This window comes from Meles meles, chromosome 6 (genome assembly GCF_922984935.1).
Source record: "Meles meles chromosome 6, mMelMel3.1 paternal haplotype, whole genome shotgun sequence".
In the NCBI taxonomy this organism is placed as follows: domain Eukaryota; kingdom Metazoa; phylum Chordata; class Mammalia; order Carnivora; family Mustelidae; genus Meles; species Meles meles.
Window position 1 is genome coordinate 135080012 of NC_060071.1, and position 136587 is coordinate 135216598.

Sequence of the window (136587 nt, forward strand, 5' to 3'; positions counted from 1 at the left end):
GTGACATCATTTCTATCTTTGCCATAATTATTATGATATGATATATCTGTAATTCAACAAAGGATTTCCAAATCCCCTCCCATCAGGCACAACGTTGGGCTACTCCTTAATGGTTGGAAGAAGGATGTTAGAAGAGGTACCAACCAGGACACCTGGAAAATTGTGTTACTGGGGCTAGAAGCTGAGACAGGGTAGGCTGTGTAAAGTCTTAAAATCTGTATCCTGTTTTTCTTACAGTTACATTGCTATAAGCCATAGACTCTCCATCCATTGATGGGAAAGAGTGGACTTTCCTGGGACAGTGTCAGCGAACTTGCAGGACAGACGGGAAGCAGGAGTGCGGTCGGCAAGGATGGGCAGGACTTGGCTAGCTAGAAGAACCGCCTTGTTAGGACACTCCCCCCTGAAATGTGTGCATTTGGTGTTGTCTCTTGCTGTTGGAGGCCATCCTTCCATAAATCTATTCAAGACTGGAAGTTTGGGACAGTGAATCCCACTTCTCGGCGTTATTTTAAAACAAGTCCAAGGGATGTCTTCTGAAGCCACCAAAGTGAGTCTTTGGCTAAGTGGACACAAGCACAGAGAATGGAAGTGGATGCTTCCCACTTACTTCTGAGGAGAAAGGTGGGGGTTAGGTGGGGAGAAGGAGGCTACACAAGGAATTTGAAAGGGGAAGGGCCACTGGCATGCTCCTAAGCCAGAGTCTCTGATGTTTGACCAAAATAAAGGTTAGATCTAAAGGGACTTATCAGGATTGTGAATGACAAGGAATCAGGAGATGGAAACCAAGGAAACTGGGTCTAAGTGAAAGAAGTGGGAGCCTATGGAGAGGACGCCAGGGTAATGACCCTGAGTGCCAAAACAGATTTTGGTTAGTGTAAGGAAAGGCCTTCTAAGAGCTGAGCTTTCGGACTACGAATGAACAATACTGGGAAACAGCAGCATTCAGGTGGCTGTTGAGTTTACCAGGAAAACTGTAACAAATTCACACATCAGATGGGAAGTAGGACTGGAGCATAGATTTAAGTCCCTGTTAATTCTGAATTTCTGTGATTCTATTGCAAAACAGTAAATACATAGCTTTCCTTTGACCGTAAGCACAGCGACCATCATGTTAGGGAACAGCAATCCATTATGTAACCCAGAAATTAAAGTTCAGTAAAGTCGCTCCTAAGCTGCCATGTTGATAGTTAGCCAAGCTCCTGACACAAGAGTTCAAAGACACTGAAGTCTCGTTTTTGCTGACGCCCATGGAGAGGCTGTGATCACCTGGCTGTGGGCTGCAGCCCTCTGGATGGAAAGCATGTCTGAGTCAGTGCCTGTGTCAGGAGACAGATGGAAGCTGGCCACATGACCCCTGGTCCCACATCCATTCCACCAAATGGAGAGACATGACAAGCCTTTTATTTTCAGGACAGAACACCATTGATTATTCCCTGTTAATGCTTCCCTGTCGATGGCGGGCAGGGACGAGAGGGAAATGGAAGGATGTGATATCCGGGCCCCCCAAAGGGAAAATCAATGTGATATGGTTTGTATTTCAGCCTAGGATAACCTCTTTCTCTGAGTGCCAACCCACAGGCCACTGTTTCTCTCTCCACCAACTCCTCCAGACATTGTCATATCCTCTCACACTCACCAAAGGCCAGGGAGGGAGAGGAGAGGAGAGAAGGACCAGGCGCTCAGAATTATTAAACTCTGCTTTCATTCTCTTTCAGGAATTTACAGTCACTCACAGGCTACAGGATGCACAGAGACTTCCCCAGCAGGTTCAGATCAGAGGGGAAGAGCCTAGTAAGTCAGCCGAAGAAACCCTTGTCTGACTTATTACAGATGCATCCAGCAGTGAGCTCATCTCAAAGGATGACCTTGGAAAACCGACAACCTAGAAACTGCATGCCCCCTGGCACAATGCTGAAAGTTACAAGTTCAGAGAAAGAGGCAAAGACTTGTATCGCAGGGAGGTGAGAGGCAGGAAGCAACCTTTCTTTGTGTACACACACACACACACACACACACACACACACACACATCAAATACCAAAAGTGTTTATGTTCCTCCCTCCCCAAAAGGAACCCGACATTTGAAACAAAACGCTTGAGGATCTTGGATCTAACAGAAAGGGGAATTTTTGTTCCCTTTGGGGTCTCAGAGTGAAGTAAAAGCAATACATCTTTATTGTCTTAGAAGTGGGGAGGCAAACCAGTAATATCCTGATACCTAGAGCTATCCTCACCTTTTGGTTCCAGACAGGGCATTTTATTAGCATTTAACCTCCTCAGTATTGCAAGCCCATAGATCCACAAGGTAGTGATGCCTCTGGAAAGCTCTAGGATTATCCATTGCTATTTTTCCCCTTCACGTAGGAGTTACCCCAGGAGAAGCGAATCGACTTTTCTCCATTTACCTTACTCCCTGGGGCCAAGAATCATGGGCTGAGCCCTCTGCCTGGAAGAGGCTGGACCAGGTGACCTCCAGTGGGCTTTCCAACTCTCAGACTCCATGTCAGGTCCCTGTGCTGCAGACCTGAGTGGCAGGACGGAGGGTCTGTTTCCTGCGTGCAGGGAGAATGGAGCAGCTCGTGTTTTGTGCATCTACACAACGTGGAAAACCAGTTCTGCCAGAGGTACAGCAGTATGCTTTACAGAGCACTGCTGTATGTACAGGAGTGTAGGCGTCAAAAACATGAGCTGAAAAAGAAAAAGAAACAAATAGATTAAATAAAACAAGAAACATGAACGACTTTTTCATAACTGAGAGGAAAAGCTTGTGTCCTAGCAGGAATAGGATTAATCCCATTACTCGATTCACAAATGACTTGTAAACAATGCGACCCATGAACATCCTTGAAGACTCTGAGGCTACGTCTCTACATGTTCTTCTCCCCACAGGGGATCTGCTTCATGCCTTGGACTCTACCCCCCTCAGCTGGTCACAGTCACTTGCACCTGGGTCCCTCTCCCCAGCTCCTCTGGGCCTCCATCAGCCTCATTCCCCAGCCGCCAGGGCTCTTTCCTCTATTCCACATTGACCAGAGAAGTGCCCAGGACCTTTGAGTTTGCAGGGAGCGCTGCTAAAGACACCTTTGGGCAGTCGCTGAGTCCCACACCAGGGGTATCCTGCGGGGAGAGACATATCCTAATCAGAACAGATGTTGGCCAGAAGACTCAGGGGCAGGGTCCCACAGCAGCCTTTGCCATGGAAGTTCCTTTTCAAGTAATGTGGTAAGTTATATATGGTCCCATGGCCTTTTCTGAAAGGAAATGCCAGGAGTCCTCAAGGATCACCAAACTCAAACACTCAAAAACACCCAGGTTCACATACATTTCTGTTTGCTTGTTTTGTGTTGTTTTTATTTATTTTTTTAAAAAAGATTTTATTTACTTATTTGACAGACAGAGATCACAAGTAGGCAGAGAGGCAAGCAGAGAGAGAGGGGGAAGCAGGCTCCCTGCTGAGCAGAGAGTCTGATGTGGGGCTCCATCCCAGGACCCTGAGACCATGACCTGAGCCACTGGCAGAGGCTTTAACCCTCTGAGCCACCCAGGCATCCCTTGTGTTGTTTTCATTGAACACAATATACTTCCAGAGAAATGCAGTCATAAATGTACAGCTCAATGAATCTCCACGAAGGGAACGTACCCACTTAACAAAGGCAAGAAGTTGACCAAAACTTGCAGGGACCCTCTGTCTCCCCCAGTTAATCCCTCACACCTCCAGGCACGCACGCTCCTTCCTTCTAACAGCACGTTTCATTTTGCTCGTTCTTAACCTCATGTAAATGGAATCACACAATATGTTCTCATGTATCCGGCTGCTTTGCTCATCCTTTTGCTTCTGAGATTCATCCGTTTTGCATGTGATTTGTGAATCTTCATTTCTATAAGGCATTCTATTGTATGACTATATCACAATTTATGAATTTGTTGACGGACACTTGTATATTTTCAGTTTAGTCCCCTGTGTGAGGAGCTACTATGTGCACATATTTTGGTGCGCAGAGGTTTATATTTCTATTGAATATATACCTATGAGTGAAAGTGCTAGGTAGCTGGGTTTGCACCTGTTCAGTTTTAATGGATTTTGCCAAGTAACATTCCAAGGGGGCTGTACCAAGTCCATCTTGCCCGGTTTAGGGGGAAGCCTGTTGCTCCACATCCTTACCAGTACTCGGTGTTGTCGATCTTTTTGATTACACCATTCTGTTGAGTGTGTCATGCTATGGCATTGTGGTTTCAACCTGCAGTTCATGAACTCATTACGTTTTGCCCTTTATCATACATTTATTGGCCATTTGCATATCCTCCTCAGTGATATTTTTTCCAAGTCATTATTATTCTTCCCCATCATTCTGTTGGATTATCTGTTTGTTTTAATTGATTTGTAGCAGTTTTAAAAACGGATTCTGGATACAGGTCCCTTGTCAGATCTTTGCATTGCCTATATAATCTCCTACCCTGTGGCTGGGTTTTTATTCTTAATAGGGTCATTTGGCTTTAATGTAATCCAATGCATCAATCTTTATCTTTCTGGGTAATACTTTTTATGTTTTAAGAAATTTTACCCTACTTCAAGGTATTGGAGATATTTTCCTTTTTTTTTTTCGGAAGTTGTATTGTTTTATCCTTTCACCTTTATTTTTTTTTTAAAGATTTATGTATTTATTTGAGAGCAAGAAAGAAAGCAGGGTGGAGGGACAGAGGGAAAGGGAGAGTGTCTTAAGCAGATGCTGTGCTGAGCAGGGAGCCTGAAACAGGGATCAGTCCCATGACCCTGAGATCACAACCTGAGCCAAAACCAAGAGTCCGTCACTTAACCGACTGCACCATCCAGGTGTCCTACCATTTCACCTTTATGATGCAATCTTTATGGAATTGGTTTCATTTAAGTAGTGAAAATAAGGATTAAGGTTTATATTGCAATGAATGTCCGATGAGATCGGGCGCGTTCAGGGTGGTATGGCCGCAGACTATTGCAATGAATATCCAACTGAGTAAGCACTGGTTACTGAAAAGGTCATCTACTCCTTACTGCACAATTGAGTCACCTTTGTCCTTAGCCAAGTGACTATGTGTATGTGTATGAATCTGCTTCTGATCTATTTTGTGCCATTGCTGTATCTGTCTATGTGTGCACCAATAACGATATAGTGCTACAGCTTTATAAGTCTTGGTACCTAGTGGCATAAGTCTTCCAGCTTTGTTCCTTCAAGAATGTATGCTCTATTCTTGGTCTTTAACATTCTTATTTATTTATTGGACAGAGAGAGAGAGAGAGAGAGAGAGATCACAAGTAGGCAGAGAGGCAGGCAGAGAGAGAGGGGAAAGCAGGCTCCCTGCTGAGCAGAGAGACTGATGTGGGCCTCGATCCCAGGACCCTGAGATCATGACCTGAGCCAAAGGCAGAGGCTTAACCCACTGGGCTACCCAGGTGCCCCTCTTTTTTCTTTTTTCTTTTTTCTTTCTTTCCCTCCCTCCCTCCCTCTCTCCCTCCCTTCCTTCCTTCCTTCCTTCCTTCTTTCCTTCCTTCATAATCCCTATGCCAAGTTTTGGGCATAGAACTCACCACCCCAAGATCAAGAGTCCCATGCTCTACTAAGCCAGCCAGATGCCCTGGTCTTTTATGTTTTTACATAAATGTTATAACTAGCTTGTTAATTCCACCCCCTACCCCCCAAAGAAACCCAAACTACTGTGATTTTTGACTAGGATTGCATTCCTTCTATAGACTAATTTGGAAAAAATTGACATTTGAGCTTTTCAATTCATGAACAGAGCAAATCTCCCCATTTATTTAGGTCTTTTTAATTTTCTCTCAACAATGTGCTCTCTGTAAAGGTCTTACACATCTTTTATTAGATATATGCTCAGGTATTTTATATCTTTAATACTATCGTAAAATGGTATTTTAAATTTTCATTTTGTTTATTGTTTCTTCATATTCTGTTCATAGTATTTACAGAATACAATAATATGGTGTATATATATAGTAATATACATACCTTGAATTTGGGAACACTGTTATATTTATATATTTCTTCTTTTAAAATATTTTATTTATTTATTTGACAGACAGAGATCACAAGTAGGCAGAGAGGCAGGCAGAGAGAGAGGAGGAAGCAGCTCCCTGCCGAGCAGAGCGCCCGATGCGGGGCTCGATCCCAGGACCCCAGGATCATGACCCAAGCCAAAGGCAGAGGCATTAATTCACTGAGCCACCTAGGCACCCCTATATATTTCTAGTAATCCTAATAAACATAGATTCTTTTTTTTTTTTGTTTTGTTTTTTTGTTTGTTTTTTTTTGTTTTTTAATGTATTCATTTATTATTTTTTTTTCCATTTTATTTATTTTTTCAGCGTAACAGTATTCATTCTTTTTGCACAACACCCAGTGTTCCATGCAAAACGTGCCCTCCCCATTACCCACCACCTGTTCCCCCAACCTCCCACCCCTGACCCTTCAAAACCCTCAGGTTGTTTTTCAGAGTCCATAGTCTCTTATGGTTCGCCTCCCCTCCCCAATGTCCATAGCCCGCTCCCCCTCTCCCAATCCCACCTCCCCCCAGCAACCCCCAGTTTGTTTTGTGAGATTAAGAGTCATTTATGCTTTGTCTCCCTCCCAATCCCATCTTGTTTCATTTATTCTTCTCCTATCCCCCTACCCCCCCCATGTTGCTTCTCCATGTCCTCATATCAGGGAGATCATATGATAGTTGTCTTTTAGGATTTTCTACATAAACAATCATATCATCTGTAAATACAGTTTATCTCCTCCTTTTCAGCCTTTATAACCTCTTTTCTTGCCTTATTACAACAGTTACAATCTCTAGAACAATATTGGCTATAAGTATGATTAGGAGATATTCCCAATCTCAGGGAGAAATCTTTCAATATTTTGCTATAACTACGATGTTTTCTGTTATAGGTGATCTTTATCAGTTCAAGAACATATCTTTCCATTCCTAGTGTGTTGAGTATTTATCATGAATAAGTATTTGATTTTATTAAAAGCTTTTCTACATCATTCTATTGAGATGATCTCATTATTTTTCTCCTTTATTATGCTAATTGGGTTAAATACACTAATTCTTAAATTGAGATATAATTCATATACCGTAATGTTCATCCTTTTAAAGTGTGCAATTCAGGGTTTTCAGTTTATTCATAAAGCTGTGCGACCATCACCAATATCTAATTCCAGAACGTTTTAATCATTCCCAGAAACTCACTCCAATCCCATTGGCAGTCACTCCCCATTATCCTCTTCCCCCAGTCTCTGATAGCCACTAGTCTACTTTCTGTCTACATAGATTTGCCTGTTCTGAACACTTCATTTGTAAGAGGAATCACATAGTATGTAGCTTTTGTGTCAAACTTCCTTCACTTAGCATAATGTTCTTAAAGCTCATCCATGTAGCATGAATCAGCACGTCATGCCTTTTCATGACCAAATGATAGCCCACCATATGGATATACCACATTTTGTTTATCAATTCATTAGTGGGACATTTGAGTTTTTTCCACTTTTTGGCGATTATGAATAATGTTGCTATGAACATAAGGACATAGATTTTTAATTTGTGGGCACATACTTAGGAATAAAATTTCTGGGTCATATGGTAACCCACATTTAACTTTTTGAAGAACTATCAAACTGTTTTCCAAAGTGGCTATACCATTTTACATTCCCAAAAGCAATTTATGAAAACTCCAATTTCTTCACATCCTTGTCAACACTTGTTATTGTCTGTATTTTTTAAGGATTTTTTTTAAGTAATCCCTAATGTGAGGCTCAAATTTATAACCCTGAGATTAAGAGTTGCATGCTCCACTGGCCGAACCAGACAGGTATCCCTGTATTTCTTTTTTTCTTTCCTTTTTTTTTTTTTTTTAAATTAGTGCTTTTAAGGGTTGAATTTAGTGATTCCTCAGTCACATATAACACCCAGTGTTCATTACATTAAATGCCCTCCTTAAGGCCCATCACCCGGCTACCCCATTCCCCGCTCTCCTCCCCTCCAGCAACCCTCAGTTTGTCTCCTAGAGTTGAGTCTCTTATGGTCCTATTATTGTCTTCTTTGTTGGTGTGAAGTGGTATTTCATTGTGATTTTGATTTGTATTTCCCTAATGAGTAAAAATGTTGAACATTTTTCCTATGCTTATTGTCTATCTGTATCTCTTCTTTGGAGAAATGTTTATTCAAATCCTTTGCCTACCTTTTTTAAAAGATTTATTTATTTTAGAGAGAGAGCACACATACATGCATGTGAGTGCATGTGCACATGTGTGCAATCAGGAGGGGGGCAGAGAGAGAGGGAGAGAGAATCCTCAAGCAGACGCCTTGCCCCACTGAGGGTGGAGACTGATGGGAGACTGGATCCCAGGATCCCAAGATTCTGACTTGAGCCAAGATTGAGAGTTGGACGCTTAACTGGCTGAGCCACCCAGGCACCCCCAACCTTTGTCTATTTTTCAGTTGGGTTGTTTATCTTTTTGTTGTTCAGTTGTAAAAGTTATTCATATATTCCGGATACTAGACACTTATCAGGTATATAGTTACAAATATTTTCTCCTACTCTGTGGGTTGTTTTTTCTTTTTCTTCTTAGTGTCCTTTGAAGCATAAAAGTTTAAAATTTTTGATGAAGTTCGGTTTATCTATTTTTATTTTGGTTGCTTGTGCTTTTGGTTTCCTATGTAAGAACTCCTTGCTGAATGAAAGATCATAAAAATTTATACTTGTATTTTCTCCTAATAGTTTTATATTTTAGCACTTACATTTAGGTTTTCTATCCATTTTAAGTTAATTTTTGCATGTGGAGTATGAAGAGATCCAACTTCATTTTCTTACTTGTGGATATCCAGTTGCCCCAGACCCACCTGTTGAAAACACTGCTTGATTTTATAATATTAAGCCAACATTGTATTCCTGAAATAAATTACATCATTGGACTCTACTTATTAATATTCTATTTTTTGTTAAGTATGCTCATGAGAGGTATTGCTCTATAACTTTCATTTCTTGTAATATATTTGTCACCCTTTGGCATTAAAATTATGGTTTTCTGTTCCTTTTCTATAATTTGAAAGAGTTTGTGTAAGATTAGTTTCATTCCATTAAATGTTTAGAAGAATTTGCTTAGTGAAGAAATCTGGACCTGGAGATTTCTTTATGTGAAAGTTTTAGTAACAGATTCAATTTCTTAGCTATAAAACATTCAGATTTTCAATTTCCTCTTCAGCTGGTAAACTGTGTTTTCATAGACATTCCATTTCATATAGATTTCCAGATTTATTGGTATAAAGTTCTTCATAATATCTACTTAGAATATTGGTAACTTGTACCATTTTTCTTATTTTTTTGACCTAGTAGTTTTCTCTTGCTAGCAGTTTGTCAATTTTATGTCTTTTCAAAAAAAAAAACAAAAAAACAAAACAAAACAAAACCCAGCTCTAGATTTGATTTTTCTTACATACTTTTTAAAAATTTCATTAATTTCTGCTATTACCTTTATTATTTTCTTTACTCTTCTATATTCAGATTTAATTTCTTATTCTTTCTCTACTTTTTGGGATAGAAACTAATTGATTTTTCACCTTTCTTTTTATTATATGCAGATTTAAAGAAACAAATTTCCCTTTAAGTACAGCTTTAGTTTTGTTCTTCAAGTTTTGATATATCATTTTTATTTTAATTTAGTTCCAAATATTGTCTGTCAATGTTATTTTTTTGAATTATTGGTTATATGGAAGTATACTGCTTAATTTCCAAATATTTGAGGAGTTTCTGGTTATCTTTTTGTTATTGGTTTCTACCTTAACCCCACTTTGGTCAGAGAACACATTTTGGATGATTTCACTCTTTGGAATTTGTTGAGATTTGTTTTAAGGATGAGCATATGGCAAATTTTGGTAAATGTTCCATAGGCTCTTGGAAAGAACACATATCCCGACAATGCTGGTTGTAGTAAGGTATGTGCATCGGTTAGATTAAAGTTATTACTTATGTTTAAATCTTCCATATTCTTGATGATTTTTCACTGTACTATCAGTTAGTTACAGTTTTATAATTTTGCTATTTTGAACCTATAGTAGTAGGTGTATCAAAATACAAAATTATTATTTCTTCCTGGTAGATTTTTTTATTTTTATAAACTGTCCTGTATCTTTAGTAATGCTTCTTCACTTACATTTACTTTGATATTATAGAGCTATATCAGCCTCCTTTTTGTTAGCCTTTGGTTGGTGTACCTTTTTCAATTCCTTTAATTTCAATTTTTCTTTGCCTCTACACTTAAAAATTGTGCTTCCTGAGAGCAGTATATAGTTAGGTTTTAAAAAATATTTTTCCATCTAGTAAACAGCCTCTTTAAGATTATCCCAAATGATCCTCACCTTCTGTATTCAAGCCCTCATACAATCTCTTCCCCGAGTGTACACCGAAACTAACTCACCTCTAGTGAATTCTAAAAATCAGACATGCTCATAAGTCATTTTATACGTAATGCAAGTTTATCTATATGAAAAATTCCTAGGATTGTTGGGTTAAAAGATGTAATGTACCTTTGTAATTTTGATAGATGCTGCCAGCCTACACAGTTTGTACTAATTTATGCAATGTGTGAAAGTGCCTATTTAACCACATGCTTGCCATTATAATGTGTTAACAAGCTTTATTATTTTTGATAGGTGAAAAATTTATATTAAAATTGAAGTTTAGCATATTTTCATATGCTTAAGAGTCATTTGTACTTCCCCTTCTATGAATGCCTATTAATTTCTTTTGCCTGTTTTTGTATTGGATTGCTGATCTATTTCTTTTTTATTTGAGGGGCTCCTTTTACATTAGATAAATTAGCCCTTATCTTGATGGAGTTACACATATCTCACACAGGTTCTCATTTGCATTTGCTAATGATGCTACTGTCATGAAGAAATCTTTATCTCTACAAAGTCTCATCTAGCAATCATTTCTTTTGAGGCTTTTTGGTTTTATGGCAGAAGAAAGGCCTTCATTCTTAAGTCATAAGAAAAATTTCCTCTTTTTTTCTAATACATTCAGAGTTTTATTTCTTATATTTAAGTCTTAGAACTGTCTGCAAGTTATCCTGATGTAATGAGTGAAGTGTGGATCCAACTTAATTTTCTTCCAGAATACTACCCAGTGATCTCTACTTCCTGAATAATCTTTTTCCCACTGATTGAAAAGCCACCTTTATCATACACTCAATTCCCATATGTATTTAGATCTGTTTCTGAACCATTCTGCTATACTGATCTATCCACAAATTATTACCACAGTTTTAATCACTGTAGATTTATAAATTTTAAACATCAATGATCTCCCTCTACCAACATCCATTTCTTTCTCATATATTCTTGCTTGGTTTTCCATATGAACTTCAGAAGCAGTTTTGAAAATCTTTTTAAAAAATCTTACTGGTGGGCGCCTGGGTGGCTCAGTGGGTTAAGCCGCTGCCTTCAGCTCAGGTCATGATCTCGGGATCCTGGGATTGAGTCCCGCATCGGGCTCTCCGCTCAGCAGCGAGCCTGCTTCTCTCTCTCTCTCTGCCTGCCTCTCTGCCTACTTGTGATCTCTGTCTGTCAAATAAATAAATAAAATCTAAAAAAAAAAAAAATCTTACTGGTATTTTTATTGGATATCACATTAAATTTATAGGTTAACTAGGGAGAGATGACATCTTTATAATGGTGAAATGTTCTCATGTATGAACATAGTATATCTTTCCGATTGTTCAGGTTTTGTTTTGTGTCCTTCATTAGCATTTTAGAATTTTCTATAAATAATATTTCTTGAGTTTATTCCTAAGTATTTTCTATCTTCTGTTTTCTGCTGCTATTATAAAGTGAGTCTTTTCTTTCCTTATAGCTGTAATCAGACATTGTGTATACAAAGGCTGTTGATCCTGAAAATTAATCTTGGAGTTATCTAATTTATTAAATTCTTATTTTGTTTCTAAGTTTTTGGTTAGTCCTTTTTAGTTTCTAGGTTGACAATCCAACCATATCAGCAATATCCTCTCTTCCTAATTTCTATACCTTTAATTTCTTTCTCTTGTCTAATTGTTTTGTTTAAGTCCTGAAGAACAATTTTAAATAATGGTGATTATGTATTTTATTTATATAAATAAATAAATATTGATTTATTATTTATTTATATTTAATAATGGTGATTAGTGGACATCCTTGTTTCTGATTTAAATAAAGTTGTTTTGCTAATCTCATCTCATGGTGCTGGCTTTGGATTGAGATATATTTTATCACACTAAGGAAACACCCAGCTAATCTTAATATATTAAATGATCCTTGTGTTCCTGAAATAAGCCTCATTTAGTTATGGTGAATTACTCTTATCTGGAGCCAGCCTGACTGGGTTCAAATCCTAGAACTATAACTGGATGGTGTTTGAGTTTGGGCAGAATACTCTATCCCTTTTTGACTCAGTTTCCTTATCTGAAAAATGGGGATGATAAAACTATCTATTGCGTTAGGTTGTTGTGAAAATCAAATACAAAAAGTCGACCATCTTTCCACATGCTTAAGGGGCATTTGCATTTTTTCCTGAAAATAATTCAAATCTCTTCCATATTTTTCTGTAGGCCCTCCTCTGTTTTTAAAAGGTCTTTATAAATTAGGACTATTAGCCTTTAATATATGAAATAAATTGCAAATATGTTATCCCAGTTATCACTTGTATTTTACCTTTAATATATGAAATAAATTGCAAATATGTTATCCCAGTTATCACTTGTATTTTGCATGCAAAAGTTTTGGTTTTGTCTTTTGGCATAGTCAAATACATCTCTTACTGTATCTGGATTTTTTTATTAATTGACTTTTTTGTTGTCATTGTTATGTCACCATACAGTACATCATTAGTTTTTGATGCAGTGTTCCATGATCCATTGTTTGCATACAACACCCAGTTTTCCATGCTATATATACATGCCCTCATTAATGCCTATCACTGGCCTCTGGATTTTTAAGTTACATGTAATTCAGAAGATTACATTATTGGCCTCAATTTTATACCATTCTCAGTATCCCCACCCTTTGTCATGTGGATTTACAATCCTTTCTACAAATGTGTGAAGATTATTTTCCTAGTGGTCCAAAGAGAATGAAAGACATGTGGAACAGAGCCGCCTTAGCTGAGCTCAGGTGCAGAACTATGCAATGACTAACCAATACCATTACGAAAGCTCCCTCACTCCAGGTTACAGAGCAGGGGTTGACAATCTTCTTCTTATCAAGGTCAGATAGTAAACATTTCAGGGTTTGAAACCAGGTAAGTTTATGTTCTTTCCTCTCCCCTTTTCATTGAATCTCTTAAAAGTTAAAAAAAAAAATTCTTATAAAAAAAAATCTTATTTAATTCCCAGGAGGCCCCAAAATAGGACTCTGGCCAGAATTAGACTGCAGGTCAATTTGCTGAGGAATTCATTCTTCCTTTTTCTAGTAAGTTTCTAGTGGTTTAATAACATACGATTAAACCTCTGATCAATTTGAAAGTTATCCTGTCATATAGTACGAGGAATAGATCCAATTGCTTTTTCATATGGCTATCCAGTTATCCCAATACCATTCACTTAAAATGTTAAAAAAAAAATTTTTTTTTAAGTAAACTCTACCTCCAACACAGCGCTCGAACTCCCAACCCCAAGACTGAAAGTCACATTCTCTATTGACTGAGTCAGCCAGGTGCCCTCAACACCATTCATTTTTATAGCCCATCTTTCCCCCGCTGACTTCAGACACTACCTTTATTGTATCCTGAATTTCTACAGGAGTCTGTCTATTTCTGAATTTTCTATTGTGTTCCATTTGTTAGCTTGTCTATTCATGTACCTGTACCATACTTTGTCTCAGAGGCTATGTACTTTTAATACCCTTTCCCTTCCAAGTGCTCTTTTTCACAGTTTTCTTAGGCTAGTCTTGCTCCTTTGGTCTTCCAAATAAACTCCATAAGCCAGACATTTCCACCACTTTGGTGGGTCACACAAAATCTTTCTAGGAAGAATATACACTTTTAAACTACTGACTAGTAGGATTAGTGTTACAGGACTAACCGAGTTTTCCATTTCTTCTGATTGAGTTTTGGTAAATTATTTTTCTGGAAATTTGTCCATTTTGTTTAAGCTTTCAAATTTCAAATTTCATAGTATTACTTTACTATCTTCTAAAACTCTTTGGTATCTATAATTATGTGTCCCTTTCCTTTCCTAATATTGATAATGCCTTCTCTTTTCTTAATGATGCTAAAGATCTGCTTATTTTATAATTTTTGTTGATTTTTTCAACTATATGTTTATTGCATTAAATTTAGATCTTATCACTATTGTTTTATTATTTGTCTTCTCTGGGTTTATTCTGTTGTTTTTTACTAACTGTAAGTAGAATGCTTAGCTCATCAATTTTCAGTCCTTTCTTCTTCTCTGACTTAAACATTTCAGACCACATGCTTTCCTCAAACTACCCTTTAAGCTGCATTTCCAGAGGGCTAATGTATAGAATTTTCATATAATTCAGTTCTAAGTATTTTCCAGTATCTGTTAAGACTTTTTCATTGGTTCATTAGAGATGCTATGAAATTTACAAATATGTTAACAAATTCATTTTTTGTTACTGACTTTTCAATTTCATTCCATTGTCATTAGAGAGTGTGGTCTATGTGACTAATCTTGAAATTCACTGAGGTTTGTTTTATGGCCTAAGAGCCAATTTTTGTAATGTTCCTTCTGTGCTTAAAAATAATATGTAATTCACATTGTTAGGTGTGATATTCTTTTCATGTCCACTAGACTGTAAGTTTATTATACTATCTGAATATTATGTATTTATAACAATTTCTGTCCACTTGTCACATCAATTACTAAAAGAAGATATTTTAAACTTAGTTTTGCCCATTTTCGTTTATGTATACTGAGGCTTTATTATCAAGCTTAGTTGAGAATTAGTATGTCTCTCTGGCAAATTGAACCACTTATCAGAGATTGAGCCAACATTTGTTATTTAGTAGAGATTCTTAACTTTCTCTGATTATCTTCCTCTTATATTTTTTCTATCCTTTTACTTTCAGTATTCCTCTAAGTTTAGGAAGTATCTCTTATAAATAGCATATAAGTGGATATTTAGAATCTGGTATTATTGGCTTTATCCTTCAACCGGAGAGTCTCGTTCATTAACACTCCTAAGGGATAAGTTTGAATTCTTTTACCATCTTATTTTATGCTTTGTTTCTCTCACCTTTCCAGTTTATTGTCTTTTTATAATTCTTTCCCCCCATATTAGCTTAAATGCTATATTCTTCTGTATTTATTCTTTTAGTGGTTACCCTAAATATTTTAACATGTCTACTTACCTAAGGCCCCAAACTGATAAGATTCTTTAACTCCTCCCGAACAACCGAAAGGCAGCTGGACACTGTTAACTCTCACCACCCCTTTTCAAAATTGTATGTTTTGTTGCCTGGTGTTTTAAAGCCTTTATTTCTTGAAATCTATTTAAAACATTTAGTTTATACTGTGTGCCAGTAAGCGCGGTATCTAATGTGTTTGACTCTGATTGTCCCACATATTGTTTCTGATGACTCTCATTCATGGTCTCTCCTTCTTTGGTTTGTGGTTTTTACCTATGAGCTACCTATATTCTTTATAACTATCTGTGATAGCTCTTTGATACTGGGACTGAAGTTTCTTTCCTCCTGAGAGAATTTGTGTTGGCTTTGCCAGTCATCTAAGGTTACTATTGACCTGGGTCCACTGTAAATTAAATTCCCATTTATAGTATTTTAGACAACACCAGTAAAATAAACTTAGGCCATAAACCTCTATAAGGGATTTGTTGGGGCACCTGAGTGGCTCAGTCAGATGAGGGTCTGCCTTTGGTTCGGGTCATGATCCCAGGGTCCTCGGGTCAAGCCCCATGTAGGGCTCCCCTACTTAGGAAGCCTGTGTCTCCCTTTCCCTCTGCCTGTCACTCCCCCTGCTTATGTTCTCTATCTCTCTCTGTCAAATAAATAAATAAAAAGGTACAACTTGTTAAACATTTTTAGGTTAAAACAAACTTTTCCTCAACCTACGGCCAAGGTCAAGAAAGGCCTTGCTGTTATTTGTGCTTGGTGGGTTTACTTAGTATTGATGCTTATGCTCTGAGTGTAGCCGTTTGAGGGCCCCCACTTTGTGGGAGATCTCGGGCTAAACTGTCGGTTTGAGCAGGTCCTGCTTTACCTCCTGCACCACAGTCACCATGACAGGGGCTCAAGGGGACCAGGTCTCTGCAGATACTTTCAGAGTGAAAAATGGCTTTCATCTCACTTGTCGCCCAAAGTTGAGCTTTCACAGCACCTTTGACTTCTATGGGTTCTTTCATTCCTTGTTACTGGTTCAGTGCATTTAAACTGTTTTTTTTTTTTTTTTTTTGGACCCTTGAGGATCAATGATAAAACTCACCCACAAAGTGAAAGAATTCGGTAAGGTAGCAAGACATAAAATTAATATACAAAAATCAAAAGCCGGGGAGGAGGTTATGGACATTGGGGAGGGTATGTGCTATCGTGAGTGCTGTGAAGTGTGTAAACCTGGCAAATCACAGACCTGTACCCCTGGGGATAAAAATACATTATATGTTTATAAAAAAAAAAAAATTGGAAGGGGAGGCGAACCATAAGAGACTATGGACTCTGAAAAACAACCTGAGGGTTTTGAAGGGTCGGGGGTGGGAGGTTGGGGGAACAGGTGGTGGGTAATAGGGAGGGCACGCATTGCATGGAGCACTGGGTATTGTACAAAAACAATGAATACTGTTACGCTGAAAAAATAAATTTAAATAGTGAAAAAAAAATCAAAAGCCTTCCTATATAAGAATAACCAAGTAGAAGACATAATGGCAGAGAAAACCCCATGAGTAGCAACAGAGAAGATGGAATACTAGAGGATAAACGTAATAAGAAATGCATGATACCTATCCAAGGGAAAATCTGAAGCAGTCCTAAAAGGGCACAGAAACAGACATGAGCAAATGGAAATACATCCCCTGTTCATGGATAATTTGGATAACTCGACATTGTAAAGATGCCAGTTCTCCCTAAGTGAGCTAATAAATGTAATACAATCCCAGTTAGACATGTTGGTACTGAAGTTTATATGGAAAAACAAACATGTAAGAAAGGCCAGGAAAACACCAGAAAAGAAAAATTATACAGAGGACTAGCTCTATCAGTTAAAGCACACTACAGTTTCGGTTATTGAGAACATTGTGCTACTGTGCACAAGCAGACAGACAGACACGTGAATAGAATGAAAGGCTCAGAAACAGACCCAAGTACCTATGGTCCTGGATTGAGCCCTTGACCAGAAAAAGGGAAAATGGGTGATGCTGAACTAAAGTGGATAGTTTCGTTAATGGGATTGTGTCAACATTAATTTCCTGGTTTCCTTCATTGTACCATGGTTATGTAAGCTGTTAACATTAGAAGCTAAGAGAGGGACATATGGCAACTTTCTATACTATTTTTGTAACTTTCCTGTAAGTCTAAACTTATTTCAAACTTAAAGATTTTTTAAAAAGAGTTTTCAATCCAGAGCTCCAAAGAATGTGTTGAATAGACTCAGAGTCACCCTACATGGAACACCAGGAAAAGGGCCATACATCACCACTGTTGGCCAAAACCACTACATTGGTTCCATTTTACAGAGTCCAGCTGACTTTGCTTATAGCATGGTATTAATGAGACCGAAATCATGAGATCGATGCCTGGGATGGGCCAGCTGCATTGGTTTTATCCTGTGGACACTTTCTGCAGCACTGAAATTACAAAGATTGCAAAGTTCCCCCATATAAATGGTGCAGATTCATCAACACAAATTTACTGTGGCCACTGAGGAAAAAAAGCCCCATATGCATATTTTAGAGTGGCAACTTTGCTACTGAAGAACAGTACTAGGGATTAAGAATTTAATGTACACATTAAATTCTACCAAGATAAGGCGGTTTAAAGGGAATAACGTCAGACAGGCATCACTATAGAACACATGAAGAATTCAGCCAGCCATGGGGCAAACTGAGTATTTCATGCTCCTAAGTATGTCAGTAGTTCCTACAAATAGATGGATCCTATTTTATTTCCCAGGGAGGTGATCAAGGCACTGGAAACCTGTTCACATTTCCATTCAGCTTTGTCTGCACAATGGGCCAGTTGCATAGGCTTTCCGTGACTGCACAGCAGAGGAATACTGTGACAGTGCTCCAAATCAGCACGCAAACCAGATTACACAGGGTCCTTCACTTTGTCTCCTACCTCTCCCTCTCCTCTATGCTGTCAGCCACACCAAAATAGTTGCAGTGTCCTGTACAAGCCATACCCTTTATGGCCTCATCCTCTCTTCACTTAAATTCTGTTCATCCTCCAGGACTTGGTCCAGTATTTTTTTAAATCCTCCCTCTACCCAGTTTGAGTTGGAGTGCCTTCGTCCTTGCTGCCAAGATCCCCTGGTATTCTTTCTCAAAGTTTGTTGTTCTACCTTGGAATATTTGCTTTGTGTCTTCCTCAGAAGACCAGGAATACCATGACAACAGGAATGCCCTTCCTCTTTGCATGTTCAGCAGCTAGCAGTGTGCTGGACCGAAAATGTGCTCTATTCACATCGACTGAGTGAAGGGACATTTATAAAGGCCAAAACCATTAAGAACGCTGTCTTGCTAGCAGCTCTGTGAGATGTTCAGCAAGATGTTCAGAACAGTTCATCGCTAACATTAACAATTCAAAGTACATGTCCTTCTGGCTTCGGGATCCATTTTTGTTTTGGCCTACAAAGGACAGTATCTGTTTACTGCCATGAATTTGGAAGATTTTGTTGACTTTTGCTCTGGTCACTTCCAAAACCAAGAATAGGCTACAGAAACTGCCTGTCTTCTTTTCACGATGTAGGTCAGAGATGTGCCCATTCACAGTTGCTTTGATAGAGAAACAGCCCACCAGGAGCAACAGGTAGATGGAATCAGAGGGTGTCACGAGACACCCAGTTCCAGGCCCACTGGCACACAGCTTATTTCAGATATACATGGCCAACAGTTCATTTATATTGTGAAAAGGGCAGCACAGGGTATTACTGGGAACAGAAAGTCTAGCACAAAACAGACTTGGGAGTCTGAACTCTGTCTTACACTGATTAGCTATGTAACTTTGAGCAAGTTAGTCTCTAACTATAAGCATATTTCATTGCTTTAAAACACAGATTTACCTACCTTAGAGTTGTTGAAGACTGAGATGCTGTTGACAAATGGCATAAAATAATCACTCAGTAAAGTCATTATTATTATTATATTGTTACTATTATTATTATTGTTATTATTATCATTGTCACTAGGGGCTCTGGAAAGGGTCAGACTGGTTTCATGCAGAGTATATCTGAGAGCTTTGGGCAGCAGCCACCTTCCCCAAAAGGTCCCTGAAGAAGACTGGCTTAGTGAGTGCTCAACACAGGTTTGTTGAATCAGTAAACAGGACAATGGCCCTCGAGGACCTTTGTTAGTCTTATCAGCTGCCCAGCACCTGAACTATTCTCCTATGTTTGAGGAATTCCTCCGACCCCAACAGACGCTACACATTCCAGATAACCTCGTTCTCACTTCCTGTAGCTAGGACGTAAGCACATGATCAGATCCATTCATACCAGACTTTGAAACAGAAATGAGTGATTCAAAGAAGCCAGGAACACACAGAATCCCTTCCAGTGAGGGGGAACCCCCTACACATAGTTCCTGAGGCACCAAGTTATGATGGTAATAAAGGAGAAAATCGAGTTCCACTTTACTATTTAGTAGAGCTAGGGCCTGAAACCCCAGTAAATATTCTCTAATAATAAGATCCAACACAGTACCAAAGGTCAAAAATTGGTGAGGAAATGAGTCTGTCTCACCCCCTAAACCCAAACTAACTCTTACCAGAAGCGGAAAGTAAAAAAACTGAAGTGAGCGCTAGATTGGGGGGGGGGAAGGTAGCGTCCTTGTATGTAGGAGTGGGCCCAGGCCTCCTTACCAGTCCAAGATCCTGGATGGGAGAAAGCAGAAGAGGGACCACAGTTCAAGCCTGACTTTTTATGAATGGCAACCCCAAGAGTACCTATTGGGGGTGATCCATCTTAGAATCTGACTAATGTGGTTAGCAAACTTCCTACCTCAGTGGGCCAAGAGGAGGGACAAAGAGAAACAAAGGAAGCTGCCCAAACCTTGAGCATGGTTTCCGGTGTGTCTAAAACAATGAGGAAGGAATGTAAATGCTTCACTGTTAAGTCCATGCTTTAAGTCAGTGTATTAGGTGATACAGCAAAGGAGCTCACTCATACATATGTGTTAATTGAAGTCCTGTAGGTGAGGACAGGGACATTCAGTGTGTGTCGGATTGACCCACCAACCCATCTGCCCACCTGTGGAGACTGCAAAAGCAGAGAAGTGGAAAAAAATCAGGAGAGAGCAGGGTCAGAACAGGCAGAGTTCCAAAAAGGAAGTGGTTATATAGCATGATGTCGTCAGCATCAACCAAAGGGCTGTATTTTGACAACTGGAAATCACTGGTGAACCCAGCAAGAACTTTAATGGTGATGAGTCTAGCAACCACATTTTGGCATGGTGTTCTCAGCCCAGCTGTACCACTGTTTTAAAAAAGAATGAAGCCTGTCCCACCTCTCCATTCTGATGTAATTGGTCTGTGGTTCAGTTGGGGGAATTAGGATTTTTAAAAATCTCCCCCAGGTGGTCCTAATGTGCAGCCAAGGTTAAAAACCACTGCTTCAGGGACTCAGAATTAATGAACAGGCAGTGTAAGTGAGGGCGGTATCTTAGTGGCAGTCAAGGGGTATTTTCGTTTCAAGAGGGAATCTTTAAACACGTTCAAATGCAAAGCTGTACATGTCAGGAGTGAGAAGCTACGGCTAGATGGAGCAAGGTATCTGATCAAAGGAAAGGGACGGAGGCATGGAAGGGATTTGTCTTGGGCAGGATGAGCACGTACAAGGAAGAGGTGAGGAAGGGTGTATGTAAGGGTGTGCAGTGTATTCCCTGTTAGGAGATGGGGGAGATTAGCTGCTGAGGTCGAGAGAAGGTGGGGGGTACAGAGTGTGAAATGGCCACTGTCCACAATAGCTAATGCCAACAGGACTGGGATAAATCCTGAGAGCAGTTCAAACTGTTGCCATGATCTGGGGGTGGCAGAAGTTTGCATAATCGTGACAATTGTTCATGTAGAAATACATGGCCCACTGGGAGGAGCAACAGGTAGAAACTACGCAGTGAAATGGGTTGATTTAACTCCAAGCCACCAAGGCCACTTATAAATTCTCTGATGCTCCTTTTCTTTTTCAATTAAAAACACTCCATTGAGGGATCTGCAAGGGTTAGAAATCACTTCTAGAGAAAGAAAATATTCATTTTCATAATTTACATCTTAAAAATCTTTTTATAGTCCCCCAACTTAAAAGCATCTAGTAACAACACTTTTGGCCAGAGGTATTTTTAACTGGTTTTCAAGCTGGAAAAGAAAAATTACATGGTTTTAAAAGACTGCAAAAATTGAAAGGAGAGTTTAACAGCTTCCACATGTGTGTTAATCAAGTTTTCTGCTTTCTATAATAATTACATTTTAACAGAGTAAAAAAAAACCTTTCTGGCTGGGGGAAAACTACCTCTCCCAAAGCTAGCTGATTCTTAGAAAGACAGCAAAGGACTCAGCCAGCAGCATGCTTTCAATGTGCAAACCAACCATGTATGATACAGCCATACCCCTCCATCTGACCTGTTACACTCTAGGAAGCAATCATCTCAGGGCCAGGTACCAGGCAACCAGGGACTAGACTAGAGCCTAAAGGCCCCAGAGAGTGTCTAACTAGCCATTTCTGGACTGTTCACCCTGCACTACCTTCCCTTCTTAGAGGAAGCCCCAATAAAGGCTCTGGCCTAAACCTGCTGCTTGCTCCAGTCTTCGGCCTCCTGATACCAGAGAACTCAACTATTCTTTGGCCAAACAAATTCCCAGAGAAAACTTGGGTTTGTGGGCTTTGGTCGTAAACTAAAGTCTTGCCCAATTCATACAAATAAAACCTAGAGAAAAAAATGGTTGTGATTTCATTTCAAAGTTTTAGGATTAGAGCATCACATTCTGAAATGCTGAATCCATGAGGCAGAAAAAAAAATAGAACAAGCAGTTGCTATTGGCCACCAAGCTCTGCAGAATCACTGAAATGTAAAACAAAGACAACAGGGTGTGATTAAGTGGATCACTAAAAATTGATTTTTACATGCTCTGAAGTACCAAGATTAAGCCCTAGCAAAAGTTCACCAATAACTCAACCCATATTTATCATACAACACTATGTTCTCAGGGTGGTTTTCTTCTTCCAAATATTTTCATTTTTGTGAGCCATAACTTAACAATTTCATCATTATGATGCTGGAAAATGCATGACATTTTCCCAGGAAATTAAGATGTAATGAACAAATATCATGAAATCATGGATAGCAGTATCTTACACAAATGTTTTACCATCATTGTGAAAAATGACTACCACTCACAGACTAAAAATTCATTGTTATATTTTAATCCACTTTAAAGGTTGTTTCCATCCATCCAAATATGGCCTTGATGGCAATTTTCTCCACATCATTCTTTCTCAATATTTCCAGATCTTTTGGGGGCTTTAGGGGAAAAATATGGGAAATAAAAACATTAATTAACAGTTGCTGTAAAGAATCGTATATAAAACATGTCTATACTGATAGCGGGAAATGTAAGTGCACCTCAGAGCTTAGGGGGATGCCAACAAACTAAAACATTTAGGTTCAGCAAAGCCTGTGGTTCTCAAACGTCCACATGCACCAGAGTCCCCCGGAGGGCTTGTGAGACTGCCGGGCCCACCGTTTCTGATTGTGTGGGTCTGGTGAGGGCAAGTATGTGCTGCTGCTGGTGGTTGAGGGGCCCCAACACCCCTGGTCTGAGCATCTCCCCTTCTCTTCTTCATGCCTTCTCACTTCTGGACGTTGCCAAGATTGTTTTCCCTGGTCAACATCTTTGGGATCTGCCTCATTCTTCAATACTGTAGTTGAAGAGCTTTTATTCCAAAAACTCGGCAATTTTAGGAAGTGCTTATCATATCTATTTGCAGTGGCAGGAACAGTTCTCCTTTTGGCAATAAGTTTATTTTGTCAGGCTTGTTAAGAACCTTACAATCCACGCTCTTTGGTGAATCATTCATTTTCCTTGCTTCTTTTCGATGTTGCTGTTTCCGGGCATTTGACATTGGTCTGTGTGGGGATCTTAATGTAGTGTGAAAGCATCTCTGGGCCATCGAAGCAGAACCCACTGATCCCCTCACCTCCCTCTGTGCCATTTCCTGATGGGGCAGGAACCCATCCTGACTGTTTCCACCATCAGTAACTCTACTAGCTGGCACGACCGGAGCGGGAGATAAGGAAATACGGACAAGTAAGACAGCTTAAGCATTAAGAAAGGAAGCAGCTGACACCAAGAGCAAACTGCTTTTACCATCCCTCCCGCCACCCCATGAATCATGACGGATCCTGTAAACTGTGCCCCCGACCAGACCGCATCCGCAGTCCCTAGAGGAAGCCATTCGGTTCTCACACTGGCTCAGGAAAGGCTCACCAGTCTTAGGGAATACTGACTGCGGCTCCTAATGCTGAGACTTCTACAGAGCCTTGTCCCCAGGAAACTAAAGTGTATGACCCACACCACAGTGATGAGGCCAAACTTAAGAAAAGACCTGAACTGAATCAAACATCACCTGGAGCCCAAGCAGAGAGGCCATCGCATCAGCACTGACACTGCCAGCCTAGCTCCTTTCTCTCGTTCAGTTCCAAGTGACAGAGGTCTGCGATGGCTCTGCTCCTCTGCGGCTCCAGAGCTTCCAATGCTGTGGTCTAGACTCATCTCTGATGCCAAAAAGCAAGAAGATAGGTCACAGTCCTCTACATGGGAACCGTGTAAGTGGTTTAATTACCTATTGTCAATGTGGAGCTTTACTCATTAGCAAAGGACGGCACCAGCACCAGAGAGTAAGAAATTTTATTTCAGCTGTTGGTCATTTTGCTGCCAAAACAGCCTTGTTTGCAGCCTGTTTCACAGCCCAGCAAAACAAATTTTCAACTGCATTTGATTTCAAAAGAATTCAAGGTTAAATGTGCCTTATTTATCAAGCAGACACCGCTCAATAAAGACCACACTCTGCCTCTCCTAAATTTGGCACTATGTAAACAGCTAATTCTCTCTTCTGCACAGGTCTTACCAAAAGGCCACACAAGAGTTTTGATGCAAATGAACTTGTTCCCTTTAAAATGCTGTATCTGAAAAATAATCTCAAATTCCTTTGTAAGCAAAATTTTTAGGGATTTTTAGGAATGATGTTCATGCAAGTGGATAATGTCTTGACTTTTGCTCCTTGTGGAAAACACAGAAGATTAGGATTCAGACAGGCAGAATGTGTGGCCGGCTAGATAAATCAGAAGCTGGAAATACATTAAAACTGTGGAACTCAGCTTCCTTACTACTTGTAGGCAGATAAAACACATGTGAGCTCCATGATTATCCTCAAAGGAAGTCATGCCATCAGTTTTTTTAAGAGAATACAAAACCTGATTTTGAAATTGTATCTTTCATTAAAAGGTAACAGACTTTACTCAATGTAAGATATCATACACTTTGCTACATAAAAAAGAAATTTAAAATTTATGGTTCAAAAAACACTCAATTCTAAGGTTATTCCTCTGGAATTGACTCATATAGAAAATAAGCGAAGTAAGTTGGTTAATAATTCTGTCAGCATGCTCATGCAGCAGCTTAAAATGAGGAGCACAATTTACAACCCTGTGTTGCAAAGTATTAATAGCTGTTTCTTAGGCAATTAATTTTCTTCCCCACTTATTACAGGCATATTTGGCATTTTTGGATAATCCCCATTGAATGTATTCAAAGTAGAAAAGCATGCCCAAGAAAGATGATAAACATTCATGACACACTGATTCAAAATTATGGGTCTCAGAGTGACTCAGATATACCAAGGGAAAACAAAAGATTATAACCCAGGGCAGAGGAAGTCCGAAAGTCTGGGATTTTAGTCTTGGCTTGATCATGTGATTTTTTTGGCAAGTCGTTAAACTCTGTGACCATTCTAGTCTCTCTTAAATGGCAGTACAACCTAGAGATGTTAAAAATGTAAATAAAGTCATATATATATAAAAGTTATTTGTAATCACAGGTAGACAGGAGAACTGCCAGGCAAAAAGATTCTATCTGCACTGTGGAGATCTGAATAGGACATGATCACAGGACCCGTCTCTGCAAGAGCCAGAGTCTAGTGCAAAGAAAATAAAATTATGTCCGTGTACTTTTTCTCTTAAATCCAACAAATTATGTTAGAAATGTGTCTCAGGACACAATGGGGACTAGGTAAGAATGCACATACGACAATAATGCACATACGATAATAAAACCCCCCTTCATCACTACAACAATATAGTAGTGCCATTTCATATTCAACAGGCACTTTATTTTCTGTACTGCCCTGGATGCAGCCCCGAGGGGTGACAGGAGAACCAGGGGTGGCTCCCAGGGATGCTGGGTTGGCTTTAATGCTACTCCTCACCTCCTGTCTCCCATCTGCCCCTCCCTCCACCAGAGTCCTCGTTATGAACAACTGATGCACAGACGTGTTCTCCCTCGCACAGAAAGTGCCATTTAAATCAGCTTCAAGTCCCCCCTCCCAAATAGAGCCACACCCACCCATCAACAAGGAAATCCTAGAGTTAAGCACTGATACACAAGGACTATCATTTTTAAAGGGAACACAGCAGAGCAGCCCACCCTCATGTTCTGTGCGAGGAAAAGAGACAGCTGCACTTTGGGGAAAGGAGGCTCTGTCCCACTCGGCACCTATTCAAGCACAGAAAATATCCAGGGACAGGGCTGGGAGTTCCTCTGGGACATTGCCAGAGAAGTGGGCACTTAGAGAACAGTTTCTCTGTATTTCAGAGCGAATGTACTCAATTCATACAAAAAAGAACCCTTCCGTCAACCAGGCCCCCAGATGACACTCACGATAATACTTCAGAAAAGGCGGCTTTTCTCCAGCAGCTCAGGCAGCCCCTGATTCCTCATTTTGACAAAGTAGCATAAAACTTCAGGCACGGCCGTATATATAACTCCACACGCAGCTGAGCCGTCATAAACACACCAGGTATAAAGGCATGTCAAAAAGACATTTTTCTCCCCAAAGTATGGCCCTGAGAAGCCATTATTATAATAGAGTGTGGATTTCTGCTGCAGGTTATTGACCTATAAGCTAACAATAAAAGTCCCATTTTGTACATAAAAGCTTACACTGTGACATGAAGTATTAAGACACGATCCACTATTTTAAAGTTTGCGGAACAATTCAACCACTTCTTCATTACAGCATGAATGTACACGTCCTCCTGTGGGAGAACACCAACTCTGGAGACGCGGTGAAGTATAGTCCAGCCGCTGGAGATCCCATGAGGCCATCTAGGAAAATGGAAGAAGTTCCCACTGTCCGTGCTGCTGGTGTCTCCTCTGAGGCTCCCGAAGGAGAACATGTTGAATTTGGCTATGGCACTCTCAGTGAATCAAGACCAGGCTCAAAGGCAAACTCTATCTCCTGTAAACACAATGCCACACACAGGTCTCAACTCAGTGTTTACATCTGTCCAGAACTGGCTACAAATTTGGGACTTCCTCAAATGATATTAAAAGCGCTACATAAAAAGTATGCAAAAGCAGTTACTAGTTTTTTAGGAAAAGAGACATACCTGCTAAAAGCAACAGCTCTGTACACAGGGCTGTAGGAAGCTGCTGGGACTACAACAGCAATGTGACAAACAAAACATAGGATGACTTTTTTTTTTTTTTAATTGCTGCTGCAATACTTTACTTTAAAAAAAACCCAGAAAACCAAAAAACAGATTTCCACATGATTTTGTAAGAGAAAGAGTTCACTGCTTTGTGTGAAAGAAGGGTCATCCTGGCGGTGGAAGGACTGGGAATGTCAATTACGACATGCGAGACTCTGTGATACCAAGTTTAGGATGCGTTTCACAGCACCCAGAGGGCTCCTGGTGGGTGGGATCCTGCTCTCTAGCTGTACCCGGAGCTCTTTTCTGGTGGCATTTTAAAAAACGTAGCTGCAGCGGAGTCAGTGGCTTTCTCTGCGGCAGAGGTCCTGACCAACCACTCGGGGTTTGGAGACTTCGGGACCTGTGATGCTGGCGTGCTTGGTTCCGCTACATCCACATGTACTGGTAAGGTGGTTACAATGAAAGGAAGGAAGAAAAGATCAAGGGGGGACAAATTAGAATCAGAGACACCGCAATGCACAATTCTCGGAATGTTTTTATTTTTTAACCTATGAATCCAAGTGGCCACACGGCTTTTTTTTTTCCTTTCCAAAAATAAATAAATAAATAAAGGCAAATTTCAGAGAGAGTAAATATTTCTCTACCTGAGAAAATGGGTTGAACAGAACAAACAAGTAAATTCAGTCATACAAATTCATAACACAGTCATGATGACTTATTGAGCACTCACGAGCCAGGCACTGTGCTATGTAAGTACTATCCAACCAGAATCTGATTTCCTAATGCAAACCCTTCCAAGGAGGACTGTCATCTCCATTTTCTGGATCAAAAACTGAGGCAGAGACACAGCAGATACACTGCTCGGAAACACAAAAGAGCTAGTTAAGTAGCAAGATTTAAACTCAGATACTGGACGTCAAGCCCTTAAGCTCTTTCTGTTACATCCCGTGCCTCCAGTAACACAGCATTTCCAATAAATAGCATATCATAAGAAAAATCACACAATCAGGCCCAGTGTTTTTCAACAAGGACACCAAAGACATTCTGGACATGATAATCATTGCTTGTGCAGGCTTGTGCTGTGTATTTTAGGACACTTACCATTCTGGACCCCATCCATTGAATGCCAAAAGGACTCCTCAGTCATTGTGATGACCAAACACTGTCCTCACATTTCCAAATGCCCCCTGAGCTAAATGGTACAAACCACCATCACGCCCACTGCTTGAGAGTGAATGAATAGACACTAAAATATAGCAAAACCTAGAAAATTTTCGTTTTTACCTTGTCACTCAATTAATTTCACTCCTAGAAATGTAACTAGAACAGTAATTTTCAAGTTGTGGGTCCCAAAATCAATTTAGTAGGCCATGACCAGTCCTTTTCTTCTTAATGGAAAGGAATAGGATATGTCAGAGCGAACCCAAGAATTTCATATTTACACATACACTCACATACATAAAAAATTCAGTAAACATGAATTTCTTACTGTGAGTTACTGCAAAAAACAATCCGCAGGCTTGTTTTTTGTTGGCACATATACGAGAGGTTCTTGAGGGCAACAGCTTTCAAACATTTTGGAACTTCAACCATGGCAGCAAGAAATACATTTGACACCACGACCCAAATCTCTGTCACTCCCTCTCTCACACACACACACACACACGTGGGCACGCATTCACTCATATTTGGCAGAAAATAAATTTCACAAAACTGTATTTACCGTTACTATATGGTATTCAACCGCAGTGGGGGAAAACCCCTTATCCTAGGGAAACTGGGGTTTTTTGCTCTGTATTTTTTTACTGTTTTTTTTAAACTATAGTATTATTTTACTACGGTAAAAGACACGTAACACAAAATTCACCAATTTAACCATTTTTACGGGTACAGTTCCGTGGCATTACGTATATTCGCACTGCTGTACGAGCATCACCACTTATCCACATCCAGAACTTCTTGACTGGCCCAAAGGGAAAGATTGTACCTGTTGAACAGTAACTACTACTCTCCTCCTTCCCCAGCCCCTGGCAGCCACTGTTCTACTTTCTGTCCGCACATATTTGACCATTCGAGGTACCTCACACAACTGGGATCATGCAGGATTTATCCTTCTGTGCCTGGCTCATTGCATTTAGTACTACGTCTTCACCCGTGCTGTAGCATGTCAGAGTCTCCTTCCTTTCCAAGGCCAAATAATACTCCCCTGTACATATAAACCACATTTTGTTTATTGATTTATCCAACACATGGATGGTTTCCACGTTTTAGTTCCTGTGAATAATGCTGCTATGAACATGGATGTACGAATTATTTGTTTGAATCCACGCTTTCAATCCCTTTGGGTAAATACTTAGAAGCAGAACTGCGGCAGCATATGGTAGTCCCGGGCTTACAACTGTGACGAGCGACCACCCTGGGCCCACCGCGGCTGCACTATTTTACATTCCCACTGGCAATGCCCAAGGGTTCCGATTTCTCTCCATCTTTCCCAACATTTCTGTGTTTTCTGGTCCTTGACAGAGCCATCCTAAGGAGTGTAAAGCAGCCCAGAAACACTTTTGCATACGTTCTCCCAGAGAACACTGCAGTCTTTTTCACAGTAGCATAAAATGATATAATCCAAATGTCCATCAGGAATGTTTAATTATAGTGTACTCAGCACAGTCATACGATGGAATACCATACGTATATGGCAGTAAAAAAAAAAAAGGATTTTAGCAGGACAAATCATGAATGAATCTCAAAACATAACTTGGTGAAACTTATAAAATAAGACATTCCATTTACACAAGCCTCCAAAGAATGCTAACTAGACAATATATTGCTTAGAGAGCTACATGTCTTTTAAAGCTAGCTGAAAAAAATCCCCAAAGAATGATAAATGATTAACAAAAGAGCCTATTCACATAACAAGAAACCATATGAGGACAATGGTTACCTACGAGGACAGTGGGAAAACTGTAAAGGCGATGTTCATGTTCTTGAAGTGGATGGTAGGTACACGGATATTTGCTATTATTGTTTTTCTTGACACTTTATCTATTTTCCATAAATGTTCTTTTATAGCCTTCAATATTTACTATAAAACATTTCTAACTTTAAAAACCATTTGAACTTTAAAATAAAAATAAGAAGAGGCAATAAGAATCTGTCCTATGACACCTGAGATAAAGGCCAACCTACAATGGAACTACTGAATCCAATCACAGGGTTTTAGAATAACTTTTAGAATAACCGTCTCAACTTTAAGATTCTATTCACTTATTCATACAAGAAATGCCAAGTGAGGTCCTTCTCTGTGCTGAGTATTATTTTAGATGCTCAGGTTTCAGAAGTGAGCAAAACAGATAAAAAATTCCTGCTCTTGCAAATGCACCGCTAGCATCACTGGCTGGAATTTGGAATCTGATGTAACTAGTTAACAGATTAACTGCTGAGTACCCTTCCAACGGATGCCCGAAGGACATATAACCTACCCCAGAGACAGGAAGGTCAGAAGAGGCTTTGGGGATGGCCAAAATAGGGCTCTGAATACAATGTCTTATCCTCCCCCAATTCTCCTTTACCTAAACCCACATGTTTAATTTTTGAAAGGATGGGATTTGGACACAAAGGCTCCATTCTTGTCATTCTGATGAAGAAAAATCATCTCATGGACATGAAATCTGGTTTTCATCTGAGTTCCTTGTGCTTCTTATAGCCACTTCATCTCAAATCTTAGAGAAAATAACCCATTGCTTTCTTTTCCAAGTACATTCTTTAAGAGCATAGAGGGCCATTCCACTTCAGCGTGAGTTACAGACTTGCCCTGTTCTGGTGTTACTGAAACAGAAGCAGGTTTACGCGGTTACTCGCTAGAATCCAAGGGTGGCTCTGTGTACCAGACACCTGTGTAGGTTATAAAGTCATAAAGGGAAGGGGAGTGGAGATAAAAAGAAAATAAAGATGCTACTCTTTCAAGAAGGACCTACTTGACCACGCTAATGAAAAGCTCTTTTTCCCTGGCCTTTCCTGAGTGTTAATATAAAAAGACAAGGAAGACAAGCTACTCGTTTCTGCTCTTCACCTCCCTAGCCTTATTAATACCTTTAAATTCAGTCAATCTCAACTCAAAACTTTCCACCAGTGGGGGAGGGGAAAAGGGAAAAGATTTGTGGCTGCATGTTTAAGAAAGAAGCTGAATTCATCACAGTGACAGGGGAGAGTGTTAGCAGAGATCTGAGCTATTTATTCTTTTAGGAAAATCCTATAAAGAATGACACAAGGAAGCCTCTATCTGCAGTCCTGTTCATCACACTGGTGAAGAGTCCGATAACAGATGTATGCAGTAGCGTGATTTAGTGCCAGGAGCTGGCCCCTGATGTGTATTAATACAGCGGCAAAGCGGAACGCACCTCTCTTCATCACTCATTTCTATAAAAGAGGTGGAATCCGAGATGGCCCGATGTTAGGCAGAGCAAGCCCATTTGTTCTACTGACTGATGGCGCGGGCTCGGGCTATGTCCTTCACCTCCATGGGGCACTCAGGTTGTGGATAGAAAAAAAAAAAGAAAATGTTCAGTGAAGCAGACCTTAGTCAACAAGTGAGAGGAGGAGTTGGGCTCAGGAGGAGAAATGTTTAATGCCCAAACCTTGTTTAATCCCTCCCAGTAACATTTCCTGATTTGGGTATGGAGCAAGGTTTTTAAACTCTTCTCACAGTTCTTGTCTTATGAACAACTAAAAGCTAAAAATAGAAGCCAGATATTGGGGGGGAGGAGAACAAAAGATATAAGAAGGGAGACTGATGAATGCTTCCAATATCATAGACTGGATTTTGATGCAGTCAGTTTGGAACTAATGCTATCTTACACAACACAGAACACCTAAAGTGTGGAAGAGGGCAGCTCTCGAAATCATAGGAAAACTGATTTGAACTTGGCTTGCAACTTATTATCCGTGTGACCTTGGAGAAGTGATTTAACCTCTGCAAGCTTCAATTTTCTCATGTGTAAATTAGGAATAAAAACAGCATCTACCCTTTAAGTTGTTGCAAAGATTAAGTGAAATAATACAGGCAAAGTAATCAGCTCAGGCCATGGCCATGTAGAAATCACTGGAAAAATTTTACTGTAAATATCAGATGTATGATTAAGATTGTCCAGTAAGAACCATTACCAAGCAGTAACCCTAAAGAGAAGCTGAAAGAGGTCAATTTTAAAGTATGCTGACACCTACTGAGTTAAGGGAGAGAGAAAGAGTTCCCTATCTCTCTGAGGTCTATTCTTCACTCATCAATCAACTGTTCTGGTATATGTAATATATATTTTCTGAAGAAAATACAGTATCTATGATATACTCAATTTCCTCAGAGTGAATCCACTATCATCAAGAAAATAACAGGATATTTCTGATAGGTCCTACAAAGAGATATGCTCTTTTTGTCTGGAGAAATTCCTCAACTGCACTGAAGTAACACAAAAATTTCCTCGTTACTGATTATGTTTAACTATCTTCTTCTAACTCCAAAGAAAAATACCGATAAACATCCAATATTCTTTCTGATATAATTACTACCTCCCCATTTTTTAAGGATATGGAGCATAAATCATAAACATACAGCTCAATGAATTTTTACAGATGATATACCCATGTAATTCTTATCCAGTTGATGACATACAGCATTTCTCAGAAGACTTCTGATTACGTCCTCTCCTAGTCACTACCCCTCACCAAAGATAACTGCTATTTTGGTTTCCAAACAACTGGTTTTGGCCAGGAAACGAAAAGGTTTTAACTTGAAAAACAGTTTTTAATTAGAAAGTTCATGATTGGTAAAGTATTAGCACTCTACTACACATAAAAACAGTCCAAATGTACTGTATCGTGTGCCAAGTAAAAAAGTAAATGAATCCATGTTTGGCTACTGACTATACCATCACCCTAACTGGATTTTCATTAACACAGACCTAATTTCCTATCTGTGCTAGAACAAAAGCACAAATGACTGAGGATTGTGGATTGTGGAACACCGGGATCCAGACTCAAAAAGTCACATGACCCAGTGAAAAAACACAGACTTCAGGGTTAGAGAGAACTAGGTTGGGATTCTTAAAATGTGTGTGACCTTGGGCAAATTACTTCTCACATTCTCATCTTCCCAAGTAGAATGGAAATAAAATGACCTACCTTATGATAAAGGTTAGGTGAAAAGGTATGTAAAACATATTTAGTGCCTGACACACAGTACGTGCTCAATAAATGAAAATTACATACAGTTACCTGCATTTGGGCTGGACAGAGATGCTGTGGCCACAGGTTTCCGTTTCCTCTTGATGTCACGTGAACATGGGGGTCCCAAGTGTATGTTTGCCTGTCTACAGATGTGAGAAAAAAAAAAAAACATTGTTTTCACTTTGTAATTCTTATTGTAAGACATTATGTTCAGCCCAAATAAAATCCTTGACCCATTACAGACATACACTAATAAGACAGGCACTGTTCTTTGTCATCAAGTGTCAAGCACAAGATTATTCAGGATTAATCATAACTCATTCTTCATGCACAATATAGACCCATTCTAAACTTTTTACCTAATTTCAGAATAGCAGACACTCAAGATTAATTTCAATAAATGTGTTTCATTACATGCTGATTTTTGTACAATTATTTTTCATAAAAACTATGACTGCAATTGTTCTAAACTCACTAATGAAATACCTACTCCCAAGTGGTAATATATTGAAAAGTTTAATGCTGCATGAACACAGAAATTTGCGTAGAATTTAAATAGGAATTTTAACCCTTCTGTTGCTACAATCTGGATTTTTTTTTTTTTAAGATTTTATTTATTTATTTGACAGACAGAGATCACAAGTAGGCAGAGAGGCAGGCAGAGAGAGAGGAGGAAGCAGGCTCCCTGCATAGCAGAGAGCCTGATGTGGGGCTGGATCCCAGGACTCTGGGATCATGACCTGAGCTGAAGGCAGTGGCTTTAACCCACTGAGCCACCCAGGTGCCCCTACAATCTGGATTTTTAATAGTGTCTGTATTACAAGTTAAATAAGTTTGATTTCTGTGATTTTTTTAAAAAATTACTTGCTAATAATATATTCCCTCATCTGAATATTCAGCTTATTTTAAAAACAAAACAGTGGGTGTTCCAAAGCTAGAAAAAAGCAAAAGACTGTCTGAAAGGCAATGAACCTCATACTGAAATAGCTGGTCACTATGTTAGTTGCCCACTTCCTCCTTCCTCAAACTAGACAGATCCTACCCCTGATTAAGGACTAAGCTGATTATCACCTTTACACAAAGCTTTCCTTGAACATTCAAGGCCTTACTGACCATGAATCATTATTTAACTGGTAAACATATATCTTGTTTCCCTAATGAGGCTTAATCTCCTTGAGAACAGGGATCATGTTTATACTTCTTTCCTAATTTTCCAATGATCCACCAACCTCAGCACAAGGCACTCAGGTGATGGCCATTAAATGTCTGTTGACAAGAACTGATATAGATGAGTAAAAGCTTTAAAAACCAAGTAGCCGGGGGCGCCTGGGTGGCTCAGTGGGTTAGGCCACTGCCTTTGGCTCAGGTCATGATCTCAGGGTCCTGGGATGGAGTCCCGCATCGGGCTCTCTGCTCAGCGGCGAGCCTGCTTCCCTCTCTCTCTGCCTGCCTCTCTGCCTACTTGTGATCTCTGTCAAATAAATAAATAAAATCTTTAAAAAAAAAAAAAAAAACCAAGTAGCTGGGGCGCCTGGGTGGCTCAGTGGGTTAAAGCCTCTGCCTTCAGCTCAAGTCATGATCCCAGGATCCTGGGTTTGAGCCCTGCATCGGGCTCTCTGCTTGGCAGGGAGCCTGCTTCCTCCTCTCTCTCTGTCTGCCTCTCTGCCTGCTTGTGATCTCTGTCTGTCAAGTAAATAAATAAAATCTTTAAAAAAAAAAAAAACCAAGTAGCCAACTATACACTTAAAACTGGTTAAAATGGCAAATTCTGTATCCTGTATATTTTACCACAGTTTTTAAAAAATAGCCAGAGTCCATAACATATAAAAAAGAATCTAGTAAAATTATACCAGATGAACTCCAAATTGGTAGTCCTAGCTTGGGGAGTAAGTCTCATAACTAAATGATCGTAAAACTAGAACCTCAGTCAAATCTAAGAGCACCTAGTTAACAAAGCACCAAGACAACTACTGAATGGACAAATTTTCCTATTAAGAGGGCCCCCAATCTGGTAACTTCCATAGTTTAAAAGCATGCACGTATATAGTTCTTTTCTCTACATGCAAAAGCTTACAAATCAATTCATTTTATAAATGAGAAAAGAATTTAACTGCAATCATAAGATTTTTGGAATGCAAAGAGCACTACAATAGGCAGAGATTTACAATATAAAGCCTGTGTTTTGGAAAATTTCATCCAAGTCACCGCATACTGATACATCTCTCCTGTATACGGAAAAAGAGCTAACTTTTGAGTATCCCATGAATAGTTCATTCTGAATGCCCAAAGTGAAATGTAAATTTAAATGTGTAAATTAAGGGAAAACAGTTCATTTTTCATAATTTACCAATGTTCTGGCACTAAATCAACATGTTGATTTAATAGTAAGAAACATAGATGACAGAATATCAAAGGTAGACAGGCCTTCAGCCTAAATGGAAAGAAGGTAATTCCTTTGAAGCCAAAGACACAGACAGAAAAGAGAGTGACCCTACAGAATTCTGGTTTCTGTGAAAACAAGACAAATGTACAGAAATGTACAGAACAGGGCTTCCATCTTTTCCACGAACAAGGTACTTGAGTACACACAGGTTCAAACTCAAAAACTGGCCCCTTTAATCCAATCATGCTGTTCCTGAAGCACTTCAGAGAGAAACAAGTCAAATAAAGGGTAACAGTATATATTCATGCTTCTTTCTTCCTTACCTTAAGAAGGACTCCCCAAAATTTTTTAGGTTAAACGTTAACATCCTTTCTTCAAACTAAACTTTGTTATTAGACGTTGAGATAGTGGTTACCCTTGAGCTGGGGGATAGAGGGGAGGAGGGACAGTGACTAAACAAAGCACCAGGAGCTTTTGGGGGTTCTTTCTGATAATGTTCTGTTTCTGGATCTGGATGAGGGTTACCTGAATGTGACTTCATTATCCTTCATTAAAAAGTTTAATTAAGGGGCACCTGGGTGACTCAGTCCATTAAGTGGTGGCCTTCGGCTCAGGTCATGATCCTGGGATTCTGGGATCCTGGGATCAAGCCCCGAATTGAGCTCCCTGCTCCGTGGGGAGTCTGCTTCTTCCTCTCCTTTCCCTTTTCCTTCCCGCCCCCACCCCACACGCTGTTTCCTTCTCTCTCAAATAAATAAAATCTTAAAAAAAAAAAAGTTTAATTAAAAAAATGCAAAACATTCCTTTTTTTGTTTCCTCTATTTTCTTCATTGCTTTTTCCCAAGATCAATGTAAAATGCTGAATTTTATGAGACAGATGCAAAATGAAAAGTATAAGAAAAGTATTCAAAAGAGTTTTAAGATATTAATTCTCGAGTATCCACTGGGGCTGAACGAAATAAATACTGCCTTTTATTTACACACCATCCATCATTTTCACAGCTTTGCATGTTCGATAGATGTCAGTAAGACAGTTAAGGGACCCTATCATCCCTCCTTTATTGACCTAGTCGGTAAAATTTATCTCACATTTTCAAGAAATGACAAATTTGGGAATAAAAAGATGAAATCATTTATGTACGAAAATATTTACATTTTTAATCATTTTAAGTGGAAATAGGGTGCTTTTAAAAATGCTTATTTTAGTAAAATGAAAGTAAGTATTACTTATACCTACCATGATGCATCTAGATTATTACACTGTCCTCACTACATCTGGCAGCATCCTTAGCGGGCTACTGTGGACACAAAGACTCAGGTGGTCCCTCCCATGCCCTGCCCCTCTGGGCCCTGGTGCCTGGATCCCCACACTCCCCTGCTCAGTGATGGCAAGGGCTTCAGGGTTAATTGTCCATACATTAAATGACCCCTGACCGCTAAGCCTCCAGACTGTTACTTGTTTCTGCAGTAAATGATCTACTATACTACCCAACTCCCACTCTTTTTTTTTTAAAGATTAATTTATTTATTTACTTACTTACTTGACAGAGGAGAGAGAGATCACAAGTAGCCAGAGCAGCAGGCAGAAGGAGAAATGATCTACCACCCCATTCCCACTCTTTTTTTTTATTTTTAAGATTTATTTATTTATTTGACAGAGAGAGAGATATCACAAGTAGGCAGGGCAGCAGGTGGGGTTGGGGGGGCAGGCTCCCTGCTGAACAGAGTCCAATGCAGGGCTCGATCCCAGGACCCTGAGATCATGACCTGAGCCTAAGGCAGAGGTTTAACCTACTGAGCCACCCAGGCACTCCTATTTCCACTCTTAATTGTTAGCCTGAACATGCTAAAATTCTTCAAATTTTGTAAATTCCTCTGGTGATAACTTAGGAAAGAACTAAAGGCTTTCTAAGGAATCCAGGTAATAAAGCTTATGAAGTCAACCATTTTATTTTGCTGTAAAAGTATTTTTCGTCTGGACTATTTCCTTTCTACTCTGGAGTTTTTCTGCATCTTTCATTGTTCACTGCTTTTACTGAGGTGTTGAACAAAAAAGACAGTCTCTTCCCTAAAGGACCTTGTAGCCTAGTCCTATTTCTAGCCACACAGCTTTTCTAGTTAGAATCTGGATAGCAGAGAAACTGAGGCAGGGATAAAGAGAAGCAGCGTTCATTCCCAAAATTCAGTTTAATGCTCCTTCCCTCTTAACACATTTCTCTTAGGACGGTTTCCTAAATGTTAAATAACATCACACCTTAGGTCTGAGTACAGAAGGGATATTACTCTCTCCCTACATCCCTTCCTAGCAAAGATCTGGGAAAGGAAGAAGAGAAACAGTCAAATTATTACAAAGAACAGCAAGACATTTTCCTTCTTTTTGGTTTTAAGTGAACACTAGAAATGGAAGAGTTCACAGCTTGGGAAAAATCTATTTTTCCTTTTGAGGGCTTTGTCTGCCTTGGGAAAACCTTGGAGGACAGAGAGGGAAGAAAACCCAGAAGCTTGGAGACCCAGAGCCTCGGGAAATCACAGAGGAAGCTGAGTGCTCAGAGCAAGAAGACTCAAAGGAGACAGGAAATGGAAGCTGCCACCTGTACAGCACATTCCGAACATGAGGACACCCTGTTCGGGAGGGGAGAATAATCCGTGGTGCTGGAAGGGCCCCCTGCGTTATTTTTGGGAACCTGAGCATGGGAGTATGCCCCTGCTGCAGCTACAGCTTCCTAATCAGAGGCAGTTCCAGTTTTCGTGTGTCCCCAAATAATTCCGCATCAGTAACTCCAGACATAAAGACTGAAAGAAAGGGAAACAAAATAAAATATTGACCTCTCCCCACCCTCACTTTCACTCAGGTGTATTTGGCTCCCTTTCTTCCGAATGTGTTGTTTCTTTAATTTGTGTTATTTTATTCATACAGTATGTCTGTCTACGCTCACAAGATAGAAACTGAAAAGGTCAACACACAAGCAGCTCTCACAAAGGACAGGGAAAGTCAGAGCTTCCCCTTCTCGCCAATACGGGTAGGTAGAAAGGGTAGAAGACTTAACTCGATTTTTAAGAGCAGTATGTAGTCATTGCTGCACTGCAAATCATGTACTGTGTGTGGAGGGAGGGGATCTTTCAACGATGCAGGGAGCATAAGGCTAAGTATCACTTAAGCTGAAATTTCCACTAAGTCAAACCTTCCTTCTCAATTGGAGTGGCAATGGTTATCAGAATCCTGTAAGAAGACTTTTACGAAACACACATGCCCCCTCCATGCTGGGGTGAGAGAAGAACCAATAATACGTTTACTCTGAAATTTCTCCTCAGGTAATTCCAATAAGCTTCTACCTGCTGTGAAAAGTCCTGAGTTAAACAAAAATAATAAAAAAGAAAGAAAGAAATGCCAAATTCTCAAAGCCAAACTAGTTAATAAAAAAGATCTAAAAATTTAACCTAAAAAATAACAGAATGATTAAATGAAAAGGAACTGAAATAAAAACGCTGTTCCCTAGTATACAAACAATTACCCTAGAGAAAAGAAAAGGCTAGCCTGGTTCTGTTTCATCTGATCTGGGCCTCGGAGTTCTTGGGGCACTCGTCCTTTCACAGCCTAAGTCCTTCCTCTAAATGCACCCCATTCAGCAGGACTGGCCAAAAGGAACTGATGATGGGTGGGGGGATGGGGAGTCAGCATTAAAAGCAGAAAAATACATTCTTTAAAAATTCTTACTCCAGGAAAAGTAACTAAATTCATTTCATAGATGTGAAGGTGAATGCTGAAGATTAGCAATTAATTGAAAGAGTATTCTGTATATCTACACATAAACACAACATTTCTCTTTCACTTTTTAGTGGAGGTAACTGAGAGATCAGGTGCGTTGTTAAACGGCAGGGTTACTTAGGAAACTGGGCAGATCACTATGTCCCTGGGGCAGGAATGTACTTTTAGGGGGGAAAAAAATTACTTTGAGAAATACATGCATGTTTAATAGAACCAATGTTGGCAAAAAAATAACTGAAGTGGCTGCTTTAGATTTAAGAACAAAGATGTTTAGAGTCACTCCTAAGGAGTGAAAACAGTCTTTACCTGCCAATGGCAAGCCAATTTAAGGAAGAGTTCACCTTCAAAAATTCACTCGTTTTAAAAACCCATTGAAAAGCTCACGTTTTTAATATGGGAAATAAAAATAAAATTTATTGTGAGAACGTACTTATTTGCTGTATTTTTTTCTTAAGCACATACAAACAAGTAGTTTCAGGAAAAAAAATTATTGATATTTCTAAGGACCAAAGGTCATATATATCATATATTCCAATTATTCTCCTTAATTACCAACTTATTCCCCTCAATTATTGTTAACACAAATTTATGGAGGCCTACCCCGTGTAAAAGCACTCTGATGATATGGAGAGGGTACACACAAGATGATCCAACCACCCGGAGCTCACAACATAGTGAGGAAGGCCGATGTGTAAAGAGCGAAAAGATACTAAGACACTGAGCTATAATCAAAGAACAAAGTGCTAGGGTACAATGAAGAAAAAGAGGATCAAATCTCGGGAAGTAGAAAGGCCCCTTCCTCACATGTGATTTTATCTTCAGGGTTAAGGGACATTTATGAAACACCCAGTAGGGGAACTATTTTCTCAGCTTTGCACAGAAGACAGGGGCCAGGCCTGACACTAGCAGCCGCTAGTGAGAGCAAAGCACTTCACAATTAGAGGACACAGCCGAGGCCGCTCTAAAAGGAAGAGATCCCAGCCATTCCAATAGTGTTTGAACTCAAACCTAACCTTCAGCAGTCTGTGCCAAACAGCTCACTAGCACCTGGAACTTCTTGGCACTCTCTTTCCCTCGGCCAGGCTGAGGCCGGCAGATCACAGAGAGGCTCCATGCCACCCGCAGGAGCAGCAAAGTTCTGAGTTCATTGGAAAGTTGGGCCGATTACAAGGGCCAGGGAGGGAAAACGCTTTCATCACTCCGCTTAGGCATAAGATGCCAGCCTGGCCGAGAGGGGTTGTCAACAAGACTATCCGGTGAAGGACAAAAGATTCAAGAGCTGTGCACTCTCGGAGGGGAAGCTCCAGTAGGACTGGGCAGCTTCACGGACACGGTCCCAGCACAGACACCCTCACGCGCGGCCAGAACGAAGGTGCTACGGAGGTGAGCGTGGCTGCTGCGCATCACGGCAGCCCCAGCAGATAGGGAACTAATAAAAGGTTCTTTCCCCTAAGCCCTGAGGTAAAACCGGAGGCTGTTTACTATGGCTCCAAAGGTCAAAATTAATAGCGTGAATTGAGTCTTCTTCTCGCTCTTTGAAACTCCTTGTCAAGTGGCACAGCCAGCTGGGCACACAACTCTGATATGCAGATCATAACGTTTGTGAACAGATACCATGAATTCCAATGAGCACAGCCCATCATATTTCAACTCTGATGGGCAGGAAGGTCTCTCTTTTTTATCCACTGTCCAAATGCCTCCTCTTCTACAGTCCATTTGAGGCTATTTAAGTACCCCAAGAATCTGTACAACACCCCATTAGCAAAAGACTCTGGAAGCCAACTCCAAGTTTATAAAACTGCCATTATCCTAAGGACAGGGTAGGGATAGTGGCAATGTAACATAAATAATCGTATTAGCTACCAATATGCTAAACAGTCAAATATGTGATTCCATTTTGATCTCCGCTAGCCCAATAAAAATGAGTATTTCCATTTTAAAGATAAGAAAATTGAGGTATAGGGAGGTTAAGGCACTTGCCCAAATAACGCCAAGGTTCTTACCCAGGACTGCCTCACACTAATACCTGCTACCGTGAGATTAAAAACTTAAAGGAAAAACAAAAAAAAAACTTAAAGGAGGTCAAAGTGGAAGTGGTGATACATTACCAAATCACCCCCGGTGAAAGAAGAAAGTTCAGGGAAGCTGGAGAAAACTCAAAACTGCCATGAGACACTCAAAAATCACAACTGGTGACTCTCACGTCATACAGGAGCTGTAGCATTTGATAAGTTCTAGTTACGGTTTTCTACAGCAATCATGGTAAGAAAAGCTATCCTTCACAATCAATAAATCTCTCATTTTGGGAAAAGCTGCCTCCAGCACTAGCTCCTTATTACCATTCTAGAACTGTGTCCTTGACAGCAACACCACTGCCTCTACCCAAACACCGATCACACCATCTGCTGTTTGAGCAGCAGCAACTCCTAACACCGATAACAAGTATTACTGCTTTAATACAACATCCCAATACCAGCAACCAAAACAACCAAACCGAAACAGCTGGTTTACGAAGTTCATCCACGCACCCTGCCTACTATCCAGACACCCACCAAGCAAGCCCTCCCATCAGTGAATCACTGTGTGCCGGGCACTGTGCTAGACCCTGACGTTCTCCGCTTCATTTCAGAAGTGGTCCAAAGTGAAGACCAGCGTTCCACCTCCCATAAGGAATCACACACACCCCACCAAATCACAGAGCTCACACTGATTACGAAATAGGATTTCCTATTAAGAAAATTACAAAGCACTAGTCACAAAATCATATGCATTTAGGGCAACAGTTCATAACCTTGGCTGTGTATTAGAGTCACCTGGGAACTGAAAAATAATGCCAATGCCTCACCCCAGATCAGTTAAATCAGAATCTTCGGAGTGCGCATGGCTCTATTTTGTAAAGCTTCTCAGGTGATTCAAAAGTACAGTCGGAGTTGAAAAAACACCAAATTCAAGTATTTCTAGAGTGGTAGTGCTAAAAACCTCACAACCCACAAATCTGTTAGGCGATAAAAGATTACAAAGACACCCTTGCCCATCCACTGCACCTGCCATCTGGGCTGTATTAAAATGATACATCAATATAGTGCTCTCTTAAAATCAGGGTCCCATCATTACCTTGTTTATAGCAATGAAATACTAAACAAGAGAGTACCTGAGGTCACGTGCACTCCCCCGTCCCCCTCCCTCCCACACCCCCTGCGGAGACCCAGTGCTAAATGGCTCCAGCAGTGAGAGGGTGGCTGAGGGGTCCTGTCTCCTGCAGTTGAGTGTTTGGGTGAGTGGAACAGGCGATGTCCAGGCAGGAAGCAGCCTCAGCTCAGTAACCCGACAAGAGGAAACCTTCACAGTTCAGGCATGATTATCAAACTCTTTGTGCTCTTAAAGGAGAGTAATTATAGGCATGTGAAAAAAGGGAAGCACTCCCTGAGGAACTCTTCCTCCCATGCTTCCCAAGAGGCACCAGGGCCATTAAAAATTCCATGATGAAGAGGAAAAACAGCCTGGGAACAGCCAGGAGGCAATACAGCAAATTAATACCCAGCCCTCCTCGGGGAAAGCTGTGATAAAACAGGAAACACTTTTCTCTTTGCAAAATAAAATTATACCACTAATGATAACATAGTCACCACACACACACACACACACACACACCATTCTAATGATAGGTGTGAAATTCCCAAGGCTGCCCAGACGCTTTGAAAGAAATCTTTCCCTACTACAAATAAAATGGAACAAGAAAAAGATAAAATTTCCATTCGAAACAGTTTTTAATACAGTCATTCACCTGCCTCTTCCCTGCCACCATGGCTCTTTAACAGTCCTCGTTAGACACCAGGCTTTGTTAAATGGTGTCCACTCTGTGCAAAGCCAACCACCCAGCTCTGAAACCATCTTATCCTTCGGCCACACCGGAGCTAGATGGCTCCTTCTCAACTGACCCCTTGCTGGGCAGGGACCACCGCCCCCACCCTCCCAACCTCAAAGAAGTGAGAGGATGCCCAGAGGGCTCAGGGTTTCATCACCCATATTTTCTAAAAATTGCTTAGAGGTCACTTGTGCTGACCATTTCCCACAGAGCCATGGTTGCCAAACTTTATTGACTATGCTCCCCCATGAGTAAAACATTTGCACAAACATCCTTTATGTATGTAATACATACATATAAAACAAAAATACATATTACTGGATGTCTCTATGTATAATTTAAAACAAAAAAAACATTTTTTAAGGATTAGACAATAAGTGGAAATGTAAAAAATGTCTTCTCCTACCCCAAAAGAATGTAACCCACTTTGCATCCACTGCCCTGGGAATGATATCTAAAAGAACAAAGATGAGCTAGAATTGTCCACATTCTCACCCCTTGTTTGTAGTAATGGTCTAAAGCAATGAGCAGTATTTCCCTAGAGCTGACCGCACTGGAAGCACAGCCTAGACTCCCTTACTCTTCCAAGCCTGGCCACAAGCACTGCCAGCAGAAGGAAGACAATGATGTGGATAATAAGATACATAAAGAAACAGAAAGGGGCACCTGGGTGGCTCAGTGGGTTAAGCCTCTGCCTTCTTCGGCTCAGGTCACAATCTCAGGGTCCTGGGATCGAGCACCGCACCAGGCTCCCTGCTCAGCGGGGAGCCTGCTTTCCTCTCTCTCTCTGCCTACCTGTGATGTCTCTCTGTCAAATAAATAAACAAAATCTAAAAAATAAAAAATTTAAAGAAACAGAAAGCTGACACCCACTCCAGCCAGCATGAGGCTTTAGAATCAACAGGGAACCTGACAAAAGCTCAGGACAGCACCACACAGCTCTAAATAACAGAAGTCAAGGGAGGAGGGCAAAGAATCCACTTTCTGCATCTGACAGGGTATGGTGCTATTCATATAATCTTCCCGAAGAGCCATTATTTCACATGGGATTAGGACAAAAAGCTGGAGGACTGCTTTCTTGGTCTTTCGAGACAGCTTGAGGATCACCACCTGTGAGAAAACCTCTGTGAGCCTCTGACTTAGAAGCCTCTCTTCTGGGCTTTGTATCATTCTGGTGCGTGTTCTTACACACTGTCCCTCCACACTGTAACTGCTGATGTTCACGCTTGGCTTTCTCAAGAGAATGGAAGCCCCTGAGGGCAGGAGCTAAACAAAGAGCCTGGTGCACAGTATGGAGCCAGCAAGTGCCGAGTGAGTGAATGATGAACAAACAGCAAAGAGAAGGCCTTGGAGAAGTCATTTATTACTTTATTACTACTTCTCCAGTAGAAGCTCTGGCAGTTAGCAGTAGGATAGGGGGCAGAATTTACTATTACAGCCCACAGTGGAAGTTCTCATTGGATCTGTGAAAGGATAATTTCTTACACACCAACCTATGAATATATCCATTTAAGAATGAATGAAGAGAAGGGGGAAAAAAACCCACATCAGAACTTTGGAAAGAAATCCTTTGTGCCACTAGAAATAATAAAAGTTCTGGGGTTCAGCCTATTAGCTCCTCTTTTGTGCACAATTACCGTGCTAGGGGATGCTACCATTAAAACCGTGTTTGCTTCCCATGTCATCTGACTCCAGAGAATTTCTACTGAAAAACGCAGGATTCATTCTGCCACATCGGCAAAGGATTCATTCTGCCAAATATATATCGAATGTCTAGTAAGTGCCAGACACAATGTTAGGTGCTGGGGATGTTATCAGCGAACAAGACAAAACAAAGTCCCTGCACTATGAAGCTTATATCCTAGTAAGAGAGACAGGAGAAAAAAGTTGTGAGGGGAACCCAACAGGCAAATTCATTACAGACTGTGATAGAGCTTTAGCGAAAAGAAATTGATGAGCAGAAAGCAGTGGATGTGGCCCCTTTAGACAGGATGGTCTGAGAGGTCCTCCCTGAGATGAGAAGTAGCCAACTGTGAGAAGAGGCTTAGCACGGACTCCAGACAAAGGGAGCAAGTGTGAAGGTTCAGGAGCAGAAAAGGTTGCTACTTTTGATAAACAAAATAGAGCTGAGCTGCCTGGCACAGCTGAACCAGTGAGGAGAGAGAAGTATATGAAAGGAGGCTACACACAAGGGCAGAAGGCAAATTACACAGAGTTCTGCAGGTCAAGGGAAGGATCATTAATAACGTTCTTGGAAGACTGGGCTTTTAGCTGAATAGGAAATACATGCCAGAAGACTTGGGGGTGCCTGCGTGGCTCAGCTGGTTAAGCATCTGACTCTTGATTTCAGCTCAGGTCTTAATCTCAGGGTTATGGGTTCAAGCCCCACATAGTTAAAAAGAACAAAACAAAACAAGAATCCATGCTCTGATACAAGTCAGAAGACAGGTCACAGTTGAGACTTAAATCACGTATTAGCCATGTGATCACAGGAAAGACACTTTGACACTCTGCCTCAGTCTCTGTATTGTAAAACATCCACTGGCCTCTAAAGGTTGTTGTAAAGAGATCAAATTGGATATTATACACAAATATACTTAATAATTTGAAGAGTGTTGTAAAAAAGAAAAGGGTCTTGTCTGGAAGAAAACCCTCACCAGAAGACACTTACCTGGCAGAGCAGTGTGCTGGTGAACATCTTCGGTGAGAAGCGTCGGTGAGAACATCCAAGGAGTAAAGGGGAGACAAGGGATTAAACTGCAGGAAAAAATGAGATTATTTTAGAACAGCTTCTATGAAAAAGATCTGATCCCAAGGAGTGGCCTGTTTGATTTCTTTGCCCCTTGGGCCGTTTGACTCTTTGACCATATGAATGACACCATTCAGTGACGTTGCAGCCATGAATATAGCCATGAACATAGCGTACTGACCCCGCACACCTCAAAAAAAGGCTATTCCTTGGTAAGCAACAATTTTTCAAAAACTTCTAATACATGACAATTACTTAAATGGCAGAAGACAGTACTTTCTATTTGACATAACTGGAACTTATGCTATTGACTATTAGCTCTTGTTCCTAAGAAAACTAGCAAGAAGTTACCTTTTTATCTCCTTATCCTGGTCAGTGCTTCTAGTAAATAATGGTTAACACATACCAACAGTCGTTGTTTGTGGAAACAGAACTAGATTAAGAATCCCTAACATCTGACTCCAGTCTATCCCTGAGTTGCCATACATTAAAAGCAACATACTTTCGGGGCGCCTGGGTGGCTCAGTGGGTTAAGCCGCTGCCTTCGGCTCAGGTCATGATCTCGGGGTCCTGGGATCGAGTCCCGCATCGGGCTCTCTGCTCAGCAGGGAGCCTGCTTCCCTCTCTCTCTCTCTCTGCCTGCCTCTCTGCCTACTTGTGATCTCTCTCTCTGTCAAATAAATAAATAAAATCTTAAAAAAAAAAAAAGGCAACATACTTTCTTTGAGCTTTACTATCCTCATCTGTATAACGGATGCACTGCTTATCTTACCTATTTTATAGGACTGTTATGGGGCTAAATTAAATACTGCTTTCAGTTTATAATTTCAGTTTCTCTTTGGTAAAACTTCTGCTTATCTCAAAAGGTGGTTGTGAGGATTAAACTCGGATACAATACACAAAAATACCTCACTTTCTGTTTTCTAGCTTTCCTTGGACTTCTCCCAGAATGATCCTTCCCCCAAATTTCAGAAATAATATATATCTTAAGACCAGAGCTCTGAATGGTAATTTCAAAAGAACTTACAAAGAAGTCTAACTTTGGGCAAATCGTTTAACTGTTATTTATAAGTAACAGATCTGGACTAGGCCCTCACCACAGGCCCTCTTCTGCCTTTTGATCCTCTGATGCAAACACGATCAGTACCTTGGCTTCCTGTTTTTCACATACCCCCTGAATCACTTTGTACCTGCCCAGCACCTGCACTATATTTACTCCATATTTTTCTTCATACCAATTATTTTTACTCAACCTTGTCCTTACTATTTCTATGAATGACAGATAGAATATTTTTTCTAATACATATTATGACAAAGTAATAATCACATGTCCACACACCATCTAAAATCATAAGTACACACCAGTTAGGTATACTCCAACTCTAACTCTATGTTCTTGTTCATTCTGAAATAATAATTTCAAAAGGAAGGTTCCAAGTCTAAGCTGTATATCAATTTAATAAGCCCTAAAGAGTCTAACACAAAACAAAAACCAGTGAGCAACAGGAAAACTGATATTTCCACCTATCGGTCTTCACCTGTTTTACACCTAATTGAGATAAATCAACCTCCATCCCCACAAAAATCGAAAGCTTCAAACATTAAAGGAACATATTGTTGCAGCAGCTCTTTCTGCCCATGGGCCCTGTCCCTGTGCTTTAGTAAACCACCACTTTGCACCAAAGACATCTCGAGAATTCTTTCTTGGTCATTGGCTCCGGACTGCACCCCACCGACCCTCAATTATATTCTAAAATTTCATCATTCAGTGCCTGAACGTGGGGCTTTGAGTCTACATCTGGACACTGAGCTTCGGTACAAAATTGGTGAGTACTTTCTCTCCTCTTCCTCTACTCTCATTTCAGGGGCTTTTCAAGGAGTGTGGTCTTATTGGAACACTTGCATATTGATTGCTCAGGCTGTAATCCTCTAGCCCGTGGCTGCTCTATGGGGAGAGAAAGCCTGCCTTTTGGCTGGAAGTTAGTACCCTGACCAGAATGGTAATAAGACCCAGAAACTTGATGCACTCTTTTTATTCCTTTCCTTTCTTCCTTTCTTTAAAAAAAAACAACAAAAACACGAAAAAAAACAAAAAAAAAAAACAAAAAAAAAAACCACATACCATTAGCCATAGTCAGTAATTTTTAAATTATGACCCCTTATAAAGGTCTATATTTGCCAAAGGCCCTCTCCAGGGGTAGCCAGAGAAGAGACTAAGAGACTAAGTGGGCAAGGTCCTAAGGCTTTGACCCCACTTTACTCCCAGCAGCCCTCCCTCCTTCTGTTTCTTATGTTCAGGTCTCATCGCTGTACTTCTCAGAGTAGGATGCTGGTGCTGAACTAAATCATAGACAAACGAGGTTCACTCTAATTTCTTACTGCAAAGTTCAAAACTAAAATAAAAATGATCCCTATGAAATATGCATTATAAGTAATAAACAGAAAAACACAGTTGAACCTAAAAAGGGGAATTAGCTACAGTTCTTATCAGTGAATATCAGATAATCTTAAACAGTCCTCTTAAAAAAAAAAATCAGAATAACATAGGGAACAGGGACCTTACCTCATGTGCACAAGCAGAAATGTGAGGAAAGTCAGAAGCCAATGCTTTATTCTTTCTAAAGAAAAGGAAATCAAATAATAAAATAAAGATGACAAAGAAAAATGATCTTACCTGATTTCGTTCTCTTTTCCCAGTTGACGGTAACCAGAAACTAAAGAGAGGGAGAGAATAACAGGAAAGAAAACAATAAAAGCAGCAGTTGGAAATTACAGAAGAGCAGAAAAAAAGATGCTGGGGTAACCAAGTGAAGATGAAGAAAGAACCGGGGAAAAGAAGGAACTAGAGGCTAAAAGGAGAGGGATGGTAAATGTCTACAAACTTCTTTTGTAAAAAAAAAAAATAACTTCAAAAGAAAAGCCTTGTAATGAAATACAAACCACTGTACTCTCTAAAAACAAACCCGAGATTACAGTGTGACACCAACAGACTCTTAGCTGTGTGGTGACAACAGGATCCCCAAATTCAACAAGAACATAAAACAAACTCACATCTTGCCTATTTTGTAAACGACAAATTTGGCCAGGCTAATGAGTATAAGATCACAACTAGATACCAACCATGAAACGTATAGGGGACATCAAACAGCCAATTGTGTTAGGGGTCAAGGCTGTCACAAGAAAGGTGGGGGGAATAATTCCTAGAAGAACACAGGTGGTAAGTTTCTTGCCATGGGTCTCTTTTGACTTGGGGGGTGGGAGGAGGGATCTGACTCCAACGGCAAGGGAAACAAAAATAAAATAAATGGGATATCAGGGGCACCTGGGTGGCTCAGTGAGTTAAAGCCTCTGCCTTCGGCTCAGGTCATGATGCCAGAGTCCTGGGATAGAGCCCCACATTGGGCTCTCTGCTCAGCGGGGAGCCTGCTTCTTCCTCTCTCTCTGCCCACCTCTCTGCCTGCTTGTGATCTCTGTCTGTCAAATAAATAAATAAAATCTTTAATAAATAAGTAAATAAATGGGACATCAGACTAAAAAGCTTCTGTGCAAAGGAAATTATCAATAAGCAAAAAGGCAACCTACTGAATGGGAGAAGATATTGCAGATCATCTATCTGATAAAGGATCGACATCTGAAATATATAAAGAACTGGGTGGGAGGTTGGGTGAGTCTGGTGGTGGGTATTGTGGAGGGCACGTATTGCATGGAGCACTGGGTGTGGTGCATAAACAATAAATTCTGGAACACTGAAAAGAAATTTAAAAAATAAAAAAAAAATTTTTTTAAATAAAATATATAAAGAACTCATATAACTCAACAACAACAAAAAAAAACAAAAAATCCAATTAAAAAATGGGCAGAGGGCGTGGAAGACATTTCCCCAAAGCACACAAGCCCACAGGCACATGAAAAGATGCCCAATACCACTAATTATCAGAGAAATGAAAATCAAAACCACAATGAGATATCACCTCACACCTGTCAGAATAGCTATTAACAACAAAACAAGATATAACAAGTGTTGGTGAGGACATGAAGAAAAGGGAATCTTAGTACACTGTTGGTGGGAATGCAAACTGATGCAGCCCCCCTGGAAAACAGTATGAAGATTCCTTGAAAAACTAGAAATAGATCTGTCATATGATCCAGCTATATATACCACTTCTGGATATTTATCCAAGGAATATGAAAACACCAACTTGAAAAGATACATCCACCTCTCCGTTCAAGTAATGTAAGCATTACTTACAATGGCCAAGATGTGGAAACAATCTAAGATTCCATCAACGGATAAAGAACATGTGGTGTATACATCATACACATATATACAACGGGATACTACTCCATCATAGAAGAGAAGGGATCTTGCCATTTGTGACATGAATGAACCCTGAGGGATTAGTTTAAATAAGTCAGAGAGAGAAGATCATTTATATCATTTATATGAGGAATCTAAACAAAAACAATAACAACAAACAAACAAAAGAATAAAACAAAACAAAACTCAGATACAGAGAACGGATTGGTTGTTCCCCGAGGAGAAGGGGATGACAGGTGGGTGAAAGGGCTCCATTTCAAGCTGATGTATGGTACCTAGATTTATGGTGATGATCACTTTGTAGTGGATACAAATACTGAATTACGATGCTGTACACCTGAAACTTACTTAATGTTATACATCAATCAATCAATATAAATAAATAAATAGTTACATCACAACTGGAGGCTACTTTTATAATGCAGCATCTATATATACAAACAGCAATGAAATAAAAACTAGTCCAGAAAGGAAAAAAAATCACTCTCTTGAGTTTAGGGCATTAGCCATGTTAACTGCTGTAAAGTACAAATCTTTAAGATCCTCTCATTTAGCTCTAAAGTCAGATTTCTAGGTTCCTTTCACAAAACTTCCCTCTGCCTCCTACTCCAATGAATGGGCTAGGATAATGAGTAAATTATAGAAGCACTTACTCCTTCTGCCGAGGGTCACTAATGATGTGGCCTATTCTCTCAGTACTTATGCTGGTCTCCTGCAAAGGCAAGGAAGACAAGAGTGTCATCTAACCACAGAAACAAAGTATAATCTGTCATCAAGTTCATACTTTCCCATAACTGTGCCAGCAACCTCAAAGGCACATGTCAAATGTCAATCTTAAAATCCAACAGCAAGTTTATTTCTTTTTATGGAAATTTATCTTAAAAGTGTTATGTTATTCCAGACTTATTTTTCTCTAGTGTTCCAAAAAAGTCATTATAAACCTTGCTTACTACAGATAGCATTTTAATAGTGAGTTATTAAAGTATATAGAAAAAGAAACAATTTTTAAAAAATCCAACAGCAGCCGATTTTTAACGGGCTGCACACCAAGTTCCCCAGCTCAGACACAGCCCCTTCATAATGGGAAATTCACCCCATCCTCACTGGGAACACCTAAAATCTGCTGAGTAAATGTACACATATTAAAGGAATTTTGCTAACTTACAAAAACTATTACCCTGTCTTGTCTGTTAAGCATCATCTCTTAAAAGTAAAACAGAAATCTGTACCAACTGGTTCTTAAATTTAGGGTTCTTAAGACTGTAATATGAAATCTTATCCATAATACCACCAGAAACTAATCATCTCCAAAAAATTGAAAAATGGCACAAGGCACTCACCACCCTTCACTTCACTTGAGTATATTTACAATGACTGTCTATCACAGGACCTGGGGAAGCGCATCGATAGCACACGAGTTAAGAGTCATGCACACACGAGTAAGTGCTAAGATGAGAACATGAATGTCAAGTACGTGAAGCCTGTTACTCAAACACATTTGTTACTGGGCAAATATGATCAGTATTCATTTATGTGTGTGGATTAGCCTAGAATATTAGGGTATACATTTTCGCAGTGCTGACCATAGAAAAATTAATTTGAAGTCAGATTCTGGGCGGGAGTGGAGCTAAATGAAAAGGTTTCACAGACTGTATTCTTCACATTCTTCATCCCTTATGCACATGCCTCCTGGTCACAGACATAGCCATAGTAGTGGGGCCAAGGGAAAGGATGGATGAAAAATGAGCTATTTGTTACTGCAGAAAAATTATTAACTTAAAGTGCCGTAATGTTTAAATTTACAGTTTATTACTGTGTAAATTACAAGCAGTACTTTGCGTAATTAGCAGCTCGCTGGCAGGGAGCTGTGAATGAAACTCATTATTTATGATTACAATTTAGAGAAAAAGAAGAGAAGTGGGGGAGGGGGAAGAAGGGGGGCAGAACATTGACCTCTGCTAGAAATGACAAATATCCCTTTAAGGTGATGAAGATGAATTAAACAAGTAAATATTATCTCATTCATTTGAAATTCTTAGAGGCATATCCAATAGGCCCTAGAATTTCCTTCCAGGCAAGCTAAAGGGAGCCTTCAAGACAAACTGTTTACTTCTATGGAAGTGGAAGGCTCTTATTTTATAGGAGCTGAAACAAAGTAAGGTATATAGTAGGTAGAACATTATCTTTCAAGCCCAACTGATAAAGGAAAAAGTAAAACCATCTCTCTGTTCCCTACTCCCAACCTCCCGCCTCCCTCCACCTCACGTATTCCTACCCTATTAGCTGTCCTGTTAACTAAGAATAAGCTCTCAGAACAGTGAAAGCAGCATTTTAATGTCTGTGAAATCAATGAGCCAAAAGAAGAAGGTATCATTCTTTCAATAATCAAATGTCTTTCCAATTAAGAGATTTGAAATTGAATTTAAAGATTAAAAATATCTGGGACACCTGGGTGGCTCAGTGGGTTAAGCCACTGCCTTCAGCTCAGGTCATGATCTCAGGGTCCTGGGATCGAGTCCCACATCGGGCTCTCTGCTCAGCGGGGAGCCTGCTTCCCTCTCTCTCTGCCTGCCTCTCTGCCTACCTGTGATCTCTCTCTGTCAAATAAATAAAATCTTTTAAAAAAAAAAAAAAAAAAAATATCTGAGTTCACCTGGAAATAAATAGCTTTTTACATACCAAAAATTTCAGAAAACGGTTCCCACAGCCAAGCTGTGGCTGTGATCACTATGTACCTGGCCTGGCACAGAGCCTGACACATAGTAGGCATTCTAAATGTTTATGCAGTGAATGTTTATGCATTAACACTCTGAAATGCCTATCACTCCCTTGCCCTTTGCCCATGACCATCCTCTCTAGGTATGAGCCCCAGTCTTCAGCTACCTTCAATCTCAAAGCTACAGTAAAAAATTAGTTAAAATAATTTTTACGGGTACCTGGGTAAGTCAGTGAGTTAAGTGTCTGCCTTTGGCTCAGGGCGTAATCCCAGAGTCCTGGGATCGATCGGTTCCCTGTTCAGTGGAAGTCTGCTTATCCCTTTCCCTTTACCCCTCCCCCTATTTGTGTGCTCTCTCTCTAATTAATAAATACTTCTTTAAAAAAATAACTTTTAAATTTTAAATTAGAAAAGATAAAAAGAGAAAGACAGCTGGGTTCAATTCTCTCTTCTGCCACATCTTTCTGGGGAATATCAGACATTATCTAGTTTCTCTGAACCCAAGTTTTCCTCATCTAATAAGTGGGAACATCACCTATAAGGTTGTTAAGAGGATTAAATGAACTGATTGCCCAGTACTGTCCCCAGCAAAGGGGGAACTGAATAAATGGTAGATATTCCTCCCATGTGTCCAAGGAGAAGCTTCTGAAATTCGGTAACAGGTTTTCTTTCCAGTTTTGGGATTTTTTGGTGTTTTTTTTTTTTAATGAATTCTAGAATAAAAGACCAAAGTTAGAACAGAAGAAGCATTTATGAATTCAGGAGGAGTTATAAAGAAGCCAAGAGTATTTTAACTTCTACAATAATAATATAAGATTAATCAAAAGAATAGAAGAGACAAGAGCAGGCCTACAGATTACAAACTGTCATAACAGTATCTGCTTTGTCAAAACTTCTGTACGAGTTAAGCTTCATCTTTTATGTGTGTATCCATTTATATCCTACGTTAAGGTTCACTCTTGTGAACTTGCAGAACATTTCAGTTGGCTTGATTTACTCCAAGGAGTTCTGCAGCACCTCGGATTATTCAAAACGGTACACAAGTCCCATAGGAAATACTGTCCTCCCAGTCTCCCAGTGAGCCCAGTAGACATGGAGAGCGGTCACCTTCCCAACAAGCCTTCTTCGGCCCTTTCTGAGGCATCGAGCTGCAGCTCCAGGCAGACGATTCAAGCGGGCATGGTACCCTAAAAAAAAGAAGAAAGCCCTCAGAAACAGAATGCAGAAGATTCATTAGCAATGATATGCTTCTAGTACACCAAAGGCCTTCCTCCCCAGGACCTTACTAGAATGACCCTTAAACTAGTATCAGTAGTCTATATGCCAAGGATTTATTATTCTTACGTCTCTGTGGTATGATCTTAAGTGTGTCTTTACCTCTGTCCTAAGGATCCTCACGATCCTCACCTAGAAAGGAGGGATAATCACTCACTCAGTCCTATCATACAGGGCTAATGGGAAGACTCAATTAAATAACACAGGGAAGGTATTTTATAAACTGAAAACAGTACATAAATAAAAGGTGTTATCAACAATTTCTAGTAATAAATTAAATCCTAGTTATTATCTCAAAAACACTGAAGTCATAAAATAGTAGTAAAAATAACTTGTATAAGTGTATAGCCATTTATACATTTATATACAAAAAATATACATAATATACATAAAAATGTATAGCCATTTTTCTTTTTTTTTTCCTTTTTTTTTTTTAATTCGTTTATTTGTTTATTTACAGCATAACAGTGTTCATTGTTTTGGCATCACACCCAGTGCTCCAATGCAGTACTGTGTTCTACACATAAAGAACAACTGGAAAAATTCACACCCAAGTCTTATCAATGACACTGTCTCTGGGTTTGAAATAATGGGCCATTTTAAGGTGTCCTCCCTATTCTCATTTGTGTGCATTTTAAGTGGTCCATTAAGAATTTTCAGAAATGGTCACTGAAATGTTTGATGCAAGTTATTAAGGTAGCAAACATGTGCCTCAGCCAGGCAATAATCTCTACCAAAAGTCCTTCTGAAAACAGTTGCCTCTTTACAATCACGTAAATTCATCATTAGAAAATGCTATAGGAGTTTATAGCTCTGGGCATAATTCTGATCACCAAAAGATGCCCAACAAATACACCTGATCACTGACTGACTGATTACTGATTACTGGGCACCCCAGAATCATCAATTTATAGAGCTAAAAGAAACCTCTGAAACAGTCTTCTCAAAGCCACAATTATTTTAAGTGACAACCCCCATCTCCCAAGGCAATGAAGTGACTCTGTCAGAGTCACAGAGCTAGAAGACAGTACCTGAGAGTATTAGCACCCCGTTCCTTCCTCCTGTCCTAGTCTCCTCCCACTCTACCTTGCTACATCATAAGTAAAGGAAAAGCAAAAGGAAAGGATGAATTTGTGTTTAAATCCATAAAAATAGAATAAAATCAAATTATTTACGGAAATATTTTAAAATCATCCAATTAAAAAAATGTCATTATACCTTGTATGTGAATGTTCTTACTGAAATCTGTTCTCTTCCAAGATCCAATACTTCAGGCTCCCACTGAGCACTCCATAGCCCATCGGTTTCACAGCAGGTAAGCAGCAGTGACACGCTGCTAGGCTTCCTAAATCTGGCACAAATGGCAATAGCAAGCTGAAGGAATGCCCTGCTAATAGATATCCCAAGAGTCTCCATGGGTTGATTTAGGTATGAATGGAGAACCTCAAGCTTTGAGACTCACCTTTGAATCTTCTAGAAAAATCCCTGGACTAGCTCCAAATTTCAGAGAGTTAATGCATACTTAGAGGGATGAGTATACCAGCTATGGGATGATTCTCCCCCAAAGAGAACCATAAAAGTTGTAAAGTATATTTTGGTCTCCTCAGAACTTACCTCTTTGAGCAGGTCGAGAAGGTAAAAGGAATGTGGAATCGGAAAGTTTATCCAGTCCAGAATCCATTCTTTCTACTTCAGGGCAATGATCAGGAGCCCACTTTGGCAGAAGATTAGGGACAGTGAATCCTGGGACACATTCTCCCTCATAGAACCAATCGCTCTGCTCATCATCTCCTAAAATAAAGAAATCATATCATAAGCTGGAACTTTAACATGCTCTATGAAAAACCAAATGGGAAGATGATTTCTCAGAGCAATGGATTTGATTATATTTTTTAAATAAAGTCAAAGTACAAAAAAATTTGTTTTGATCCTTCTTCTTGACCTATATTATGACGAAACTAGAGTATCAAACTAGTTTCACATAAATGTCATAATGTGTTATACTGGACTTCCTTTTAGAGTAAAAAACTAATAGAGCTACCATTTACTAAACCCTTACCCCCTATGAGGGTCCATGCTAAAAATCTCTAAGTATGTTATCTCTTCTAAACCCCACACTAATTCCAACTTATAAATGAGGAAACCAAAGCCCTGAAAAGGCAAGATCAAGTTAGTGAATGATGAAGGCAAGATTTGAACCCGAAGTCTAACTCCAAAGCCTTTAACACAAAAATAAGTTGCCTTTTTCCAGCATTCTGTGGTATAAATGGACCTGGGGGTTCAAAGCCCACAAATGTCCTTCAATTCAAAACTAGCTATTCCTCAGGGATGTTTTATTTGCATTTGTTATAATGGGTGAATAAAAAATGCAAACCCATACCTCAATTCCTACCACATTAATGGGACAGAAAAATCATCTTGACACTAGCAATCCAAGCAACCAGGAAAAAACGAAATAACCACAGGGAAAAGCATTATAATCCCTCAAGGCTTGTCATGAAGTTACACCATTCACCCAAGGCCAGACTCTTCACCAATGACAAAATCAAGATGAGACCCATAGAGTCAGACTCTTGGTTCCAACCTTTTTCTACTGGCTAGGATGACAGCTTCTCAGTTTGCAAGAGAACTTGCTCCCACCCACGAAAAGTATACGACAGATAACTTTAGCTCTGCCACTCCACACTCCTTTTCAAAACAGCAAAGATGAAGGGAATTACTACAAGAACATCTGAAGAATTCACAGTGCATTCATTCTCTAATGTATGCCAGATCCCAGGGAAAGCTGGTCAGGCCATGGTTAGGGCAGGAAGTATCAGATTCATGAGCCTCTAACATGGGCCAGGATAATGATAACTCTTAACCCACCTTGGAGATCTCTAAAAGGGAAAAGGAAAATGCCCATTAAAAAGTTACTCAAAAGGGCACCTGGGTGGCTCAGTGAGTTAAAGCCTCTGCCTTTGGCTCGGGTCATGATCCCAGGGTTCTGGGATCAAGCCCCGTGTCAGGCTCTCTGCTCGGCGGGAAGCCTGCTTCCCTGTCTCTCTCTGCCTGCCTCTCTGCCTACCTGTGATCTCTGTCTGTCAAGTAAATAAACAAAATCTTTAAAAAAAAAAAAAAAAAAAAGTTACTCAAAGTGTTCCCTTATAAAAACACACCACCAACAACTACTTCTTTAGACCAGTGGTTCTCAAACTTCAATTGCATCAAAGGAAGCAGAAAGGGTTGTCAGAACACAGGGTGCTGGGCCCTACTCCCAAAGTTTCTGATTCTGGTCCAGAAAGGATCAAAAATTTGAATTTCTAACCAGTTCCCTAGTGATGCAAAGCTGACTTCAGTACCACATTTTGAGAATCACTACTTTGAAAGCATCTCACCAAACCATGTACACAAGATGGACTACAGATAGGCTTTAGAATTAACAATGAGGGGCGCCTGGGTGACTCAATTGTTGAATGACTGCCTTTGGCTCAAGTCATCATCCCAGGATCCTGGGATCGAGCCCTGCACTGGGTTCCCTGCTCAGTGAGAAGCCTGCTTTTCCCTCTCCCACTCCCCCTGCTTGTGTTCCCTCTCTCGCTGTTTCTCTCTCTGTCAAATAAATAAAATCTTAAAAAAAAAAAAAAAGGAATTAACAATGATTAGTTTCTCCGCATGTCAATATATTAATTCCTTTCTTATTCACAAGCATTCCTTAGGCCATTTATTAAAACAGTATAGTTAGACCATACTTCCTGAAGACAAATGGTATCCCATAATGGCATTTTTTTGTTGTTGTTCTTAAGCATTCACTCAAGATTTTTGACAATATAAAAAGGGACTCACTGAACTGGAGAAAACCTTGTGAAGTCATCTAGACCAGTAGTCCCCAACCTGGGCTCACCAGGATGCATGATGCAGCAGCTCCCCCAAAAGACTACTGCCAGAGAATAAGGAAGAAGCTGATGGGTCAGACTCCAGACTTCCTACTTCTCCTGCTTTTTCCAAAATAGGTTTAGCTGTTTCATCATCTGAGGTTCTATGTCTAATTCTGTTTGAGGGAGAAAAAGGAGAATTTTCCCCTTATCTGGCTTTCCCAGTAACTAATTATTAAGAGCTTACTATATGCCAGGCAATATGTTACCCACTATAGCTGCAAATAGTAAAAAAAAAAAAAAATTCCTGCCTTGGAAGACTTCAGTGGAAAAGACACACATCTATAAATAATAACATCATGGTAAGTGATAACAAAGCAGTAAGTACAGGCAAAGAGTAGGGGTTCTAAGAAGAGGAGAGCTGCACTGAGTGTATATCAGTCGGAATCTTTAGGAAATGCACACACATTTAAATGGGATAATCGAGGGGCACCTGAGTGGCTCAGTGGGTTAAAGCCTCTGCCTTGGGCTCAGGTCGTGATCCCAGAGTCCTAGGATCGAGCCCCACATCAGGCTCTCTGCTCAGTGGGGGAACCTGCTTCCTCCTCTCTCTCTCTCTGCCTGCCTCTCTGCCTACTTGTGATCTCTGTCAAATAAATAAACACAAGCTTAGGGGTGCCTGGGTGGCTCAGTGGGTTAAAGCCTCTGCCTTCGGCTCAGGTCATGATCCCAGGGTCCTGGGATCGAGCCCCACATCGGGTTCTCTGCTCAGCGGGGAGCCTGCTTCCCCCTCTGCCTCTCTGCCTGCCTCTGCCTACTTGTGATCTCTGTCTGTCAAATTAAATAAAATCTAAAAATAAATAAATAAATAGAAGCTTAAAAAAATGGGATAATCGAGACTTTAATGAAGTGACTATTTACGAAAGTGTATACGGAACCAATAAGAGACAGTGAAGCACCTGGGAGCCAGCACAGGGGGGAACCTTTACCCTTCCTAAACCTGCAGCAGCAAGGAGAAAGAATGGTTATCAGAGACCAGAGAGAAAACTGAGGTTATAGAAGACTGCCCAACAGAAAGGGAGCCAGGGAAAACCACAGTCCAACTCAGTAGATTGCATTATTGTTGCCAACTCTTCACTACCTCACTACCTCCCTCTGATAATACACCCATGCCTTTTGCCCTTTATCAAGGAATTCCAGAGCCTTCCCCTTGAGGCAGAGCATACTTCCTCATCCCACTGATATCTGATTTGTCAAATAACTTGCTTTAGGTAGCAGAACATTAAAAGATGTGACCCGGGGCACCTGGGTGGCTCAGTGGGTTAAGCCTCTGCCTTGGGCTCAGGTCATGGTCTCAGGATCCTGGCATCGGAGCCCCACATCGGGCTCTCTGCTCAGTGGGGAGCCTGCTTCCCCCTGCCCCCCGCCCCGCCTGCCTCTCTGTCTACTTGTGATCTCTCTGTGTCAAAGAAATAAATAAAATCTTTAAAAAAACATAAAAAAATAAAAAGTAAATAAGAGATGTGACCCAAGCACAAGCTTTAAATATATATATATATATGCTCTGGTTTGGTCACTTAGCATTCACATTTTCCAGCATGAGAAATCCATGCCACATAGAGCCTCCAGTAGCAAGGTCCCAGGATAAGATAAAGCTGAGTAGATAGAAACATAGTTTAAATCCTGGAGACCAGCTGAGCTCAAGTTGGACCAGCTGAAGCACAGCCAACCCCTAGCCCCACAGCAAGAAATAAATGCGGTACACCACAGAAATTCTGGGGCTGTTAAACACTATTATCATGATAAAAACTTGCCTAATACACTCAATCATCTGCCTCCCTCCCTACCTCCCTCCATTCCTCTGCTAATGGCTCCTATTGCCCAAACCCAATAAAAAAATGAAAGCAAAAAGCCACACCGATGCAGTCCATAAATATGCCCTGGAGGGAGAAAAGGAAAACCCTGTCTCGGTGGATGAGCAACCATTCAAGAAAAGGTAAGGATGAGGTTCTTGGCAAAGACACCAGCGTAAACAAAGACATGGAAGCAGGAAATAAACAGCTTTGTGCTGAGAACTCCAAGCATCTAAGTATCATCAGAACCCATGAAGTTGAAACAGAGAGGAAAGCTGGGGCTCTAGAATATCCTAAAATCTTCCATCAGAAACCAAGGATTCCTTACCAGTAGAAAGGGTTTCCAAAGGCCCAACACATAACCTGTCATAAAAAGGTCCACGCTTTCTTAAACTTCTGGATAATTATACATCATAATCTTCAAGAGTCACATTGTGAGTGGTGCCTGGGTGTCTCTCAGTTGGTTAAATATCCGCCTTCCACTCAGGTCATGATCCCCCGGGGTCTGGGGTGGAGCCCTGCGTCAATCTCCCTGCTCAGGGGGGAGCCTGCTTCTCCCCTTCCTCCCTGCTCGTGGCTCCTACTCTCTCTCGCTCTCTGTCTCTCCTTCAAATAAATAAATAAGTAAATAAAATCTTTAAAAAAGAGAGACATTATACTTCACAGAGCAGTATAAAAGCAAAGAAAAAGCAGCATTTGTAATTCTGAATAATATGCACTAATTCATTCATGGAAAGACAACCAGACTTCCTGGTATGAAACAAAAGAATCAAGACCTGAGCCGCACCCCACCTGGGAGTACACACACACAGCCTCTCATGACACATGGCTCCCTCAGAATCAGAAAGAGATAGGAAAGTACTCACAACAACCTCCATTATAGTAGGAAGCTCAGCCACTCCATCCATGCCCATGACTCTCCAGGCACAAGTGAGATACCTGCCCTCATGATCTCTCTGCAAAATCAGAACTTGGATCCTCAGTGTTACAGTCCCAGGATTCCTTCAGTTACTAGGGAGCCTATCTGGAACAACCTGGACATGCAGCCATTGTGCTTCTGTTTTCAATCACTTCAAGAAAAATCACTGGATCTCAGAGCTAAAAGGGACTTTAGAAATCTACAAATCCCTTATTTAGATTAACATAACTACAATCTAAAGGAGTTACATGAAATTATCATTGGTACACAATTAGCGTGGTCCTAAGCAAATGCAGAGGATAAAACAAAGTTTCAAATTACTGCATAGGCTGTAAAGATAACGGACTGATAATTAACATACACCAGCCCTATTCACAGTGTTTTATGCTAAACTTCAGGAGTTTTAACATTAGAAAGAAGATGTGTTTTATAATATCTTCATCAAGAACACTACGTTCATTTATAAATAAGGTTATAAAAATAAATTCTTTTGTAAAAATAAGAATGTCTTAATATCCAATAAAAGAGTACAATACATAAGGATATTTTTTGGTTCTAATAAAATTAGCAACTTCCCAGAGTCCCATCCTTGACACTAAATTCCCCTAATTAATGATTCTCAAAGTCTGAACTACCTGCATAAAAATCACTGCAGGTACTTGAGAAAAATTCAGATTCTAGGGGCCAACTCCAGACCTATTTGATTTCTAGGAACTCGGGAATTTTAACAGGTGGCCTTTAAATGCTCTTAAGTTTGAGAACCACTGTCACAGACAACCACCATATTCTCAGTGAGTCACTCATCTAATCAGTACAATCTCCCCAGAAATACTGAACCAACATCCCAAAGCTAGGATCAAGGTTACCTTGCCGTCCTTCATCGTTGGTAAAGAGCCCTGTGTCACTGCTGCTACACACACTGCTGGTTTCACTGGAAAAAAAGAGTCAAACACAAGAGAACACATCAGCTCCTGTGAAAAACAAAGCAGTGCCCATTCTGGTTGTCAAGTTTCCGTGATTTTACTCCAGTTCATTAGCCAATCACAAATGTAAATTTCATAATTAAGCCAAAGAGAGCTTATTTTCCTGTAAAACAAATAAAAGGAAAACACTATAACTTTTGCTTATTATTTCAAAGTACTTTATAAACATCTAAAGTCATTTTGTTAGGTTAGCATTAGAAAGTTATGTATTACAGCTCAGATGTAATCTCATCCTGGCTAGGTATATCAAAAAATACAAAGCTATCAGCCCATTTTATTTATAAATCCTGTCAAATATCAGTTTCATATGAAGCTATCCAACTTTAAGACATCTAACATCTATCATGTGTTTTTCCCCTATTTACATAGCAACTAACAAAAATCCATGAACAAGAAGAAAGTCAGTATGACCAAAGTTATGTTTTCTAGGTTTAATGTCTTCCTGATATGAAGTGGGTACAACAAAACTCATTTTCAAAACAGAAGGTTAAAAATTAAAATACAAGGGTGCATGGGTGGCTCGGTTGTTAAGCTGCTGCCTTTCGCTCAGGTCATGATCCCAGAATCCTGGGATGGAGCCCTGCATTGGGCTCCCTGCTCTGTGGGAAGCCTGCTTCTCCCTCTCCAACTCCCTCTGCTTGTGTTCCCTCTCTTGCTGTGTCTCTCTGTGTCAAATAAATAAATAAAATCTTAAAAAATATATAAATATAAATAGAAATATAAAAACAAACTCTATTTGAACCCACTGAAATAAAACTTTTGCCCTATAGAATTCTGTACAATTGGCTTCATTTCTTGAGCCATCACTAACAACTGATTCTTGCCCCTTCTGATGCCGCATTTCTTTTGCCTAATCATCATTAAATTTGGTCAATCTGGTTCAAGAAAAATTACTCTATTCTTTACATTATGAGCTATTTTCTTGAGTGGGAGTGTTTCCTTCCAAGCTAGCCAATTTTTTTCACCTACTCGACAAGATGGAAGAAACCAGAGCAAGGAAGAAACATTCTCGTCACATGGCGTAAGGAATAGGCTTGGCAAAATCCCAGTCTACATTTCTGGATCAAAAATCTGAAAATATTTTGTATTTTGCAACATTTCCAAATATCTTGCCAACACTAAATCCTTAAAATCCTGAGTAAATTAAGTAGCAATGCTTTCCTCACTTAAGTTTATCTCTGAATAGATCCAAGAAATTTGCTGTAGCAAGAGCCAATAAAACATACTCGATTTCTTTAAAGGCTCTTTTGTTTCATTTTCTTCTGCACTTGTAAGTGGGAACTTTCTCAGGTGTCATTCCAAGAAATGGCTCACAAAACTATATGACTGGATTCTGGTGGATTTAGAATCTTCAAAGAGCTCTGTAGTTAAATCCACAAGATATGCCCCCTGAGTTCTGTACTCTTCCTACTTCTGAGTTCAAGGAACTGTGCCTGCTGAACCTAATGGTGTTGTTTTTGTGCTTCTAGCAAATTCCTAAGAGTATCAGTGGTCTAACTCCCTTGAGTCCTACTCACATTCTCTCATATTTCTACTTTTTTATCCTCATCTGGCCTCAAAGATAAAGCAAATATGACATCTTTTAACTCCTCTTGAGAGTAGGCTTTAAAAAGCACGTTAGGCCATGGAACAGATACTCTAGCCCACCATCATGTCATATACTTTACTAGTTAGCAGTATCACTAACCAAGATTTAGGGACCAACAAACAGCCTGCCACCTATTTTTGCATGAGCTGTTAGCTAAGAATGATTTTGAGTTTAAATGATTGGGGATTAAAAAAATCAAAAATCATTTTGTGACATGTGGGAATGATATGAAATTCAAATTTAGGTGTCCATAAATAAAGTTTTATTGAAACACAGCCACAGTTATTCATTTACATATCATCGATGGCTGTTTTCACACTACAACTGCAAAGTTCAGTAGCTCCAACACAGAACATATCGCACACAAATCCCTAAAATATTTACTATCTGGCTCTCTACAGAGAAAGTTTGCCGATCCCTGCTCTACACATATTACAAATTCTACTCTTGAGTATTTAGAATTAAAAAATTAAAACCATTTTGCTTGATCACAAAATCTATCAATTCTTTTCCCCATTCATTTCTAGCCACCTATAGGTCCTACAAGATAATATTTCCTTGATCCTTTTTTGCATGGATTCCACTCTCATTATTCTGAACAAAGGGACAAGCTCAAAGAAATCTGCTCAAGAAAGGTGCTAGTAACCTAAAGCCTTTCTGTCGACTGCACATTTCCTATTTTTGTCAACAGCATTTAAGAAGACTCACTGTTTTTGAAAAAGCTTGGACTAACCTTGTCTAAGCTTTCCCGCTTAATTCGAGGAAAGGCAATGATGTCACAGAAATATCACCAGATCGTAGTCACCAGACTACATACCATCAAGAGAGGTGGGTATTTTCTTCATAAAGAAAAAAATTTTTCATGAAGAATGCTTATTACACAAAAGAATCACCAGTCTACTGGTAGCTGGAAATGACTACTTCACAAACAGCATCTGCCAATTCTATTTATTCTCTCAGAAGGACTTGCATTGTGGAAATCTAATCATATGTAAGAAACTCTTAGCTAATTTGATGAAAACAAAAGTCGGAACTTTGTGGCATGTCTGCACATAAACATTATGATACAGCAAGCAAAAATGTAATGTTAGCCAGAAAGAAGAAGCAAGTATTTCCCCTTCCAAGTTATAGACCAACGCTGTCCAGTCCTGCAGATTTTATTCACTTCTGGCTCAGAGATCATGACTTCTTTGAAAAAAATAAGATTCATGGGACTTTAATGACGATTTGGTCAACTATAAAATGTTAAGTTAGCTAATAAAGCATAATGTTTAATATTTTATTAAAACTAAGCTCCCTTCTTTTAATAAACACAAGTTTCTTTTTGCACCTTTGTAGTTCACAAGGATCCTACATTTTCCTATTCCAAAACCTTCAAATTTGTTTGTAACTTTTTTGCTATGAGCATTTTTACTAGGCAAGGAAAAAAAGCTCTGCTCCTCATTTTTATAAGAAAAAAGTATGATCCTACCTTTAGGGCCCACTCTACTGGTGGTACTCTGAGGCTTAGTCAGAAGACAGAAACTCAGCCTTTATTAATCTTAAGAAAAAGTAACTAGACAAAACCCACAAAGATAGCAGGTGTGAAATCTAGTCTTTTCCTAAAATGGCAGCAACTCATAGAGGCATCAGTGCCTCCTGCCTTTGCCTTGGGAGCTGTTCTGTACTCCCTGTTCTCACATGATTCTAAATATAAAAGTTTGCATATTAAAAAAAAACTTCCTAGAATATCTCTAAAATTTCTAAAAATATATTAACCCTACAAATAATTTACACATCATTCAAAAGACTCCATCCTAAATTGGGGCAATAAGAAGTTTCTCACAGAAAAAGGAGGAAGAACCCCCATCTCCATTTCTCCTAAGCCTTCATTCATTCACTAAGCATTTATTATTTACCATACACCAGAAATTGCTCTACCCAGTACTAAAACGAACAAAGAAACATGTCAGTAACAACATACAGGTATACATTTTATTAAAAACCTAGCCCAGGGGCGCCTAGGTGGCTCAGCTGCTGAGTGTCTACTTTCGGCTCAGGTCATGATCTCAGGGTCCTGGGATCGAGATCCACATGTGGCTCCCTGTTTGGCAGAGAGCCTGCCTCTCCCTCTCCTGCTCCTCCTGCCTGTTTCCTCTCTCACTGTATCTCTCTCTGTCAAATAAATATATAAAATCTTAAAAAAAATTGTTTTTAATTAAAAATTAAATAAATAAAACCTAGTCCAGACTACAGAGAAGGCTGTGAAAACAGAGAAAGAAGAATGCTTTCCAATGAATAATACTCTGCAAATAAGGGGTTGGGCAAGCCTACAATTTAACCTTAATGATACTGAGGAAACCAACCCATTTCAGAAGCCAGAAAACACATCAAAAGCACTCTTCTGTGAGTAAAAACAGTAATAATATATTACACTTCTGTATGGTGGTTTTCACTAAAAAATGTTCCCACACTTAATTCAGCAGCATAGCCACCATTTTAAATAAGAAACAAACAAAATTAAAGCCTGGGTTTTAGACCACCAATTGTGTTACCTAATTATTATAATATTGTCAGAAAAGCAACCAAACCACATCCAAATGAAATAACTGATGTATAAAGAAAGTCACCCTAACCTGCGGTTCCAGAGGCTTTCCTCCGCCAACATCTTATAACGAAAATTTCTGAACAGATGAGAAAGTTGAAAGAAGTTCCAGGTACCACTCACACCCCATCACATCTACTGTACATCACACACTGCAAATACCATTTTGCTTTTTGTTTTATCACAGGTCTCTGTATCTAATTTTCCCACCCGGGCATCTTTGTAATTCAAGGCACTCTTGGTAGACCAGATGACTGGGCATGGCATCCACTCTCAGAGAAGTAGATTATCAAGGAATCAAGCTTAATAAAACACTACTGATACCCCTTATCAACTTGAAGGATTAATTCCAGCGTAAACACTTAGCTAAACACTGTATACCTTGGTATGAACTTTAAAATGCTTTCCAAGTTCTGAAAATGAAGTGTCTGCCTTATTAAAGGGTATTTTTTCAAGTTAGCAAAAACTCTTAGTTAAAAGGTTTCTAAAACTACAGTATTTTTATTCTACAGAAGAGATCAGTGTTTTGGTCTTACTAAGTTCTCTAAATCTAAATTCATGCTTGTTGGTAAAAGCAAAGTCAATGAAGTGAAACCCCATCTCTGCACCTAGAAACACCAGCAGTAACTCTCAACTCAAAGCCATTTTACTCATTTCCTCCCCACCCCCACCCCCCACCCTACACCCACAGGGTCATCCGGCACTGTCTGGAGAAATATTTTGTCCGGACTTGGGAGCAGAGGAGAGGGAGCTGGTATCCTACTGGCATCTGTCAGGTAGAGGCCAGGGATGCTGCTGAACATCCTACAATCCACAGGACAGCCCTCACAACAAAATCATCTGGCTCGAAATGTCAGTCATGTCAGAGTTAAGAACCCTCACCTATAGGGATGAACAAACTACAGGATGGAGTAGGTAGGGCATCATGTTAAAAGAAACACCACTTCAGAGGAGGAAAGGAGGCTGTGCCTTTCTGTTGGATAAAACCAGCCTCCAGGGACAGAGGTCAACATCGCATAGTAGTAACAATGTCATTCTCTTGCCAGAGCTTCAATGAGTCTTGGGCCTCTGGACCCCAGGAATCATGAGAAGGTAGCTGGACCTTCAGGCCAACTGGTAAACTGAAACTACTCAAGTAGAACAGAGGACCCCCTTCCTGCCTAGCCTGGGCAGAAAGAAGAGCATCTATAGGGAGAGCAAGAGATCCAGGCTAGCTAAGAGGGAAAGATCTCACTCATTCTAATGTCCCCGATGCCTAGCAGAGCACTGGCACAAAACAGGCATTCAGCAAATGTTACATAAATGGAGTGAACTCCTTCAGATCAACTCTGTTGCTTCCCTTGTACGGCCTTTGTGGCACGTCCTTCAATCTCTAATCCTATTTCCTGCATGTAAAAAGTGGATGGGTTCTTTTGAGGATGTGATGACATGAGGCATGTGAACCCACTTTGTGAATTCTAGAGCATTATACAGAGGCAAAGAATCAAAGACTCAAAAGCTACATCTATGGTGCTAATTCTTTTATGTGTCCAATATTATTACTTTAGAGGCTAATAATAGTAATTTCCTGATAGTCTTTTTATTAAAATAGTAATCTCAATTCTATAGGACTCTCAATTATACTTCCATAAAGAAAAAAAATTCTGTGGGACTCAAATCTATTTTCATTTTGAATGGAAAAATAAATGTGGCCTATGAAGTCTAGTATTTTCCCTGGGTCTCATCCAAGAGAGGCAGAAGCAACTCTGAGCAGATATCCAAACCACAAGTATCTCAAGCAGCAGTTTGGTACTTGAATTGAGTTTAAGAAAAGTATTAATACAGACGGCTACTGTTAATTACTGAGACCAGTAATATCATGTACTGTAAGTTCTACTATAGGCCCAGCGAAGTACTGAGTGCTCCAGGCTCCATGCACAGTACAGAGTATGCTTGGGCTTCTCTCTCCCTCTCCTTTGCCCCTACCCCCTGTACTCTCTTCCTCTCTTTCTCTCTAAAATAATCTTAAGCAAAAAAAAAAAAAAAGAAAAAAAGAAAAAAGAAAAAGAAAAAACTCTCCCTCTTAATGCCATATCTTGAATTTTTAAAAATATTCATTTTCAGTATACATATTTAAAACACAACAAAATATACTCTCAGTGATCTATATATACCCTTGCTTGCCCTTTGAGTTCCTGAATGCTCTTCCTTTGAAACCAAAGTAAAAAACATTCCCCCAAATTCCAGGGGAAATATTACTCTGAGAATACCATTCCTCAAACTAGCTTCATACTAAGGGGAAAATTTCAGAGGATAGGGAGACATCTATGGTAACAAGACTGTCACCTAGTATTTCCCAGCCTGGTTGGTCTGTGTAACCAATAGCATAGGCAGAAGTAATGGCAGGTTACTTCTCAGGTTATAAGAGACTGCGGCTTCCATCTTGGGCACTCAGCGAGGGCTGGCGTGCTCTCACTCTCACTCTTCCGCTCTCTCAAATCATTCCCTCTAGGGAAAAGCCAACTACCACGTGTCTTGAGGACACTGACAGCTCTGTGGGAGGGCCCACATGGAAAGGAACGGAGACTCTCAGTCCAACAGCTTATAAAGAATTGAAATCTGCCAACAGCTCTATGAGCTTCAAGTGGATTTCCCTCCTCCCCCCCCCCCCCCCCGGTGTGCCTTGAAACAAATGTAGCCAGGGCAGACAATCTGCAATAGTCTGAACCTGAACCACCAGCCATGCTGCTCCCAGATTCCTGACTTCAGGAACTGGAAATGTTTGTTGCTTAGAGCTACTAAATTGTAGGGCAGGTTTTTTCTGCATCAGTAAGTAATACAGCATTTTCATGAATCCTTTTTGAAAGTAATTCCCTGCTTTTGAGGCCTAACAAGAAGCTTCTAGTCTCAATAAAACCAATCTCTCAGGGGGCACCTGGGTAGGTCAATGGGTTAAACCCCTGCCTTCAGCCCAGGTCATGATCCCAAGGTCCTAGGATGGAGTCCTGCATCAGGGCTCTCCATCAGGGCCTGCTTCCCCCACTCTCTATGTCTGCCTCTCTGCCTACTTGTGACCTCTTTCTCTGTCAAATAAATAAATAAAATCTTAAAAATAAATTTTTTTAAAAAAGCCAATCTCTCAGAATTCTCATAATTGGGAGGAAAAAACACAGTTTGTCCTCTGACCTGACGGCTTACTGGTCTTTCATATTCCTAATCACAGAGAACTACAAATTTGGAATTGAATGAGAGTAGTTTATACCTGTCCCAATTAAAATAAAGAGGTACAGAATTAATTTATCACCTATAATCAAAAAGTTGGTATCAGTAATACCTGGATTTCTGACCTATTGATTTTTTTTTTTTTTAAGTAGCTCAAAAAAATCTTTGCTCAATTTTTTTCCTGGGTCAAGGTGGTAGACTTATAACCATTTTTAATCAGACTTCAGAGTCTTAAAATAAATATGACTGAGGGAGATATAATTAAAATAAATATGACTGACATCAACTGCAAAATTAGTCTCACAATAGGTTATAAGAATGTATAATGAAGGAGCTTGGTTTTCGGTTTCATTTAGAGGGAGGACACCACGCTAGAAAACCACCTCGCTGGGTTCACGGGCTCATTAATGCGGCCCCTGCCCCAGGTATACTTTGTAAAGGTAATGATTTTCCTCAGGACTATGCCTTAGTTATTGCACTGGGGACCGTGCCTTAGAGAAACCCACCCATCCTTTTAGGACTTACCTTTTCTTAGAGCTAAGAGATTCATCTTCAGTTAGATGAAATGTCTTTTCAGAGTCAATTCTTAAAGAGCATATATTCTGAGACCTGAATGTCTGAAAATGTCTTTCTGCTGCCTTTGCATATGAAATCTATCTAAGCTGTATATAAAATTCAGGGAGGAGGAGGGAGAGCAACCTTACCCGCACTCGAAATTCTAAAGGCAACTGTAGCCCCTCACATTTAGTACGGCAGGGATAAATGCTGGTGGTGTTCTCATCCCTTTTAAAATTGTTCTTTATATCTGTTCTGCTCCCACCACCAATGCAGAATGCAAAATTTTGCCAGGATATGTCTAGGTAGATGTGTTTTTTTCATTTGCTTTTCCCTTTTAATCTTTACACTTAATTTTTCCAACTCAGGAACACTTTTTCTCTTTAGTTGTATTTTAAAAATCATTATTCTACTCCAATGCTTCAGTTTCTTCCTCTGGAATATTTACTCACAGACCGGGCCTCTATCCTTTGTCCTCCAGATAGATCAACTTCTCTCTCATTTTTACCTCCTCTCTCTGCATTTTGGAAGGGCTTCCAAAGTTTTTCCACATCGAATCGATTCTCAGCAAAATGAACTGTCCTTTTTTTTTTATTTTAAATTTTTTTTATTTTTGTTTTTTTAAATTAACATATAATATATTATTTGCCAGGGGTACAGGTCTGTGAATCGTCAGGCTTACACACTGAATTGCCCTGTTTTAACACTGCAATTACATTTTCAAATTTCCCTACAATTCTCTTCCCATACTACTGGCTTTCTTTTCTTTTTTTTTTTTTTTTTTAAAGATTTATTGATTTGACAGATAGAGATTACAAATAGGCAGAGAGGCAGGCAGAGAGAGAGAGAGGAGGAAGCAGGCTCCCAGCCAAGCAGAGAGCCCGATGCGGGGCTCGATCCCAGGACCCTGGGATCATGACCTGAGCCTAAAGCAGAGGCTTTAACCCGCTGAGCCACCCAGGCGCCCCTACTACTGGCTTTTCAAATAGCCACCTTGTCCTTATGATTTACTGCTCCTGTTTCAAAGTGAAATAAGTCATTCAAAGACAAATATCATATGATTTCACTCGTATGTGGAATTTGAGAAACCGAACAGATGAAACACAGGGAAGGTGGGGGAGGGTGGCAAACCATAAGAAACTCTTAACTATAAAGAACAAACTGAGGGTTGCTGGAGGGGAGGTGGGTAGGAAGTGGGCTAAACAGTGATGGGGATTAAGGAGGGCACTTGTCATGAACACTACGTGTTATATGTAAGTGATGAGTCACTTCCTAAAACCAGTATTACACTTTATGTTAACTAGAATTTTAAAAAAACTTTAGAATAGGGGCGCCTGGGTGGCTCAGTGGGTTAAAGCCTCTACCTTCAGTTCAGGTCATGGTCTCAGGGTTCTGGGATCGATGAGCCCTGCATCTGGCTCTCTGCTCAGCAGGGAGCCGGCTTCCCCCCCCTCTCTCTGCCTGCCTCTCCACCTACTTGTGATCTCTGTCAAATAAATAAATAAAATCCTAAAAATAAAACAACAACAATAAAAAACTTTAAAACCAACCAACAAAAACCAACCAAATAAAAACCAAGTGACTATGTCTTCTTGCATCCTAAAGAAGATTTTCTAAAATGTTCTGGTTTCCACTGGCAATCATTTTCGAAGATGTGTTTTTCCTTTGAACTTTCAGAATGATGTTCCTTCTCCCTTATTCTGCAGAATGTGCTCAAAGGACTCTTCTTGAGAACTGGTTTACCTAAAAGCTGGTTATTTGTCAATAGAAAGGGTGTGTGGGAAACATGTTCTTCTCACTCTACAGCTGGCCAAGACAATGTGGAGAGGCGCTGGCTGAGTGCCCCATGTCATTGGTAGGCTCTTCTCTCATATAGCTATGTTGGACTAAGACAGGATCTTCTTCTAACTCTCAAGGGTCTGAAATATATAAAGGTATATAAAACATTACAATTTCTAGAATCACCACTAAGAGCGAGTTTTTTTCTTCTCTGCCCATGCCAACAGTAAACTTTATTCTTGGAGAATCTATTTCCTAGGATTCAATTTGTTGTTGATTGCCTCCTACCCCAAACACAAATGCACACACAGAAAACACTAATTCCCTATCCAAGTGTATTCTGGGAGTTAGAGCCTCCAAATGAAGATGGAAAGATACCAACTGGGAAGTACAGTAGTTCCCCCTTATCCACAGCAGACACTTCAACACCCCCAGTGGATGCATGAAACTGTAGTTAACCCTCCATATGCCATGTTTGTTCCTACACATAAATCTGTGACTATTTATAAATTAAGCACAGTAAAAGATAAAGCAATAACCAATAATAAAACAGCACAACATAGCATAATGAAAAGTTTTATGAATGTAGTCTCTTTCTCTCAAAATACCTTATGATTCTCACTCTTCTACCTAGGATCATGGGAGAGGATAAAATGGCTAAATTCCGAGATGAAGTGAGGTGAATGACGCAGGCTCTCTGAGGCAGTGTTAGGCTACTATGACTACTTCTGACGATAGGGCAGGGCTCCCAGACTGCACCAGACTGCACCTGCCTAAGGTGACTCAAACCACAGCAAGAAACTGTGAGTGAGAGGGGACTCCTGCAGGATGGAACACCACTCTGGCTCAAACTGCAGCTGCCTGATTTTCTGGTTGGAATGAACCTTGCATTTGTGAACAAAGGTCTGACTACAGAGAAAGGAGGAAGGCGCCCGCTCTCTACCTTCAGCGTCAGCTCGGCACTGCTGACGTGGGCTTCCAACCTCACATGTAGCAGCCTTGTGGTTTGAGGAAATCTTGGCAAGAGCCAACTCTAAGTACTAGGTCCTGGTGATGTGAGTTTATATGTTTTATGTTTTTTAAGTATTTTGGTGGGCAGCTGATCCTGCCTATCAGATGCTTTTTATTTTTGTTTTTTTAAACGATTTTTTATTTATTTGACAGAGAGAGATCACAAGTCAGCAGAGAAGCAGGCAGAGAGAGGAGGGGAAGCAGGCTCCCTGCTGAGCAGAGAGCCCGATGCAGGGCTTGATCCCAGGACCCTGGGATCGTGACCTGAGCCGAAGGCAGAGGCTTTAATCCACTGAGCCATCCAGGCACCCCAGATGCTTTTTAAAGTATGAAGTTACAATGATGCCCTGGACCGGGGCTGTGACTGAAAAGAATGACAGAAAGATCATACAGCGCAACCTCTCACAACTCTACAATAACTCAGCACATGGTCACCAAGGCCCAGGCTCGAACCCCTTCAGTGACCTAGAACTCACTACCCCGTCAAACAATTCATTTCATTTTTAGAGTTCAAATTTTTCGGAATGTTACTGAGGCAACACTGAACCCTCTGTACTTTGAGTCCTACTACTGTCCTCTAGAGTCACACAAAATTATCTGAACACATTCCTTTCTTTCAAGAGACAGATCTTCAAATACAGTAGTATCAAATCCACCTCCCAAGCTGTCTTTCTTGTTGTTCCTAACGATCTACTAGCAGAACTCTGAGTACATCTACATAAGCACACCATGCTGGCTATTCAATATTCCCAAATGCAACAGCATCATTTGCAACCATGGTACACGTACTCTCGGTCAGCATCCCCAGTTACGGAACAGAAAACAGAACAACCTCAACCTACCACATATATTCTTTCCCACAGTTCCAGTGGCCCCTGATTAATGACCTCCACTTGCAAAGGAGGCTACTTACCTTAACCATGAAATAATGAATGCTATTGATCCAACAAGCTACTGCTATAGAGAGTTACTGATCACCAGTCTTTGGTTAAAATGGTCCTCATTTAGCAATTTCACTGTCACAAACACCTGGAGCAAAGCATGCTTATAATTAAAGAGTTTGGGGGAGTTAAAGTGAAAGGTGATGGACAGAGATCTCAGCTTTCTCCCATTTATTCTTGCTTCTGAGCTATTGTTTGTGTCAGAAGGGATATTGATTTTCTATAAAAATAAGAAAACAAGAGGCACCAAGGGGCCGCAGAAGGTCAGCCTGGGTTGGAGAAGGAGGGGGGAGGTTTAGCACTCTATCTCTGTCACCTGCCTTCCAAGAGAAGGGAATATTTTCTTTCCTGTGAGATCGGCCTCTAATACATCACCTTAGAAAGGCTCCAGACTGAGACTTCAGGCCAACACCAAACCAATTCACTTATAAAAGAACAGAAACTAAACTACATTCAAGGGGAACAAACAAATGTGTTAGAGAAAAATAGAGCAAAATCGGGCTATGAATCACCTAATGGCTGCTACACAGACAATATGAATAAGGGCAATAGAAAGTAACTGCACAAAAGAACCGCTCCATTTTAGAATGGAACACACACACAAAGGAAAATATTAAAATAACTGATCTTTTTGCAGGCACAAAAATACTACTACCTCATAACCACCTTCAGTTCCTCAGAACCCCTGAGGGATTTGTTGGTGCAGAATTGAAGGAAGAACAGAAAAAGAGAAGTAAAAAGAATTATTGGTCAAGTTTAAAGCTATTCCATGGTTAATTACTAAAGTGAGTTTAAGGAAATTAGAAATAAAGCTCTCTGGTTGAGACATATATTTTCAAACCTAAAACACATGACACACTTTTTTTTAAAAGAACTGTATCACTGACAAGGTTAAGTTAAACTTAATAATCACCTTCATCCTAATAATTCTACAAGTTTGAATCATACAGGCTGACAATCCTCAATACGACTGATAAAAAGTAAAGTTCTAGGGACGCCTGGGTGACTCAGTTGGTTGAACATCTGCCTTCGGCTCAGGTCAAGATCCCGGAGTTCAGAATCAAGCCCGTGTCAGGCTCCCTGCTCAGTGGGGAGTCTGCTTCTCCCTCTGCCCTTCACCCGGCTCCTGTTCTCTTCCTCTCAAATAAATAAAAAATCTCTAAATAATAATTGAGGGAAGAAGATTTTAGTTCCACCTTACTTGAGAGACTGAATATAATTTGCAGTCACCTCTCTTTCTCCACAGCATAGATTTTTGGGGGGAAATACAAAGCACTTCTGCTCATAACTACAGATGAATCAACATAAGTCAAGGCATATACTTAAGACTCCCAAACAATTAGACTCTAAAGAAGAAGTATTCTCATTTTCGGTCTGCTACTACTCCACCTGTTATTCCCCCATAGCTACAAGGCCTTGGGCATCCATGTTATTAGAGAACTCTGAAGTCATGGTCCAGGCAAACAGCACAAATGGGGGCGGGGGGAGCAGGGCGGGGGAAGACAAGATCTTCTCAATTTAGAAAAGAATAAGAACTGCTGCCTGCTTCCACTTATCCAAGCTCTCATATAACCAGAATGCTTATTATTACAACTTGACTGTAACGTGCAATAGATGCGTCTGGGGTAAGAAGGAACTGGAAGGACTGAAGGCCTCACGGCTAGATTACAGACTCCATATCTGGAACCATTCTTGGACTACTAAGAACAGAGTTAACAGTCTCTCACCTACAATTATGTCATAATTTAACAAGAACTTCTGGGGGAAAAATCTATACAGGCCATCATCGCAAAAAACAATTTTTAAAAATCACTATTCTCAACAATAAATTATTTGATATATGTTTGATATTAAAACAAACTTAAATGCCTCAATCAAGGGTTTTGATATTATGAAAGGCTATAAGTTGACTAAACATTTATTTGATTAAAAATAACAACAAAAAAACCTTATAACCCAAAATCATACATATAAATTGGGCAAATAAGTCTGAGGAGATACATTAAAGGAAAATTAGGAAGCCAAATTATAAGGTTGTGCAGACTGGCAAATACAAAGTTAGTCAGAAAAATTGTTAAAGCTGGATTAAAAATCACCCATGAAAGGTACAGGGATAAAGACCTAAGCAGCTTTCCCTATGACTGACATAGCCTCACCTCACAGTTCCTAAGATTTGTCTTTGTTTTTCAGACAAACTTCAATAGGAAAGTCCTAAGAAAAGGCACATATTCTAAGTTGAGACAGAAAAAGAACCATGGAAAAGGGACACTAAAGGGGCAGCAAAACATAATGGTTAAGTTCTTAGTTTTGCCACTGGGTGACCTTCGGCAAATTACCTAAATGCTATTAACCTCCATCTCCTCTTGTACAAAACGCGAAAAGCAGTGCCTACCATACAGTGAATGCCCGAACATTCAATTGGGACTACCAACCCACTAGGCAGCCCCCATAAAGCCATTTGATTTGACACTTATGAAGGGGATAGCAACAATGTAGGGATATCAAATCCCCGGCAAAGCATGGGGCGGTCCCTCACCACCAAGAACTGCCCCATCCAAAACACAAACAGCATCTTCCTTGAAAAACGGGTATCATACAACGATATTAAGAATAATATTAAAGTATCAGGGTGGGGATTATCAATGTTCCTAGGACTACCTGAGATATAAAAAACGAAGTCACCAAAAACTGCACTGCCATTTTAAACATGCACCCAAAAGACCCAAATGTTTCTGGCCCAGTGACATCTAGTGTAAGACTAATGGGATTTGGCACTGTTATTTTCAAAGTCCACCACGTGTTCAGACTACGGGAATGTCAGCCGTAAAAAATAAGCTCCACAGAGTCCAACTGGAAGGAGCAGACAACAGAATTATAGCCCAGTACCTAAAGCCACGACTCTTGATGGGGAAAAGCAGCTTATCAGGAACACACGAACTCCACTTCATGTGCCTGGCACCAGCATCTTCTCACATACACAGACACACGCCCCAGCCTCTGCTGAGACCCTCATTCTACCAACATCTATACGTGATCTACATGGCATAAGCAGCAGCAAATTGTTTTTAAAATAAAATTCATGGCTTCTCATATGAAGTACACATTTTAAACCATTTTTAGAAACAAATGTGTTTGTTTATATATAGCCTTCTGGACACAGGGAAACAGAATCATGAATGTACTGTAAAAAGCGAGAGACAAACACTAACTGCCTGCTTAAGGGAGGGCTACAAAGTCAACACCAGGGTGGCTGGTTGGGAAAGAAAGCTGAACTCATCAAGACTTGGGGTAAAAATAGCCAGGAAAATCTCTGAGTAAGGGAGAGCTCACCATTCTGACATGTTCTCATCAGAGCCCTGTTTTTGTTCATCTGCTTCACACTCCATCCTTTCTTTCCTTCCTGTTTTGCTTAGGAAAGTCCTATTTTCTGCTGACTCACACAGCCCATGACCTGAGGAGGCCCAGGGAGTATTCTCCTTCCAGCGGGACAGACGCTGCTTCTTAGCCGACTTGAACCTGCAGCCTCTCTCATAGCTCCAATCTGACACTTTGAGCTTCTGCTGAAGGCTGGCGGCCACCTCCGATGTCACTCGCTTCACCTTCCGCCGGCGCCGGAGCGGTCGACACGGTGCATTTTCGGTAAAGGAGTCAGATTCGTGCCAAGAGTGCTGCTTACTCTTAACAATGGCATTGAGAGCTGGGTGCCGTTTGGCTACCATTGTGTCATCGGAGTCACTAAAATTGGCAACAGGGGCCATTTCTCGACAGTCCTTGATGGCTTCATCAAGACTTGACTCAGAGGCCTCACTGTAGCAGCAGGTATGTTCCGCCAGGTGAGTGAAGTCGGACCGGCGCTTCCGGCCTCTCCTTTTGCGAAGCTGCCGCCTCTGCTGCCGAGGGCTCAGGGCCATCTCCTCCCACAGCTCACCAAGCTTATTCTGCTCGGATGTCTGCTCTAAGGCTGAGGCTAAGTCATGTACCAGCTCATCCATGAGGCCACATCTGCCAAAACAAAGTTCAGAAAAAGAAAGCCTGAAGAGGATTCTGTTGTTTAGAGTAATTTTATAAAATAGATCATGGCACTGCAGGGTCCACCCCATCTACAGAAAATAAAGTCACCATACATCTGGCTACACTTAAGACTCTGTTCCTACCATCCATGCACCGTTAAGCCACTAAAAATAGAGGTGTTTGCCCTTGTTAGGTACCTCAAGTCAACATGTTTTTAAAGCACAAAAAAAAAAAAAAAAAATCACTCACCAGATCACAACTAGGATGTTAGCAAAAACGCGCAAACCCAGGGATATAAATCTTTCCTCCCCTTTTCCCCAATTAAACTTGTCACTAAATTATCTGATGATCAAATCCAAAGAGATTAGAGAAAGTCTCATTAAACAGGAGCAGAAAAACAATTTCAAAACCATGGATAAAGAATTATTCCATGGGCTGGGGTCACTTGTGGAAGGGAGGAGAAAGACAACTTAGTGACACACTTTAAGGACCACTGCTTGCAGTTTCAGTGATCCAAGAAATTGTGGTAACCCAGATGTGTACCCCGAATGGAAAAAAGACACTAAATCTGTCCCCACTCTGGTCCCAACTACCACCTGGAAGCTAGCAGGGAAGGAATTTTATCGGGTATGTCATATCTTTTTTTTTTTTTTTTTAAACAATTAGCAGTTTCTAAGCTCTTCTCCCATCCTTCAGAAAATTAAGTGATCATAATTATGTACTTTAGTACCAATCACACAAAAGTAGGATGTAACTGATGCTGAAATGACAGGGATAGACGGAGTCTCTATGATTTGTAGCTAACTGCTTTCTACATTTTTCTATTTTTCTATTCATTCTTGTCAAACCCTCATACTTCTGGGGTCACTTCAGAGGCAAACATTCCAAGGGATGAGAGCAGTACGAGCAATTTTCAAAACGCCCTTTTAAAGGGAAATGTCTAATATAATTTTTACAACACCTTATTAAATACATATGCATTTAGTATCTTTTCCCTAGCCCTCCTTAAGCCCAAAGTATTTCAAGACCAAAATTAGAATTTAAAACTGTGAGCCACCACTCTCAGACCCTATTTCCATTCATGCAGTTTACATTTGCAAAGGACTTTCTAAAACCTATTTTCAGGCTGTCCCTATGCCAATGAACTCAAAGGCAAGAAAACAGTAGGCTGGCTTATCCACCACATGGGTGGGAGCAATGGGGACACCTAGTTCCACAACCACCAAACAAACAAAACGTCTCCAGGTGTCAAAAGCCACAGAACGTAAAATGACCCTGTCCTTTTAAGCAATACGAAGTAGTTTAAAACGCCCTGACTGGGGTCTGGGAGACAACTGCCCTTAAGACCAAAAACATGTGGGGACAGCACGTCTAAACCTACTTCCTTATTAAAGAACTACTGCTTTTAAAACTCAGGCAGAACTGTACACTTTAACGTGGAGCAAAATTACAGAACTTGCAGCTTCCTTTCCTATCTAAGGGACTGCAAATCGAACAGCTGGTGACAGAACCCTGAGCTTCCCACACCTTCAGTCTCAGGTGCACGCTCCAAGAGGAACCCCTTATCCGGCAAGCACTCGAGGAGAGGAAAGGTAAGTCACGCAAAGAAAAGAACGGGAAAGGCAGTCGCACGGTCGGAGCGAAAGACCGGGATGCGAGGAGCGGGGGAGGAGGCAGGCGACAGGAAGCAACTTCTCATGTGGGCTCACCGGGCAGGGAGTCAGCCCTTCTAGGGCAGAACTGCAAAAAAAAGGAAGTCCTGGCGACTAAGAACCCTCTGTAATCAGGGGTCGCAACATGGCCACATATGTGAGAAGGAGCTTGTTTGGAAGGACTCTCCCCCACGCCCCGGCCCGCCCCCGAACACTAGAACGAACACGGCTCGGGACACCAAGCCCTCACGCTGTCGCCTGCCCAAAAGAGTCAGAAAGAAGAAAGGAGAAGAGCTGACTGTCGCCCCGGAGACGCCCGAACCTCGTTCCCCGAGATGGGGTCGATGGGCCCTGAAAAACAAGGCCCAGCCACCCTCGCCCCTCCCGTCAACCTCCGCAGCCCCGTGGCGGCCATGGCCCCTCGGCCTCAACCGGGAGCCCCGATCCCCGCTGGCGCCGGCCACCTGGACCCCGACCCTCTCAACCCACTCCTCCCCCTCACCAGCTGCCGCAGCCACCTCCAATGGCCGCCGCTTTTGGGGCCGAGTCTCCCCGCCGGGGTTTCCCTTTCTGACCTCATTTCCGGTCCGGGCCGGAGGGGTGGGGCAGTGGTGGAGGGGGAGGGGCTGGCTAATCGAGAAGGTCCGCCCCTGCCCAGCGCTTCCGGTCCGTGGCCGCGCCCACTTCCGTCCCATGGAAGGCGGGGCCTTGGAGAAGCCGGAACTGGGGCTGGGGGGCCCGGGGGGTGGTGGTTAAGGGCGGGCGGGGTAAAGGATGAGGTCCACATCTGGGGCGGGACACTCCTCCCCGGGCTGGCCTCATCTTCATTGGGGACGTCAAGAAATTGGGCACTAGGGAGGGACTTCAGCCTCGCCCTTGTTTGCTGACCTACTTTTATAAAGGGTGTGTGAAATGGAGGGGAAATGGATCCTCGTTCTTGACTGAGTTGGCACAACTGTTAGCCTGGTACCTTTGTAGTGAATTACTCAGTCTTACAAATACAAATGCCTTGAGCAACAAAACAAAGCACTATGGGATTATAACTCTAAGGATAAAATCGATACCCATGCATCTATACTGACATAAACTAATGAATACAGACATGAACAAAGTAATAAACGGGGGAAAGGAGATAAATCTCTGGTGCAGGAAAATTCCAAAGACTTTATGTAGATAATTCCCCTTGAAGTATAACTCCCAACTCCTTGAATGTGGGCTGTGTGTAAAGACTTCCTTCTAAAGAGCACAGTATGGAAAGAGGGGAAGTGAGTATAGTGGAGACACTGGGCAAGTACTACCTCTGCCAGGTGATTGGGGTTAACGTGACAGTGATAAGTCACACTGATCCTGTGTAGGCTAGCTATGATACAATGAAAGTGGCATTTTATGTCTTTGATATTTTCCTTCCAAATCCCATACACCCAGTCTAATCCAGAGAAATAAATCAGACAAACCCCAAATGAGGGATGTTCTACAGAATGCTTGACCAGTATTCCTCAAAACTGTTAAGGGCAAAAAACTCAAGGAATGTCTGAGAAATTGTCACAGCCAAGAGGAAGCTTAAGGAAATGTGACAACTAAATGTAGTGTAGTGATGTGGTTGGCAGACTGAAACAGAAAAAGGATATTAAGTAAAAACTAAAGGAACTTGGATAAACTATGGAATTCAGTTAATAATAATGTCTCAGTGTTGGTTCATTAATTGTGACAAATGTTCTATATTAACGTAAGAAGTTAATAATGGGGAAACTGAGTACGGGATGTAGAGGAACTGCCTGTAGTACCTTTGTAATTTTTCTGCATACCTAACACTAGTCTAAAATAAAAAGGTTATTTTTTTCAAATGCACATACCTTGGACCCAGAAATTCTGCCTCTGAGGAATTTTATTCTGAAGAAAAATTGGAAATTGGCACAAAAATTTTAAATTGTGGAGGGAGGGATGAGAAGACTAGAAAGAAAAATCCTACAACAGGGATTAGTTATCTAAATTATGGTACATCTATGGGATGGAATAACTCTGTATACTTTTAAAGTTGATGTGGAAGAATAATGAATGAAAACTCATCAGTTCCTGGTTGTGTACATTCCTGCATGACTGTGTTACTCCAATAAAAAGGTTATTCTTAAAAAAATAGAGTATGGGTGTATTCATGTATACAGGAAATTAAATCTGTACTTGCCTGGGAATATAACTAAAGTGATACACTATACATCACTGAAAATAGTTCCATTATAAATGACCATATCTCCTACCTGATATTTTTATGGATTTTCAGCATTTTTCCCTTTTTTTTAAGATTTTATGTATTTGAGAGAGAGAGAATGTGAGAGAGACAGAGGAAGCACAAGTGAGGTGGGGGAACAGAGGGAGAAGCAGACTCCCTGCTGAGCACGGGTCCTGACATGGGACTCAATCTCAGGACCCTGGGATCATGACCCGAGCCAAAGGCAGATGCTTAACTGACGGAGATACCCAGGCTACCCTTTTCAGAATTTTCAATAGATGAAACTTACAATGTAAAGAATTAAGGAAAGAGACAAGGAGGACTGAAGTTGGGAGCCAGCATGATGAAGAGAGTGGTCAGTACCATTTACACAGCTAGAGAAGTCAAGAAGAGAAACAGCTTTGGTGAGAAAGTGATTAATTCCATTTTGGACACACTGAATTTGTAACTCTCACAGGAGAGAAAAATTGTTCAAAAGTTGTCCACAACCATCAGCCCCCTTTTTTGGTTAAGTGAAGTTCTCTCCCACAAGCAAACTAAGTGTCCATTGATAAATAGATTTAAAAAAAAAAAAAGATGTGGTGCACACACACACACACACACACACACACGGAGGAATATTATTCAGCCTTTAAAAAGGATGAGATGGTACCATTTGCAACAACATGGATGGACATAGAGGGTGAAGTAAGTCAGACTGAGAAAGACAAATACCATATGATGTCACTCATATGTGGAATCTAAAAAAAAAAAGAAGAATAAACAAACAAAAAGCAGAATCAGACCTATAAATACAGAGAACAAAATGATGGTTGCCTAGGGGGAAGGAAAAAATGGGTTAAGAGGAGTGAGAGATACAGATCTCCAGTGATGGAAATGAATGAGTCATGGGAACAAAAGACACAGGAAAGGGATATATTACCTATATTTATGTGTCAATAATACTGAAAGACCCACGGATCCCCCGTATCCAAGAATTCAACACTGCCACAGGATGCAAATAGCAAGAGGATCTTTATTGTAATGCGGGCGCCTGCGGGTGGTCAGCAGCTCCTGCCAGCTGAGCACACCAGGCTGGGGTGGTGCAGGGTTTTTATAGATAGGTACAAACAAGTTTTGGGTGAGGCGGGGCTGATTGGCTGACAGTTTGGAACATTTGAAAAAGGCATACTTGGCTTTAGTGGATTGGCTTTGGAGGACCCGTGCACGCGAAGGCAAAGGCGGAAAGGGGGGATAGAGCGGGGGAGAGGGAGGCGGACTTACAGAAGCAGATGCTTAGTTACAGGAACCTGATTGGTCTATTTAAATTAAGCACAGTCAGGCGTTGGGTTCAAGGCAAAGACATAGCTGTTTGTTCTGGCGTGGCGGCCTTGTTTCAGCACTCTGGAAAAAGCCCTCAGCAAGGAGGAAAGGGGTCTTTCAATACCATAATAGCATTGTATGGTGACAGATGATAGCTGCTCTTGGGGCGAGCATAGTATAACATATAGAGAAGTTGAATCACTATGTTGTCCACCTGAAACTAATAAAAGATTGTGTGTCAAGTATATTCAAATAAAAAATTTTAATAAATAAAATAAAACTATGAAAAAAATTCTCTCCCACAAATCACAGCATCTCTCATGATATCAGTTGCCTCAGTCAGCTCTGAACGCTCCCATATTTCTTGAAATCCAACTTTTATTTTCAGCTTTCTATTACTTATCTTCCCTGGTTTACTCCACCAGCATCTCCAATTTAAGACATCGAGACAAAGCTTAGTTTCTTCCATAGTCCCTATCAAATCTTTCCCTTCTCGACTGTTCCCTGTTTGGGAAATGTTAACACCATCATGCAGTCACTCAGGTGAGACAGTTTGAAGTCATTTTTAGTTCATGCTTCTTTCTTTCTTTTTTTAAAGATTTTATTTATTTATTTGACAGAGAGAGAGAGAGAAATGACAAATAAGCAGAGAGGCAGGCAGAGAGAGAAGGGGAAGCAGGCTCCCTGCTGAAAAGAGAGCCTGATGCAGGGCTTGATCCCAGGACCCTGAGATCATGACCTGAGGCCAAAGACAGAGGCTTAACCCACTGAGCCACCCAGGAGCCCGGAGTTCCTGCTTCTTTCTTTCTTTTTTTTTTTTTTTTAACATGAAAAAACTGTATTTAGATTTAGCCAGCTGGACTCAGTTTAGGTGATCCCAATTTTGTTGGCAACATCCAAAGCATCATAGTCAGGGGCCAGTCGAATGTATGCCTTCTTCTCTCCATCAGGCCTGATTAAGGTGTTGACCTTGGCTACATCAATGTCATAGAGCTTCTTCACAGCCTGTTTGATCTGGTGCTTGTTGGCCTTGACATCCACAATGAACACAAGTGTGTTGTTGTCTTCTATTTTCTTCATGGCTGACTCAGTAGTCAGGGAGAACTTGATGATGGCATAGTGATCAAACTTGTTTCTCCTGGGGGTGCTCTTTCGAGGGTATTTGGGCTGCCTTCGGAGATGCAGGGTCTTGGGTCGTCAGAAGGTAGGTGATGTGCAGATCTTCTTTTTTTGTGTGACTGTGGACACCTTTCAGCACCGCTTTCTTGGCCTTCAAAGCCTTTGCTTTGGCTTCGGCTTTGGGAGGGGCAGGGGCTTCCTTCTTAGCTTTTGGCACCATCTTCATAAAAGGGATTTCCAATGCTCATTTCTCCTGCTTCTTTCTTATGCCCCTTTATCTAATTAAATGCCAAGCTTCATAGATTTTACTTTTTTTTTTAAAGATTTATTTATTTGACAGATAGAGATTACAAGTAGGCAGAGAGGCAGGCAGAGAGAGAGAGAGGAGGAAGCAGGCTCCCCGCTAAGCAGAGAGCCCAATGCGGGGCTCGATCCCAAGACCCCGGGATCATGACCTGAGCCGAAGGCAGAGGCTTTAACCTGCTGAGCCACCCAGACGCCCCTAGATTTTACTTTTATAGTACTCTTGCATCCACTCTCCCTGTTTTGCTTGTTCTGTGCCATTGACCTGGGTAGGCAACCACTCTTCGGGATGGTCTGTCCCCAAGCAAGTCATTCTCTACACTAGCAGCAGAGTGAGATTCCCAGAACACAATTGCATCTCATCCGTCTTTCACTATCTCCTGCATCATACTTGAGCACACCAGATCACTTGCCATTTCTTTTTTCTTTTTAAGGTCTTATTTTTTTATTTGAGAGAGAGAGTACAAATGGGGCAGGGGCAGAGAAACAGGGAGAGAATCCCAAGCAGACTCCATACTGAGCACAGAGCCTGATGTGGGACTTGATCTCACGATCCTGATATCATTACCTGAGCTGAAATCAAGAGTCAGATGCTTAACTGACTGAGCCAACTAGGTGCCCCTCACTTGCTATTTCTTGAGCAATACTACAATTTAGGGTGATTTAAAGGTTGTATGCCTATGGGAACTCCATGAAGACTTCCCCTTGCTTGTCAACTCTGTTGGGCTCCCTCAGTACCACCTGGCATCTTTACTAGAGTGTTTTCTCCATTCAACCTTGAATTAGAGCCAATTACATGCAAGTTTGCCTCCCCAGCTAAATTACTCATTCCACAAATATATACTGAGCACCCATGGCAAGCTCTGGCAATAGAGGTGTGTGAACAAAAATGAAGCCAATCCCATTGCCTCAGAGATCCTGTCCTAGCCATTATATTCTCATCAATGCCTAGAACAACACTTTTCATGTGGTAGGTGCCCAGTAACTGTTGTCAATTTTATATATATATATATATATATATACATATATATATATATAATATATAATAAATATATCTTTTTAATATATTATATATTAAATATATATAATATATATTTAATATATAATAAATATATATATTATAAATAAATATATATATATTTGCTAACTAAATGCTGGAACAGGAAATTAGAAGGGATTGTCTCCATCTTAAGAGAAAATTTAAATAAAAGCTCCCACCTTCAAGTGATGATGGCAGTCAGAGGTGGAACCACTCAAAGAAAGAGCATGACAAGAGAAGCCTGGGGGGGTTGAAGGAGACAGCTCAAAAGAACAGAGAGCATCTGAAGAGAACCACTGTACAGAAGCCAGAAAAGGGAGAAATTTAAGAAAAAAGAGAACCAAAAGGAAAATTGGTGAAGACTAGTTCTAAGGAAATGCTACCACGTTTGATAGCTAAAGTCACTGATGACATGGAGTTTGGAGCCGACTGCAAGCAGTTGACAGTAGAGGCAGGAGGGAAGTCAAGGGTAAAACTCTGGAACGGACTAGCTGTGTCCAGAGCTAACTGCTTAACTTCTTTGAGCACCTGCTTCCCCCTCTGTGAAACGGAGACAACAATAGAATGTACACATCCCTTCAGTGGAGATGAAATGACATAACGAATGCAAACCATTTAGCACAGAACCCAACACAAATTAAGTGCGGCAAAAAATTAGTAGTTACTGAGAAAAGGAAGAGAGTCTAGTCGAGTTTCCCTCAATTGACCATAAAAGCAAAAGTGTTGGTTGAACGAGAAAATCACCAGCTGAAAAGGATCCACATATGGGAAAATTAATAGGTTTCTCCCTCCTGTGTCCCTGGGTCCTTCCTGCAAAACACATGCGCGCGCGCGCGCGCGCGCGCGCACGCACACACCCACACACACACACACCATAGGAAAAGCACCTCAGCTGCTGGTTCATTAGATTCCCTGCAGTTACAATAAACAGAGAGTACTCACCATGGCCTCAGCACCTATGATCTGGCCCCTGCCTATGTCTCAGCTTCACCTCGACCCCTTTCCTCACCATACCAGCCCACGAAGTGCTCTCTCCTTGCATCCCCCAGGGCCTTGGCAAATGCTGTCCTGCAACCAAGAATACCTGTCTACAGGGCTTCGTAGGCATGGGTGGGGGATCTTCGGAGTCTTAGCTAAAATATCGCCTTCACATGGAGAGATTTCCTAACATCCTCTGAAGGAATTCTATTCCCCTAACCATTTTCCATCTCATCCTCCTTATTCCCTGTGGCTTGTGTCATAATCCAACATCACCTTGTTTATTTGATGTGTACTTGCTTATAGTCTGTCACCATCCACTAGAAGATAAATATCATAAGAAAGGGGACATTGTCTTTCTTTTTGCCTTTCTATCTGCTGGGCACTATTTGATGAAGGCAGGAATTCCTCATCCTTTCATCTCCACAGTGTTTTTCCAGGTCCCCTTTTCTTTGCTGTCATCATTCCTAAACTGATCCAGGACATTCCAGAATCTTCCCAGAATTATTTTCCAACAGCCACTGGAGATATGTTACTAATACAAGCAGTGTCCTTCAAGGAGGGTAGGAAGCGGCGCCTGGGGGGCTCAGTGGGTTAAAGCCTCTGCGTTCAGTTCAGGTCATGATCCCAGGGTCCTGGGATCAAGCCCTGCATCAGGCTCTCTGCTCAGCAGGGAGTCTGCTTCCTCCTCTCTCTCTGTCTGCCTCTCTGCCTACTTGTGATCTCTCTGTCAAATAAATAAATAAAATCTTAAAAAAAAAAAAAGGACAGCAGGAAGTGTCAGCATTTACTTAAATAAATGAATGACTCCCAGCAATGGGCCCTCCTTTGGCCCCAGCACTCTTCCTGCTTTGCATTACAAGAAACACCCCTGGATGCTGGGATGGGAGGGGGGGGGCAGGTGTCCATCACTCTGTGGCAGCTGTGGCAACAGAAACAAAACTCCTATAGAACACACCAGGTGAGGGGACAGTGGAAGAGACTATTCTGTATCCAGAGCAGGTAGCCATGGGCCATTAGGTGGCAGCTGGCAGAGGTTTGCCAAATTCCTCCTATGCCTTGCCTTTCAGACTCTCTCGAATACCCTTCTCAACTACAGAATTTTGAGGTATTGTTGCAGTAACATTTACTGAAGGCTTACTTTAGATATCTGTATTAGTTTCCTATTGCTGCTATAACAAATTGCCACAAGCTTAAAATAATGTCCCCACATGGATAATCCAGGATGGTCATCCCATCTCAAGGTCTTTATATATTTTTAAGATTTTATTTATTTATTTGACAGACAGAGATCACAAGTAGGCAGAGAGGCAGGCAGAGAGAGAGGAGGAAGCAGGCTCCCCACTGAGCAGAGAGCCCAATGCAGGGCTCCATCCCAGGACCCTGGGATCAAGGCCCGAGCTAAAGGTAGAGGCTTTAACTTGCTGAGCCGCTCAGGCGCCCCATTAAGGTCTTTAACTTTAATCACAACTGCACAGTTTACATGTTTATCCAGTATATTATCCCCGCTTTTGAGATGAGGAAACTGAAGTGTTTAGAGGCTAACGAGTTTATCTAAACCCAGACAGCTGGAAAATGATAGAGCGATGATGAAGTAACAAGGGACGGAAGCAAACAAACACAGATTACTCACCCCCTATGCTTGGCTGAGCTTGTTCTTACATGGAAGGCATTGGAAGGAAAGAAAAGTAAGAAACTGGAGTGTTCAGATGACTGAGCCAAGGCAGTTGAAGTGGTTCTGGCCTAGCTGGGATTATGTGGTGGTGGGAACCAAGGCTTAGAATATTTACATTTAATATGATTATTCATATGGTGAATGTATTCGTTTGCTAGGGCTGTCATAACAAAGTACCATGGTCTTGGTGGCTTAAGCGACAGAAATTTATTTTCTCACAGTTCTAGAGACTTGAAAAATCGAAGACCAAACTATTGGGAGGTTTGGTTTCTTCTGACCCTGCCTTCACATGGTCTTCCTTCTCTAGTTATGTATCAAATTCCAAATTCTTTTTATAAGGACACCAGTCAAAGTAGACTGGGCCCAATACTAAAAACCCAATTTTAACTTAATTACCTCTTAAAGACCCTTTCACCAAATACAGTCACATTCTGAGGTACATCAACCCATGAATTTGTAGGGATACAACTCAGCCAGTAAGAGTTAGGTTTAAACCTACCACCTTGCTTTTTATTTTCTACTTGTACCATCTGTTCTTTTGTTCCTTTTCCTCTCCTTGTCTTCCTTCTTTTGGATTGAGTGTATTTTATTCTTTCATTTTATTGCCACTGTTAGCTTCTTAGTTATCCTTCTGTTTTATATTTTTAGTGGTTGCTTTAGGGTTTCTAATATACATCTTTAACTCATCTTGGTATGTCCTCAAGTAATACTGTAACACTTGATGTCTAGTACAAAAAGCTTGCAACAGTACCCTTCCATTTCCTCTCTCCCAGATATTGTGCTATTGTTATACAGTTTACTACTACATATGGCAGAAGTCCCACCGTACCTTGTTATTTGTTTGCCTTCAATAGTCAGTTATCATTGAAAGAGGTTTTTAAAACAAGAAAAGTGATAATTCAAAAAAAAAAAAAAAAAAAAAAGAAAAGTGATAATTCTACAAATACCATTTTTGGTGCTATCTACCATTCCTCTGCAGAGATCCCAGTTTCTGTGTGGTATCATTTTCCTCCTGCCTGAAGTATTTCATTAACGTTTCTTGTAGCCCTGGAATGTTGGTGGTGATTCTTCAGGTTTGCCTGAGAAAGTCTTTATATTGTCTTCATTTGGGGGGAGCATGTTTGCTGAGTATAGAATCCTAGCTTAATGGCATTTTTCTTTCATTACCTTAATGCTGTTGCTCCATTGTCTTCCAGTTTACATTATTTCCGAGATAAAGTCTATTGTCATTCTTATCATTTTCCCCACTATGTGTGATATGTTTTTATTCTGTTGCTGCTGTTAAGACTTTCTCTAGCACTAGTTTTAAGTGTTTGATTATGACAGGTCTTAATGTCATCATGTTTCTTTCTTTCTTTTTTTTTTAAGATTTTATTCATTTATTTGACAGAGAGAGATCACAAGTAGGCAGAGAGGCAGACAGAGGAGAAGGGAGAAGTGGGCTCCCCGCTGAGCAGAGAGCCCAGTGCGATTCAGGGCTCCATCCCAGGACCCTGAGATCATGACCTGAGCTGAAGGCAGAAGCTCAACCCACTGAGCCACCCAGGTGCCCCTGTCATCATGTTTCTTATCCTTGGGATTCATGGAGCTTCTTGGATCTATGGGTTTATAATTTTGAATATGGAAACTTTGGGGCCATTATTTCTTCAAATATTTTTCTCCTCTCACTTTCTATTTCTGGGACTCTAATTACATATATTTGAGGTTGCTTTAGGTTGTTCTTTTGTTCTTTTTTTTTTTTCCTTTGTTTCATTCTTCTGGGTTTTTTTTTCCTTGTTTTATTTTGAATGGTTTCTATTCCTATGTCTTCAAAGTCATGTTTCCTTCTGCAGTGTCTAACATGCTGTTAATTCTACCCAATATATATTTTTAATCTCAGATGCCGTATTTTTATAGAAGTTAGGCTTGAAAAAAACTTCCATGTCTCTCTTTAATGTGTTCATGTTTCTCTCTACTTTGTTAAACACATAGTATGTAGTAATTCTGGGTTTATTTTTATTGATTGCCTTTTCTTTCCACTTCTTTGTGCCTGGTAATTTTTTATTGTTTTCCAGACATGACTAATTTTACCTTGTTCGATACTAGAAATGTTTGAATTCCTTAAATTATTTAGGATGGGAGAGTAAATATGGTCCCTATTATTCCATTAATGCAAGAAGCAAAAGTCCTAGACCTTGTATTACATTGAGAATCTTTTTTTTTTTTTGCACCAGAATGCTCTTTTTAATATGTTTTTAAATAAAAGTTGTTTATGTTTAAGATGTGCAACATGATTTCACATATTCATAGTGAAATGATTCCTACAGTCAAGTTAATTAACATATCATCTCCTTTCATAGTTAACCAATTTTTTGCACAAAGTGCACCTAAAGTTCCTTTAGCACACTTCCAGTGTTCAATACAGTATTGGTCATCATGCTTCTATATTAGATCTGGAGACTTAGTCATCTCATATAACTGCAAATTTGCACCCTTGACCACCAGGATTTCCCCAGTCCTCAACACCTCCCCAAAGTCCCTAGTATCCACCATTTTAGTTTCTGATTCTATGAGTTCAAATTTTTTTTTATTCTACTTATAAGTGAGATCATTCATTGTTTGTCCTTATCTGGCTTATTTCACTCAGCATAATGGCCTCCAGGCTCATCCATGTTACCACAAATGGCAGGATTTCCTTCTCTCTAATGGCTAAAAACATTCCATTTTTAGGTATATGTGAGATCTTCTTACTAATTTCATCCGTCAAGAGGCACTTGTGTTGTTTCCTGTCTTGGCTACTATGAATAATACTGCGATGAACATGGGAATGCAAATAAGTCTTCTTATAAAATCCTGATTTCATTTCTTTTAGACATATACCCAAAAGTGGGATTGCAGGAGCATATGGAAGTTCTATTTTCACTCTTTCAGGAAACTCCCTACTATTTTCTTCAATGGCCGTGTCAATTTACATTCTCACCAATAAGGTACAAGGGTTCCATTTTCTCCACATCCTCACCGACAAGTGTTATCCCTTGTTTTTTTGATAGTAGACGTCCTAACAGATGTGAGGTGATTTCTCATTGTGCTTTTGATTTGCATTTCCCTGATGATTTGTGATGCGAGTACAAAACATATCTATTTGACCTTTGTATGTTTTCTTTTGAGAACTGTCTATGCAGGTTCTTTGCTCATTTTTTAATCAGATTGTTTGTTTGTTTGTTTGTTTGTTTTTGCTACTGAATTGAGTTTCTTACATACTGTGCATATTAACTCCTTATCAAATGTATGGTTTGCAAATATTTCCTTCCATTTAGTAGATTGTCTCCTTAGTCTGTTGACTATGTCCTTCATTTTGGAGAAGCTTTTTGATTTGATGTAATCCCATTGGTCTATTTTTGCTTTTGTTGACTATGGTGTTTGAGGTGATATCCAAAATATTATTTCCCAGACTAATATCAAGAAGCTTTGTCCCTGGGACGCCTGGGTGGCTCAGTGGGTTAAAGCCTCTGCCTTCAACTCAGGTCATGATCCCAGGGTCCTGGGATAGAGTCCCAGGGAGCCTGCTTCCTGCTCTCTCTCTCTGCCTGCCTCTCTGCCTACTTGTGATCTCTTTCTCTGTGAAATAAATAAATAAAATCTTTAAAAAAAAAAAAAAAGAAGCTTTGTCCCTGGGTTTTTTGTTTTTTTGTTTCCCTAATAGTTTTGTGGTTTCAGGTCTTACATTTAAGTCTTTAATCCATTTTGAGGAATCTTGTTGCTGTCGTTGTTTAAAATTTTATTTTTAAGTAACCTCCCCACACACACACAGTGGGGCTCAAACTCACAACCCGGTGATCAAGAGTCATATGCTCTACCAACTGAGCCAGCCAGGCAACCTGAGTTTAATTTTATATGTGGAATGAGATAATGGTTCAGTTTCATCCTTCCCTGTGTCAAAAACCAGTTTCCCCAGAACCATTTGTTGAAGACTCTCCTTTGCCATCGTGTATTCTTGGCACCTTTGTTGAGGATCAGTTGACCATGAATGTGTGTTTATTTCTGAGGTCTCTATTCTGTTCCTTTGGTCTGCATGTCTCTTTTTATGCCAGTACCATGCTGTTTTGATTACTATAGCCTTGTAGTATACTTTGAAATCAGAGAGTGTGATGCCTCAACCTTTGTCCTTTTTGCTCAAGAGTACTTAGAATATTCATGGTCTTTTGTGGTTCCATAAGATACAATGAGATTCTTGAGACCAGAGATGAGAAACTGTTTTATCTTTCAATTCAACTTCTGGGACGTTTATATTCCCTACACATTCTGTTGATGAACAGTTGTTTCCTTTTTTCCTCTCTCTCTTTCTCATAGTCCCTTACCATATTCACTCGTAAGAGTCAGTTGATCCTTTCAACATTCCACCTGGAAATCTCATTACTTAAATCCATAAGTTCGTTAAGTACTTTTTCTTCCCTCCAAATTAGCTCAGACACCAGTTTTATTGATTGATTCATAAACTGATACACAAGTACAGGTCACCTTTCGTCTAAACTGCTCTAGTAGTTCCTTCATCATCTTTTCTAGACTCCACTTGCTTTCCAATAGCAAAGCCATTGCCATGTATCTTAGGGTTAGGTTTTGTTTCCATTTTGGTTTTGGCAACATCAAACTTCTTGGTGCCAATTGGTTATCTACTTTGCAGTAATGCTGCCTCACAAGCCACCCCGACATTTAGTTACTTAAAACGACAGCTACTTACTATTTCTCACAAGTCCATAAGCTTTCTAGAAAGCCTTGCCCATCTGGGCTAGGATCGGCAGACTGGCTAGGTTTGCTCATGTATTTTCAGTCAGCTGAGGGCTGGCTGTCCCAGACAAGGACAACTCAGCACTCCTCATCATGTCTCCCACGTGCCTCCAGCAGGCTGTCACCCTCTGGTTTGCACGATCAGAGGCAAGTCACGGAATGTTCTTATGACTCTGGTAATGTCCCAAGAAAGGTACACACAGAGGTACACGTTCTGAGATAGAAAGGCACAGTGCGGGGCGCCTGGGTGGCTCAGTGGGTTAAGCCGCTGCCTTCGGCTCAGGTCATGATCTCAGGGTCCTGGGATCGAGTCCCGCATCGGTCTCTCTGCTCAGTGGCGAGCCTGCTTCCCTCTCTCTCTCTCTCTGCCTGCCTCTCTGTCTACTTGTGATCTCTCTTTGTCAAATAAATAAATAAATAAATAAAAAGAAAGAAAGGCACAGTGCTTTTTCATGCCTTTGCTTAAGCCAAGCTACCCAAAGTTAGTGATGTGACCGGGCCCCGAGTCAGTGCGGAAAAGCACTAACAGTGGGTGTAGAACAGGAAGGCATGAAAAACCAGGGAAAGTGATGCCACAGTCTATCCTCCCTATGAAGTAGGTATTAGTATATGATCATTGCCCCCATTTTACAGATAGGAGATTAGTATATGATTATTATATTAGTATATGATTAGTATATGATAGTATAGAGATTAGTATATGATTACAGATTAGTATATGATCATTGCTCCCATGTTACAGATAGGAGACGAAGGCACAGAGAAGTTAGGTAACTTGCCCAAGGTCTGAGCTACTGTACGGTGGAGTCTGGGTTTGAACACAGGTGATTTGGCTGTGGAGTCCGTACCCACAATGCTGTGCTGCCCACGGGAAACAGGTGACAGCGTTAGAGGAAGGTCTAACCCATCTGGATAATGGTCATCCAGCCTCCTACTGGGGTCTTCCAGGGACGGCAAGCTCACTCCTTCCTAGCTCAGCCATGTCCCCCTGGGGTCAGCCAAAAGCCCCAGATCTCCAAGGTCTGCCTCCCAGGGGTCCATGGGGAAGGCCCTGGCCAGTCCCCACTTCCCGGCCTCCAGCGCCTGTGGCCACAGTGAAGTCTGTCAGGGGTTAAAGGCAAGGAAGGGAGAAACAAAAGAAGGAATAAAGTCAAGAAATGTGCCATGAAGCTTCTCGCAGCGCAGAGCAGAGAAAGTCATTTCCAACTTCTTTCATCTCCTAGATGAAGCCACTAAATAAAGGGGCAAAGCGGCGAACACAAGGGCTTTTAATCTGTCTCATCTCCTTCATAATAACTGCAAATTTTCCCTGGGCCCCTGGGAGTGAGCCTCTTCCCTGCGCTCGGCCTTATCTCCCCCTCCACATTTCGCCGGCGCCGCGCCGCTCCCCGCGCGCGCTGCCCGGGCCGTCCCGCCGAGGCCTGGGGGAGCCGGCGCTCCCCGCCGCATTGTTCGGGCGGCCCGGGGCTCGCAGGAGGGATGAAGGCCAGTCAAAGGGAAGCGGGCTCGCCGCGGCTTCATTAACGGCGGCCTTTCAGCGGCGCGCATATCAGAGCCAGGCCTTTTCAGAGGCGCTAATTAGCAATTTGGAGCCTTCCCCCCTCTGGAGAGGCGCCTTCAATCTAACAAGTGGGAACGGCGCTGGCGCTCCCTTTTTTCTTGCACTTAATATTTATTGTTTTCCATTTCTCCCTCTCCGTCTCTCCTCCTCCCGGCCCGCCGCATTGTCCGGCTCACCGCCACCAGATAAGGCCTATGGGGCGGGGGCGCCGCGGGAAAGGGGGGCACCATTAATCACTCTTTTAATTCTCTGCTAATGATAACTTTCTCTCTCGCAGCGAGAGAAGTTAATCTTTCTTGGATGTTGAGAGGAAGGGGAGAGCTGGGACCGAGCAGGGGTCGGGGGAACTCCGAGGGATACGGTGATGACTGGGGGATGGGGGCGACTCGAATCCTATCCCCGCTCCTCCCCTAATTCCCCAACTTTACCGCCTGACCTGTTGGCGTTACAGGGAGGGGTTTTCATTCTTCCGACCCCACTGCCCAGCAGCAAGGCTTCCCCACCTACAGAAAGAGTTCACCTTCTTCAAAGTTCAGCTCAGAGGCTACCTCCTCAGGAAAGCCAGCCACGATGGTCCTGTCCTGCCTGAATGTCCCTCCTTCCTCCCTCTGAAATCCCGCAGCGCCTGAGGCACCACTCTTCTGGTGAATTCTGCCCATGTTACCGTTGCCAATATTACACCTGGAGAGTAGAGACCACCAAATCTTTAAAATGTGTATATCCTCCATAGGACAGCAAACGTTTATTGAGTGAATGGATCAACTCATTCTTGACTGCCACAGGGGCCTATAACCTTTTTTCTTTTCGTTTCCTTTCTTTTTTTTTTTTTAACTTCTTTACACAACATATGAATAACACTCCTTTGAGGCAGGTGTGCTCACCATGTCACAGACGAGAAAGCCAAGGCACAGAGAAGCGAGGGGACTTGCCTGTGGCCCCAGAGCTGTCAGGCAGCACAGTTGGATTCAAACCCAGGCCGGCTGCAGTCTCGCTCTTATACCCACTTCTAGGACAGGATCTTGGCTTCCACGAGGGCCCCTGCTTCCCTACCTGGACGTGGACGGAGGAATGGGCTGGGAAGGAGGCCCAACACAAAAGTCTAGGCAGGCACAGAAGGCAGGGCAAAATCGAATAAGCCAGGCCCCCAGTAACAAGCCAGATCTGACACCTGGTGTTTGGCTTTTGGCTACAAAGCGAGGGCTACCGGTAGTGGCTCAAGACAATGGCTGTGACTACACCCCCCCCCCCCCCCGCCCCAACCTGTTCTCCCTTCTCACCCCAGGCCCGCACGGCTCACCGAGGCAGCAAGAGCAAAATTCCCAACAAACTCTGGGTGCTGCCATACAGAAGTAAGTCGAGCGGAGTGCCCTGGAGAGGGAGGGAGGGCAGGAGAGCCCCCGAAAATCCCCTCCGAATTATAAACATATCCTCTTTAAGTACATTTCTAAGGATAACATTTGTATTACTCTGTCCTGTGCCTGCAGATAGGGCCGTGCGTATCTCCTCCATCTCCCCTCCTTTCTCTCCACTCTGCTGGGAGCAGTCCCTATCTGGAGCCACGCTGGCAATCCGCTTCCCTGCAATTGTTTCGATCGAAGGGAAAAATTAATTTCTGCCTATCGTTAATTGAGAGAATTGTGTGGAGGGCGAGAGAAGGGGAGGGGAAAGGAGAGGAAGGAAGAAGGCGGAGGGGAGCAATCGTGTTATTAACCGTGTCCCTTTCATAAGCAAATATTCTGATTGCCATCAGTGAGATGAGAGGCTCATTAATGCAGGAAGCAGAGAGGTGATTAGAGAACTTTCAAGAGCTATTGAGCTAAGCGGGAGGGAGGGTTGTGGGGATCTGGAGGCCAGGGGAATTTGGGGAGGACTGGGCTGGGGGGAAAGCCACTGGCCTTTTCAATTCGATGGGCTTTCCTCCTCTTTGGTCCCCCTCAGCCATTTTCCCCAGTACACAGTTCCAAAGGAGTCCCAAAGCCGTCTGCTCCAGTTGCAAAGAATGCAAAAGAAAGTGAGTAAAAACTTCACAAAAGTCACATCTTCTCTAAAGACCCCATCTGCCCTGATGCTAAACTGGTAGTCTGCAAATTTCCTAGCCCCCAAAGAGGTCTGTGTAATAGCACATGCTTTTAAAATTATGTCATTGTCTTTACAAGGTCTCTACTGTCTGATTTGCCAGTCCCCACAGTTCCTATTTATTGACCCCAACTTGCCTCACTTGTGTATGTCCCCGCCTGGTCTGCTCTGCTATTTGTGTTGGCAGCCCCTGGACAGAGCTGAGAGCTGCTGGTGGCCCTGGGACATTGGGGATTAAGAGGGAGGGATGGGTTGAGGAGGCAGGTGGGAGGGATGGGTCGAGGAGGTAGGCGCGGGGGACTGGTGGCAGGAGTAACGGTGGTTGATACTTACATCCTCTTCGTCCACCTCTGATTTCAGCCATTGTTGTGCTGCTCAGGTCCATGTGAACTCATCCCAAGCAAACCCACGTCCAGAACCACTATGTTCTGTCTCTCCAGTTTTCTGCTCTGGAGACTTCTCCAAGAAGGTGCTCAGCAGTACCCCTCGGGAGACACACTAGTGCTGCGGAGCTGGATGGCAGAGTTTATACCCCCAGGGTAACAGTCAATGGGGGCATGGGCGGGGGCGGGGAGGGGGGTTGGTGGTGGCAAGAGCCTCCGGACAAACACCCCAGGCTTTCCAGAAGGGTGATTCTGGAAGGGTACTGTACCCAGCTCAGAAGGCCTGGTGGAGTCAAGCCTCACTCCTACAACAGCCCCTCTGGATAACACACTTGGTTATCCTTCTTTTTTCCTTCTTATCGGCCTCACTTTCTCCACCCTTCACCCCGATTTCCCGGGGTCAGCTCTCACACTATCTGTGTCCAAATCTGCTCAAGCTGTGCTTTCAGGGGCGCACGAACTAAGACAGTGGTCACATGTGTCCCCTATACAGAGGGCAGGAGACAGTCACTCGTAAGAAGTAGCAAGCGCAGCTTCAGAGAATGATTCCCTATGGCCCTGAGCAGCAGTGGTGTTAGAGACAAGGGCATGTGCAATGCCAGAAGAGCCAGGACCAGGAGCCAGGGAGGACACGGAACTTAAAGGGGGAGCTCCAGGGATCCAGAGACGACACCACCTGAAACTGACAGTGTGTGCCTTGGTCAGGGACAGCCAGGTGTGTGGCCCTATGGCAGCACAAGCACCTGGCGCAACGGCTCACTTCCCGGGCTGTGGCCAGCCACCACACCAGGGCTCAGGGCGTTTCAGACACCGCATCGCCATTCTGGGGTGCTTCTGAACCCCTCCCAACTTTCTTTTCCACATGTGGACGTGATAAAGTCCCCGTGACACACAGGAACCCTGCCCAGTCCTTCCTCACATCCGGGTCCTTTAGCTCCCAGAATCGGTCCCAATGCCTGTTTTCAAATTAGATGCTCCCAACTGGGGGCACAAAGAGGGGCCAGGCTGCCTCTGGGAAAGGAATCTGGGGGAAAGACAACTGACTCAGGCCTCAGGGGACTCCTAGGGAGCTCTGCTCGCTCTATTCTCCAACCCCCACAGCCAAAGGGATTCTCTTCGAGTAGCCAAATATTCCTTCCCATCCTTATTCTTCCCCTAAAAGTGGGAGAGCCACCAGCAAAAAGACCAAAACCAAAAAGAGGCCAAGGAAAGAACTGGAAAGAGGAAAAGGAAGGAAAAAGGAGAAAAGAGAGAGCAAAGAGAGAGAGAGAGAGAGGAAGCACTTGGAGATTTTCAGAACAATCTCCATTCTGTACGGTGCTTTCTGTTTAAAAAAATGAAAAAGGAATGATGGAGAAGGGGAGAGAGTCAGACAAGTTTAATGATGTGTGTTCAAAGCTCAGATTGGAAAAATGACAGAGAAAAGCAGCCTGTTTCGGCACTAATAAATTGTTCTCTGCCGTAAGAGGCGCCTGTCGCGGCATTAATACAGGCCCCTAATACACGGGTCAGGGTTAAGTAATTCTCTCCGGCAACTTAAGCGAATAATGAAGCTGGCAGCGGCTGGTGGTGCGGTGGGAGAGATGGTCTATGCCGCCGGCACTTTGTCTTCATTTATTATGCCAGCGGCGGCACGGACGGGAAGCCTCCGCCGAGGAGCTATCGCTTCATTTCGGCAAGGTAATGAAAGCCGGGCTGGGGGGAGGATAAACCAATTTGCCGGCTGACACTGGAAGGAGTGATTTGCGGACTCAGGAAGGGGAGAGGAGGGCCTATGCACAAAGAGGCACAAGGCTAAGTAAACCAGAGTGGGCCTGTGCCCTTCCACTGTGCAGAGACCTGGCAGGGGCAGGAGCACCGAGTGGGGACAGGTGGGCCAAGCTGGGGGAAGAACGGGGCAAAACTTAAGACCCAGGTGAGTGGGAAGGTGGGTGGAAGGACCCGCTAGGAGTGAGGGGAAGGAACAGAAAACAGGCCAAGGAAAGAAAGGTCACAGAGGTATTGGGCCAAGGCTGGAGAATGAAGCATTGCAGGGAAGAAAAGAAACAGAGACAGAAGCAGGGGGTACAGTTAAAGGTCAAGGCTTGTCTGGCAGAGAATGGTAGATGGGAATTACAGGGGGAAATTGTGTGTTGGCTGATAACCAACTCGAAATATCTGGAACTAAACTGTCTTTGAATGGAGAGTCTGAAGTTGCCCCATGACACTTGGATGATCAGGCAGTTTGGGGATTAGTTCTTCTACGGACAGCATGGGCCAGTTCGGCCATCAGAAGCACCTCCTAGTAGCTTCTGTCCTCCACAGATATCCTCAGGCAGCAATCTGAATTTAAGGGCAGAGGGTCTGAGGTTGTCATTGGAGAGTAAGTTGAGGTCCTATTCCAAGCCTAGAATGACTCTTCCCTCCGAATGACTCAAGAGCATCCCTCTACACACCCAGTTCCACCTTAAAACTAGGGGGAACCCTCTCCTAGTCAGATGCTCAGTTGAGTCTCCCCTGCAGTTGATTATGCCCTCCAGGAATCTGGCTCAGTTACAAACTGTCATTCTTTTCTGCCAGATGTGTATAAGTAAGAGAGCAGGACAGAACAGGTGATGGGACCTACTTCTGCCAGTCCTCATAGAATGTTGGCACCTATGTCTTGTATGTACTGCAAGGTCACACCTGAACAAGACAGAACACTCATAGAAGTGGGTATAACCCCAGGGACCTAGACAGGGTTAGGAAAAGTAACATCGCCACAGTGACTTTCCCAAACACCGTCACCTTTCTTTCAGAACCAAGACCTCTGGACAGCTCCAGCCAGAGCCCCAGCCAACTAAACAAGATTTCTTCCACTATTATCATGTTTTCAAGTTCCCTAAGATCCATGCTTACCCCTCCCTGCAACATCAAGGTGAGGGGATCTCCAGCAGTCTGTCAGTGGAGAGGAGTCTCAACTTCCCCATCCTCCTCTTGCCAATAAGCACTTCTCTCCCTGTTGCCCTACACCCAATCTTCCTCCTCATTCTCTGCCAGCACTCCCCTACCCTGCCAAGTAATGCTGCCACTTTTCTCCCCTGATGTGGGTTAAGGATTTCCAATAAGGACCAAGTATTTGAAGCTTAACACTGCAGTCTCTGGAGGAGCCAGGCCAATTTCACACTAATCTAACCCATGAAGGGAGAGAGCATCGGAAGCAAAAATTACATCAAAGAGAAGTTAATGCCGAGAAGCAGGCGACATAAAAAGGAGCTGCTTTCAGTTTCAAATGACTACACCAATCTGGATTAAGAGATCAGCCTGCCGAATGCCTGTATCACTATTTCTGTGCCCGGGCACGAGGCAGAATGAAGCCTTGTCCTCGGGGCCCACTCTGCTTGGGGGTCACAAGAGAAAATGAAGCTTCCAGCCTCACCCCACACTCAGTGACATAGGACATGCCCTGGGCTATGGGCTTTTGAGAGGACAAAAAGTTAAAGAGCTGTAAGAAAAAAGACAAGAAGGAAGCATATCAAAATGCTAGTTTTGGGGCACCTGGGTGGCTCAGTGGGTTAAAGCCTCTGCCTTCGGCTCAGGTCATGATCCCAGGGTCCTGGGATGGAGCCCCACATCTGGCTCTCTGCTCCTCGGAGAGCCTGCTTCCTCCTCTCTCTGTCTGCCTCCCTGCCTACCTATGATCTGTCTCTCTCTCTCTGTCAAATAAATAAATAAAATCTTTTTAAAAAAATGCTAGTTTTTTAGGTGATTTCCCCCCTCCTTATTGCTCCAAATTTTCTGTAATAAAGTTATATTACTTTCATAGTAACAAAAATAAAATAGATATTTAAACAGCAGTGGAAACTCAGTGTTTTTCTCTCCATCTGGAATTTATATCTCCAAGCATTTTCCTTGGCACAGCACTTAGCACAGTTACATTGAAATGTGAAAAGGCACTTTATAAATGTGCTAAGGATTATGGAGGGATGAGGGCTATAGATTCGTACACTGATTCTATGACAGAAACGTCAGCCTGAGAAGTTCGCGACACTTTAAGTCCTTTCTCGTAGAATATGGGGGCTCGGTACCCTTGAACTCAGCCCTTCGCATAGAGCCTCACTGAATACCATTGACCGAATGAGTAAAGGAATGAATAAAAAGCAAAACAAATTCATTTGACCACAGATAGAATTGCTCCAAAGTAGTCCATTTAAATCTATCCCTCTTCCCCACAGGGCCCCATTGCTCCTTTCCAAACACATGCCCCGGCTGCTGCCCGGGACAGCCAGGACCCCCGGCCCCGAGACCACCTATCTTTCCCAACCTGCTCACTGCTGGGCTTCTTCCCACTCCTTGAGCCTGAAGCCCACTGACCTGAAAGTCCCCTGAACCTAGGGAATGACCCACAGGAAAAAGAAGTAGAAGGACAGCAAAAGCAAGTGGACCTAGCCTGCAGTGTCCCTGGAGAGGAGCCGCCAGTCATCCCGTTTTAAGTGGAGCTGGACTGAAACCAGCCTGCCCACCCCTCCTCCTGTCCACCCCCAGGCGGCAGCCTGACAAGTGTAAATCCCAGAATGAATGAAGGCGCCCGGCCTCATGGAGCCAGTGTCTCGGTGCGCATCTCCGCGCTGATTGACTTGTAGCCTCTGCGCGGCTGACTCTATCAGCTCCTCGGCGCCTCCAATTCCAGGTGTGATTTAGTTTGGAGATGAGAGGTGACAGTTAACATTGGTACTCGTCACTGTAGATCAGACGCAGTCACGCTGTCTTCCCCCTCCCCTCATCCCCAGCCCGCCTCGTCCTGCTCTGAGACAGACACCGCCCAGCAAGTGCAGCCCATGGCTTTCCTTCTGGACTCCTTTCTGCCCTCTGCATTCCCAAGGGTTTTCTCCAAGCCCAATGCCTTCCTCTGGCCTGAACCCAAATGGCCCTAGTGCCCTTGTCTTTCCAGGGAAGGCTAAGAGGTTTTTATGTTCACCACCTCTCCACCTTCTCTCTCCTGGTTAGCCCAGCCTCTGAGGGCTCTTGGTCCCTGCTGGCCTTTGGCTCAAGATCCCCTGCAGATGATGGAGGCGTGCTCACTGGGCTAGCCCCTTCCTCAACAGGGGGACAGTTTCAGTTTTCTCTCTTTTACTTTTTCATTGAGGTATAAGTCACACAAAGTGCACAATTAGGTGTAGGGCGCCATGACCTTTTACGGACACAAGCACTCCTGTGGCCATCACCCTGATCAAGCTATAGAACATTCCTAGCATGCCGACTGACTCCCTCATGTGTCCATCCTCCAGGCAAGGAGACGCTGAAGAATAAAAACCCTTGTGAAAAGGAGGCCTGGATTAGATGTGAGCAAAATCTCCTGGGCCTGGAGGATCCAGAAGAGTCTAGAAGGTTGTGTGTGCAGAAGGAGTGTCTCTGTGCCAGATCCAGGAAGGAACCAACCTGGGAAGACCAGCATGACAGAGCGACTTCTGACTTGTCTGACTTGGTGCTCATATTCACAGCCATGCCCTGTGCTTTGACTAGTTGTCAAAAGTGGAGATGTCAAAAGCTGCTTGGTCAGACCCCATCACTGGGAAGGACCACATCACAAACCATTGTGGCCTCTCCAGTTTCAGAGTCACCCCTGTTTTGGCAATTATGTGACCTTGTGCGGTGGGGGCAGTTTCTTCTTCCTCCAGACCTAACCTCTCTTTCTTCTCCTGAAGCCCATTTCATTCATTCGACAGGCCCCTAGTAAGGGTCTGGTGCGTGTAAGCCCAACAGGCTTATCCATGCAGAGACCAGGAGGATGTGGTCCTTCTTAAACAACCTCTAGCCTTGCAGGAGAAATGGACATGATCCCCAATTCAACAGAACAAACAAAGTAAGTGCTCTGTTTGGAGTTTCCAAAGAGCAAGAGAGGAAACAGTAGGTAATTCTATCTATAGAGGATGGAAGGTACCAGAAAAGGCAAATATGGCAACTATTTCAAATATAGCAGAGTAGTGGGGACAAGGAACCATGCCGATCTTGCAGTTCTTAATTGCCTGGGCACCCATCCCAAGGTTGTGCCTATCTGCGACCTGCCTGGGTTTGTGCTGCTGAGCATAGTGGAGATCTCAAAGGTTACTTGGCATAAACCTAGGTGGGTTGCAGATAGGCACACCCCTGGAATGGCCCAGCCTGCACTGGCATCATGGAAATTCTTTTTTTCCTGCAACCACTAATTACTGGGTGATGAATGAAGCAGGAATGAAGCAGGAAACTTACAGGAAGAAGACAGATAATCAGTATGATATTTTTAGGTTGCAGTCATGGAACCAGGGGACTGGAGACCCCAGATCTTTTTATTGAGCCATAATACACATGCAGTAAAATGCACAGATTTGGATGCACAGCTCAATATTTGTGTATGTATACATCCAGCAGTGTGCTGGTAAATGTTTAACTGGCTTCTAGGAGAAAAAAAGCCCTGATTGTAACTTTGCCCATTACCATGGTGTAAATCCCACCACCGCAGATTTTGAGTCACTAACGTGATGTCACTGCATGCAGAGCTGGGAAGAGATTCACACAGTTGGCTCTTAGGAGCAAGAGGGAGCCACATTTGAGTCAGATCCAGAGCCTTTCTATATCCTACATATAATACTCATGTATTCAAATCAGGATATGGAAAAGTTCTAGTCCTCTAAAAGAATCTATCATGCCCCCTCACCATCACAAGTCAGGGGAGATTTTTTTACAAATGTTTTTAATAATATATATATTTTTAAAGATTTTATTTATTTATTTGACACAGAGAGAGATCATAAGTAGGCAGAGAGGCAGGCAGAGACAGAGAGGGGGGAAGCAGACTCCCTGCTGAGCAGAGAGCCCAATGTGGGCCTTGATCCCAGGACCCCGAGATCACAACCGAAGCCAAAGGCGGAGACTTTAACCCACTGAGCCACCCAGGTGCCCCTAATAATATATTTTAAAATAAAAAGTGTATCTATTTAAGGTGTTCAACATGATCTGGTACTCACATACACAATGAAGTGACTACGACAGTCAAGCTAATGAATACAGCATCTCCTCATACAGCTACCATTTTGTGTGCAATGAGTACCTCTGATGTCTCCTCTCTTAGCAAGTTTTCAGTGTTCAACACAGTATTATTTAGTTATAGTTATCATGTCTGTACATTAGATCGCTAGACTTATTAATCCCACATAACTGCAACTTTGTACCCTTTGACCAACAACATCTCCCAAAGAGAAGTTCTTGAGAGTAAAATCTTGTTAGAAGAAGACCTGAATGAAATTTGGACAAAGTCCCTCAGGCCATGGAGGACCCAGAAGAATCTAGAAGATCAGTAAGGTGGTAGTTCCTTAGATAAGCAACTTCTCCTTTCTAGGCTTCTAGAAAGTGCAATGCAGAGCGAGATGAGGGATCTTACCCATGTAACCCTCAGAGTTCTAAGGGATTCCCTGTGATAATTCAGGGACCACTGATAAGGGGGCTCCGGGAGTGGGCATGGGCAGGCCTCTGGACACCCCGCTCCTCTATTCAGCTTCAGTGGCTCTGCTGATGTCTGTGTTATGTACTGGATTTCTGTGCAGGACTTCATTCAAGAAAATAGTTCTGCAAGTATAGGCTGTGCTCCCCTTGATGCTCCAAGTGGTCTCTGTAGCACTAACAGGCTCTGATTCTCTGACTCTAGGACCTTCTCCACTTCACTTCCTCCACCTTCCCTGAGCCCTGCACTGGGCTAGGAATAGTGTTCCCACCTTCTCAACAGGATACACCCCCATCTCTGCCCCCGCATTCCTATTCTGACTTCATGCCTATCTGCCTTTGCAGCTGATGAGAATGCAGATTTCTGACCTTTTCGGTCCCCTCTCGCCTTGGGTACTGCGTGGGGGCAGGGAAGCCATTGGAGTTCTTCAGGGTAAAGGTGAGAACAGGGCTAACATTGTCCTTTTCCTCCAACCCAAGCCAAGTACTCTAAAAATACTTTGATTGACCTCAAAGTTGTTCACACAGGCGTAGGAGAAGAGCTGCTCCGACAACAGAGAGCTGGCCTGGCGTTCACAGGTAGACTGTGGTGCTTTCCTGATGACTGTAAACAATTTCACAGAACACCAACATCAGACGAAGCCACTCTGTGACTGTGATGAATCAAGGTGAAAACAAGACTGCTTCAAGATCATGTCTGCACATAGACAAAACAAGAACATTATCCAAACCATAAAATGACCCACTACTCCCCTATCTGGGTGCTTCTTTACATATTACAGCTTTAACCTAGAGCTATTCCTGTTTTCTTCTAGATAAGCATCATTAAAATACCCAACCATAGAATTCTTCCAAATTTCTGAGAGCATCTCACCCAGAGCAAACCCCCACTTCCTTGAACCCTCCCCCAAATCACCTACCATGAGTCCGAATCCTATGATAATTCATTTCTAACCCTCTCTTACAACCCACAGATAATCCACAGTTCCCCCATGACTTGTTTTTGCCTCCTTGCAACAAATCTAAGCCCAAATTTGTGCAACCATGAACACATTCCTGATCACTTTGGCTGGAGGACATCGGCACACAGGTTGAGTTTCCCCCATTCACAAGCCTTAATGCAGAGGCTCAAGGACAGGAAGTCGTGTTCATGAGGTAAGAGAAGTTGACAGAAAGACAAGGAGGTCTGGTGCAGGTCCAGTAGAGAGGCAGATTCAGGAAAATGGGACTCACATTTTCAGGCATTTCTTATATGGATCTTTCTAAACTCATCACAATCCAGAGAAGTGAGGGGTTTGCCCCATTTTCACGCTGAGTAAACAAAGTTTGAGAGAGAATAATACATTTGCCAAAGCCACACAGTAAATGGCTGGGATTTGAACTCAGGTGTTACGGAACTGAATGTTTGTGTCCTTCTTCCCAAATTCATATGTTGAAGTCCTAACCCCTGATGTGATGTTATTTGGAGATGGGGCCTTTGGGTGGTAACTGGGTTTAGATGAGGCCATGAGAGTGGGAGTCCATGATAGGATCAGCGTCCTTACAAGAAGAGAAAGAGAAATCAGGGCTTTTTCTCCCTTTCTCTGCCCTGTGAGGACACAGTGCAAAGGTGGCTCTCTACAAGCCAGGAAAAGGGCTTTCACCAGGAATCCACATGGTCAGCACCTTGATCTTGGACTTCCCAATCTCTAAAACTCTGAGAAATAAAGGTGTGTTGTTTAAGCCACCTGGCCTTTGGCATTGTGTTATGGTAGCCTGAGTAGATTAAAGCATCGGGTTTGTCTAATTTCAAGGGCTGTGCCATAAGAAGCCTATTCCTTGATCAATTTTTCCCATTTTAATATTAAAATTTCATTATAAAAGTAATACACAAACAAATTCTTACCATAGAAAATGCTAATGTTTAATCAACCTACCAACCTTAAGTCTTGGTCTCTCCTCTTAATCTCCCAGAGATGATCACTGTAATTTGGTGTGTACCTTTCAGTTCTCCTATGTACTTACACACATATGTGAATGAATACCCTTAGAAAACACGTATCATCATTCTGTGCTGTGGTTTTATTTTTACATAAATGGCTTTCCATGTGTGACTCTGCAGCTTCGCTTCTTTTGCTCAGCAGGGATTGGAAGCTCCACAGAGTCAGGGACTTTGGTCCCTCCTGTTCACAGGTGTGTCCCCAGGACCTAGAGGAGTGGCTGGCACACAGCAGGCCAGGTGCTTGGGAAATGTTGACTGGTTGGCTGGATGAATGAATGAACCTTTCTTGGTGAGCCTTTCAAGTGAGGGGCCTGCAAAGCTGCCCCTCTGTCTTCACCACGGCATGATACTCCATGGTGGACAGGGCAGGAGGTTGCCCTCTACTTTGTGTGGCCATCCTCTGTGGATGGACCCTTAGTTTGTCCCTCTCATCAGTGCAGAAGTGGACACTGTGCCCAAGTCCCCTTGTACACATGTGCATGTGTCTCTCTAGAGTAGACACCAAGAAGTGGCACGGTTGGGTCGTTAGGAGTGCATGGTTTTAATTTCAATGATCTCTTGCAAACGATCCTTTCCAAGATTTACCACAAACACTTCTAGCAGCAGTGCAGGAAACTACCCACTTCCTCCCCTTCTTGATGATTCTTGAGACACTTGTAGTGTCTGCCTTACCTGATGGGCGGAAGTGGTGCCTGCTTTAACCATTCTGCTGCTTGTTTTCATGGGGCGAAGGGGGACCCTGGTGAAATGTCTATGGGAGAAAAGTGGAGAGAGACGTAAAGAAGACACAGGGCCAACGGGGTAAAATGAGTTAGGTAACACTGACTGAGCACAGCCCTGTGTCCATGTGACGTTCATGTCTAGGCCCCCCCACCCCGACCCAGTGAGTCACTCAGCCTTTCTGAGCCCTGAGTCTCCCACCTGTTAAATGGAGATAATAGTATTACCTATTGGATAGGGTGGTTGGAAGAATGAAATGAGTTGATATTTGTTCTTAAAGTACCTGCCTGTTTTATTAGTTATTCTTAATTAAAAATATTATATGCCAGAGTCCACATTTTCTATGTATATTGATTCATTTAAGTTTCACATTCGTTTTAATGAAATAAATCCTCTTGTTAATCCCATTTTTGGGGAAAAAGGGGAAAAGGCAGGCAAAGAGGGGTTGAGAAATTTGTCCAAGGTCAAAGAGCTCTGCTGTTAAGGGCAGAAGCTATGATTCGAACTCACGTTGTCTAGCACCACTTGACCACTGCGCTGTGTATCAGTGTTGTAAAAGGGAGGTGGGGGAGTGGGGTTTCACTCCTTGGGGTGGCTGTGAAAAGGGGGATACAACTCTCAGATAGGCATTTAGGAGAAAGCTGTCATAGCCTCTGTCAGAGGACACCCTGGCCTTGTCCAGGGTTTTAGAACAGGGGCTTATTTTCCCTCCGCCCTCGTCAGTTCTGGAGCCCAACATCAAAAACCTTGTGTCCACATGCAGCCCCACCATATCCTAGCTCTGTGAACTCAGGCAAATCTTCCATCCTGGAGACCCTCCTGTCTCTCTCTGTCAAAATGCAGGCAGCATTGCCCCCTGCCCCCCAGGATTAAAGCCATAATGCTTGCAAAAACCCTATATATATAATGGAGGCCCAAGAAAACCTTACTATGTTTCCTTCTTTGGGCCTTTGAGTCAGTTCCAAATTCAACCTCCTCCCAATTCTTCCTTCTGGAAGCTCACATGGTCACCAGGAGGACCTAGGACCAGCAGCATTCCAAGGATGGCCAATGAGCACATTCTGCTCTAGGTGCAAGCGATACCAGGGGCATTGTCTTAAAGAATTTAAAAACAATCATGAGAATGATTGAAAGTCAGTCTGCTTTTTATCACTAACATGCCCTAGAAATTCTAAACCATGCCAGTGATAAAAAAACAAAAACAAAGACAAAAACAAAAAACGTGCTTCCCTGAAAAACTTTTATTGGTCTAAGTTCCAAGTGCCTGCATTCAGGATGGGCCATTTCTCCACACCACCCTTGGTACACCTCTGGGTAGGAATTCTCGTTGGTACAAGTGTATCTGCTCCACTGGGGGGTCTTTCCCTGGGTTTTGAGGAGGCGGGACTAGCAGGAAGCAGGGAGGGTGGTTCTAAGGACCACAGAGAAGAGAGTCATCTATGACTGCGTAATGAACCATTCCAAAGTGACATGGCTTAAAAAAACAACTGCTTTGTGGCTTATGATGTTGGGGGTTGGCTGGGCTGCTCTCAGCCAGGACTTCCCAGCTCTGCTCTGTGTGCTTTGGCTGGGCTTGGCCTATGGCTACAATATGGGCTAGAGGATCCAAAGTGACCTCCTTCTCACGACTGGCCCCTGAGTTAGGATGGCGGGAACACTAGGACTTTCTCTCCTCCTGATCTTTCATCCCCTAGGCCTTTCTCTGCATGTAACTCTACTGCTCTTTTTTTTCCTTCTTTCCTTTTTTCTTTTCTTCTCTTTTTTTGCACATAACTTTTCTAAGAGGATGACCCAGACTTCTTTACAAGGTGTCCAGAAACCCCAAGAGAGCAAAAGAAGTCAGAAGGCATCTTCAGCCCCAGGCCTGGAACTGGCACAGCCTCGCATTTGCTACAAGTCACAGGCCAGTCCAGATTCAACATGAGAGGGAACCCACGAGCATGTGAATTCAGAGGGGTCTGACACCTGACTCAGCCAGGCGCCCTCTTGAAGTTGGGACTCTCCTGCTTTTAGGGAATCTCTGACCCTAGGTGACCTCGCTGTGCAGCTGAGGATTCTCTCTGAAGCCTTCCACAGCCTCACCCCAGCACACAGACTTTGGGCAAGACCTGGCCTCCCCAGGGCCCTTTCGAGCCCACCTTCCAGAATAACCTTTTCTGGCCTTTTCTAATTCCCATTAGAACTGACTGACCATACTGAGTGCCCTCGCCGTCATTCAGTGTGCTGAGTCCCAGCCAGTCCGGGGCCTGTCCCTCCCACCTCACAGGCAGCCGGAGGGGTCTTCTGGACCGGCTCTCTGGGTGAACCTTCCAGGCACATCTCCTGAGTCACCCATGAGGCTTGGTGCCCCCGACTGACGACATGCCAGTGGGAAGGACCACGCTGTCCAGGAAATTAGTGAACCCTCAGCCCCAGACATTTTGGGGACTTTTCTTTACAGTTACCTCCTCAGCGGGCTCAGTCCGTACATTTCCTCCATACTTTCGAGCACAGCGAGTAACAATTACACAAGTAAGTAGGGCTGCCTCTGGCCCGTCAGCCATGCCTCGGGCTTGGAGAACTGTCACTGCAGGGAGGGGCTGCCGTCCAGGGGCCCTCAGGTGCACTCCTGCCCTTGGCGGGGAAGCTCACCTGTGAGGCCCACTGCACACTGCTCATTTTGGCAGGTCCCTCCAGTCCCTCTTAGCGTTGCCACCCTCCCCCGCTCTGAGCTGCACCCGAGTGTGTATATCTATTACAAGAAGGGGGAGAACCAGCCAGCAGTATGTCATGGGAGTGATAATTACATCCCCAACTCCCATCATGCCGTCTGCTGCTGACCTCTCACCCTTCCTTTCCTTCAATCACCCCCCGGCATCACTCACTCTGACAGAGCAGCGGCACAGGCCCTGTGACCTGTCAGCCTGGGGACATGACTTATAGGGCCTCGCAGGTGGACAAAGGGAAGGGAGATAGGCCACATAAATCTCCCTAGTGAATAAAAGAGAGTAATGGAGGGCGCTCCCAGGACTGCGCTAGCAGATTCCCGTGGTCTTGTTATTTGGTGCAGAGTTACGGTGATGAGGAAGTGGCCCTGGCTGACGTGTGGGTCCCAATCAACCTTGCCAAAGCCAGCAGCCTCCACACGGGTCCCAATGTCACATCCACCCTGATGTCCCTGGGAAGAACGGGACGGGTGAGGGTCGCATGACTATGGAAGTTGGCTCCTAGGCTGGTTTACTGCATCACAAGGGGAGGGAAGGAAGGAGGAAGAACCAGGCTCAAACCAAGCAACCCCTGGCCTGGCCCCTCCTGGTTGGGGTTCTCTGAGCAGCTCCATCAGGGGCTTCATTCCAGGCAGTAGACAGGGCAGGAGCATCACCAGCCTGTAGAGCTACCCAGTTTCTAGAGAGATCCTGGAGTGGTGCCTCTAGTCACCTGGACAGTAGGCACTGGGAGGAAGACTTCACGAGTTGTGTACAGGACTTATCAGGGCCTTTGCAATCTTCACTGATTAGCATGAGAGGACCTGTCCCCAGTGAGGGATCTGAGAATGAATGGGAATCTGATAGCCTAAAGCCCTGAGCTGGGCAGGCATATCCCCCTTCCACAGAAGGATCCGCTAGTTGGTATGGGTTGTTACTTCTGAAACACACTTGTTCATAAGACACCAGTCAGCTTCCAAGTCCTTCTTTACCTATTCATTTAGCCATGGGGCTGCAAACTGGGCCCCAGAAGCCAAATATGGCCTCACAGATGTCTTCCGTGTGTTCTTCAGTTGTTTTTTTGTCAAATTAGTACTTGCATTTCTTCAGAGAAGACTCCTTCCAGGACACACTCACAGACACCCGCCACGGGACCATTGCTCTCTCCCATTTCCATCATTTACATCACCTGCCTCTTCCCCATAGGGATCCTGATGCCAGAAGATGCTCCTGGTACCCAGGCATGGCTCTTGGGTGGTCCTACTCAGACCATCCTGCTTGCAGACCTTCCCCACTTCACCACCCACTGGCAGCCTCTTCCATCTGTCTGGATGTTGCATCCATTTCCTCAAACCCTTTGTAGCTTTGACTGTACCTGAGCCTCACAATACTCCCCCAAGAGAGCAGATAGCGTCATCCCCACTTGGGCAGATGGAGAACATGAATCAGAGAGACTAACTGGCTTGCTTTGGGCCATACAGCTTGTCGATGAAAGAGAAATGAGGAGCCAGAGATTCTGATTCCAGATGTCTCTTTTCATCAGAGCGTAACTCTACTCAGTAGTTGCTTCTACCACACCCAACTAGACATTGAGAGCCGAGTCTTCATACTTCAGAGTTCAAGGGCTATTGGGTCTAATTCGTACCCTATGGATGAGGAGCCTTCACAATAACCCCAACATAGGTGTTCCTACAGCCCCTGCTGGCACGTTCTGGGACCAAAGAGCTCACCACATCAGAAGGATGGCTTGTTCCATCCTCGGGCAGCACCTGCCTTTAGAAGAGTCTTATCTTCCTGGAGCCCAAGTCTGTGAGGTCCTCTTATTGCCACCATTGGCTCTTCTGCTCCCCTCAGGATCCACATGGAAAAGCCTCACTGACTTTAAGAATTTGAAAACCCTTTGTCAGGCCAAAGAGACTCAGTTGCTATGTCAGCCGGGATCACAGAGGACAAAATCTTAACCCTAAAGGGAAGGTACTGGTTCATGAAACTGGCAAAATCCAGTGTTAGGCACTAAGGATTTCAAAGGTTCAAAGATTTTCAGGAACCTGTCCCCCTTTCTTGCCTCTACCTTCCTCCTCATTGACACTGTCCTTAGGCAGACACGCCCCGCATGGCAGCCCCTGGCAGACTCAGCCGGAGTCCCACCAGCTCAACAAAAGTGGCAGAAGAAGAGCCCTTCTGTCCCAACGGTTCCCGAAAAGGCCACAGACAGGGCCCTCTTTGACTGGGCTTGGATCACATGTCCACCCCTGACCCAGTCCCTGTGTCCAGAAAGATGCAAATCTTGGAATGGTCAGACCAGAGTCATATACCCACCACTGGAGATCGGTTCCACATACCTGAAGTACACAGTGAGGTGCGGTGGGTACTTTAAGGAAAATCATAGGGAGCTCTTTCTAGAACAAGGGAGAGTGGAGTTTCGGTCAAAACAACCCCTGCCCGCCGTAGTCGTCATGGTCTGGAGGCCCATCTCATCCCGATCACCCTCTCTGTGTGCCTCCGGCTGGGCGGCTATCTCTCTGTGGGGTGGAGTTCAGAGAGGAGAATGCAATCTCCAGTGCGGTATCACCTGTGAAAAGTGGGTCACAGGTATGCCCCACCCCTGAACACACCCCACTTCCTCACACATGAAGGCTCTCATTTGCTCTTCTGGGACCACACTGCCGTTCCTGTTCCCCGAGCCTGCAGGCCACCTGCCAAAGGTGGTGTCATTTAGCTACCCATCTCCCCCTGTGTTAGTACCACAGAGGTTTTTAAAACAAAGGTGCCTGGTTTCATATGTTATTCTATTCAATCTTAGCTTGAGAGTTTTTGCCCCATGATTGCCACACCCTGGAATCACCTAACACAGGATCGCTTCGGCAGTCCGAAACTATATGTATGGCTGTGTGTTTCCTAGCCAAGTCTTTGATCTAAAAAAAAAAACTTACTAAGACAGGATTAAGAGCAGAGCCCTGTGGCCTGCCACTAGACGCTCCATCTAGGCTGACATCAATCCAATGACTGGATAGCAGCATCACCCATCTCCGAAAATTGTCATGATGATTCAATGAGTTGATATTTGTAAAGCTCTTAGAACAGGGCCTGGCACATGGTACATAATAGATAGGAAAGTGTTTGCTAAACAAACAAACAGCTGGGACTTGATCGATCAAAAAAAGGCAGACGAAAGCTATGCTATATTCAACCCACATTTCCGTTTCAGGCCCCAAGTCTCTTGTGATAGGTTTCTCGAACACCTTACACTATAGGAATGTGGTATCTCTGGTTTTCCTCTCATCCATCTTACAAAACAGGGAACGTGAGGTTTGGCTGGTATGAGTGACACTGGCCCCTTGTGACCCCCACACCTTTCTTGGAGCTCCAAATCCATCTGTTTGATAAGCATACTGTTCTAGAGCTGTCTGGGGAGTATCAGTCTTACTAATAAAGAATGTGTGGTACCACCTATCGGAAATCTGAAACAACATGGTATTAGTGTCTCTCTCCTTCGAGTCAAAGTTGTACTCAATCAAGAAGCGTAAATTCAGTCAGTTGAATGTCTGACTCTTGATTTTGGCTCGGGTTGTGATCTCAGGGTTGTGGGATCAAGCCCCACATCAGGCTCCGTGCTCAGCGTGGAATCTGCTTGGGATTCACTCTCCCTCTGCTCTTTACCCCACTCTTGCTCTCTCTCTCTCTCCAAAATAAATGAATAAAATCTCAAAAAAAAAAAAAAAAGTAAACTCAGTTTTCTTGAGGTCCAAAACAATAATCCCCAACCAAAGTCAGAATCCTTCTCTTGATCACTTAACAAGCTAAGCCATGGCTTCCAGCAATAAAGGAAAACTCCAGAATCAGTTAAAAATGTTGTGACCTAAAATTATATGACAAAAAAAAAAAAAATGTTGTGACCTACAAGTCACAGAACACTCAGCCGCTGTGCTGGTTGTGAGGATGGCTATAGCCTGCATACCAGGAGGTCCAAGGGCAATTGGTCTTAGGACTGGTTTAGTTGCTTAATCATGTATCAAGGACCTAGTCTGTTTCTGTCCTTCTCTCTTTGGCTGTTGGTTTATGCCTCATGGTCACAAGATTGCTACTACAGTTCCAGACATTGTGGCCTTCTTTAAGGCACAAAGAAAGGGAAAAGATCAGCACCAATGAATTCTCTTCTCTAAGTTTTTCCTATGGGGAAGCAAAATATATTTTCTAGAAGTCCCTAGCACACTTCCTCTTTGTATATCATTAGCCAGAAGAAGATCACCCAGCTACCCCTAGCTACAAAGAAGGCTGGGAATGAGATGATCTGTGCTGGGTAGTGAGGGTGGCAAGGGATAAGTGTGTTAGGAATGGTTGCTAGGTGGCCCACAAAACATCCGTGGTGAGACTGTAGTCCTATCTACGCAGCCCTCACAGCCCAGATGTTAGCACTGATAGTAGAGAGCTTGAGCTCATCTTTTCCAGCTCTCCCACTTGGCTATGATAAAACAGGTGCCCAAAGAGAAAAAGACTTGCCCAAGGCCACACAGCTAGTTAGTAGCCGAACTGGGTCTTCCTCCATAAATGAGGAGAACGATACATTTTAGTCAAGACTAGTGTTCTCCGGAGAAATGAATACAGATAGATAGATAGGTAGGGGTACAGATACGGACACGGGTATGGATACCTATCTCTATGTATCTTTCTGTCTACCTATCAGTCCATTGAGAGAGAGATTAAGAAACTGATTTGAAGGAACTGACTTATACACGCATGGGGTCTGGCAAGTCTGAAATCTATAGAGCAGGCCAGCAGCCTGGAAATTCAGGTTAGAGTAGATGTTGCAGACTTGAGTCCCAGTTCTTCAGGGCAGCAGGCTCAGGCAGGATTCCTTCCTTCTTTCCATCCTTCCTTCCTTCCTCCCTTCCTCTTTGTTTCAAGATTTACTTACTTGTTTGAGAGAGAGAGTGTTTCATGCATGTGTGTGAGCAGGGGGGCAGAGGGAGAGGGAGACAGAATTTCAAGCATACTCCACACTGAGGGCAGAGTCCGACGCAGGCCTCGATCTCATGACCCTGAGATCAGGACCTGAGCCACAGCCAGGAGTCGGACACCTAACCAAATGCACCACCCAGGCACCCCTCAGGCGGGGATTTCTGTATTGCAGTTTTGAGAATTTCTTCTTTGGGAAATGTGCGGCTTGAGGCCCTCATCATATTGGATGAGGGTCCAGATTAGGGAGAGTCAAACACGTTACCCAAAGTCTACTGATTTAAATGTTAATCACATCTAAAAAATACCTTCCCAGCAACTTCCAGGCTGGTGCTTGACCAGACAACTGGGCAGTGCAGCCTCACGAAGTCGACACAGAAAGTGAACCGTCACACAGTAGCACCCAGCCTACAAGCTCGGTACGATGAGGAAATGAGTTAATACTGGAACATTCAGAACTACTGGCGAGTGTTTGTTGAATCATGAAATGGGGAAATAAGGAGACAAACTGGGACTTGAACTGGTCGGTCACTCCCACCACAGCTCCTGAGCACGGGAGCACACACTCGGGGCCCCAGGGGACCTTTGAAACTCCAGGCAATCACAGCGAAGCTCGATCCCGTCAGACGCCGCATAGACTACTAGGTTAAGGTGGTTCACAGCTTACACATGACGTCACCCTACATTCTTCGCAATGGTGTCCTATCTTTGAGAAGCTGGGTTTCCCGTGGTTGCTGTGATAGAAATCAACACGGGACCAGAAACGAGGTGGCAGTGTCCAATATGACAGCAAAATCTGCAAAGACGTGCAGTGTCCAACAGGCACACACGTCCTATTGGCATGTCATTGGTCTGTGACGACAAAATAAAGTCTTTTTCACTTCAACTTACATATACTGTGTTTTCGAGCGGCTAATTAGCTGTAAAGACAGGACTACTTAAGTTGTTTAGATCTAGCATTTAATAAAATGAACTTTTAGGTGTCCGTTTCATGAGAAGAATGAACGAGATGCTAAGAGTGCCAGGAACGGAGAAAGTGTGGGGACCTCTGTTCTTTCTTCTACCCTGTCACCCTTCTCAGTGCTGTGTCTGAAGCTTGTCCACACCCGAGCTTCCCGAAAGACAACAGAAAGCACAAGGAGCCGGGTGAATCGCCATTGGTTCAATGACCATATACATCTCTGTTCAATGCAAGGCCCTACTCCTTGTGCTGGGACAGAGCTGGGAACAGACTAAAGAGACCGTTTTCCATGGAGCTTTCTTGAACGGGAGGGAGACTGAAAAGGGCTTAAGTGCTGTAGGCTGAGCTGAAACTGCAGGAATCCAAGTAGCGAAGCAACACCCTGGGTAGAACATTCCAGGTGAAATCAGGAGTCAGGCCAATGGAGCCAGTGGGTCATCCTGCCTAGCCCTAGGGACAAGCCCCAGACTGGGGTCCCCTTTTCTCTCCGGGGCAGCACCTGGATGCTGAACAGAGTTCCCTCCATCATCCCCTCGCCAGCTCCAACCCCCACCTCGAGCACCGTGAGGCTCAGCTGAGTGGCTCCATTCTTGCTTGGAAAGGGGTTGCCACACGGTCCTAGGGCGCGAGAGGGAGAGAGAGGGAGACCCTCCCTCTCTCGTCTCACCAGCTGGGCCAGGGCCTCTGAAGAGCTGCGGTGCACGGCCCCCCGCCCTTCCCCCCATCTGCCGTTTAACCATGATGGAAGCTGCTGTCAGTGCACAGCGACAGTAATAAACACTCTTCTTAATAACACAGGGTGTACCTCTTATTAAAATGAATGGACTCCCACGGCGCAGCCTGGGGCCGCACGGCTGGCAGCCAGCCGGGGACAGCAGCCCTCAACTAGAGCAGTTTATCTGCTGTAATTACTGGCAGGACAACGCAGTGGGGGCTAAGGGGGCAGGCTGGAATGGGTTCAGGCCCGGACCGAGCTCAGACATCCATTCACACACTTGGACATGTCCCCACAGAAGGATCCCTGTATCCCCGCCTCCAGACCTCATTCCTGAAATATACCTTCCCACATCCAAGGGGGTATAGAGACACCTATCCAGGGACATACACACATATACACACACATCCGGAGCTGACATGGGAACCCTCTGATGAGATCCATGCCTGCCTGATGTGGCCAAAAGCAACAAGAGGGATTGCTCTCACTGATGGCCTAGTGCCGCAGGTATGGGGGAGAAATGGGGTTATACACATAAATAAGGCTCAGAGAGCTCACACACAGCTGCATGGGCTATCAGGAACCAGGTGTCTACCTCCTTGGCAGTATTTAAGATCAGGGAGAAACAGGTCCCTATAAAGATCTATAAGATCCCTATAAAGATCCTATAAACTTGATATGAGATCACAGAATCATAGGCATAGACTCTCGGGGCTTCGTGGCATCTAGCAAAATTATAATTCATCATTTTAAAGATGATTTGTTTAGTTTATTGAAGGAAGGAGTGAATTAGGATTTATTTATTTGACAGGGAGAGAGAGAAAGAGACCACTAGCAGGGAGAGAGGCAGGCAGAGGTAGAAGCAGACGTCCTGCCGGGCAGATAGACTGTCACAGGACTCGATCCCAGGACACTGGGATCATGACCTGAGCCAAAGGCAGATGCTTAATGGACTGAGCCACCCAGGCAGTGCAGGAGTGAGTGAATTAGTGAGTTAATCAGAAGTTTTGCAGGGCAACATGATGAAGTATGAGGGCCTTTCAGAATTTATGCACACAGGCAGAAACACACACATGAACAAAGGTACTCAGGCACAGATACGTGCATATACAAACACATGTAGATGGATACAAACACAAATGTTCACACACACACACACACACACACACACACACACACACACAGACACACCTGACATCCCATTACTCTGGCTGGCTCAGTCACAATGTTAGAAATAAACACACTGGGGGCACCTGGGTGGCTCAGTTGGTTAAGCAACTGCCTTCGGGTCAGGTCATGATCTCGGGGTCCTGGGATCAAGTCCTGCATCAGGCTCTCTACTCATCGGGGAGCCTGCTTCCCCCTCTCTCTGCTCCTCCCCTCGCTCATGTTCTCTTTCTCTTTCTCTAAGAAATAAGTAAAATCTTAAAAAAAAAAAAAAAAAGGAAAGAAAGAAACACACTGTGAGCTCGTGCAGGTGCCCTGAGACCCAGCCCCCGAGACTCTGCTTTTTAAGTTATTTTTCCTCTTGAGAAAGGAGGGAAAAGTGTGTTGTGAAGACAAAAGGTCGGGGGAGGGGTGCCCACAGCATTCCTTCCTGTGGTCCTGATTCAGGCCCCTGGCAGCCCAGCCTGCTCATGGCCATGTTGAGACCCCATCAGGCAGAGGCCTCCCCACTTCCCCGCCAGAGCCCAGTATTTCCTTGCTCACAGGGTCCCTGAGAGCCCCCCCCCCCCCACCCACCCAGGGATCCTCCTGCAAAACAACGGTTTTCAACTCCATTGTGTCCTGGGCTTTAGAGAAGCCCCATTCCGGAGATGTGGGGAGGTTGAGAGAGAAAGTGCGTGTGTGTGTTTATGTGTGTGTACACGCATGCATGTAGGTGGGTGTGCACATGCCTTTGGGGCAGAGAGGGCTGGACTTCCTTCCCTCCCAGTTGGAGCAACTCTCATTTTCCATCCCAATACTGAGATTACATAAAAGAACTTGCCCAAAGGGTTCTACGGTTTACAAATATACAAAAATTAAAGCCCCCAGGACTAGCCTAAGAACGACCACATCTTGCTCATCTCAGTCCAAGTCAGGCAGCATCAAAAATCCCATGGATGAGGTTTTAACTAACGAAATGCTAATGGAACCGGTCATTTCAAGGCTTTGCTGAGCACCTCCTCTGGGCAGGCGTGGCAAGGCACATCAAATCCCCACTTTAACCATATCATCACCTCTAATTTATAATGGAGCACGTAGAGAGTAAGTAACAGGACCAGGATTCCCAGACAGGCCCTCTGACTCCAGAGCCCATGTTCCCGTTCAGTGCACAACACTGCCCTCGGGGAAAGCAAATGCATGAACTTCAGAAGCCCACACTGCAACCAGCTGAGTTCACCAGCCTGTTCTTGGAAGCTGTTCCTTACAAATGAGGTGCTGAGTGGAGAGGGATGCTTTCATGCTAGCCTCCAAGAAGTGATGGATGGCTGCCGTGGGGGCACTGGCCCCGTGCCTCACACAGTCATTGGGCTGCACTTCTGCATCTGACTTCGGATGACTAGCCTGTATTTGGCCAACCAGGCCTTCAAGAACACCTCGTAAAGCTGGATTTATTTAATTTTTTTTAAAGATTTTGTTTATTTATTTGACAGAGATCACAAGTAGGCAGAGAGGCAGGCAGAAAGAGAGGAGGAAGCAGACTCCCTGCTGAGAGCTCAATGCGGTTGGGGGGGGGTGTGTGCTCAATTTCAGGACCCTGGGATCATGACCTGAGCCAAAGGCAGAGGTCTTAACCCACTGAGCCACCCAGGCGCCCTGTAAAGCTGGATTTAAAAACAGAATATATACAACGTGGATGAATCTTGAGGACATTGTGGTAAGTGAAATAAGCCAGTCACGAAAAGACAAATACTGCTTGATTCTACTCATGTAATATACCAAGGGTAGTCAAATTAACAGAGTTTCAGTTTGGGGAGATAAAGAGTTCTGGAGACTGGTTGGACAACAATCCAAAGTTAATCCAAACCTAATGCTACTAAATTGTACACTCAAAAATGGTTATAATGGTTACATATTTATATAATATATTAGGAGCACTTAATATAATAATATTTGTAACATAGTATCAATGAAAATATAATAATAATTAGGAGCACTTAAACTTACAAAGCAAATATTAACAGGCCTAAAGGGAGAAATAGACAGCAATACAATAACAGTGGGGGACTTTATTAACCCCACTCACATCAATGGATAGATCATCCAGACAAAAAATCAATTAGAAAACATCAGCCTTAGATGACACGTTAGACCTTGACAGGTATATACAGAACATTCCATCCAAAAGCAACAGAATACACAGTCTTGTCAAATGCACATGGAACATTCTCCAGGAAAGATGATGTGTTAGACTACAAAATAAGTCTTAACAAAATTAAAAGATTGACATCATATCAGGCTTCCTTTCCAACCTCAATGGTATAAAACTAGAAATCAATTACAAGAAGAACATTGGAAAATTCACAAACATGTGGAGATTAAGCAACATGCTACTGAACTACCAATGGGTCAATGAAAGAGGAATAAAAAATACCTTGAGACAAATAAAAATGTAAACACGACATATCAAAACTCATGAGATGCAGCAAGACAGTTCTAAGAGGGGAGTTCATAGCAGTAAATGCTGACTTTAAGAAACACGAAAAATTTCAAATAAACAACCTAACTTTACACTTCGATGAACTAGAAAAAGAGGAACAAAGTCCAAAATTAGTAGAAGGAAGGAAATAAAAAAGATCAGAGCAGAAATAAATAAAATAGGGACTAAAAAGACAATAGAGAAGATCAACAAAACCAAGAGCTAGTTCTTTAAAAGATAAACAAAATTGACAAAACTTCAGCTAGATTCACCAGGAAAAAAGAGAAAACTCAAATAAAATCAGAAAGAGAAGAAGCTACAACTGATACCACAGAAATACAAAGGATTGTAAGAGACCACTCTGAACAATTACATGCCAACATTTGGGACAACCTAGAAGAAATGGGTAAATTCTTAAAACACATAACCTACCCTTGTTCATGAATGAATCATGAACAAATAGAAAATGTGAACAGAATGATTAGTAATAAGGAGATTGAATCAGTAATCAAAAACCTCCCAACCAGCAGAAGAACAGAAGTCCAGGACCATATGGCTTCACTGGTAAACTCTACCAAACATTTAAAGGAGAATTAATACCGATCCTTCTCAAACACTTCCAAAACCCAGAAGAAGAGAGAACACTTCCAAACTCACATTATGAGAGCACATTACCCTGAAAAGAAAAGAAAGGAAAGAAAATTACAGGCCAAAATCTCCAGTGAACACAAATATAAAAATTGTTAACAAAATATTAGCAAACCAAATTTAACAATACATTATACACCATGGCCAATTGGGATTTATCCCAGGGATGCAAGGATGGTTCAAAATCCTCAAATTCGTCAATGTGATAACCACATGAACAACACGAAGAATAAAAATCACATGATCGTCCCAGTAGATGCAGAAAAATCATTAGATGAAATTCAACCTACATTTATGACAAAAAAATCTCAATTGAGTGGATATGGAGGACATGCACCTCAAAATAATGAAGGCCACGTGTGACAAACCCACAGCCAACAATATACTCAATGGGGGAAAGCTGACCGCTTGTCCTCTAAGATCAAGAGCAAGACAAGGATGCCCACTCTCACCAGTTTTATTCAACACAGCAGTGGAAGTTCTAACCAGAGCAATTAAGCAAGTAAAAGAAATAAAAGGCATCCAAATTGGAAAGGATGAAGTAAAACTGTCCCTGTCTGCAAATGACATGATAGTGTATCTGGAAAACACTAAAGACTCCATCAAAAAATTGTTAGAACGAATGTAGCAACATTCAGTGAAGTTTCAGGATATAAAATCAATACATAAAAAGGTGTTGTGTTCTATATACTAAGAAGGAACTATCAGAAAGAGAAATTAAGAAATCCCATTTACATTTGCATCAAAAAGAATAAAATAATTAGAAATAAGTTTAAATGAGGAGGTGAAAGACCCGGAAACTGGAATAACCCAAGGGTCCATCAACAGATAAATGGGTAAAGGAAACATGATAGATACAGATATATAAAATATTATGTTGCCATAGAAAAGAATAAAATCTTCCCACTTTTGACAACGCAAACAGACTTTGAGGGCATTATGCTGGGTGAAATAAGTCAGACAGAGAAAGACAAATACCACAGATCTCATTTATATGTGAAATCTCTAAAAAAAACAAAAAGAAGCTCATAGATACAGAGAACAGACTGGTGGTTGCCAGAGGCAAGGGGCGGGGGGAGGGGGTGGGCAAAATGGGTGAAGGGGGTCAAAAGGATAAACTTCCAGTTATAAAATAAATCAGTCCTGGAGATAGAACATACAGCCTGGCAGCTATGGTTAATTATACTGTACTGCATATAGGAAAGTTGCTAAGAGAATAAAGCTTAAAAGCTCTCATCACAAAAAAATTCTATGACTATGGACAATGATGATATTAACTAGATTTAATGTGGTGATCCTTCTGTTACACAAATACTGAATCATGATGTTGTGCACCTGCAAGCAATATAATGTTGTAGGTCAATTATACCTCAATAAAGAAAAGAAACAAAGAAAAGTTTAAAATGTTCAAGATGTATATTTCAGCGTAAGTGCAAATGGAACGAAAGGTCTGGAACAGTTAGGCTTGCCGGAAGTGTCCCCAGAGACAGTATGGTTGTGGGTGTGGAGATCTCAGCCCTCATACAGCCTCACCCCAACCCTCCTAGGCTCCCTCTCCCCCGTCCCGGGGCAATGGGGCAATGGAAAGGTCAGCCTTCATTTGAAGGTGGTATTGCATTTGCATCTCCAAAATTACCCACTTCTCTCCCTTCTCCCCTTCCTCTTTCCTCCTCTCTTTCCTCTCCCCCCAGTTTCTTAGTCGTGGCTTGCTGGCTTCACCCAAGCCACAGCTGGAAACAGCTGGTGTCCTCCTCTGGTTCCTCTGGCTCCGTGTTTCTAACTACACTTACCTTGGCTCCAAACCATAGGAATCACTTCCCCTCCACCCTAAAGCAGGGCCAGTTCAAAATCACTGTTCCCATCCCAGCTCAGGTGGTTCCAGGCCAGCTTTTGGGGGTCATAAAGAGGCAGGGCCCAGAATTATGGGAACAGTAATGATTACAAAAGGACATGTATTTGGTTCACACCACGGGATAGGGTTTTGCATCCATTATTTCATTTCATGTTCACAACAAAGCTATGGTGGTGTAGCGTTAGCACCATTTTACAGATGAGCAAACTGAAGCTCTGGGTGATTATACAAGATGCCCACGGTTCCGACCCCCTTGGTTTTCCCGAGTGAAGAGAGTAAGTGTCTTCTTTTAGGATATAGGATAGGGACAGTAACGACCTCTGTCATTCCTTTGGACAACGGTGGTGGCTGGTGTGGAGAAGTGGTTGAGCAACCCCATCTGCCATCCCAGCTTGCCCAGCTGAAGGCCTGCATGACTGTGCCTATCAGCTCTGGGTTAGGGGGACAACAAGGCCTCTAAATATGCCAGCCATGGTGGGCCCAAGGCCCAGGGCAAGTTCTAGAGGTGAGGCTTGCCATGAGCCCCACTTGGAGCTCTCCAGTATCTGTGTCCAGGTGGCTTCCGGGGACCCCTTGGATGGAACAGGAAGTTGAGAAGGAAGATACAGGCTGGCATGGGGAAAGGGACGGTCTTACCTATTTTGCAGTGACAGTGAAAACTGCCAAAATGGCTGTCGTTTGAGCCAGGCACCTGCTCTGGGCTTCTACTTCCCTGTTACTAAGCTTGGGATCGCTTGGCATCACCGGGGAGCTTATAAGAAACGAGGGCTCTCAGCTCCCCACCCCAATCTGCTGAGGGGAAATCTACAATTTAACAAGAGCCCATGGGGATTCGGACCCCGCTTTATGGTCCTTAACGCCACACCCCCACCAAGTGGGCTTTTTCTCCTTCGGGATTTTACAGCTGAGGAAACTGAGGCCCAGAGAGGCACAGTTCGTTGTCCAAGGTCAGAGGTAGGAAATGGCAGTGCTGCAATTTGAGCCCAGGGCAAGACGGGCTCAAAACCAAGAAAGGAGTGATGGGAGGTTTCTGAGCTAAGTCTCTGATTCCGAGCTTTTGATTCTTACGTTTTCACCAGACTGCCCGGGCAGAGGCAGGGAGGAAGTCATTCCAGGGCTGCTCTGGGCCTCAGCCTCTCCCTTCCTCACCCCAGCTGGGACGTCACCATCCTTGGCCACTGTGGCGATGTGTGGCGATGCCAGGCAGCCCCCTGTGGGAGGCGCTGGAAGGGCACGGCTCAGGCACATTGGGCAACAGGGCGACCTTTCTGCCTGCCCGCTCCCACAGCTGCTCCGCTTGGCCCTCCTGACATCACAGGCGGCCAGAGGGGCAGCCCAGCTCCCAGTGAGTCAGAAACATTCTCCCACCTACCCCCTAGCGTCAGGGCCAGAGCCCAGCAGGACCGTGTCTCCCAGTCCCTGTCTTAGGAAGCCACAGAGCTATGCTACTCTCCGCCAGCTGCATCTCAGCCCCTGGCGCTGTAGCCCATGACGCATCTCATTCCGAATCCCTCAATCTTTCCCATTAGCTGAGATTGCGGGTTCAGAGCACAAACATCGCCGCCTGTCACCGGTGCCGCACATCAGCCCGGCGCCGGGAATGGTCTCGTCTCCTTCAATCCATCACACAGGGTTTCTAGCTCTTGTTCCCAGACTGCTGCTCTCTGTGCCCATCCCCAGGCCTGGCCCAGGGGATTTGCTGAGCTGCCAGGTGTCGGAAGGGGAGCAGGAGAGCAGAATGGAGCACTGTGACGGTAAGCGGAGGGCAGAGACCTCTCCACCCGCAACCCAGCCACACCTGGAGAGCCCGGCCTACACCACCAGCCGACCAGCTTTGGATGCACAGCAAGTGGATAAGGGGGCAGTTCGGGCAGCGGGGGCAGAAGGCGGCAGAGGCCTTGTCCACCACTCCCCAGGCCTGTGATCTATGTTTGCGTCTCCGAAGATGCACTCACTGTGGCTAGAGCCGCAGATCCCAGGGCCCCAACCCCGGGCATTCCGACTCAGCACCGCTGGGGGTGGGGCCTGAGAATCTGCATTTTACCAGGGCTGTTGCATGAGATTCTGAGGCAGCTGGTCCCTGAACCCCCACATTTTGACACTCTCCTGATGGAGCACTGATATGTCAGTTAGGTTAGGCGAGGTTGCGCTGTCATAACGAATTGCTCCCAAGCCTCAGTGGCTCAAAACAAAAGCGAGGCATTCCTGGCTCGAGCTGCACGCCTGCCGCAAGTTGGCAGGGAGACTCTGCTCGCTGATGTTACTCAGAGACCCAGGCTGACGGAATCCCGTCTCAGCCAGGGTCCTGCGATCACGGAGCCAGTGACGAACAGAGCTGGAGGGTCTCCCAACAGCGAGGAAATCCCAGCCTCAGAACGGCACACAGCACGTCTGCCCACAACCCACTGGCCAGAACTTCACGGGGCGGGTGGGTGGGGGGTGGAGAAAGATAGCGTTCCCACGTGCCAGGAAAGAGAGAAGCAGGGAACTCAGGCAAAGAGCTAGAATGCCTCCCCCCACTCTGAGGCCCAAAGGCCACTCCTTGCCCAGTGAAACCCTGACCCACTGCTGCTATAGGCACGGCAGAGAGAGATGGAAGACGCAAGGCAAAGGCCTGGGCCCCCCTGCATTTCCACCGCACCTTAGAAGCTCCCAAGTTCATGCACATGTTTACCATGCTAGGGATGCTTCCTACAGCAGAATTATTTACACCTGTATGTTATTTATATCATATCTACCTTTTATTTATATCGTATCATATCATGACCATATTCACTTAGCTTTCAGCAGCCAAGTAAGCCTCCCAGTTAGTTATAGGGAAGGACCGAGTTTGGTGCCCAGGGGTCCTGGCTCCTAGTCCAGGGACCTTCCATCAGGCTCTGGCTGAGTTAAGGCTGGGACAGGCTGGTTCCGTGAACCTTGGGCTTCTTGGTTTGGGTTTGGCCTCCCCCAAGGAGCTGGATACAAGCCCCCACTCCATACGCACTTCAGCCCACCCCCATGAGCCCGGCACACAAAACACCTGCCACGGCATTCAATTTCAAGGGCAGCGGGGAGCACAGGTGAAGCAATGAGTGGTCTGTCTGGGAAATTAAGTGGGGTTGCTGTGGGAAGTTAAGTCAGGTGAGTCAGAGGGAAGCTGGGGTGGGAAGTAGGGGGACTTGTCCAACCTTTGGGAAACTAAGGGGATGAAAAATGGCCTAGGTTTGACTCTGATTTTTACTGCCTCGATATATAACCCAGGCTAGAGGGGGCGAGTGAAAACAGCATCACCTGGTTACACAGTCCACCTTGTGTAAGGCCTCGAGTGTTCTCAGAGCTCTCAGGAAACTGTACACATCCACAGAGGACACTTAGAGGACCCCAGGCCCACCTTACGCTGTTGTAACTTGTATGCTTTTCACCTTAAAAGAAGTTGGCACCCTCCACGTATGATTTTAATTTTCTCCTGGAAAAAAATGCTGCAACATTGGGACTCAGAGGTCCCCAGACCTACCTAGCCACTCCATACTCTTCACCCCAAGACCTCGTTTTCCCTTTTCTGTCTTTACTGTGCACCCCGCTCCTGCCTCAGATAGTAAAGACTGGAGTGGAGAGGGGTGAGCTTGAACCTACTGGGAACTCACATGGCCTCTGGCCTCAGGTTGTGAAACTGCACAGAGATTGATGAAGGTCAGGAAGGGACAGGGAGACTGATTTCAAGTCCAGAGACCTGGGATGGAGTCCTTCATTCAGTGATTTCCTACCTATGTGGGCTTGGAAAATCTCCTACTCTCACCAGCTTCCGCATCTATAAAACAGGACAATAATAAGTCTACTTTTGATGACTTTTTAGTTCATTCATCCAACAAACGTTTACTGAGCACCTACTATGTGCCAGGAACTATTCTAGGAGCTGGCAGCATAGGAGAGAACAAGATGGAGTCCCTGTGCTCACAGGGCTTTAGTCAATGGGGAGGGGGAGAATGGGGGAGTAGGCAATAGCCAAGGATTACAGTTCTGGTAAGTCCCATGAAGGAGATAATGTGCCATGAAGGGTGATAAGATAAAGGGTACCCAGTTGAAACTAGGAGGCAGCTAATTTAGACTAGGAAGTCTGAGAATACCTCTCTGAGGAGGTGACTCTGAGCTCAGACTAAAGTGCAGGTGAAGATCTGGGGCAGTATATTCAGGCTGAGGGAAGTACAAGGGCCCTGGGGCAGGAAAGGCTTGGCAGGCACAGGGGGTGGCCAAGGTGGTTGCAGAAGAGACAGTGCTGAATGAGGCCACTCTTGCAAGAAAAGTGAGCTCCAACAGAGGTCACAATGAACAAGCTTAGGAACTAGTAGGTGAAATCCAGGCCTCCTGCCTTGTAATTCATCCCCTCAGACTTGCTCCCCACTACAACTGGCTCAGGGAGAAACAGAAAGTATTAAACAAAAACCTGGCTACAGGCCACCCTGGGATCACACGAGCCCTCCCACCTGCATCCAGGCAAGCTCAGGCACTTGGTTGATCTGGCTTATTGGGGGGAACAGCTGATGCCCCCCTCCAACCCAGAATGCACCCTCACCGTCACCGGAGGAGACACATGGAATCCCCTGGAGTCCCCTTCGCGCTCAGCAGCCTCACTTCTGCCCTCCAGACTACACACACAGAGGAATAGTGACCCCTAGTGATGGATGCCCTGCAGAGAACTCAGCACCCAGCTGGCTGCCCCCGGGGTCCCTGCTTCAGGAACCCAGGGTGGGGGCTGCCTAGGCAACCTGGGGCAAGGCTGCACTGGATCTGAAGAGCCGCAGCCGCAAAGTGACCTGTGCATCTAGAACACAAGCCGTTCTCCCGGCAAGGGCACTCAGCCAGCTTCGGGAGTCCTGCTGGGAGTCCAGGCTTTGCCTCCCGTCAGCTAGGTAGCCTGGGAGCTGGGCGGGGTGGGGAGGGGAGGGCACTGAAATTCTCCCAGGCTCAGCTTCTCCTTCTAGGCTTTCCCATTGCCTTGGGTCTTCCACCAAGACTCATAGTAGGTCTTGATCTCTCCATCTTAGAAATAAAGATGTATTTATGACACGGCTATAAGGCGTCGGAGCCAAGAGTCAAGTCAAGAAGGGTCAAACCCAAAGTCCACTCTTTTCCACCGTGCCTCGTGCTTCCTCTGCCTGGACTTCACCAGCGGACCAGCACCTCTCAGGTGACCGGTGAGCTCCCAGGACAAGGCCAGCCTTCAGGGGTCCTGTCGGCGGCTGCACACTCCAGGAGGCAGGGCCGGGCCGGCTCAGTATGCATGAGCGGGAGGCCCATGGGTGCAGTGTCGGTGTGTGTGTGCAGGATGTGTGTGTGCTGAGTCCTTGTGTGTGCAGGGTCCGTGTGTGTGTAGGGTCTGTGTTCGGGCAGGAGTTGGCTTGGCCCCACCCAAGGGCCTTCCCAGTCCTGCCAGGCCTCTTCCTTTTGTCCTCGCGCAGGAGCTGGCACGCCCCCCACCTTAGCATAGGAGGGAAGGGGTGGAAGGACTTCTCTGCTTCCTTGAATCTGGGCTGAACGCTCGTTTGCATTTCCGCCTGCACAGCTGAAGACCTTGACCATTAAAACGCCCCCTAAGGTCTTAAGCACCGATCCCTGCTGCTGGAGTCTTGTCTACAACACCCAGCTTCAGGTGGGAGGCCTCCAGCGGGGGGAGCCTCACCCCCACCATCTCTGGGTTCTGTTCTGACCCGGGGCACCTGTATTCCCACAAAATTCCTCTTTCTACTAAGCTGTCATCTGCCTCCACTGAACGCTGAACCACTGAGGCTAACTTCCTTCTGAAAGTCACACATGATAAATCCAGGGAGCTTTTCTTATGATACCTTTGAAAACACCCATCCAAGACTCTTCTGCGGGACAAATAGCCCCAGGTCCTTTGAACACTCCTCACCCAGCACCTTGTCTGGGTCTCCATCGTTCTGACCCCCTCCTGCCAACTTGTCTCTCTGACCAAGGTCACTCGCCACTTTGGAGAACTACACGTGAAGATAAATAAACTTGGGGGGAGGAAGCCCATGAACGTGAGATAATTGTCCCACATATGCTACATGTTCCTACCAGATAGGGGAAAACTTTGGAATCAATCACTCATGCCTGAAATAGTATGGTTTCTTATTTCTGTTGATTTAGCCCTCCTACCTTTCAACAACAAAAGGGTCTACTATTTTATCTAATTAACGTAAGGTTGCTTAATGAAAAGAGAAGGTAGGGGAGAGTGAGAGAGACAGAGAATCCTGGTGCCTTGTGTTCCCCACCCACCCCACAACCCCCAGCCAAGGACCAACTAGATCCTAATGCATACGTTCAATTCAGTACCTATTTATGGAGAATTTCAGGGCTTCAGACCTTCTGACTCATCCCCCTTTGGGGAATAAATTCTTGAGCTGCCCTGAGGTGAGGTGATCAGATTTTTTCAGAGTGGAAAAGAAGCCCAATCGTTGACTAGTGGGCATTTTTTTAAAAGATTTTATTTATTTATTTGACAGAAATCTCAAGTAGGCAGAGAGGCAGGCAGAGAGAAAGGGGGAAGCAGGCTCCCAGCTGAGCAGAGAGCCCAATGTGGGGCTTGATCCCAGAACCCTGGGATCATGACCTGAGCCGAAGGCAGAGGCTTAACCCACTGAGCTACCCAGGTGCCCCCATTTTTTTTTTTTAAATGGGAATTCTAATTCCTTCCTGTTTTGGTGTCTGTAGCCCAATTCCCTTCTGGGGAACCAGCCCTCCCTTACCCTGAGGCTCCGTGCTCGGAGGGCCCCAACACCTGCAGAACGTGGGTCACCTAGTTCCCAGCTAGTCCCAGCTTCCCATCCTGGACCAAGCAATTGGTCTTTTAGTATCATTTGATTGTTCTTAGCCCTGAAGGCAAGAAAGACAGGTGAGGGACACCTGGATGGCTCAGGTCATGATCCCAGGGTCCTAGGATCGAGTCCCACATTCAGCTCCTTGCTCAGCAGGGAGCCGAGCCTTCTCCTCTGCCTGCCACTCTGCCTGCTTGTGTACATGTGTGCTCTCTCTCTGACAAATAAATAAATAAAATTAAAAAAAAAAAAGCAGGCAGGTGAGAGCAAAGATTGGGCTAAAATCTGAGGCCAAGTGCAGGGGGACCTGAAGGAAGGAGCTCATGGGTTATCTATCCAGCCCTGTTCCTGGGGTGTGGTAGTCTGATGGGGGCTCTGACTCTGGCGGTGACCCAGTCCTGCCCCGGCTGCCTGACTTCCATAGGCGAGAACTGGCTGTCCCACCCCAGCGGAGTGACAGATGGGATTTGCTCAGGCCAGGTCAAGACAGGGAGAGTATGCTTGCTGGGTTCATGTATGGGGAAGGGATAGGAGACAGTTCATGAGCCTCCAGCATTCCTGGGGCTTGGACACACAAGTAAACGCCTTCTCAGCACTTCTCAGCTGGAGGCACCTTCCTCCCCAGCTGCCAATCACAAGCACGTCCGTGTATAAGGCCCATGCCTGGCCGTTCCCAGGCCGGAGCTGAAGGCCCTGCTTGCAAACTCATGCAATAGATTTGTATCTAGCACCTATGATGCGCCCTTCCTAGGGGCTGGGGAGATGCAGGGAACAAAACAGACAAAATCCCTGTTCTTTGGACAGCTGTGTTCTACGGAGGGAGTCAAACAACAAACAGTCAACAAGAAAATATCTAATAATAATAATAATAATAATAATAGGTGTTATGTGGGAAATTTAAATGGGGTGAAGTGCCAGTGACTGACGATGGGACTTGCCTGGCTGGTCAGAGAATCTGATTTTTTTTTAAGGGAGAGAATGCAAGCAGGGGGAGGGGCCGATGGAGAAGAAGAGAGAATCTTAAGCAGACTCCACGCTCAGTGCAAAGCCGGACACGGGGCTTGATCTCATGACCCTGAGATCATGATGTGAGCTGAAATCAAAAGTAGAAGACTCAAGGGACTGAGCCATCCAAGTACAACAGGACATCCGGATTTTTAAAAAGTCAGACTTGGTGGGGGGTGGGTGACTGCATGGCTCAGTTGATTAAGCATCCAACTCTTGATCCCAGGGTCATGAATGCAAGCCCCACGGTGGGTGTGGAGCCTACTTTAAAAAAAAAAAAGTCAGCCTTAGGAAGATCAAGGGATGAACATTCTGGATAGAGGGATGGGCTTGTGCAAAGGCCCCGGGGTGAGAAGATCCTTGACATGTTGAAGGAACAATTACCAAGTAACAGCATCTTGCATTTATTTGGTGCTCCAGCGCCAGGCAATGTTCTAAGCCCTTTATTTCTCACAGCCACCTTCTGGAGTAAGGGCTTTATCATCCCCATTTCACAGACGGCAAGGAGACATAGAAAGTTTGCCCAAGATCATCTAACTAATGAGTGGGAAAGCTGAGATCCAGATCTGGCCGGTCTGACTCCAGAGCAGGTGCTGTGCAAAGGGCAATGCTGTGGAAACGGACTTAGGGACGTGGAGCACAGATGATGCTCGAAGGGTCAGGACTGGACGAGGAGGTTCATTGAGAGAGAGAAGAGAGAGAAGAGGGCTGGTGCTGAGCACTGCCACATTCACAGGTGGAGCACAGCCTGCAAAAATCAGGCTTAGCCAAGGGGGTGGAGGGAAACCAGCGCTTACATTGCCATGGCAACCAGGAGGAGGCTGTCTGAGGAAGAAGGAAGAGGTCAGGAGTCACCGGTGTTGAATGCTGCAGAGAGGCCAAGTATGGTGAACACAGAGAGGTGACTGGCTTGGTATCGGGGGTGGGGGGTTACTGGTGGCCTGGAGAGGAGCAGCCTCAGTGGAATGGAGGGCTCAGCAACCCCACTGGGGTGGGATGGGAGAAAGACGTCAGATGGGCAAGCAGAGGCAGCAAATCTGGTTGGCACTAAGGGGCAGTGAAATGAGCACTAGACTAGGAGTCCAAAGCCCCTCCACCCCCTGCAACTAGCGCTGTGATTGTGGCCAAGGGATCTAACTTTTCTGAGCCTCAGTTTCATCATCTATAAAATGGGACTGATGTTAATACCTACTTTGCGGGACTGCAGTGAGGTATCTGATGAAAGATTACAAAAATGCTTCGAAAACCACACAGCCCTGTGAAGAGAGAAGATATTTCTGGGCTCTCGAATGGCTTCCCTCATGCTGGAGTGGGGATTTGCTCCCCTCCCTCTTTCTCTGCTTTAACCATCTGTCTCTGCAGTCTGAAATCTGTTCCACCTGACCCCTAGCTGACCAGAGCCTTCCCTCTCCCTCTGTCCTGCCACAGCCTCCTCCTCACAGTCCTGGCTTAGCTCTGGGGGGCTCAGTGGAATATGCAAATGTCTCCCCAACCAGCTGGTGTCTGCCTCCCAGAAACACATGTTCCAGAGCCCCTCTGCCTCACCAGGGAGGGGGACCAGAGCCTCTGCCGCTCCGCAGCCTAGAGAGGACACATGGCTGGGCAAGGAAAGACCCAGCCAGCAGATGGAGAAGGGCTGCTAGGCGTGGACAAAGAGGGCAGGATAGGGGCTGAGGATGTGTGCAGGCGAGGGGACCCGTGGGCAGGGATGAAAGGAGCAGAGAGCCGGGCGCGTGGCTGCCCACCACGAGAGCACACAGCCCACCAGGAGGCGTTCATCCCCACCGACCCATCTACGGGGCTTCGTGGTAACAATTTGAGGCAGCGAAATTCTAAGGGGTTTTGCAAAACTAGTCCTGCCTAAATTAAAAAATATCTATCATAAAATACTTAAGGCCCTCAAAAAGTGATCAAGGATAACCTTTCAGCTTCAGAAATCACATATATTTTTCCCCAAATTCAAGTGGAAGGCCCCTGGGCACCCCTCTCCATGGACACTGCTCTGGTCCAGGGACCTGCTTCCCTGAATTCAGCGTCTGTCATACCTGCAAATTCCTTTAGACATTTACCATGTATGAACCCATCCCTAAGCCAAAGGTACTACTGTTTCGTATGTTTCATGTGTCTATATAAACAGGCCCGCACAGAGCTCATCTTCTCACAAACTGCTCCTTTGGGCTCCAAGTTATACTTATGGGATTCAAGCACGTTCTCAACTCACTTCACCTTCACTGTGTTCTTGCCCCTATTTCTCTTTTCTTTCTTTCTTTCTTTTTTTTTTTTGTTTTTTTAAGATTCCACCCATTTATTTGACAAAGGGAGAGAGATCACAAGTATGCAGAGAGGCAGGCGGAGACAAACGGGGAAGCAGGTTCCCTGCGGAGCAGAGATCCCGACATCGACATCGGGCTCCATCCCAGGACCCCAAGACTGTGACCTGATCCGAAGGCAGAGGCTTAACCCTCTGAGCCACCCAGGTGCTTCTTGGCCCCTATTTTCCAATAGCACCCTGGCCCCCTGACAGACAGCACGCTCAGTCTGTGGCCTTGACCCTCTGGCCCCCCCACTCCCCCGCCCTGTCCCCTTAAGCCCAGTCACAGACTCCAAGGGAAACTGGCAAAAAATCTCAAGCTAAGACCTGAGGTCTTGTGTCTCTTTGCAGCTGATGGTCCCGGGAAGACCCCGGGGAAGGAAGGCCCTGGGGTGGGGGGTGGGGGGTGGGCAGTAGACATCTCTGCTTCTGCCCGGTCAGACGAGGATAATGAGCAGGCTAGACCGGGGCTCACGGTCAACACCACTCACACGATGCCCACTGTGCACCAGGGGCCATTCCAAGCCCTTCCCATGCACTTAATCCTCGCACAATCCCACGGCGCAAACGCTGTTACTTCCACTGCCTTCCAAGGGAAGGATCAAAGACACAGAATGTTGAAGGAACTCGCCCATGGTCACCAGCTAGAGACCCAGGATTTGAACCTGTGCAAACCACAACTGGGCCGCATTGTGCACCCCAAGTCTCATCACGTGGGCCCCTCCCGGCTAGTCAGATGATGGTCACCTCTGGGCCCCGTGTGTGGCACTTCCTGAGCCTGAGAACACGGCTACCTTGGTGCCAAAGGAGCCCCATAAAAACCTCCAGCACAGACAAAGGAGCAGACCATGTGGGGCTGAGAGTCCTACTCTCAAGCCCCTGGCGTAGGGCGCTGTGAGCTCAGCTTCCTGAGAGCAGGGGCCCCGGGACCCAGGGGCAGTGCTGGACTGCGGCTCTTCCCGTGCGATGGGCCTTGCTCTGGTTATTTGAAGAATGGATGGGTAGAGTAAGAGGACAGACACCCAGATTTTTGAACGAGGTGGTTTCTAAGATCTCTTCCATCTCCCAAGTCTGCGTGGCTCTAAAGCAGAAGTCGGCAAACATTTTCCGTAAAGTCCGAGAAAGTAAATATTTGCGGCTTTGAGGTCCATACAGCCTCTGTCATGACTCGTTGGCTCCTCCCGTGTAGCACGTGGCCACGGACAAGACGTGAACAGAAGGGTGTGGTTGTGTGCCAATGAACTTGTATTTAAAGACACTGAGGGGCGCCTGGGTGACTCAGTGGGTTAGGCCGCTGCCTTCGGCTCAGGTCATGATCTCGGGGTCCTGGGATCGAGTCCCGCATCGGGCTCTCTGCTCAGCGGGGAGTCTGCTTCCCTCTCTCTCTCTCTGCCTGCCTCTCTATCTACCTGTGATCTCTCCCTGTCAAATAAATAAATAAAAATCTTTAAAAAAAAAAAAGACACTGAAACGTGAATTTCATAACATTTTCACTGGTCATGCAGTACTATTTTTCCTCCTGATTCTCCCCCCGCCATTTACAAATATAAAAACCTTTCTTAGCTCTCAGCTTAGTGAAAAGGGGTGGTGGGCTGCACTTGGCCTATGGGCTATAGTTTGCCGACCCCCTGTTCTGGAAGGAAAAGGCTGGATTGGGAGGCCAGAAGTCCTGGGTTTGAATTATGGAATTATAGTCCTCCACTTTTTAAGTCGTGCAACCACAAGCAAGTACATAGACTCTCTGAACTCCATTTCTTCTTTGGTACAATGGAGATACCAGCATCTACCGCCAGTGTGCAGGCGTGAGAGGACTCAAGAGCATATAACCAGCTCTTGGAAGCAGAAGTTGTCCTTAGGAATATTACCAGGTCCGGGATTCTTCTCCACAAAGCCTTTCCAAGCTGAAAAGTCCAGCACACCATTGGCCCTTTCTATCCTTTGTCCCTGCCTCCTTCCTCTGTCCCCCAGCCCTGGGTAAACTCTGTTACCCAGAGCCTGCTTCTCTAATGGCCTAAGACATGCGCCATGAAGGGCCCAGGCACACCAGACATCTAGAACTTGACAAGCTCTCTGTTCATCCCTCGTCTTCTACAGCAATTTGTTCAGGGCTGTTTACTGACTGGATGGTTCCAGATGGCAGATTTCTAGGCTATACCAGGACTCTGGCTTCTGCAAGGATTGAGAGTCCCCTTGTGTCACCAATATGACCAATGGCAAAAGGGTGACAGTTTTAGAATGGGAGGAAGACACTGGAGTTGAGCATCACAGAGCTGTGAGTATCTCAACCCCAGGGTCTGGAGGTGGGCAGCACAGAGCCTCTAAGAAAGAACCAAGGACAAAGACCAACATGCAAATTCCCTTCCTTGGGCCATGTGTCATCTGGATTCCAGCCCTGCCGGGAAAGGGAGACACCTGGAGCTCCTCTCTTTGGTACTTTCCAGCATACATTATGCATGTCCGGGCAAGGGAGGGAGAGGACACAGGGCAAAGAAGGTCACCAGCAAGTGACCAGGGCTACCATGTCCAAGTACCACCGACAGGGGGCCCAAAACAGCAGAAACATACTTTCTGACACACAGTTGTGGAGGCTGGAAGTCCAAGATCAAGGTATCGGCAGGCTTGGTTTTTCCCAAGGCCTCTCTCCTTGGCTTGCAGGTGGCCGCCTGCTCCGTGTGTCCTCATGTGGTCTCTCCTCTGTGATGAGCATCCCTGGTGTTCCTTCTTCCTCTTCTAAGGGCCCCAGTCCTATCGGATTCAGGTCCACATATTCCACCTCCTTTTACCATAATCACCTGTTCAAGGCCCTTTTCGAAATACAGTCTCATTCTGAGATCCTGGGGCAGGGGGGTTAGGACTCCAACATATGAATTTGGGGGGACACAGTTCAGCTCATCCTGCTGTCTCTCCACAGAGCCTAAGCTGCTCACAGCCTCCCCCATCCCACCATGATGGTGGACACGGGGTAAGCCCTTGGGATCCTGAATCCACAGGTTCCTGCAGACAGGAAAGGGCAGCATCACGGGGTGGGCGGGGGATGTTTTTGGAAGCTGCGGGGAGTGGGTAACTAAGTATGTGTCGCGCGTGGCGTTGGTGGGAGAGAGGGTTGTATCAGTGCAGACACACGCAAGGCGCTGTGATTCTAGGGGATGGTGGGTTGCGGGGCTCCTGGAGGACACCTTTGAAAATCCACAGAACCACAGCCTGGACATTGTGTCTGCCCCCAGTCCACGTGTGGCTGGCAAGACCAAGCCGTGGCAGCGTCCCGTACGTTTGACCCAACGAGAGTCCCACTGCAGCCTGTCTGAATTCACTGCATGGGTCTTTGGGGCTCCTGCCCCGTCTCACCCCTCGTGTGGGGGAGGGGCACGAGGTATAGGGAGGATGTGCCCAGGACAGAGGCGAGGGCCCCCAGCATGCCATCTCAGCTACTCAGGCCCGTCCCAAGCTGTGCCCCGTCTCCTGCTGCTGCCCCACGGAGAGAACTTCCAACTTGGGAGCCTCCTTCCAGCACCTTCCTTCCACTGCCCAGCCCTCCTCCGCACACCTAGGGAGGGTGGCTGGCAGGCTGGGAGCCGGCTCGCGTGCCGCCTCTCCCTTTGTGTGCACCTCCTGGTACGATTATTAAACGCAGATTACAACAGACGCGACCCGAACGATCTTTATTTCTTCTTTCCACAAGTGCTGCCTGCAGGGCCCTGATTCCAAATTCCGTTTCAATTATCTCAGCCATTTTAGACACAAAGCGGCTGCTGTTTGTAATTGCCAGAGAGGAGGCAGGCAGAGAGAGGAAGGTCCGGTGGCTCAAACCCGGGACTTCTGCCTCTCCAGCTTGAGCACTGATGTGCAGCGATGAAAGACACCCAAAGCGAAAGAGGAAATGGGCTTGAATGTGCTGCCCTGTCCCGTTACCTGACGCTCACCCGCGGGACCTGGGAAGAGATTCATACACCCACCCGCGGGACCTGGGAAGAGATTCATAAGCCCACCCGCAGGACCTGGGAAGAGATTCATAAGCCCCGCACTCCGCAAGCCCGACACCCAAGCCCTGGAGGCTCCCCGGGCAAAAGAATGTGCTGGAGAAGCCCTCCTTGCCCTCCCCCAGTGCTACCCCTGCCCCCTGCCCCACTTCTCCTTGCTGTTCTAGGAAGGACAAGGAGCACAGGCTTCCTGGCTTCCGACCACTGTTCCTGGGGAGAAGGAGCAACACACCTCCCCTGTGTGCACATTTTGCAAGGGCTCCTCCCGCTGCATTTCAGGAGCCTCATGAAGATAGAGAAGGAAATCAGTTGTAGACCAGTCTGTGACCTTTCTCCAGGAAGCCCTGGCCTCCACAGCAGGAAATCATAAAACAC

At 43.5% G+C, this 136587-nt stretch overlaps 1 protein-coding gene and 1 pseudogene across 5 annotated transcripts; both read right to left on the bottom strand.

The window, feature by feature from the left end:
• Positions 1 to 2498: 2498 nt before the first annotated feature.
• Positions 2499 to 79701, bottom strand: GPATCH2L (G-patch domain containing 2 like). 5 transcript variants are annotated; one of them, XM_046008067.1, is made up of 10 exons: positions 79622 to 79701; positions 76787 to 77458; positions 61681 to 61745; positions 55803 to 55979; positions 54021 to 54100; positions 50851 to 50909; positions 48443 to 48497; positions 45802 to 45887; positions 33165 to 33259; positions 2499 to 2690 (listed from the first exon to the last, which is right to left on the bottom strand). In XM_046008067.1, exons 2-10 carry the CDS (start codon positions 77446 to 77448, stop codon positions 2506 to 2508), a joined length of 1464 nt encoding a protein of 487 aa, XP_045864023.1. In that variant the 5' UTR covers positions 77449 to 77458; positions 79622 to 79701; the 3' UTR covers positions 2499 to 2505. The 5 variants fall into 5 exon arrangements, with proteins under 5 accessions (XP_045864023.1, XP_045864024.1, XP_045864027.1 ...); XM_046008068.1 differs by lacking the exon at positions 48443 to 48497 and adding an exon at positions 48554 to 48593; XM_046008071.1 differs by lacking the exon at positions 2499 to 2690 and adding an exon at positions 22591 to 26704.
• Positions 79702 to 83527: 3826 nt separating this feature from the next.
• Positions 83528 to 83987, bottom strand: LOC123943224 (annotated as a pseudogene).
• Between the last annotated feature and the right edge of the window lie 52600 nt (positions 83988 to 136587).

Bases quoted from the DNA above. Each gene is read 5' to 3' on its own strand.
- GPATCH2L (XM_046008067.1), bottom strand. From the start codon at position 77,448: ATGGATGAGCTGGTACATGACTTAGCCTCAGCCTTAGAGCAGACATCC. The intron at 33,260-45,801 runs GTAAGTGTCTTC...TCACATCTGTAG, and splicing joins CCAGCACACTGCTCTGCCAG to ACAGGCAAACATACACTTGG. The intron at 2,691-33,164 runs GTAACTGTATGT...TTTCTTTTTCAG, and splicing joins TCTGTCCAGCCCAAATGCAG to CTCATGTTTTTGACGCCTAC.